Source organism: Theropithecus gelada, chromosome 1 (genome assembly GCF_003255815.1).
Source record: "Theropithecus gelada isolate Dixy chromosome 1, Tgel_1.0, whole genome shotgun sequence".
Taxonomy (NCBI): domain Eukaryota; kingdom Metazoa; phylum Chordata; class Mammalia; order Primates; family Cercopithecidae; genus Theropithecus; species Theropithecus gelada.
The window spans coordinates 98,000,435-98,144,613 of record NC_037668.1 but is presented as its reverse complement, the minus strand read 5'-3'; the positions used below and the strand labels follow the sequence as shown (position 1 = coordinate 98,144,613).

General features: G+C 36.3%; 3 protein-coding genes across 17 annotated transcripts in view; 2 read left to right on the top strand and 1 right to left on the bottom strand.

Moving 5' to 3' along the window:
- The window catches only part of ANKRD13C (ankyrin repeat domain 13C), an 88,627-nt gene extending 69,433 nt beyond the window's left edge, over positions 1–19,194 (top strand). For 2 of the 3 annotated variants that reach the window (XM_025360421.1, XM_025360412.1), the window contains 4 exons: positions 5,130–5,209; positions 7,144–7,242; positions 11,020–11,120; positions 16,946–19,194. In XM_025360421.1, coding sequence (XP_025216206.1) covers positions 5,130–5,209; positions 7,144–7,242; positions 11,020–11,120; positions 16,946–17,076 — 411 coding nt within the window. In that variant the 3' untranslated portion in view covers positions 17,077–19,194. The remainder of the gene's footprint in view (positions 1–5,129; positions 5,210–7,143; positions 7,243–11,019; positions 11,121–16,945) is intronic. The other variant, XM_025360429.1, reaches the window with a different exon arrangement.
- Positions 19,195–26,470: 7,276 nt separating this feature from the next.
- SRSF11 (serine and arginine rich splicing factor 11) lies at positions 26,471–72,724 on the bottom strand. 13 transcript variants are annotated; one of them, XM_025370835.1, is made up of 14 exons: positions 56,663–57,144; positions 49,902–50,035; positions 47,264–47,372; positions 46,494–46,610; positions 46,092–46,201; positions 43,671–43,763; positions 42,879–42,928; positions 40,874–41,001; positions 38,950–39,031; positions 33,703–33,834; positions 31,651–31,740; positions 28,457–28,552; positions 27,992–28,130; positions 26,471–27,887 (listed from the first exon to the last, which is right to left on the bottom strand). In XM_025370835.1, exons 7-14 carry the CDS (start codon positions 42,896–42,898, stop codon positions 27,690–27,692), a joined length of 885 nt encoding a protein of 294 aa, XP_025226620.1. In that variant the 5' UTR covers positions 42,899–42,928; positions 43,671–43,763; positions 46,092–46,201; positions 46,494–46,610; positions 47,264–47,372; positions 49,902–50,035; positions 56,663–57,144; the 3' UTR covers positions 26,471–27,689. The 13 variants fall into 13 exon arrangements, with proteins under 13 accessions (XP_025226620.1, XP_025226635.1, XP_025226551.1 ...); XM_025370850.1 differs by having other exon boundaries at positions 26,471–27,884; XM_025370766.1 differs by lacking the exons at positions 46,494–46,610; positions 47,264–47,372 and adding an exon at positions 72,614–72,724 and having other exon boundaries at positions 26,471–27,884; positions 28,457–28,573; positions 56,663–56,884.
- On the top strand, positions 72,722–136,051 carry LRRC40 (leucine rich repeat containing 40). The gene is made up of 15 exons (XM_025370746.1): positions 72,722–73,004; positions 90,895–91,076; positions 92,822–92,895; positions 95,250–95,379; positions 99,246–99,369; positions 101,451–101,593; positions 104,482–104,654; positions 106,637–106,724; positions 106,836–106,881; positions 121,182–121,290; positions 125,090–125,197; positions 128,331–128,441; positions 129,660–129,737; positions 132,207–132,392; positions 134,953–136,051. The coding sequence occupies exons 1-15, from the start codon at positions 72,854–72,856 to the stop codon at positions 135,056–135,058; spliced, it is 1,809 nt and encodes a 602-aa protein (XP_025226531.1). The 5' UTR covers positions 72,722–72,853; the 3' UTR covers positions 135,059–136,051.
- The last annotated feature ends 8,128 nt before the right edge of the window (positions 136,052–144,179 follow it).

The following is a 144,179-nucleotide window of genomic DNA, read 5'->3' as shown; positions in this document are numbered from 1 at the left end:
GGTTAGCCAGGATGGTCTCGATCTCCTGACCTTGTGATCCGCCCGTCTCGGCCTCCCAAAGTGCTGGGATTACAGGCTTGAGCCACCGCGCCCGGCTTAGCTCCTTCTTGTAACCAGTTATCATTGGAGTAGGGAACAATGCTCCGTTTATACCTTAGTCAGAGTCAGTGATAAAAGCACTTATACTGTGCCAACTGTATGTTCAGAATATTGAGTTAAGCCCTATTCATGATTATGGATTTTTTTTTTGTTTTTTGAGATGGAGTCTTGCTCTTGCTCTGTTTCCCAGGCTGGAGTGCAATGGCATGATCTCAGTTCACTGTAACCTCCATCTCCCAGCTCCAAGCAGTTCTCCTGCCTCAGCCTTCTGACTAGCTGGAATTACAGGTGTGCACCACCATACCTGGCTAATTTTTGTATTTTTAGTAGAGACGGGGTTTCATCATAGGGGTCAGGCTGGTCTCGAACTCCTGATCTCATGATCCACCTGCCTTGGCCCCCCGGAGTGCTGGGATTACAGGCGTGAGCCACTGTACTGGCATAGATTTTTTTCTTTATTTACAAATCTAAATAGGAATACATAATAAAATACATGAATATCTTAAACTTTCAGAAGGCTTTGCCATATAAAATATTAGAATGATAACAAACCTAGAAATAAAGTATTTCCTATATGCTTCAAGGAAAATAGTCGTCAGAAGTTTTACATTTAATTATGAGGGAAAGGCTTGAAGGTATTTCAGTTACAGAGCTGATTGATTTGGCAAAATAACATTAAAGAGTTATCTGGTATTGCACCAACCTCTGTGTCTTCCTGTTCCATTAGATAGCCATGGCATCAGTATAGAGGGGGCACTGAAGGATTCAGCTAGAAGTGTCAGTATATAATAAAGGACTCTGGATCTATTTGGGATTTGTTGAAAAAAAATAAAGGACTAATTAGGATAAACTTAAACTAGAAAGACATTTTTAGAATATGATAATTGATATTTATAACAGTGAGATAAAGTGCTCAATGAAAGGTTAAATTACATTGATTACAGTCTTTACTAAGATGGGGAATGTATAATGTACTGTTTAGAAAGAGTTTATTTAGAAATGGTAGAAACTTATTTGGAAAAGTTATTACCTGAAAAAAATATAATGATGTGACGTGCCACGTTATGTAATCATGTGACAAATGTGTCTTTACCATGAAAATGTTATATGTATAATATTAAAAATATTAATAGAGATTTCGGTGGATATGGGATTAGTCTTTGCTGTGGTTCTAGGTTGCAGAGCAATCTTAAATGTTTCCAACAGTTTCCCCTAAAATTAAAGGTTCTATTAACGCATGTCTCTCTGCTTTCTAGCATATCACTAGATACTATTTTACCTAATGTTTTGCCACAGCATTTGTGAGGTTCATTAACTAGCTTTTAAGCCTCTTCGTCATTCTACTGATAAGCCATTGCTACATGCCATAGTATTATGTATAATATCCCAGTGTAAATTTGGAATTTGGTATTGGTTATGATGTAAGTTTGGCTGCTTATAAGAAATCTCAAAAGAACAGTGACTTAAACAAGATAAAAGATTGTTTTTCTCTCATATAAAAATCTGAGTTTGTGTGGTTTTTCTCTGCTCTGTGAGTTAATCTCAGACAGCTTTTTTCCTTTTGTCTTCTCTGCCATTCCTAGGATGTGGCCTTCCATTCACGTGGTATAAGATGATTCATACTGCTGGGCGCGGTGGCTCACGCCTGTAATCCCAGCACTTGGGGGGCTGAGGTGGGCAGATCATGAGGTCAGGAGATCGAGACCAGCCTGGCTAACATGGTGAAACCCCGTCTCTACTAAAAAATACAAAACATTAGCTGGACCTGGTGGCCATGATCAGAGATTACCAGTGACTGCTAACCAACAAAATTTATGGCCTTTTTCAGGCTTCTTTCTCCTCAAAGTCTCTGTAGTTTGATATTGAAACAGTCTTTTCTTTTGGCCTCCATTATACTGTAAAGGAAACTAAACTTTACTTCTTCCAAACTTAGTTCTTAGTTGATATGGACTCTCGTACCAAAAGACAGGTTTACAAGAGAAAAGCACACAAGTTTATTAATGCGTGCCGCACACCACACGAGAAACCCCAGTGAAAAGTAACTCAAGGACTGGGCACAGTGGCTCACACCTGTAATCCCAGCACTTTGGGAGGCTGAGTTGGGCAGATCACTTGAGGCCAGGAGTTTGAGACCAGCCCGGCGAACATGGCGAAACCCCATCTCTATTAAAAATACAAAAATTAGCTGGGCTTGGTGATGCACACCTGTAATCTCAACTCAGGAGGCTGAGGCAGAAGTATTGCTTGAACCTGGGAGGCAGAGGTTGCAGTGAACCGAGATTGTGCCACTGTACTCCAGCCTGGGTAACAGAGTGAGACTATGTCTCAAAAAAAAAAAAAAAAAAAAAAGTAACTCAAAATAGTGGCTTAGAACTCAACTTATATAGCATCTTCAACAAAGAACAATAAATTTGTAGAGAAATGACAGGACAAACGAAAGTGATTTTAGGTTTCCAAGGACAGGAAAGGAGTAAGGTTTGTTTGCAGATTCCTCTGGTGCTGTTGCTGAGCCAGTAAGAGTATAGGTTATCTCCAGTGAAGCAAAATTTATGTTCTGTAGTTAGGCAGAAAACAGGGAGGACAGAGAAAAAACTTTTCCTCCATTTACTGCTTCTCTCTCTTTTTTTTTTTTTTTTTTTTTTTTTGAGACAGTCTTGTTCTGTCCTACAGGCTGGAGTGCAGTGGCATGATCTCGGCTCACTGCAGCCTCCATGTCCTGGGCTCAAGCCGTCCTCCCACTTCAGCCCTTCAAGTAGCTGGGACCACAGGTGTGTGCCAACACTCCTGGTTACTTTTTTTTTTCTGTATTTTTTGTAGAGATGGGGTTTTGCTCTGCTGCCCAGGCAGGTCTCGAACTCCTGAGCTCAAGGGATCGACTTGCCTTGGCCTCCCAAAGTGCCGGGATTATAGGCATGAGCCATCACACCTGGCCTGCACTAAGCTTTTAACATATGTTATCTCCATTAATTTTTAACTATGAGTTAGTGGCCCAGTTCCCATTTTGCAGGTGAGTTAAGTTGACATAATAAAAAGTAACTTGCCCAAATTCACACAACTACCAGGTATTGGAGCTGGGATTCTAACTCAATTTTGTGTCTTAACAGTCCTTGATTTTAACAACTCTAATATACGGCTCGTTAACATCTTACACTGATTATATGTAAAACCACATTTCTTGAATGAGACCCTCTCTTAATGTTGTTATCATCTTATTATTTATATTAGTCTTTCACTTACTATCTTTTTGCTCCATAGTCCTGTTAGATTTTCATTAGCAATTGAAAAAAAATTAAAAAAAAAATGTATGAGGTTTTTGTTTTGTTTTGTTTTGTTTTCTTGAGACAGACAGTCGCTCTGTTGTCCAGTCCGGAGTGCAGTGGCGTCATCTTGGGTCATGGAATGCAGTGACGTGATCTCAGGTCACTGCAATCTCTGCCTCCTGGGTTCAAGTGATTCTCCTACCTCAGCTTCCTGAGTAGCTAGGATTACGGGTGTGAGCCACTACGCCTGGCTAATTTTTGTATTTTTAGTAGAGATGGGGTTTCAACATATTGTCCAGTCTGGTCTTGAACCCCTGACATCAAGTGATCCACCAGCCTTGACCTCCCAAAGTGCTAGGATTATAGGCATGAGCCACCATGCCTGGCCAGTTCTTTTTTTTCTTCCTATGAGGCAGGGTGTTACTCTGTTACCCAGGCTGGAGTGCAGTGGTGTAATCTTGGCTCACTGCAGCATCAACCTCCTGGGCTCAAGTGATCCTCCTGCCTCAGCTTTTCAAGTAACTGGGACCACAGGCATGCACCACCACACTCAGCTAATGTTGTTGTTGTTGTTGTTGTTTTTTTTTTTTAAGAAACAGAGCCTCATTTTATTGCCTAGGCTGGTCTCAAACTCATGGGCTCAAGTGATTCTCCCATCTTTGTCTCCCAAAGTGTTGGGATTACAGGCATGAGCCATTCCACCTGGCCCAGGAATTTCCAATTTCCACTTGTGCTCCAGAGTTTAGTTCCTTATTGCCAGTCCATCTTACAGTGATTGAAATTCATATTTAGCAAAGATAAGGTGAAAGTTTTAAAATCTGACCTTTGCAATTTTTATCATCTAAGTTGATCTCCGTTTTAAACTTCCCATCTGAGTTTAAATCAGTCTCCTTGTGTTTTTTACCTTTAATTTTCTCTGTTTTAAAAACACTGTTTCATCTTCATTTAAATCTGAAGTCCAATTGCATAGTCTTGATTATTACCCACAGAAGATTCCTATCATTTCTGACATATTTTCCATTTTCTGTAATCTCATTTGGCCTTTAATATGCTCTTTTGTATTTCTGGTTAACTGTTCATGTCTGTATTATTTTTCTTTTCTTTCTAACTGAATTATAAATTCCTTGAAGTCAGAGTTTTTTGTTTTTTGTTTGAGGTGAAGTCTTGCTCTGTCGCCCAGGCTGGAGTGCAGTGACACGATCTCGGCGCACTGCAACCTCCGCTTCCTGGGTTCAAGCAATTCTCTGCCTCAGCCTCCTGAGTAGCTGGGATTACAGGCACTCACCACCAAGCCCAGCTAATTCTTTTGTATTTTTGGTAAAGACGGGGTTTCACCATCTTGGCCAAGCTGGTCTTGAACTCCTGACCTTGTGATCCACCCACGTTGGCCTCCTAAAGTGCTGGGATTACAAGCATGAGCCACCATGCTGGGCCCAGAGTTAGTTTTTACACTTCTTTGTAGTTCCTATGTTTAGCAGCTAGTATGATGCTAGGAACATTTTAGATGATTGACACATTCAATAAATGGGTGTTATTACTTTGATATTTGTCTTTTTGGGATTTAGAAAAAAATTGATAATAAATATTACCAATAGAACTTAAACCACCATGGAATGATCTTAGAAGTAACCTTTTCAAGTATTATATTGAAGAGATTAAGTAGATTGTTGGTTTTAATCGTTTACTATATATTTTCATCTTATATTTAAAAAATAACATTTTTCTTTTTCTCCCACCCCCGCTTTCTTTCTTTCTTTTTGTTTTTGGCAGCCGATTCGAAGACAGTCGCTTACACCTCCTCCTCAGAACACTATTACATGGGAAGAATATATATCTGCTGAAAATGGAAAGTAAGTTTTTTTGTTGTTTATGTATTATTTGACTTTTAGAAAGAATAATTTGTAAAAACTGAATATGTGAATATTTAGGTGTAAAATTATTTTGGAGAGAATTATTGATATATTTTTGACTGAAGCAGTTCTTCTACCTTTTAAAAATATGGATTAAGTATAATAAGGACAAAATGTCCCAAATTATGTAAACTCTTGCAAATGGTTGTAGATCTTTCTGTATCCCTCCTGTCAATTTATACACACCTAAAAAACTAAAGAACACTGTTCTAAGGAAATAGGATGTAGGAAATTGCACAGGACAGTTGCTTATTTGAGATTTCCCATTGTATGATGAGCTTTTCTATTTTGTGATTATCCTGATTTTTTAGCATAGTGTGCAAGGCCATTCATTATTTATCTTCTTTTTTGCCTTTCCAAGCTCCTCACCTGTCATTATCCTTTAGTTTCAACCTGTGCTAGACTACTCACCATCCTTCCATAGGACCTTTGCTGATGTAATATTACTAACAGTAGAGTGCCTACCACATAGCTCATACTCATTTTATATTTATTGACTGAAAGAATGATGAATGAATAAAGAAAGGGTTTATTTTTGATAAATGGATAAGTAAAAAGTGTATCCTGGTCAACCATTATTTCCTTTTGGTGGAGAATAAAATATAAAATATTACTCCTGTTTAGGAAGGAGTTGTCATCGTTTTTTTTTTCTTATTGAAAGTTTTGTTGTATTTTTCTAATTTCTCCAAGATGTTTCCATCTTAATATTTTTATAGGTTTTTTTTTTTTTTTTTTTTTGAGATGGAGTCTCACTTTGTTGCCTAGGCTCGAGTGCAGTGGGTGTGATCTCGGCTCACTGCAACCTCCGCATCCCAGGTTCAAGCCATTCTCTCACCTCAGCCTCCCGAGTGGCTGGGATTACAGGTGCGCTCCACCATGCCCAGCTAATTTTTGTATTTTAGTGGAGACAGGGTTTCACCATGTTGGTCAGGCTGGTCTCAAACTCATGGGCTCGAGTGATCCACCTGCCTCGGCCTCTCAAATGCTGGGATTACAGCTATGAGCCACTGTGCCTCACCTTAATATTTTATAGTGTTAAACAAAATTTGTGAGTGGATTGTTGTATTAGATTAGCCTCCCACATGCACTAGGCACCAGCAGACCATACCAAACCAGAATGCAGTTACTTCTGCTAAGTACTACATAGTTAAACTGAACTTTGAAATGGGCCAGTTTGAAAAGAAAAAAAGGACATTCCAGGCAACCTGAGTCGGCATAGTAATGAAGTCTTCTGTTTTTTTAACTGTATAAGGAAAGCAACTTTGAAATAACCAGATCACCTTTTTTCCCCACTGTTTCCACTTCAGCCCTTTTCAGTCTCTAAAGATAACCTCCTCTGTTCAGCTTATTGGAATGCTCATTCTACTTCACAGAATTAGGTACTGTCCTGTGCTAGAACTGCAAATAAAAGCCAATTCGATCTTTAGGCTAAATTGATAATTTTCTTTTGATAATAGTTAATATAGAATTCCTTATTCTTCACAATATTTCTTATTAATCAGTGAAGAGACTGCAATATGCAGTAAAGAAGTTGAATTGAATAAGTGGCTTTAAAGATATACAATGATACCTTAAAAAGTTTTTTACTAATGATTTTCTTTATTCCTAAAAATAGTGATTATTAAGATTATATTCAATGTGAAATTAGTTTAGATCTGATAATTTCTGAACTTTTACTCTTTGCTATTCTTTTTTATTGCCCTTGTCTTAATTTCTTATGCATATCTTATTCCCTTTTAGCATAATTTTATTTCTACAGACAGTAAGAAAAATTGAAATATTAATGAATGTCGTTGAAAGATGACAGATGCTTCTTAGGAAGGTCGTAGACTATGGAAAAAGTTTCCTAACTTTTTTTTTTCCTCCCATTTTAGAGCTCCTCATCTGGGTAGAGAATTGGTGTGCAAAGAGAGTAAGAAAACGTTTAAAGCTACGATAGCCATGAGCCAGGAATTTCCCTTAGGGATAGAGTTGTAAGTTTGTTACTAACTACAAATGTTTATGAAAGAAACTATTAAACCCTAAAGGCTGTAATAATATTTGTACCCCAGTGGTGCATTTGAGACCTTTGAAATGAAAAGCAGATAGCCATTGCCTTGATAGTGTGTGCACCACGCTGGAAATTTTCTGGTTTGCAACAGTATTGAGTTTTACTACTTTCACCAGATACATTTTTGAGTAGATTTTTTTTTCTTTTTTTTTTTTTTAAAAGATGGAGTCTTGCTCTGTCGCCCAGGCTGGAGTGCAGTGGCACAATCTCGGCTCACCGCAACCTCTGCCTTCTGGGTTCAAGCGATTCTCCTGCCTCAGCCTCTCGAGTAGCTGGGATTACAGGTGCCCACCACCACGCCCGGCTAAGTTTTGTATTTTTAGTAGAGATGAGGTTTCACCATGTTGGCCAGGCTGGCCTCGAACCTCTGACCTCAGGTGATCCACCCACCTCACCTTCCCAAAGTGCTGGGATTACAGGCACGAGCCACCATGCCCAGCCGAGTAGGTTATTTAAATTATAAAAGTAATACATGAATACATGCTTGTTTTTTAAAAAAATCAAAAAGTATGGAAATTTACAGAATAAAATGTGATGTTTTAACACATCAGTAGTTAATGACTATTTGGTGTATTTTTGACTAGAGTTATCCATATTTTTCGTTTTTTAAAATAAAAATGGGGGAATCATTCATGTTTTGTTCTGTGTGTTTCTTGTTTTCATTTAAAAGTAAGTGTATCTTGGCTGGGCGTGGTGGCTCATGCCTGTAATCCCAGTACTTTGGGAGGCTAAGGCGGGCAGATCACCTGAGGTCACGAGTTTGAGATCTGCCTGGCCAACGTGGTAAAACCCTATCTCTACTAAAAATATAAAAATTAGCTAGGCATATGGCGCATGCCTGTAAAACCAGCAACTAGGGAGGCTGAGGCAGGAGAATTGCTTGAACCAAGGAGGCAGAAGTTGCAGTGAGCCAGGATCGCACCACTGCACTCTAGCCTGGGCGACAAAGGAGACTCCATCTCAAAAAAAGAAAGGAAAAAATGAGTGTGTCTTGAAGTTTTACAGTGATTATATTTTCGTCTATTCTTTTTCCTTGATATTTTGTAGTGTTGATATACTGTTTATCATTCATTTACTGATAAACATTTTGGTTATTTGTAGTTTGTCACCATTTTCAATAATATTCTGGTAAACATATTGAATATATCCTCTCAAACATGCACTCATTGGATGCTCCTTTTTAAAAATACTCAATTTGGAAAAATGACTGGAATGAGAGATGGGTAGCAAGAACTGACTGATACAACGATAGTTTTAGGCTCCTCACTAAAGTGGGAGGGAGGAGATGAAGCACTGGGCTATTTTCTCTTACTAGTTCCTTCCCTTTCAAATCTGGCCTAATGCATTAATTTTTTAACGGCCTAATACATTTTTAAAAAATGATTGGAGAAGAGAGCAGGGTGCATATTCTTTTAAAAAAGTATGTACATACCTGAGCTTTCCCCACACCTAGGCTTTAGAAAAGTAGATAGAATGTTCTGTATAGCCCTCAAGTTATGTCAGAGAGACATAAGTATCAGAAAATGTGGAAAGTTAGCTACACATACAGATCTGCCATAATCTGTCATATCTAGGACCCAATTGACTCAATGATGCACCAATTTTATTTTATTATTTATTTATTTATTTTGAGACAGAGTCTCACTCTGTTGCTGTGGCTGGAGTGCAATGGTGCAATCTCGGCTCACTGCAACCTCTGTCTCCCAGGTTCAAGTGATCCTCCTGCCTCAGCCTCCCAATTAGCTGGGACTACAGGCATGTGTGCGCTACCACGCCTGGATAATTTTTGTAGTTTTAGTAGAGATGGGGTTCACCATGTTGGCCAGGCTGGTCTCAAACTCTTGACCTCCGGTGATCTGTCCACCTGGGCCTCTCAAAGTGCTGGGATTACAGGTGTGAGCCACCACACCTGGCCAAAGATTCACCAATTTTATATTCTACTTACTAATAAAGATGAAAATTACAGCAAATATTAAGATGTCATCAATTTTAGGAGTTATCCTAATTTCAGATATGTTATATGAAAAAAAAGAGTATCTTAGAATTTATAAAATGTGGCAGTTATAACCACTACTCCTGAAAAAGAAAATGAAATGAGGAGTCGGGCACAGTGGCGCACGCCTGTAATCCCGGCACTTTCAGAGGCTGAGGCGGGTGGATCACCTGAGGTCGGGAGTTTGAGACCAGCCTGACCAACATGGAGAAACCCCGTCTCTATTAAAAATACAAAATTAGCCAGGAGTGGTGGTACGTGCCTGTAATCCCAGCTACTCGGGAGGCTGAGACAATTGCTCGAACCCAGGAGGCAGAGTTCGCATTGAGCCGACGTCACGCCATTGCACTCCAGCCTGGGCAACAAGTGTGAAACTCCATCTCAAAAAAGAAAAAAAGGAAGAAAGAAAAGAAAAAGAAATATAGAACACAGAGTACAAATGCCAAAGAATTTGTTCTAAAAGGTCAAAAAAAAAAAAAAAAAAAAAAAGAAAATTACCTATATATGCCATAGAAAACAAGAAAGAACACGAAATCAGTATAAAGTAGATCTTTCTGAGATGAGAATGTAAGACAGTAAAATGAAATGAAAAGGAAATTGTAAAGCTAAGGAAATAAATTGAGCACTAAATGACACTGTTACAAAACAAATACAGTAGAAACAGTAATGAATAGAATAGATGTAACTGAAAATTAAATTTTGACAGCTCTTGGTGAATTCAGTAGAAGAAGAGATTAAAGAAATTACACAAGCAATTTGTATGGAGGACAAAAGTGGTTCAATATGAGTCATTCATGTTTTACTTAAAAGGCCTCCAAGTATAATCAAAATAATATTCAAAATATGATAGAAGAAATTTTCTCAGTAATGAAGAACTAAATCTATAGGATGACGTTAGGTTCCACGAAAAATTGATACAGAATGATTAGTAACAAAAATTATCCTGATCTAACTATTAGGCTTTAGTTATTGATAAAGAAATCCAAAGGCACCCTGGCAGAAAAGGGGTAAAATCATCCTGGCCTTACTTATTTTTATATATCTTTGCTTTTCTGAAGTAACAGAAGTGTGATCTGTCAGTATTTCTAACTTTCATTTATGTATGGAGGCAACTGAAGATATTCTCAAGCACGAAAGAATTCAAGAAACGTAGCAGTCATAGGACTTTTTTGAAAGAAAAATAATACTACTTAAAAAAGAAATGCATCCAACCAAAACATGAAAGAAATTATAGAATAATGATTAATATGATATAGAATGCTAAGATATATTATGAAATTGTAGTTCAGAGGGAAAGATAGTATAACCTGAAATTTTATATGAGTCAAATTTCCCTTTAAACATAATAAAGATAAACAATCATTTATCAAATATGCAGGAAATCAAGGAATATTAAGCACTTAAGAGCCTTTTACACACACAATAAATTGACAGTGGAAATCAGCCACCCAAACAGTGAATCTAGTTATTAGCTTTGAGTCCATCTAAATATGGACCTAAAATCAAACAACTGTGAAAATTATGGCTGAACAATCAAAAGTTACAAACCATTATAGAGTAAAAAGGAGGAATAAAGTGTGTAATTTACTCATCCTTAATATCTGGAAGTCAATACTACTGTCCAAGTTTGAAGCATGTAGTTAAAAAGCATAAGGACACATAGCAATTTGAACAATGAAAACATTTTTTTCTTCTTCCATTTTTCAGATTATTGAATGTTTTAGAAGTAATAGCTCCCTTCAAGCACTTTAACAAGCTTAGAGAATTTGTTCAGATGAAGCTTCCTCCAGGCTTTCCTGTAAAATTAGGTAAGAGAAAAATTTAGATGTAATTTTAGTGTCCATTAGGAATATGGAGCTGTTTATTAACATTTAATAAGCAATTTGTTTTAAAGCAGGGGTCCCCACACCTCTGCTGGTTCATGACCTTTTAGGAATGGAATGCACAGCAGGAGATGAGCTGAGCAGCAGGCTAGTGAGCATTGCCGCCTGAGCTCTGCCTCCTGTCAGATCAGTGGTGGCATTAGATTCTTGTAGGAACATGAACCCTACTGTGAACTGCACATGTGAGGGATCTAGGTTGCATGCTCCTTGTGAAATCTAATGCCTGATCTGAGATGGAACAGTTTCATTCCAAAGCCTCCCCTGACCCCCACCAGTCTGTGGAATAATTATCTTTCATGAAACAGATCCCTCGTGCCAAAAAGGTTGGGGGCTGCTGTTTTAAAGGAAAATAGATGTCCTAGTTGCTTACATTTTTGTAAAGGTTTTCAGTAATTATATGCATTTATTTATGTTTTGTCTAATATTTAAAGTGCCTGATGAGAATTCTTATTCTACTTGATTTAAATTAAATGTAAGGGATCTATTTCACACAAGAAAAGTGTGGGTGAACTAAATGATGTATTGTAATAATGTTTTTCATGTGAAATAGGGAGACTAGAGATTAGCCCAGATTTTCAGCTATGCTTTGAGTTTCTGTGTAGTTAGAATGTTTCTGGAGTCAGCAGTCACTGTTGACGGATAAAGTAATACTCATACATTTTATTTTTCAGCCCTAAATGTTTAATTTAGTCTTAAGCAATAATCTTTAGAAATAGCACAGTCATTTTTGCATATATTTTTCTTTCTAACATATCAGAAACTGAGGAAGAAGAAACTGTTAAAAGGTGTTTTGAGTGTTTAGATTTAGATTTAGCAATAATTCAAGCTTCAGGAGATCCTTTAACACTATCCATCAATTCAGCCACTCAATGTTTAATGAGTACTATAATTCTTCAGATATATCTTGTTTTATTCAATATTTTTAAAACCACATCTCAGAATACTTAGGCCAAAATTTTTTCATTACTAAAAATTAAACCTGATCTTCACCCTTTTGCACACTTGGAAATAAACGTTTTCTAGATTAAAAATGACTTTTAAATAAATGATTTTCAAAATGTCCCTCTAGTTGCCCTTTGCAATTCAAAAGCACTAGGAACCCAGTGTCTACTTGGATAAATCAGTGATAAAATCTTAGGCAGAAATGGTTAGAAAACTAATGCAATTCAGAGCTGTGTGCCGTAGCCATAAGGGATCTTCACGTTAGCATTTCTGCAGAAGTTTAAAACTCCACTGCCATTTTCTATGGTGAGGGAAATATTTCAAGTTTTAGACTCCCTTCTAGGTACTGTTAAGAGACCCAAGACAAACCAGAATAGAGAACAGGAGTTAAACAGATGAGAATTTCAAACTATCTCTGTATTCACATCTATTTTTAAGTTCTAAACCCAAATCAAACCCACAATACATTTATTTTTATGCAAAGGAAATATTTTCATTATATGAGAAGGAAAAAAATCTGTAATCCTTTTTTTGCAGGCATTTCTTTGATGTAGAACCACATTTTTAACAAGGAATAATCTTTTGCTTGTATACTTAAAGTTATGGGATATTTGTTTAACTATTTCTCTTTTGTTTCACTGTCCTTCTTTTAAACCAACCCTGTAAAACTTCCTCCTGTGTATGTTAAATCTTTCACCATTTCTTTTTCTACATTTAGGATAAAAAACACAATTGGGATAAATTATAAAAATTTGGAAATTATTGTTAACACAATTACATGTTTCAGAATCAGCCAGAACTTTAAGTGCTGATTATGAATGGTCTTTTCTCTGATTGGCTTCTTCTCTCATTTTGCTCAGACTAAATTTGATCTTCTTTCATCATCAAATCTTCGTCTTCCCCCACCACTTCCTCCTACAACCTTAAGCACAGATGATTTTTACTTCCTTTGATACAAAAAGATAATATCAGAAATGGGACCTCCCTCACTACTTCCAACACCCCATACAGAGTTTTCTGCCCCAAGCCCAACCTTTTCTTTCATCTTCCTGTCTCACTGGAAGTGCCCCTCTTCTTAGCTTGAGTAATCTCTTCATTTGTATTATGAATCTGTTTTCCCAGCTCTTTTGAAAAACTAGCTGTATCGCTGGGCATGGTGGCTCAGGCCTGTAATACCAGCACTTTGGGAGGCCAAGGCGGGTGGATCACTTGAGGTCAGGAGTTCGAGACCAGCCTGGCCAACATGGTGAAACTCCGTCTCTACTAAAAATACTAAAAATTAGCCAGGCGTCGTGGTGGGCGCCTGTAATCCCAGCTACTCAGGAGGCTGAGGCAGGAGAATCGCTTGAACCCGGGAGGCAGAGGTTACAGTGAGCCAAGATCATACCATTGTACTCCAGCCTGGGCAACAAGAGCAAGAGACTCTGTCTCAAGGAAAAAAAAAAAAAAAAAAAAGGAAAAAAGAAATAAGCTAACTGTATCAGTCACTTCATATTTCTCGTTTTCCTTCTACCTCTCTCTACTGCATTTTTCCTCTCAGTTGCTAGGCTTGCTCAGGTCTCTCCCCTTTTAAAATCAAACAAAAAACTAAAAACAAACAAACAAACAAAAAAACAACAAAAAAAAAACACAGTCCCCGTAACTTCACTAGCACTTGCTTTAATCTTTGCTTTTCACAGCCAAGCTATCTGAAAGCCTCCTTCCTTCCTTCCTTCCTCTTTCTCTTTTTCCTTTCCTTTCCTTTCTCCCTTTCCTTTCCTTTCCTGTCCTGTCCTGTCCTGTCCTGTCCTTTCCTGTCCTTGTTTCGAGAGAGGGTCCTTGTTTCCTTGTTTCGAGAGAGGGTCTGACGCTGTTGCCTAGGCTACAATGCAGTGGCATGATCTCGGCTCACTGCAACTTCTGCTTCCCAGTCTCAAGCCATCTTCCCACCTCAGCCTCCTGAGTAGCTGGGACCACAGACATGAGCCACCACACCCAGTTAGTTTTTGTATTTGTTGTACAGATGGGGTCTCACTTTGTTGCCCAGGGTGGTCTCAAACTCCTGAGCTCAAGTGATTTGCCCACTGTGGCCTCCCAAAGTGCTGGGATTACAGGTGTGAGCCACTGTTCCTGGCCTCTATTATTTCTTAAAATTGCTTATGAATCTATAATTATCTCAGAATAAAAAGCGTACTCCCTTAGTTCATTACAGATTCTCTCTTCCTCTTTATTTATTATTGATCCTTATTGTTAAATCTAGTAGAAACTTTTCTGTTTTTATCTTAATCTCTTTAAGATTTGACTTTTCTTATTTTGAAGTCCTTGGCTCATTGAATAACTGAGACAAGTCATTCCATTTTCCTCTGACTTCCTTTATAGACTCTCTCTTGGTTTTCTTCCTCCCTCTCTGGCTGCTCCTTCTGGAGTACATTTCCCTCTTCACTCTTGTCACCTTGTATTATATTCTCACTACATCTGCCAAAACTCAAGTTACATCACTACCCTGGTCACACCCTTCCATTGGCTTTCCACCTCATCCAGAGTGAAAACTGAAGTCTTTTTTCTCGGCCTAAACCCCACTGGATCTGGCAGCCTATTTGCCCTCTGACCTCATCGCCTGCTAATCTTCCCCTCATTCATTTGGCTGCAGCCACATTGGCCTCCTGGCTGTTCCGAGAATAAACCAGATATTTTCTTTTTAGGGCTTTCGTACTTCGTGTTCTTCTATTTGGAATTTTCTTCCTCCAGGCAACTGCATGGTTTGTTCTTATCTCAGGTCTTTACTGAAAAGTCCTTTCATTGAGGTTTTCCTTTGGCCACCCTGTTCAACAACTCTTACCCCCAACACTGAGACTCCCTATTCTGCTGTTAATGCTTTATTTTTTTCTAGATACTCATCATCATTTACTTGTTGTCTGCCCATCCTAACCAGTGTAATCTCTATAAGTGCATGAATTTTGTTTCTTATTTAGTGATGTATATCCAAAACCTAGAATGGGGTCAGCAAACTTTGTCTGAAAGATAATAAACATTTTAGGCTTTATGGGCTCTATGGTTTCTGTCATAACTACTCTTTTATTTGGAGAATGAGAGCAGCCATAGACAATAGGTAAGTGAGTGGGCATGTTGTGTTCCAAAAAAGCTATTTATAGACACTGAAGTTTGACTTTCATGTAATGTTTTTTTTTGTTTTGTTTTTTGAGATGGAGTCTTGCTCTGTTCCCCAGGCACTAGTGTAGTGTCACAATCTTGGCTCACTGCAACCTCTGCCTCCTGGGTTCAAGCGATTCTCCTGCCTCAGCCTTCTGAATAGCTGGGATTACAGGCACCCGCCACCACACCCAGCTAATTTTTGTATTTTTAGTAGAGATGGGGTTTTGCCACGTTGGCCAGGCTGGTCTTGAACTCCTGACCTCAAGTGATCCACCCACCTCAGCCTCCCAAAGTGCTGGGATTACAGGTGTGAGCTACCACACCCAGCCTAATTTTCACTTCGTGAAATACTATTCTTTTTTCTCCCCTAAACATTTAAAAATGTAAAATATTTTCTTAGCTTATGGGCCTTACCAAAATAGGCATGGCCATAGGACTTACTGTACAGACCCCTGGATAAGGATAGCATCTGCACATAGTAGGTACAAAGGAATGACTTTTTCCTCCAGAAATAATTGGAAACTCTATAACTGGTATGTTGATTATTGTGTTTAAATCTAAGTAAGGTATTTTGTTTTGCTTTTTACATAAGAACATAACTTTCTGCAATAAAATACTAGCTTATATCAGTTAGACTTAGTTTACTGTATGTCCTTACCCTAGACACTTGAATTAGCTTTCATACACTCATTTCAGAGTTTAAAAAAAATTATTTATTATTATTATTTTAAATAGAGATAGGGTCTCCCTATGTTGCCCAGGCTGGTTTTGAATTCCTGGGCTCAAGTGATCTTCCTGCCTTGGCCTCCCAAAGTATTGGGATTATAGGTATAGGTGTGAGCCACCACGCCCAACCTCATTTCAGAGTTTTAAGGGAATTTCGGAGTTTCTCTATTTTACATATGAAATCCCTGAGGCTCATGAGTAAAATGATTTATAGGAATCTGAACCCAGGCTTTATGATTTGTACTCATGTCAGTAACTCATATGAGGAATGAAACTAAACATTTAATTTAATATATTTGTTCATTTTATTTATTTTACTGTTTCTGGTTCCCGTATAATCATTAACTTGCTCATTTTAATTGCTTGATTTTACTTACAATTTCAGCCAGAAATATATTTCATTTGGAAGATTAGGCTGTGGTGGTGGCATGATATTTTTCCATTTCTGATGAGACTGTTTTTATCCCATATATTTAAGGGATAGGTTGTTTTTAATGTTTTAAAACAAAAAAGGATTAGAGTATTTTACTTGGGCTAGTAAGAGAGAAAAGAAATCAGCTGAAAGAGTTGGAGTAGTATATATACTATAATCTGAAGAAAAAAAAGTCAGAATGCAAAAAGTCCAAAAGTAGCTGTCCCTCTGCCCCAAGACAAAGAAAAAAGGACTGTAGAATCTGGCATTATATTCTTAAGACTAGGAAGGCATGGGATCTTGAGTTTTCAATATAACACTGGATGCCTGAATGTCTTTTTCTCCTCACTAATTAATACCCAGAACTCTCTCTGAAACACACACTCAGTACTACATATTCTTCTGATTCTTGAGGTGTTTTTTTTTTTTTTTTTTTTTTTTTAACATTTTAAAGAGTATGGACATCTCCTTAGTACTTTGTAGTCTATGAATATTAACATTTGATTTTACAATGTCATCATTGATGTTCTCTCTGTAGATATACCTGTGTTTCCCACAATCACAGCCACTGTGACTTTTCAGGAGTTTCGATACGATGAATTTGATGGCTCCATCTTTACTATACCTGATGACTACAAGGAAGACCCAAGCCGTTTTCCTGATCTTTAACTGACGTGGAAAAGGATGCTGTCTAACCAAGGAAAGAAAATGCAGAGACCCTAGAAGTGGATCCAAATAGAAGGGACAAATGCTTTCAGTGAAGAAAAGGGAATCACATGTTGAATTGACGCATCAGTAATACGATACAGTGAAATGGGCCTCTAATAACGATTTCAGCGAGTTTTCTGATGTGCCATTTTTGGTCTTTTTAAAAATATACATATTATAAATGTAATAGTTTGACACATTAATGACCCTAAGACCTTCGTATGTAAAGCAGCTATGAGTGCTGTGATTTGTTTTTAAAAATTTTTACACTTCTTGTTGAAATATATATGCATATAAATATATCTATATCTATATCTAAAACACTCCTGGACCATTAACGTAAATTAAATGTCTTAAGAGGTATGGAGCCCTTTTAAACTTGTCATCTTTATGCAAGGTGACATTTATAAATATTCCTTCGAGCTTTGTTTTCATAAAATGTAAACTATGTAACATTATGTATAGTTCAGTAATTTGAATGTTTGTTCAATATAATGAACTAGAAGGAATGCAATTTTCTGTAGATGAATGAACCAAATGGTAACCATTAAACAATTGCATTTATATGTTGCAATACATTTCAGAAGGAGCGTTCACTCTGCAGGGAATAAGGTACCTCCTTTAGCACCTTAGTGCAATTCATTGTGGTGCTATTTGTTTTTACCTGAATGTTTGTTACTAATCTTCCTTTCATAGAACCTCTATTTTTTTTTTTTCTAAACTTGAGTTTGAGTCCTTGTTATGTTCATCATAAGGCAATGGTTAGCATGTTTAAAATATTCCTCTTCCAAATCTCAGCACTTTAAAAAGAATTCCAAATTTTTAAACTTGCTTCCTAATAAGTGCACATCAGTCTGATTATTTTGTTTGTTTTTAGTAGAATATGGATGCATTGGTGTCAGTTTTAAAAAACAATACACATATTTTGGACAACCCTACATATTTAATCCTTTCAAAATAAGATAAAAACATTTTATATGCTAACAATATATTTGTTACAAGTCCAGAAGTATACGCAAGATTGATTACTCCTATTGCTTATTTTTTTTAAATCACAGGAAAATATTGATTTCATTGTCTCCAAAGTGATAAAATCATGTATTACTCATTTTTGCACTTAAAATTTTTCTTATTTATTCCAAGATGGTTTGAAGGTCCAAGTATGAAAATAAATTAGGGGGAATAATGTATAACAGTTATAAAGTATCATGTTGTATTAAAGAGCTTACTTACATCGATGTTTTTAAAATGTATCCTGATGAATATCTCAAGAATGCATCTGTCAAGTTTTTTAGCCTGACCAGTAGCTTAAACTTTTTCCAGGATTTTAGGTAATTTGAAAGGAGTTTAGAGACCCTTATTGAAAATATGATTTAAAAATCCAAAGTATAAACCATAAGAAAAATTTTAAATAAACATCTTTAAAGCTACATCTTCCATACTGATACATGCATTGCATATGTTGACATTAAGTACATTTTATAATGAAGAAAAATAATCATAGTTAAAAATTGAAAGACCTAATTACTACCTTACATGAGCCTATTGAATTTTGGGGAACGTGTTAGTAAACCCAGACTAGCTTTGTTGAATAGAAGTTGATCCCTGTTATTTAGGAAATGGGTAGATCAAATGACTTAGAGACTGAATTATCCTATCAGTGGTTATGTGGGGTTGGAGACGCTGAAAGGCAGTGATCACTGTTGCTTCTAGGCTCCCTTACTTTGTAGGAATATGGTATACTTTCAGGAATATTCTATATATGTTTTCATAAGTACAGACAACTTAGGGAGGAAAAAAACATGGGTAATTGAAGCTTGTGGTTTATTAATTCCCTAACAGCACAGCTATGAATATTTTGCTGGGGTACACTGGAGGTAGGAAGACTACTGGAAATTTTTGCACTTGAATTTTGTTTTTAAAGCTGTTTTCTTTAAAGAATGGTAGAAACAGATTATCCATTCCAAAGTGTCTTTTCTGTGATCACAAAGAGCAAACAAATGTCAATATCTCTTATGATGGTGAAAAAAAGGAATTAATCGATGCAAATAAACTTTTCACAGTATTACTTTTAATGAAGATTTTTTGAAATGTGCCTTTTAATCCAGTTAATGAAGCTATATGCAGTGTTTCAAATGAATAAGTCAAAACACCATATGTTTTCATAATACCACATGAAAAATCAAGATTTTGCAATATAGGTACGTAAAATTTTATATGTTCTTCTCCATTTGTGATTTTGAAACTGTTTAAATTGGGTAGGGGACCATCGTATAGTCATCTTCAATAGCCATTTAGAAATGCGTAATATTCTTCCCCACTGGTATGGTATCCAGAGAAGATGGTTTTCCATCTTTGAGAAAATAATTCTCTGATAAGACAATTTGCCCTCTGTAGACATTCACATACAGAGAATTGCCACACTTCATAAAAGGGGAGTATGAAGTAGATGCCCTGATTTTTGGGAGTATAAGTACATATGATGGTTTAGAAACTGTCACATCTGTCTGCTGATAACTGTTGGTAGATGAAAAACTAGTTTCCTTCTGCTCAGAACTGGAATTAAGCCCCACTCATGCTAATAAAAATGGGTTTTTATAGTATTATTTACATACAGTTTATTATTCACACCCTGGGGGAGGGTAATGAATAATGATTATTTAATGAGCCCTCTTCCTAGTTTTCCCTAAGTCTACAGAAGACAAAGATCCTGTTTCCAGGCCATGGAAAGGGCTGAAGTAAATATTGTAAATAAACAGAGTTGACCCTTGAACAACATGGAGGTTAGGGGTTCAGTTGAAAATCTGCATATAAGTAGACCTGTGCAGTCCAAACCTGTGTTGTTCAACTGCTGAATTAAAGGTGCTTCCTTCTCCTCATTGATATTACCCATATTTACAAACATGCTAGAGAAAAACTTGGAGTAGACAACTTTAGGTGAATTAGAAGTCCTTGTATTATGCTAGCTTTTAAAATGGAGTAAAAAATTATTAATCTCAGCTTAGTATGGGACATAATATGCCTCTGCTGTTAACTCCAGCAAAAGGTATTTTAATCTTGTTTTCTGAAATGAACAAAATGCATTCTTACCAAAGTTACTATATTTGCAAACTTTGGAAACTTTCAAAAACAGCTGGTGTAAAACTTGCCCCTATTAGAGAAGTGGACAGGAGGTATTAAATCACTTGTAAAGAGATAGCAGAACTAAGCTTAGTAAAAGCCCATGATTTGTTTGTATACTATAAATTAGCCAAAACTACTCTTGCAAAGCAGTTTATGTCAGAAATCTGGGGCAATAATAACTCTGGTTGCCACTTAAAAATTTCATAACATGTTAAGTATCACATTTTTTACATCATGCAAACTATCCTTACAGAGTGAGCTTACCTTGTGATGAGCTTTTTAATTGTTATAGTTCATTTTAGAAGAGTAGTACTTTTCTTTAGTCATAATGGTACCTATGGTACATGGAATCACAATTTTGCTTTTTCCACACACTGAAAAATATTGAAGCAAAATCTCCTAAGAACTTCTAAGAAAGGTACTTGTTAATCATTCTTGGTTTTCATCATGTTTTGTAGGTGAAAATGACTTTAACTAGCTTAGAGAAGAAACATTATCTGACATAAAACCAAAAAGATAAAACCCACCACTTACTTACCTGTACCTCCCATATATAGAGTTCTTGGTGACTAAAGAAGGATGACAGTGATTGGGATGTTCTAAATACAGTTGTGTGTCCCTTAATGATGGGCATATGTTCTGTGGAATGCAGCAGGTGATTTTGTCATTGTGAGAACCATATTGAGTGTACTTACACAAACCTAGGTGGTATAGCCGACGACTCACCTAGACTATACGATAAAGCCTATTGCTCTGAGGCCACAAGCCTGTTCAGCATATTATTGTACTGAGCACCGTGGGCAATTCTAACACAATTTGTGTATTACACAAATTATACTTACATAATAATATATTTGTGTATCTAGACATAGAAAAACTACAGTAAGAATATGATATAGAAAGATAAAAATGGTATACTTGCATAGGGCATTTAGCATAAATGGAACTTGCAGGACTGGAAATTGCTCTAGGTGAGCCAGTGAGAGAGTAGTGAGTGAATGTGAAGGCCTAGGACATAACTGTACACTCCTGTGGACTTCATAAACACAGTTAAGCTATGCTAAATATATTTTTAACATTTCTTTTAATAATAAATTAACCTTAGCTTACTATAACTTGTTACTTTATAAGTTTTTTAATTTATTTGTTTATTATATATATATATTTTTGAGATGGACTCTTTCTCTGTCACCCAGGCTGGAGTGCAGTGGTGCAATCTCTGCTCACTGCAACCTCCACCTTCTGGGTTCAAGCAATTCTCCTGTCTTAGCCTCCCGAGTAGCTGGGACTACAGGCGCCTGTCACCAAGCCCGGCTAATTTTTGTATTTTTAGTAGAGACGGATTTTCACCTTGTTGGTCAGGCTGGTCTGGAACTCCTGACCTCAGGTGATCCACCCGCCTTGGCCTCCCAAAGCGCTTTAAATTTTTTAACTGACTCTTGCAATAACACTTCGCTTAAAACACATGGTACAGCTATCTACAAATAGTCTTTCTTCATATCCTTATTCTGCGAGCTTTTTTCTATTTAATAAAATTTTTACTTTTTAACTTTTTTTTTTTTTTGAGATGGAATCTCTGTCACTGGAGTGCAGTGGCACGATCTCGGCTCACTGCAACCTCCGCCTCCCTGGTTCCAGTGATTCTCCTGCCTTAGCCTCCCGACTAGCTGGGACTACAGGCACATGCCACCATGCCCAGCTAATTTTTGTATTTTTAGTAGAGACGGGGTTTCACCATGTTGGCCAGGATGGTCTTGATCTCTTGATCTTGTGATCCACCCACCTCTGCCTCCCAGTGCTTGGATTACAGGCATGAGCCACCGCACCTGGCCTTACTTTTTAGCCTTTTTTTAAAAAACTAAAACACACATTATGCTAGGCTTACACAGGGTCAGGATCATCAATGTCACTGTCTTCCGCCTCCACATCTTGTCCCACCAGAAGGTCTTAAGGGGCAATAACATGCATAGAGCTGTCATCTGCGGTGATGACAGTACCTCCTGAAATACCTTCTGCAGGACCTGCCTGGGGTTGTTTTTCAGATAACTGTTTTTTTTTTTTTTTGTAATAAGTAGAACACACATACTGCAAAAATAAATAGTAAATACATAAACCAGTAATAATTTATTACCAAGTATTATGTATGGTACATAATTGTATGTACTATACTTTTATACAACTGGCAGCAGAGTATGTTTGTGTACACCAGCATCACCAGAAACACATAATTCACTGGGCTAGGATGTTACAATGGCTACGATGTCACTAGGTGATAGGAATTTTTCAGCTCCATTATAATCTTATGAGACCGCGATCCTATATGCAGTCCATTGTTGACCAAAACGAGGCAACATTATGCAGTGCATGACTAATGAATATGGATAATGTAGGAGTTTTGGAGGGCTGAAGTGAAACAAATTTTGTAGCTTACACACATTGCTTATCTGCTGCTCCTTTGGGATGAGGCGGCAGTTGGGCCTGCAGTTGTTCCACTGTCCCCAGATCCTCCTTCAGCTTCTCAGACTCCTTGGCCAGCTATATTTTGCTCCATGATGAAGTGTCCTGGCTTTGGAAGGACATCCATGCCACCAAGGTCAGAAGCAGTGAGATCTGACCAGAGTTTCAGTCCATGTTTGTGGGTTCCAGCTTGTGCTTGTGGCTGGTTCCAGCTTATTCCTAGTGCCACCATCCCTCCCACAATCATTCACCTTTGCTTTCCAACTGCCTAAAATGAACTTCAACCTCCAGCATCAGATGCAAAGATGAAGCCTTACAAACTACTTAACCAGGTCTCACCATTGTTGATGTCACCTCTCTGTTAAAAAGTGTATCTTCTAGTGGTTCTGCTTCTCTGAAGCCTGACTGATATATTAATTTTGTGGAAAGATAAATATGTTCTTAATCTACTTGATGCTTGTCTTCCAAAGTTTGGCATTTAAATGAACTTTTTTTTTTTGAGATGGAGTCTCGCTCTGTTGCCCAGGCTGGAGTGCCTGCCTCCTGAGTTCAAGCGATTCTCCTGCCTCAGCCTCCCAAGTAGCTGGGATTACAGGTATGCACCACCACATCCAGCTAATTTTGTATTTTTAGTAGAGATGGTTTCGTATTTTTATTAAGATGGTTTCACCACCATGTTGGCCAGGATGGTCTCGAACTCCTTACTTCAAGGGATCCACTCACCTCAGCCTCCCAAAGTGCTGGGATTGCAGGCGTGAGCCACTGCACCCTGCCCTAACTAGCTTTTTCTTAAAAAAGACATCATGGTACTAATTTTAGTGACAGTGCATTGCAAAAATAACCTTTAATAAATTGAGAAATCTGAGAATGATGTGAATGTGTCACTTCTATTATTGATGTAAGAACATTTTATTGGTCACCTAAAAATACTAGTCATATCAGACTCTAAATTGCCTTAAGACTGATAAACATTGGCCGGGCACGGTGGCTCATGCCTGTAAACCCAGCACTTTGGGAGGCCGAGGTGGGCAGATCACAAGGTCAGGAGACGGAGACCATCCCGGTCAACATGGTGAAACCCTGTCTAGTAAAATTACAAAAATTAGCTGAGCATGGTGGCGCATGCCTGTAATCCCAGCTACTCAGGAGGCTGAGGCAGGGGAGTTGCTTGAACCCGGGAGGCGGAGGTTTCAGTGAGCCAAGATTGCACCACTGCACTCCAGCCTGGCGACGACCATGACAGAATTAAACTCTTGTCACTCACACACACACACATGACTGCTAACCATCTTCTATGATAAACCTTAAGTATATTCTAAGGAATATTCCCACTGATAAAAGAATTGTCATGGTACTCACCTGTTTGCTAACAATGTCTAAATAAATTTCACATATACTTTGACATAAAACGAAAATGAGAATAGAAACAAAACTGAGTAAAACAGGTTGAAATTTGAAATATCTACCACTCCAAAATTGTCTCGTTGAGAAATTTAGAAAGGTATAATTACTACTTCCGCTAATAAAACTTTAATAGACATTCTGAATGCTTTTAAAAGTACGAGTAACAATTCCATTACACCCATATTTAATTAAAACACAACTACATGTACTTGATTAGAAAAAAATAGTTCAAGCAGCACAGGAATGAAATGCATTCGTTGGTTTTGAGGCAGACTGAGGGAAAAGAAATCTCAATTCCATTTGAAAAGATGTGTACCAATCTACAAACAGTATGCATGGATCCAACCCTTCATCTAGTGCCAAATTGAAAGTGATAAATTTTGCTAGAGATAAATTTGATGTATTGATAATACTGTAATCTTTATAAGCTGCACAATGCACACTCCAGAACCTGACTCAGTTTTAAGATGTAGCTCCAAGGTTAACAGTAATTTTTATCCTCTACCTCCTTTAATTCCTTTTCCCAAGTGCCTATTTACATTTTTCTATCTTCCATGTATAGAATTACCACTAGGAAACTTACCTAAGATTCATCTTCATGAAAACATTAAGGGCAACACAGCCTTTTCAATAAAAGGTATGCAATTTATTTTGTGCTTTTAACATTATCCCCTGCACAAATTAATTACACTTTTAAGGGCCCCATAATCAAACAGCAGCTATCATTTAATGTCCCAGGCACCAAAGGCTACATTTTAAAAACTACTGTTTTACAGATACAGATGGGGTCTTGCTGTTACCCAAGCAGGAGTGCAGTGGCATGATCATAGTTCACTGCAGCCCCAACTCCTTGGGTTCAAAGTGATCCTCCTGCCTCAACCTCCACAGTGGCTAGAACTACAGGTGTGCATCACCACACCTGGCTATTTTTTTTTTTTTTTTTTTGTAGACAGGGTCTTGCTATGTTGCCTAGGCTGGTCCTGGGCGCAAGCGCTCCTGCCTTGGCCTCCCAAAGTGTTGGGATTACAGGCATGAGTCATAGTGCCCAGCCAACAACTTTTATATGCACTGGGAAGCCAAAAAAATTCATGACCTGCTTTATTGCAGTAGTCTGGAACGAAACCCACAATACCTCGGAGGTATGTCTGTACTTTACAAGGTAGCAATCACTTCCATTTTACCCCTAGGAAACTGAAGGTAAGGAACAGTTACCCCAGCTCTATGAAATAAAGACCAAATGCATGACTGGACTCTATCTTTCCATTTAAAAAAGCTCATTGTATAGCTACCACCTCTCATTTACTCCTAAAGAATTAAAGCAAATAAATAAGGACAAAACATTTTTTCTAACAAAAACCACTTTTATTTTTAAATCAATTTACTATCAAATACAGAACAGAACTCGGTGTGGAGGCAGTGTTTGATTTCAACTGGTTATCTGTTAAAAGGCTTATGTCCCAGTGCAACACTACCTTTGTGCAGAAAATGTTCACTGAAAATAAATATCCTAAGAATGGATAATCTTCACTGCAGCATCTTGTCAGTGGCACTACTTTTAAAAAAATGATTCCCTTTAGAAAAGCTAGTGTATTTGTATTCAGAGATTACAAGTGAGGGAGCAGACTGTAAATGTTATTAGGTTTACCATACGTGAAATTTGTTTTTGTCTTACAAAAATGGCCATGTCACATGGTTCACCTTTTATCTACTGAAGTTTAAAACAAATGTCATTTGTGTTCAACTTTGTTTTTTAAAAATGCAGTGATTAGGACCATTATTAGAACTTCTTTTACTCACTATAGACAAAATTCCTTTTGATAAAATCTTTAAAAAGTTACTACAAACCATAAAAACAATGCTGCTTTTCTATATGGCATTTCAGTTTTTAGGTTAAAAAAAAAATTCTATTTATACTCAAAACTTGGATAAAAGCTACAATTCCAAGTCTCATTTTCCCTTAACCCCATCCACCCAAACACTACTCATTTCATAAATGAATACACTATTTAGTACTGTACAGTAAATACATATCATTGACAGCTTCTATACTACTCCAGAAAAGGCAAATATCTATATTCACCGAAAATATAAATTTGCTAAATATAGGTGGGATTTGTTTATACTAAAGTTCATTGCTTTATCCAACCCCATTCTCACACAAAAAATAAGCAGTAAAATGATACTAAGCTAAGAAAAGGACTGTTTTGGATAGAAATTAAATCATTTTTGACAATTTTGATGGCAATTATCACTACAGTGATAGACTTCCTCTTTTTACTATACTGAAACATGTGGACAGAAAGGGAAATAATTTGTAGAATGAATGAGGTAAATGTCATACATTCAATAGTGTAAATAAATACAAATACAGTTTTACAGGAACATGAACATAAGTTTAAGGGTTTTATTATCAAAGTCTTGTAAAACAATTTCAGAAACTGTACATCAACATGGCACAGACTGTAGCCTACTTTTGTTTCTACTGCACAAAAGTGAAGCCTGACACTTCTGTAACTAACAGTTGCCTAACTACTTTGCATATATAACATGAAATCACCGTGTGCATAAGATTACTACTGCAGTAACACAAATTTATTGGTTTTATACAACTTGAGATCAAATAAAGGTACATTATCAAGTAGATTTGTCTTATTTTAAAAGCATATGAAGGTCAACTTAAAATGCACTACCCCTTTTTTCCAACACAGAGCTTAAAACAAATTAATCAAAGAGTGGAAAATTAAAAATAAAGGCAAGAGATAAGTTTGTTTTTTTTTTTTCCCTTTAAGATGGACTCAGGATAGGTAGACAGCTTTCACTGATGTAGATGTGGAATAAATTATTACTTCAGGAAAAAAATTCCCAAACATTGTATGAAAAAGTATACAACTCTACTTCAAAATATGCTATTTACTCACTGCCAAAGACAGTTTTATTTGAAATCTTGTTTCTGTATTTAAACCCTAATTAGCCACCAAAAAAGGTTAGTGCATAATAACCTTTCAAAGTTAAATAAAAGCCACAAAATTTTGCCACAAGGCTTAAAGGATTATCTATTTCAAATGCTCATTTCCAGATGTAACTATAAGAATGTTAATTTCTCATGTCAACAAACAAGACCATAAGCAGATCCATCATGTTGGAGGATTTTAATGACATTTAGGATATTCTTGCCACAATAACATGCAATCAGTGCATTTCCTACATGGCCCTATTACGGTAATGAATCAAATTATAGAAATACTATAAGTGAACTTACTTAATAAAGGAGATCATACGACATAAACAATCCATGCCTGCTGTATGTAGATGCATGCAGCTTTTCATTTTTGTTATGAAGCAGCACCAGAATAGTAAAACTGCTTGGTTACTCAATCAGATTTCACCATGACAAGAATTGGTTACCTCGTACCATTTTCTAAAAGCTTTTTTGATGTAAATAACTAATATCAGTAACAGGAGCTTTATAACCATTTATAACTCAGAGCTGTATACATCTAGGTTTGAGATGAACAAATACAGCATTAAGAAATCACACAAAGGAATGACACTGATGCAGGTATACAGTTGGATTCCCACAGAGGCAATATTCAGTCACTCATATCCATGTCTTCTTCATGATGATCATCCCCATTCACTTTGGATTCTCTTAGTGAATCACCAGTTCCCTTTTCCACAGAACATTCCTTTGTTTTAGGGGAACCTGTTTCTATTGGTTTCTTCTCTTCCTTTTTCTCTTTCTCACTGTCATACCCCTGTTCTTCTTCATCATAATCCCGTGTAACCTGCTTTGCCAAGGAGAATAATACAAGTAAACTTCTCCAAAGAAAAATAACTTCTGAAAGTACCAACATCAACCCAAATATAAAAATAAATCAATTTGTAAACATACTTTTACATCTTTATCACTCTCTGATTTTCTTTCCCGGTCCTTTTCCTTATCTTTACTCTTCTTCTTCTTGCTTGTTGATCGTTCTCTTTCATCCCTACTTCTTTCTTTGTCTTTATCTTTCTTCTTCTCCTTTTTATGTCTAGAATGACAGTAAAACGTGCAGCAACAGGTTTAACTTGTTTAGATAAGCCTGACCCAACTTCACAGGATGTAAGTAGTACAGCAAAGATCCAACTTCAAAATCTTGGACCATCAAAGTACACAAGTAACATAGGCTACAAAACTAACTTGGTTACAGGACTAAAGTGTTCAATCCTTCATGGTGTTTAAGTCACAAGTCAGAAAGAGAATACATTAAAATATTCTTAGGAACTGTAACTGCTGAAAAGAAAAACTACAGGACAGTTTTAAAAGGAAAAACCTCTGAAAAATACAAAAATATTTTTAAATGATTAACATTCTTACCTCCTAGGGGATGGTGAGCGAGACAATTTTCTTTTAGGAGACCGAGGCTTTTTAGGAGATCTTGTTCCACTCCTGCTCCTTCGTCGTCGTCTCTCTCTAGAACCACAAATGTGTAAACTAGGTTTTAAAATACAGTGTGATCTTAAAAATGCAGACACATCATAGATGGTTCTAACAATGAAAGATGAGGCCGGGTGTAGTGGCTCACGCCTGTAATCCCAGCACTTTGGCAGGCTGAGGTGAGGGGACTGCTTGAGCCCAGGAGTTCCAGACTAGCCTGGGCAACATGGTGAAACTGTCTCTATAAAAAATACAAAAAAATTAGCCAGGTGTGGTGGTGCATGCCTGAAGTCCCAGCTACTCAGGAGGCAGAGGTAGCAAGATCACTTGAGCCTGGGGAGGTTGAAGCTGGAGTGACTTGTGATAGGGCCACTGCACTCCAGCCTGGGCAAGAGAGAGAGACCCTGTCTCAAAAAACAAAAAACAAAAAACAAACAAACAAAAAAAACCGATAAATGAAAGATTGTTTCACAATACTGGTATGAGCTAAACAATTAAATGAGTAATATAAACATCTGCAAACCATGTACCTTTCCCTTTACTACCCTCAAGAAAACTCCTAATTTCTAGCAATTCTTTTAACTGCTGACAAAATGTTAGAAATAGTAAGCTTAAGAAAAAACTGATTTAACAAAACTAATGTGAGAGGGGTGACGTGTGAAGTAAACTATTACTGAAGAAGTTAGTTTTTGGTTCAAACATTCAGTGTTCAAAGTAAGTACAGAATAATTCAATAATGTGATACAGAAGGTAGTTACTAATAAAATATCCCCATATTCACCTTTAAATCATTAGATGAAATTCAGAGAACTAGTTAGAGCAAAGGTAGAAACCCTATACTCTAGCAAAATTGCCCCCCCAGTACCCCAACAACCCTGCTTTCACCAATTACTTTGAAGATATACAGCCTTCCTCTCCTTTTTACTGTGACTTAAAAAAAAAATTCTGTTCTTGATTCTCAAAAGTTATCAGACTTAAAAAAACCCTGTACTTAGTTGTCTAGTTTCCAAATGAAGCTTTTTTTCTACTTATATAGCCCTCTGTGATCCCTGTCCTGGAAACAATACACATAACTGAGTATTCACTTATCAAACATTGTCACGACTGTGTACCTTGTACTTTTTGCTACTGTCTTGTGTAATTGAAACTCCAAATTCTCTAGATGGAAGAAATATTTTGTATTACATTTCCGTGTCCCTCAATAGACTGTAGCACGACTACAAACACAGTGGGTATTTAATAACTCACAGAATATGCCTTAATTTAGAGCGACCCAATAATACAGCATGAGAAGGTACTTACATTATATAAAGCAACAGGTTAAAAAAAAAAAAAAACAAAAAACGCCTCAACAGTTTTTAAAGTAAGAAAATACATGTAGTACTTCCCATCTTTTCTATCTGTCACCTACCCCTCAGGTCTGATGTAGCATTTCCTTCTGTATTTATATTTGGTTTCGTTTTCATCCTTAAAAATTTAGTTTTTAAGAAAATTTTCATCACCCCAAAAACTTCTTAACCTTTAGCTATCACTCCAATCCTCCCTATTTCCCCAGCAATCAGTAATCTACTTGGTATCTTTATGGATTTGCCTATTCTGGGCATTTCACATAAAAGGAATCATGCAATACATGGCCTTTTATGGATGTTTCCAAGTTTCATCCATACTGTAGCATGTATCAATCTTATTTATTGCTGAAAAATATTCAGCTATATAGATATACCATTTTGTTTATCCATTTGTTAATGATATTTGAGTTAACTTTTTGGCTATTACGAATAATGTCACAAACATTCACGTAAAAGTTTCTGTGTTTTCGTTTTTCCCCAAGAGTACAACTGAAGGATCAAAAACCTCTTATGTTTAACATTTTTAGGAAATGCCAGACTGCTTTCTAAAACACCTGTATCAGTCTATATTCATACTAGCAATGCACAGGGTTCCAATTTCCCCACATCCTAATCAACACTTACTGTCATCTGTCAGGCTCGGCTATCATCTGTCTTTCTGATTTAAAACCATCCTGGTGACTGTGACGTATCTCACTGTGGTCTGGTTTGCATTTCCTTGGTGACTAATAATGTTGAACAGATTTTATGTACTTACTAGATATTTGCATATCTCCCTTGGAGAAATGGCTACAGATTCTTTGCCATTTTTAAATTGGGTTGCCTTTCTATTGCTGAGTTGTAAGAGTTCTTTATATATTCTATATTAAGTTCCTTATCAGATATATAATTTGCAAGTATTTTCTATCTAGCATTTTAGGTTTTTACTTTCTTGATAGTATCCTTTGGAATACAAATGTTTTAAATTTTGGTGAATTCCAAAAATTTGTCTTTTCTTCTGTTTCTTATGCTTTTGAAGTCATATCTAGGAAACCACCAAGCTCATGGTCTCAAAGATTCACTTTTGTTTTCTTCTGAAGGTTTTACAGTTTTGGCTCTTACATTTAGGTCTTTTATACATTTCAGTTAAATTTTTTATATGGCATGAACCTCCTAGTGAATTTAAGTAATGTTGATGAATAAAACAGGCACTGCAGCAAAACATGTGAATGAGATCTGAAAAATGGAATGAAGTCTAGCCCTTACTAATATCATACAAATCCCAAATTAAGGATGAAAATGTGCTTTTCGTGCAGTTTGTGCAATTGAAAGTCTGCAACATTTCAATTTTCACTGACAGCTTAAAGATAGAATTAGTCTAAGAATGACACAAACCAGAATCTGCATTACTTTTCCATTAATTCAACAATCATTAAAAGGGATAGAAAAATTATCAAGTACTAACATGCAGATGATAAATATAGCTAACTATAATAAACTTTCTTAATGGAACAATTTAGTATGGTTTAGCCATTAAAACTTAAAACTATAAAGAGAAAAACTCACCTCTGTTGAATTCCACGTTACTTCAAATATACTCTAGACCACAAAATATTAAGTAAAAAGAAAAATAAACTACATTATTCTTCACAAATTGCCTTTTAAAAACTTCAATAACGGCAAAATGTAACTTTTTTCAACACTGAAATACTTATGTTCTGGAAAAGACTTCATATTCACAGCATACTGATACTGTTAGAAGCAAAGGTAAAAAATAATTGCCAAGAATTCACAATGCCACCTTACCTGCTTGCACTTCTAGAACGTCTGGCTGTGCTGTAACTTTTTGGTGGTGTTTTAGAACGTTTCTTTTCTTTGTCTTCTTTCTTTTTGTCTCTAACAAACGAACACAATTGATCAATGCATTAGAAGACTCAGCTGATGCCAATTTATATAGCACTACATACACAAGAATATAATCAGATCTAATCCCATTCTTAAAAGCATAAATGTTATTCTGACAGAAACTGTTTTAAAAATAATACTTCACATGGCATATCTGAAGTACAGTAACTTCTTTTAAAATCCTATCTTCCTAGGTTTTCTCCTGAGTAGACTAAAGTAGACGATGGGTGAGAAAATAACTAGGATGTTGGCTTGAAATGTCTGGTAAACACCAATAAGTTAACTGTCTCTAGTCTCCTCAAGACTCCTTTTTCTCTCAGCTTATTACCACTTCCCCAACCCACCTCTCCTATCAGGCCAAAACCCATAGAGCACTACCAAAATCATTCATCAACATCATGAATATTCTTCCAAGACACATATCCCCTGTCAACCTCTATCATGGATCAAACAAGCTTTTATCTTTTTCTGCTGCTATGTATTATGAACTACTCAGGGCTTATTAGAAAAATATCATTAACAGATTGTGACTATAGCCATAACTCAATTTTATTTTTTTACAGATTCCTATAAATTTTTACTCCTCACAATATTTTTTCCCCAAGATCATCATTCTCCCCAAGACGCTGAGCAAAGAGTAGATAAATGATATATATTTGTTGAATGAGAAGTCTCATAACCCCCCTCTTTATTCTCTAATTTTAGGAATCAAAGTATCCCTCTCTTACTATTCTAAGCTAATGTTTCCACTCTATATTCTCTATTTCATTTTTTTCCCCTTCTTTGGTCATCCTCGGTTCCCTCTTCATTCAGTCTTTATCATTGTTCCCTCTTCATTCAAATCTTTATCATCTAACTCCTGGATTACTCGAACAGTCCCCTAGTAGGTTCCAGTCATGCCTCCCATAAACTGATTCTGTACTCTGTCATGAATCTTTTAAAGTACAAACCTGAAAATATTAATTCCCTGTTCACCATTTTCAACCCATTCCAGTTGCCTCCTGGATCAACGGCATAGTGTGAACAACAAAGCCTTCCATGATCTGTCTCATTATATTTTCCTGACCTCATTTTCTAGTCCTACTACACCAAAATACTGTTATTTCAAGAAACACCCTTCTCGACCTGAAAGCATGCCCCACGTTGAAGTCTAGTCAAATCTTTCAGAATTTAATACTCGAGTCATTCTCAAACTTCTTCCAACATCAGCAAGTAGCAATCATCATTTAACAGTTCCTCCCTTGTAACTAAATCCATCACTCCTCTCCTAGCAATCAGAAAGTCCTTCAAGAAATGTTTAATTCCATTGTATAACTGTTCTATTGACCTTGTTTGATTCACTCTGTAGCACATAAGGGTTTAACAAAGATAGTAAAGCTACCCCCACTCCTGTTCTCATCAGTTGAGTTTTATGCTTCCCAAGAGTAAGTTATGTTGTGTCCCCAGCTATATACTTAATGACATGATTTAACTAAATATATAAATGAACAAAATAATGCCAAATACAGTAGCTTCTAGAAAATTAAGATATTTTAGCAAGAGATAAAAAGCAGTTGCTAAAAAAACTAAGTGCTGTGAAACTGTATGCCTCACAACTATAAATGATTGGGGGCATACTAATTTAAAAGTGCTTGGCTCTACACAAAAAGACTGGTATTTTTAGATGGAAATAAAACGTTAAGGTGTTTCTTATGAAAGAAGGTAGCAGGACAGCTAACAATTCCTACTACTAACAAATTTTACTTAGGCCCTCAGCTATAAGCTGAAGTTTCAGTTTATAATGAAGCACCAGAAAAACAAATGTCAGCCTCCTAAACTCAAATATTGACAGTTTCTTCCCCTGTCTAGCCCTATTTCCTTGCCCCCCACCCCAACCACCTCTTTTGTTACTAAGTAGCACAGTAGTGGCGATATTGGGAACCCTAAAATTTGCTTTCTCACCCAATGCTATACCTTGTTTTTGATGTGCTCCTTGACCTTCTACCTCTCTCTCTGGAATGAGATCTTCTCCGTCTTGGGCTTTTGGATCGTCGCCGACTCCTAGACTTAGAATGTGACCGCCGTCTCGATCTGCTTCTTGACCGCCTAACAATGTAAAAGGAAGCCAATACATGCGTATAAATGTAAAAAGACTATAAATTTTGTGCTTAGTATCAGACAAAAGATTCAGACATATGGACTAAACAATTAAATGGGGGATAATTCCCTTCCAGTTGCTATTATTTAGCCCATAGAACAAACACCTTCAACACCTTAGGAATTAGTAATACCTTTTAACACTTGGAATTCCTCACCTTTTAGTGATTTGCTCAACTTGTCAGATAGGTCCTTCTATGCCCACTGTACTTACAACTCCAAGGTTGAAACTACTACTAGATCATGAAGGAGAATAAAAATATGACTTATTTGCATCATCTTATACAATTATATAGCATTTTAGCATGTATTTCTTGTTTGATTCCTCACTACTGCAGCTTAAACCTTATCATAAATCAAATACTTATATCATACTATATATAAACTATAAATTGGTCTCATTAGTCCATAAATGCCACTATTATTCCTATTTTATAAAGAGAAACCACTTACTGTGTTGCCATCTCCTATTTCAAATTTTTCTCTTAAACAAATTCCACTCCTTTAATCCACAATTTAAGAAACTCCAGGCAATGCAGACATTTTATAAATATATACAATTTGTATAAACTGCCTCTTTTACTCTCTTTTTTCCCTGACATATCTGTTTCTCTACTCCCCACACCGAACCCCCATCCACTGTGTCCTGACCTGGCTCTTCCAGGACGTAAGCAGCACATTTAACCTTCAGATACTGTCATCCCCCCTACTGCATTAAAATACTCATTCTCCCACCTTTTTTTTTAAGCGATGGGATTTTGCCATGTTGCCCAGGATGGTCTCGAACTCCTGGGCTCAAGCCACTAGCCCACCTTGGCCTCCCAGAGTTGGGATTCTAGGCATTAACCGCCACACCCAGCCCATTCTCTTCTATTTTAAAAATTAAAAATAAGTTGCAGTCCTTTGCTTAGTCTTGATCACTTTTACTGACCATTCAACTTCTTTCTGTGCAACATTTCAAATGTAGTCTAAATTTTCTGCCTACTTTTCAAGGTATGAGAGTATGGACATCTTAAAGACTTGTGTTAAACTCTCATTTATAAGCCAGGTAACTTAAGAGTATTATCTAACCTCTCTGACCTGGTTACTTCAGCAGTCAACACCTCCATCACCAAATAGCAGTCAACGTCTCCATCACCAAATGGTAGCAAAGATAGAGTCTAGCTCGGTGCCTTAGTGTACGCACACACCAGTGACCCTTGAATAACATGAGCTTTAACGGCATGGGTCCACTTACACACTTTTTTTTTTTTTTTGCCACAACCAAATGTGGGTTAAAAACAGTATTCTAAGGATGAGGAACCCATGTATACTAAGGACTGACTTTTCCTATAAGTGGATTCCAGAGGACTTGAGTATGCATGCATTCTGGTATAGGTGGATTTGTAACCAATCCCCTGCATATACGGAGGGACTGTACATTAAATATTGATGTCCTTCTTTCCTCTTACTGATGTGCTAATATAGCTTCTGTTGCCATAATTCCGTAAAACAACTGCCTCAAAACCCATAGTAATGCCTCAATAAACTATTTGAGTTATTGAATTCAACTTTAATATTTTATTTTCAGCCACATTTGGAACTATTTACTAAATAATTCCTTGCAATAACATCTCCACATCCTAAGATGTTTTTATGTACTTAACTACCCTTCTATAGGCTCCACAAAGACATGGGAAGTAAGTCTTTTCATGACTGTATTCTTGAGCAACTATCACACTGCCTGATTTAAATAAAAGGCATCAATAATATACTTTGAATGAAACAGAGGCATATAAAATATCAGAATCATAACCTTAAGAGATTAAATAGTTGTTTTTCAAGGGGAATGTACTACAGAGTCACTTTTCTACACCTACTAGTTCATATGAGCTTTTAACAGCCAGCCAAAGAGATTAGTGTAAAATATATCTAATAAAGTCAAAAAGCTTGTGAAAGTCACGATCATTTAACACACTAAGATGTGATGGTTAAGATATTACAACTGAGCTGGACTCAGTGGCTTCTATCTGTCACCCCAGCACTTTGGGAGGCCGAGGTGGGCGAACAGCTCGAGCTCAGGAGTTTGAGACCAGCCTGGGCAACATGGCAAAACCCTGTCTCTTAACAACAACAACAAAGGCGTAAAAATTAGCCAGGTGTGGTGGTGCATGCTTGTAGTCCCAGCTACTCAGGAGACTGAGGTGGGAGGATGGTTTGAGCTGGGGGTTGGGGGGGGTGTGTGTGTGTGCGTGTGCGTGCATACGTGGTGGGGGTTCCCACAACTCACAACAATGATCTCTGTTACGATGTATCACGAGTATCTGGATTCAGGGATATATTTCACTTCTACTTTTCACTGGTCATAGTAAAGTAATTAATATTAAAATGAGAGTCCCAGTAAGACTGAATATAAAGAAAAAGACATAGGTTCTTTCTGTTTTCTTTTTTAAGACAGAGTCTTGCTGTCACCACACTGGAGTGCAGTGGCGCAATCTTGGCTCACTGCAATCCCCGCCTTCCGGGTTCAAACGATTCTCCTGCCTCAGCCTCCCAAGCAGCTGGGATTACAGGTGCGCACACCACCACTCCCAGTTAATTTTTGAATTTTTAGCAGAGATGGGGTTTCGCTATGTTGGCCAGGCTGGTCTCAATCTCCTGACCTCATGATCCACCCACCTCAGCCTCCCCAAGTGCTGAGATTACAGGCGTGAGCCACTGCACCCGGCCCAGGCTCTCCTTTTTAATAAGAGTTCGGTAAAGGGAAAGGAAACACATATCAACCATAGTAATCATATTATGAAGTACATCCTGTTGCAGAGGTTAAACTAAACTATGAGAGCACTGTCATGGAAGATTAAGACTGCAAAGATTGTAACTTGAAGAAAGAAAAAGGAGCTCCTCAAGGTGGAAATGGAAGATGTGGGAAAACATTAGGCAGAAAGGATCATGAGCAAAAACATGAAGACATAAAGAAAATGATATGTTGAGGCAATTAGTCCTGTAACTTTTGGAGTGGCAAATGACACGTGTAAAGAGTAAACCAGACAGAACACTAAAGAACCCTGAAAGCCATTCTAAGGTTTTATCTATCACCTTATCAAGGCAATAAGGAGCTTCTCAGTATCTGTGACATGATCTATATTTGGGTTTCTGAAAGATATCTCTGAGAATGAGACAGACTAGGATAAGGTGGGTGACAGGGAATAAACATAGCATACAGGATAGATAATTCCTGTAATACTCCAAGAAATGACTTAAAATAAGAAAATGATATTAGAAGATAATAAAAACAGAGTGAAAAGGCCATCTCTGAGACAGAACAAATATGACTTTTTAGCTATTTTATGATGTAAGTGCTTTTAATAGAGATGTGACAAAGTCTAGGATTCAAGTCACACTGCTCTTTAAAAAATCCTGACAATAACTAGGAGAAATGATTTTATCTAATCCTTGGTAAAAACTAAGGGGTAACAGACACTAAGAAAAGGCAGACAACTGACAGAACTAGGTTCCAGAACAGACGAACCCAGGAGTCAAATGGTGACTGGCTGGGCATGGTGGCTCATGCCTGTAATCCCAGCACTTTGGGAGGCCAAGGCGGGCGGATCACTTGAGGTCGGGGGTTTGAGATGAGCCTGACCAACATGGAAAAACCCCGTCTCTACTAAAAATACAAAATTAGCTGGGCGTGGTGGCACACACCTGTAATCCCAGCTACTTGGGAGGCTGAGGCAGGAGAATTGCTTGAACCCGTAGGCGGAGGTTGTGGTGAGCCAAGATTGTGCCACTGCACTCCAGGCTGGGCAACAAGAGTGAGACTCCATCTCCAAAAAAAAAAAAAGTCAAGTGGTGGAGGGGTATGTAAAGTGAAGCTGAAACTAGCTGAAGTAACTGACCACAATTGGAATGTTCTAGTTCTGAATGTCAACCCTAAAAGGTTCTGACTAGAACCAGAATGCAATTAGGCCAATTAGGATTGAGTTTGGAAACTAAGAAAATCGAAGAATGGCCGAAATAGTTGGTGAATAACCTAGAGCAATGGCTTTCATGTTGTCGTCTGCGCAAGTGTGGATGCTCTAAGACCCTTTTATGGGGTGCATAAAGTCAAAACTATTTTCAAAATAATAATAAATTACTGCCTTTTCCACTGTGTTGACGTTTGCAACAATGTCACAAAAGCCATAGTGGGTAGAAATACTGAACTCTTCAACACAAATCAAGGTAAGGGCTACTGAACTGCCCTAGGAGTCACTATCTTCTTCACTGGCACTTCTGTATGCACTTGTAGTAAAAGAAAAAATTAACGCCACTTTTATAAAGATGTCTTTGATGAAGCAGTAGAAGTTAATTTTATTAAATCTCCTTTGAGTACTATTAACATAGTAGCAAAATTAAATCTAGTCTCTTGAGTAAATATTCTGTGTGATGAAATGGAAAGTATGCATAAATCACTTCTGATGCTTACGAAGTATAATGGCTATATTAAAGAAGACACCTGTGTGTGAGTTATGAGCTAAACTAAGTGCTTTTTCATTATCACCTTTGAGAATCTACAAAATGATTACTCAGACTTGTGTATTTGGCAGACAATTTTTTGAAAAATAAATGAAGTCTATTATATAAGGAAAACAGATGAGTTTGTTACAAATAATAAAAATCTGAGAAAATTAAATTTTGGAAAATGACTCCATTGTTATGAGCATGCCAGATTTACTTGCATTTCACTGATGAAATCTAAGGTGATATTATCAGATGTCATTTTTTGATACTAGGTAACAAATACAAGTCAGAAATTTGGAAACTTGCATAATTCAATGAATCAATTATTTTTCATTTTGTTGCTCAAGTTCCAATGCTTTCCTACCACCTCTGAATTTTTTGGGGTTTTAAAGTATAAATCATCTATTTCGTCTGTACCTTTTCTTACTTTATACATGTGTGAACAGACATTCACACACTCTAACAGCAGAGGTTACTAAAACACTTTAACCAGAGGCTAACAGATTAATAGCAAATTGAAAAAGATGTGACATATGTAAGCTATCTTTGTCTAAGGTATAACTGACTAAAAAGCAACCTAACCTGTGTCTAGAAGATGAGGGAGTCCTCCTCCTCCTGGAACGTGATCTTGATCTTGAATGCCTTCTTTTTTCTTCTTTCTTATCTACATTTAAAAGAAAAGGAACTCGCATTTAGAAGTCATTAAATAGGGGCCAGACGCAGTGGCTCATCCCTGTAATCACAGCACTTTGAGAGGCTGAAGTGGGAGCAGCACTTCAGTCCAAGAGTTCAAGACCAACCTGGGCGATATAGTGAGGCCTCATCTCTACAAAAAATACAAAAATTAGCTGGGCATGGTGGTGTGTGCCTGTGATCCCAGCTACCTGGAGAGGCTGAGCTGGGAGGATTGCTCGAGCCTGGAGATGCAGGGTGCAGTGAGCTGTGATTGCACCACTGCACTCCAGCCTCGGCAACAGAGACTCTAAAAATCATATCAAATAGGAAGATTAATCCCTTTCAGAAGTTATTCTAATAATTTTTCACCTTAGTTTTCAGTTTTTACATACAACCCTTGAATGTTACAAACAACCATTTTACAACTATGATTTTGACGCTTACTGAAATACTATAAATTATAAATCATCCAAGCTTTTGGTAGATCCAAATTAGACTTCTAGTTCTCAGCTAGCTAAACGTTCCTTTGACTATTTTACTTGCCAGACTTAAAAGGCTGTGAAATGTTTTCTGTAAAGCAATCTAAAAAGAGGCTAAATTTCTCATTCTTTGGCTCTAATTTACTCTTGACAAGGTTCTAAATGAGGGGGTCCCTTTTCCATTCCTTGGTTCTTCACAGATTCAGTATTTGGCCCCCAAATGCAGAAAGTCATGATTCACTCACTGATTTTAGTCCACTTCTGTGACAGAATCAGATTTTAGTAAGCTAGCTCGCTTCCTATTATCTGTTCATCACTCCTCTTACCTACCAATCTTTAATTGTGTAAGTACAGAAAGGGGATCTACAACTACACATAAGGAATTTCTTAACTGGGGACATAACAAGAGAAATAAAGCCATTGTATTCTACACTCATTGACTATCATCAAAGTGAGATTGAGTTTCTTCCACATTTAAGTCATGTCATTAATAGGGTTCAATACATTATGAATGTCATTATCAATAATAAATTCATAAAAATATTGGTGAAAACATCAGTTCATAAACTACATTTAGTCATTTTAGTCATATGTTTTCAATAAAAACAGCAGTTAGAACACGGTGTGTAGTAAACTTTACATAGACCCGGCTGTGCTATCTAAAAGCTCCTATTGCTTGCCATGTGACTGTGGCTAATTATTTGACATTTTATTGGTTAAATAATATAACACATATAAAGCATTTGGTATCAGTTTATCCACTATTATACTTTAAAATTATTTTCCTAATACTAGGCATATTAAAAAAATTCCCATTTATTAAATGAATAAGATATTTATAAGAAAGAAAATCCAGGGCCATAGATCTAAATATATATGGGCAGATAATAATGGTATCTATTCATTTAATCTCAAAAAGACAATCTGCAAAGAAGACAACTAATTTTCTTTAAAGAAATAACACTTTAAAGAGAAGCATTTTCACTAGGTTCTCTTGATCAATGAAAAAATTTAAAATTAGGCTATCTCAACTTAGATAAACATAAATAATTATATCAAGTATTAGATAATCCTACTGATTTTTTGGACTGGATTAACCATTGCTGTGAAAGGCTGTCCTGTTTGTTGCAGCATATCTAGCAACATGTTGGCCCTTCGCCCTCTAGATACAGTTGGCACTCCTGTGACCACCATAACTGTCACCAAATACGTCTGAGTGGCACTCAACTATTCAATCTTTTTATCAGAATTTAGAACATTTTAAACGACTAGGGTGTCATTCCACACAATTCCACATGTGAAAGTCATTTTTGCCAAGAATCACACAACAAAACTGCATAAACATTGTTCACCTGGTTCTATAGCAGCAGAAATTAGGGACTGTGCTTCTCGTACTCTTTTCATTGCTTCCTCTATTTCTTTACTAGAGGTATCCGATTTTAGACTTGGTGAAACGAGACCAGCAGCTACATGATTCAACCTGAAACAGAATCAAGAAATGGTATCTGAAATATTTTAAAATGCACACCAGCATTTCAAATAAATAAGTATACAATACCATTTTAGCAAAATATTCCTTCAAAAAAACGGAGGGGAGGACTCCATGATAACTTTGGTAAACTACATATAGTATAGCATTGTTTTGAATATTTACAAGTATTTGTTTTAATGACTAAGAGTCATCTGGAATTAGAAAAATACCTTTGCTGAACATCCACTGACTTTCCATAAACAAACACATTTTTAGAAATGCCAGTACAAGAAAATATGCTGATGCTAAGAGCTTTTTTTCATATAAATTAAAAATTTCTGGCCAGGTGTGGTGGCTCACGGCTGTAATCCCAGCACTTTGGGAGGCCAAGGTGGGCGGATCATGAGGTCAGAAGATCGAGATCATCCTGGCTAACATGATGACACCCTATCTCTACTCAAAATACAAAAAACTAGCCAGGCGTGGTGGCGGGTGCCTGTAGTCCCAGCTACTCGGGAGGCTGAGACAGCAGAATTGTTTGAACCCGGGAGGCAGAGCTTGCAGTGAGCTGAGATTGCGCCACTGCACCCCAGCCTGGGGGACAGAGCAAGATTTCGTCTAAAAAAACAAAAATAAAATAAATAAACAAAAAAAATTTATGACATAGTAATTTTGCGGAGGAAGAACATTACCTTTTACTCTGTAGATGGGGAGGAACTAAGGCAGAGACCAACGGCCCACCAAAATTACACATGAGATCTTGAGTGGAAAGGCTGAAGATGCCCCTTACAGGTTAACACATGTAAAAAAATATTATAGGCCAGGCACGGTGGCTCACGCCTGTGAGCCCAGCACTTTGGGAGGCCGTGGCGGGTGGATCATGAGGTCAGGAGATCGAGACCATTCTGGCTAATATGGTGCAACCTCGTCTCTACTAAAAGTACAAAAAATTAGCCGGACGTGGTGGCATGCGCCTGTAGTCCCAGCTACTCGGGAGGCTGAGGCAGAAGAATTGCTTGAATCTGGGAGGCGGAGGTTGCAGTGAGCCGAGATTGCGCCACTGCACTCCAGCTTCGGTAACAGAGCGAGACTTATCTCAAAAAAAAAAAAAAAAAGAAAGAAAACAAAAGATTACAGACACCAAATTTAGTAGTTATTTGTGGGCAGAATGGGAAATGTACTAAATAATGGGTACATAGGAAGCTTCAACTGTATTGGTATTATTTTATTTTATAAGCTGGGTGATGGGTACATGCTTGGTTTTATTTTTAGGTAATTTCTAACAAAAAAGGCCACTGACTACTGAAGTCGAACGATTCTGTCCTTCTTTCCATGCTCCCTCACTTACTGATAGGGGCTTTCACCAAGTTAAGGGGAAAAGGTATAAAGTTCAAATTTATTATGCCAAGAAATAACCAGTGAAAAAAACTGATGAATTTGTCACATTATCAAGTCGGAAACAATTTCTGTGACAGCATGAAGAGCACTTATTAAAAGCACTAAAAGAAAATGTTGGCTCTTAATTATATAATATGTAATACTACTTTGCTCTGGGATAGTGATTCCCTCAGCTTTACCTCTAACTCCTACTATCTTCAGGACTCAGCCTCTGATGTTCAAACTAAGTTGTCCCCTTAATAGTTCCTTTGCTACCATCCAGGTGTAAGTCATTTACAATTACTATTCAAGACTCAAATGACACTAAAAGTATTTTAGAGGGGCTGGCTTACTTCTGTATTTATCTCTTTGTTTCTAGGTAACAATATATATTGCTTGTCTTGAGAAAGGAAACTTGATAACCTTCTTATAAGCTATCAAAAAAAAACTCTAGTTCTGTAGACATTCAGATATCACATCACCAATGAAAACAAAGAAAAAACCCTTACTTGGGATCAACAGTACTCATAAGCTTCAGCAACTGATCTGCAGCAAGAGACTGCAAAAAATAAAACATAAGAACAATGAGAATACATAAAACAATAACTAATATTTTCTGAGTTATGTTGAAATGCCCTGGGACAAACTGCCAAACCTACAAGTATGCTGTAGGCAGAAAACTGAACAACAGAAATCCATGCAAACTAAATGCCGTGAAACATACATTTTTTTTAGTAGCCACATTGAAAAAGAAAAAAGAAAAAAAAAAGAAACCGGTGACATCAGTCGCTACAGTATTGGATAGAGCAGCTTTAGCAAGTTATATAAAGATTATGAGGCTGAACAGTCTTGATATTATACAATTGTCTCCTTTAAGACTTTTTGACATAAAGAAATATGTAAAACTCAAAACAGGTTAGCCAATATAATACAAAAGATCTCTACAAAGTAAGAACTTCAGAAACAAAGGTTAGCTAAATTACAATAAAAGAAAAACTTCCATTATAGAAAAATTATAAACCACATTCCTATCTTTTCATGACTATTTACTCTGACTGTATGACACACTGATAATGTATTGGCTTCTTGTGAACCTATTTTCTATTTTGAACTATATATAAAAAAAAATCCATGAACGGATAAGGAGTTAGTCATTCAGTGACTGTTTAAAGCTCTAACAAGTTTAAATAAGAAAAAAATTACTACAACATAGCCATTAGCTCCTGCTCTTGAAATGCAAACCAACAGCAAACAGATTTTCTGTAAAAATGGGTGAAAAACTTGAAGTTGCTAAGTTATACCTGAGAGTTCAAGTTTGCTCCAGGAAGCCCAAGTGCAGCAAGGGCAGGATCAAGAGTAGGAGCCCCCAAAGCAGCCAGTGGAACAGCGCCAATCTGTGAAATGTCAAATTTTATTTATGTAAAGCTTCATTTCAGTTCCTTATACCAGGAGTTAATACTTTTTTAATGTAAAGGGTCAGATAACTTCAGTTTTCAGGCTACATGGTCTCTGGTCTCTGTACAACTACTCAGTTGTACACAAATCCATATGACTACTGCTATCGTAGCTTGAAAGCAGCCAGAGACAATAACTACACAAATGGCTGTGGTCCAATAACAATATTAATAGAAACAGGGGTCTTGCTCTCTATGACACCCATGTTCCATCCATTACAACACATTTCCCCCCTAAATCCTAGATTAAGACAAAAAGACAAAATATTTCAACATATTCTTGTGCTGATTTTAATTTTTTACTGCTTCTCAGGATCAAAATCTACTATTCTTTGCCCTGCTGTTTTGTGATACTGGAGGCAGGACCTTTATAAAGCATTTCTCCTTTGACAGCTGCCATGACATAACACTTCATTTGGAAAGAGTGCTGGAAGGACACTAAGGAAGGGGCTCTTCCTGGTTCCTGTGTCCCGTGATCATTCCTGTACCACCATGTCAAACCCTAGCAGCCTTCACCTCTCAGTGAGTTTCAGTTATGCAGCTCCCAGGGCACCCAAGAGAACTTCTTTATTAGTCATTCTTCCAAAAACAAATATAAATTTCAGCATAGATGGGGAAAGAGGAGTCCCCTAAACTAAATGGGTTTGTGTTCCTTCTGCTTCAGCCTCAGAGGTAGTGGTTGTTTCTTATACTTGTGATTCCTGTATTCATTAGAGTTCCCCGAGTAATCTCTTATCACTAGTTAGTAATTCCTTAAATGTTCCCTGTTCAAATTATTGCAGGGTTCTGCAACCTGCTTGACACAATTCTGATTAATGCATAATGTAACAGACACAAACCAGGAAAGTGAGGCTGCTTCAAAACCATCTGTAGCTTTTGAAACAGCCTCACTTTCTCCACACTGTGCTACAAGTTCTCCTTGTTTCAATTTATTTAGTAAATACAAACTATCAAACTTTCTATAATTTAACTGTTTATTCAGTACAGGCAAAATGCTGTGTTAATACTACTTTAACTTACTGTCCAACATAGCTATTGCATAGCTTTATACATTAAAGGAATTTAGAAAATTACTCAGATTTGGACTGGGCGCAGTGGCTCACGCCTGCAATCCCAGCACTTTGGGAGGCCAAGGCGGGCAGATCACTTGAGGTCAAGAATTCAAGACCAGCCTGGCCAACATGGTGAAACCCCACCCCTGCTAAAAATACAAAAATTAGCTGGGCATGGTGGCGCGCCTGTAGTCACAGCTATTTGGGAGGCTGGGGCAAAATCGCTTGAACCAGGGAGGTGGAGACTGCAGTGAGCCAACATTGTGCCATTGCACTCCGGCCTAGGTGATAGGGTGAGACTCTGTCCATCTCAAAAAAACAAAAACAAAAACAAACCAAAAACCCAACAAAAACACAAAAACCAAAAAAAAAAAAAAAAAAAAAGAAAAAAGAAAATTACCCAGATCCTCATTTTATAGGTTAAAAAAACCCCTCAGAGTTAAGTGATAAAAATCACACCCAAAAAGCTTAAGAACTCCTAATCTTTCATTTTATAGTTCACTTCAGTTAAGAGTCAATTAGTCTATTATTTACACAGGCAAAATGATATACTAAAAAGAATGCTTTTATAAATTTCCAGTTGAGGCTCATCATTCACTACAATCTTTGAAACTACTGACCAGTTACAATCTCATTAATTAGAATACACCGTATTAAAAATGTGTCTTTTAGTTCTAAAATGGTAAGCTTCCTACAGCATTGTCAGTCTTAGAAACACTATTGCAACCAGTTTTCTTTCATGTTCCCATATCAAACGTCACCATCAAGAATTGCCTTTGTTTTCAAGCCAAATACGTAAAAGTAACAGGAAAAGATAAAGGGGAAGGAAAAAAAAACCACGAAGGGCTCACTTGTGAAATTTGAACCTCAGTTTTCTTTCCTGGTCCAAATGAACACATTTTTAACAGTGTGTTCAGAGAAGTGTTCGTGCCTCATGAGACGGTTCCAAAACTACTTAGGGTTATTTTGAAAGCCAATGGTAAAAGTGATATAACAGATATTTTACGATTTTCAGGATGTTCTTAAAATACAAAAGTCTAAGAGATCCTCTATACTATTTGTGATTTCGATGTAGCCCTTTACAATACTGTACACATGATAATGCTATCTCAACTAGAATCTCATGAGTACCTACAAAGCTCAAATATGTTTAGCTTTATCCACAATTCTGTGTTTTCTTCCCCCCCATCTTTTAAGAATTCAATAGAACGAGTACCTGGGTAAGTGGGTTAGGAGTAGGCAGGAGTCCACCACCAGGCAGAAGACCTGCCACTGCATTAGCTGGTGCCAACAGAGACAAAGCCTTAGCTTCATCAGGAATAACTCCTGCAGAGAAACATCCTTGCATTAGAACACATTCTTTTCTAAGACAGAAAACACACAAAAACACCCAGAAAATGTCTCCCTGATACACCACCTGAGTTTGTTGAAAGTACTTATGTTCGCTAAAATACAAAGCTTGATTTCTATGATTATTTATCATTAATTTTATGTCAGAATGAACTTCAATGTGTGAAAATTTTTTCCTTTTTCTCTACAAATGGTTAAGTTTCTAGAGTAAAAAAAAAATAGCACAATACACACTACTTTTTTGTTAACACTGCCAAGATTTCATCACCTGTACTCGATTTTTAAGTCATGAACCAAACGTAAGCAAGCACAGTCGGTTCTCCAGGGGTGTGCTCTCAACTTTCAAAAGCTGTTTTATGAACAACGACTCGTGTCGGCTGCTTCACTATAAAGCACACAGAAAAATCAAGATACACAAGACAAAAAAAGTTTGATTTAGGGGTTAATAATATGGTACAGTTACTATGATTTTCTTTTACACCTACCATACAAATTTTGTAAAAACTAAGAGAAGAAAGTATGTAAAGGAAATATTCTGTTGGAATCAAGCGTAGGGCTTTTGCTGACTCATGAAAATGAATATGAATGTTTCTGAAGGTCTCTGAATACACACAGGATGTGTGCATGGGAGTGAGAGAGAGAGAGAGATAGGTAAAACAACATGGCACATTCCTTACCTGTACAGTAAAATGCTTTATGTTTCGCCATGTGCCATGCTAACCATACCAAAAAATGCTGCTATATAGTGCCAGTTGAAAAGCTAACTTAGCCAAACTCCTTAATCCAAAAATGACATATATATCTGTTTTTAAAGCCTAATCTGTGTACAGATAAAATCTAAGGGTCCTAAAACAAATATTTATGTAGACAATTTAAATTCTATCCAACAGCAAAAGCCCTATACAGATGGATTAATCTGTTAATGTGCCCAAGCCCCCAAAATGAGAGTTCAATAATACAATTAAACTACATATTTGCAAATACCAGTAGTATTTCTGTAATACATATTAAGAAACTGCATCTCATCATAAAACATACAATATGTACAGGGCACTTAAGAGAAACTGGATAAGCTGCAGAAGAAAACTGTTGGGTGGTATTTTCAGCAGGGCCTGGTATATAGTTCAGGCTGAACCAGGGAAAAGAACTGTAAAACACAACAACAAAAAAGAAAAACCACTGTTAAATAAAGGTAATGGTTCCTTCCACCTATACTGAGAAGTGCCGATAATATAAACAAATGTATACTACACAGCACTGTTATCTTGCTTGTGTCAGAGCTGTCATCAATTTAGATACCAAGAGTTATGGAGGGGAAGGGGGAGAAGATCATTTAGATATAGGGCAGTAATGCATCAATATTAACAAACCTACAAAGATTATGGGATAATTTTGCATGCAAAATTATGTCTCAAGAGGATATATTCAGTAACAACATCTTACTCAAATTAGTGCATTTGCAACATTTCTGGCAAACTAAAATCCTCTTGAATTTATTGTGAGACACCTGATAGAAGATCTGCATCCATTAAAAAAAAAAAAGTCATGCATCTGATCCTCTGATTAAAAAAAGACTATTTAAAAATAAAACTACAATTTAAAAATAGCAATGAGGCCCCTCACCAGTTAATTTTCATGCGTCAAGAGTATTTTTTTTACTGCTGCTTTGATAGAACCATGAAATACTGCATGAATGTGTAGAAATGAAAGAAAAAGAAACAGACAAAAGAAACAAACATTAACCAAGGAACCTAAAAAATCCCCAAATCCATTACTATTAAGAGTTCCTTCCAAATTAAGCTATCTTAGTTTTACCAATTAAGACTATTCCTTACCGTAGACTATGTCTACTGTTCTAAAACACTGACCAAGAGCTAACACCAAAGTGTAATAGCTAAATCTGGAGGGAATGGTATTTACTGGAGGTAACATTAATACAGCATATCATACCAGAATTAAATTCACCAACAATAGAATTCTGAATGAAGTATTTCCCTAATTCTATATACTGCATATTCCTAAATATTTCACTTCCAAAAATAGGTCCAGAAAAATTACTACAGCCTGAAAATATTTATGAAAGTCGTTTATATGATATACTGTATTATGTTCAGGGATTGGGAACTATAATACTTAGCCAATAAAAAATTTAAATTTACAGGCTAACCAAAATGTTTTACATATTACTCACATGATTTGACCCTTGTTCCAAGACCTATACTCTATTTTATTCATCCTGAATTTGAATTCTGTAAATTTTCTGTTGATGGTCTTATCCTACAACAGGCACACTGACATAAAAGAAATTGCTTAACCAAAACACACTAACTCAGAAATTTATCTATCTATATATTATAAAACCTTAAAACTTGGCTGATACACTTTAATATCATGGAGACAGAGGTAGTATTACATAACATGCCTTAACCCATTTACAAATATAATTTCTTTAAAAAACCAGAGGCAATTTCTCTAAGTGTTAAGGACTAGACATTTCACAACTTTTACAAAGTATGGTGTAAATGTTCACATTTGTATTCAAAGATTTCAGATAGCATTATCAAGATTCCACTTCCACTGACCAGTTTATTAAGGAAAGGGGAAAGCATTTAAATCCTGGTCAGCATATTAAATTATTAACTTAAAATCCAGCAGTTTCATCATATTTCAATGATTCGAGTAAAATTTATAGTTACCAAAAAGCAAATCAAGCAGCAGTACATTGGGAACAAACTAATTATGAAATACGCCTTAGAAAATTTTACAAAATGGTATTAAAATTTCTTGTCACAGTGGCTTTTTAGATCCAAAAAACCTGCTCATTTTTTTTCTGTCAAATTACTTTAACAGCCTAAAATGTAAAAAGAGAGAAAATGTAGTTAACAAATGGTTACACCAGGAAAACACTTGGGGCACTTGAGTGCTTGCTGGCCTTTAGTTAATGTCTAGAATCCCCTGTAGCTGCAGAGGACCCACTGTTTTTCAGGCATCTGGAAGGGTTTTGCATTTGCCTTCTCCACTACAAAAATCACACACACAAATAACAGAGAGAAGAATTTATTATTTAGAGATATTCTAGAAATATAGCAAGAATGAACAAGAAAACCTGTCATAAATAAAACACCCAGTGCCCATTTGGCACCTAAGCTACAGGAAATCTTGAACTTTCACGAAAACCAAAATCGTTGTAACCCTTGGTATACTGAAATTCAATGTGGTTTTTTTTTTTTTTTTTCTGATTATCAATGTGAGGAAACTTTAAGAAAATAAAATCAACCTACTCATTTATTTAAAACAGAAATAACATCATGCATTTATTTGAAGGCTCTGTAAGCATACATGGAGTGAATCATTTACTCTCAGGGCTTTTTCATAAAACTCAACATTAAATTAACTAAGTAGATGTATCTCAGGGAGTTACAATAAGGGACATGGTTTTAAACAACTTAAAAATGTTTTAAAAGAAAACAAAAGGTAAATACCTTATAATAACAGACTTAATTTCTCATTTTTAGAATTAAAAAAATCTGCAAGCAAAAATTACGGACTGCAGTATAACAAGGGTTTAAAAATGTTAATAGCTTAGATTTAACATGCTACTAATGCTCACTCTATATTTACTGAGGTAGATGGTCATCTTAGGATGCCCACATAGGTAGTTAAACAAAGCACAAACCTTCTGCATATGGTACGACTATCAAAGCTCTGTCAACGAATACAGTATTTGTCAGATGCTGTGCCACAACTGCTGAGTCTGGATCATGGAACTTAACAAAGCAGACACGAGATGAGACTGGCAAAGGTGAATCACTAAAAAATAAACAACATAAAAGAGAAACAGAGTATCAGTTAAAACAAATGCTAATTCACAAACCAACACATTTCAAAAGTAAAACAGATAAAAAAAAAAACCTAACTGTATACTAACGTAGTTAAATTCAAAAGAAAACACTCTCAATAATATACTCTTCATTGAAATAATGTAGTGAATTGCAGTTCAGATAAAAACTTATAATCACAACTTATATTTACAGGGTATCAGGTTAAAAACAGTTTGGTACTAAAGTCTCAGAGACTGAGGGGACCACAAAATTGTCAGCAGTTTCTTTCATAATACTAATACCAGCTATTTTTAGATACAGGTAACAGTAGTTTGGGTTTAGAAACTTCCTTATGGCTTTCTCAGAGTAAGAAAGATGAACAATTTTTACGTCAGGGACAAAAGAGTATCAGGAGAAAGAACATGTACTCAACAATCAATGAGTTTTCTTGAACTGCATAATAAACAGGTCCCATGCCCTGCGCTCTTTCACCCACAGCATATAAGAACTCTTATGCACTATAAATAATCAAGGATTTCTGGCTTGGAGCACTTTCAGATAAAAGAAAAAATTTAGGTACACATGGAAGTAGTACTATGCTCCACTAGTGCTACCTTGTAAAGTTTCAATAAGCAAAAGGGCCAGTTCCCTCAGCAAATTACTTCCTTAGGTAAAGAAAGACAAGTGCTAAACTGCAACCTATGGCAGTGTAGGTAAGATAGGTAACACAGGAAGCAGGGTTTTTTTCCAACTGTTAAGTTACAGGGTAGTTCAAATTCCTGCCTTGAAACTCTGTGCAAGAATGCAGGGATGACTCAAGCCCATACCAAAAGTTATTTGGAAAGCTAGTGCCCTAAGGCAGAAATAAACACACCATCCCTAGTTAATACACTCTAATGTGTATTAGAGTCATGGGGGGGGGAGTTGGGGGTAATTCACACTCTTCGATCCACATCAATTAAATCACGATCTCTGATGAAGTTTGAGCTCTTTCTCCTTTAATTCTCTCTGACAATTTTATGCACCTGAGGTGCAAAACTACTTCATTGTAACGTTAATATAACACATCAAAGGACTCATTAATGAAAAGGAAAATCCTATTTTAACACTATCTGAATGAGGCTTCAGTTTCTAAAAAATGAAACACACTCATGTGTACATAAAATTGTAATTGCATCAGATTTGGTTATACTAAGAATTTCAGATTCATTGTTGAAAAGAAAAATAATTTATTTTAGGCCTAACAAAAAATCCCACAATTTTTATCACAACTCAAACACTAACAACATGATGCTATACATGGCCTGAGAACTCAAACCCATTACAACTTCTGATACAAGTTTCCCTACAAGGATCTCCCAGGCTAAGCACAGACCCTAACCCAAGATCAAAGCAAAATTAACAGGGTATCCACAAGCAAGTTAAGCTACCTTGTTATATAGGCTCACTGTTGAATGTTTCTTAAAGAATACAGTGGTTTTTAGATGTGAAACACTGCTGGTATAAAATTTAACAATGTTGCACCTGCAGTAGTAAAAAGAATGTTTTAGCAATTTCTCCTTAAAGAAATAGGAGGGGTCTTACCATGTTGACCAGCCTCCCACTCCAGCTTCCAAAATAGATGGGGCTGCAGGTGTGCCTCACTGTCAAGTACTTTAGCAGGTTTAGTAAGCTATGGCACTTCACATTTCTTTGCCGACATCCATGTTTCCATCACTAAATTACAAAGCTCTTTTAATGCTATCATCTCTAATCTTAACACCCAACACGATAGTGTTGGGAAATAGCAGGCACTTAACACTTCTTAAAAACTAGCCTCTACCAATTCTTTAACACTTTTTGTTATCTTATGAAAAGAAATGACTCCAAATATGGTATTTTTAATGAACGGTTCCTTAGGAAAAAAAATACTGCCCCCGTGCTCAAATTGTATTCTTTATACTTGGCAACCTTAAAGGGACTCATTTTTTTTCCTACCCATTAATATCATAGGAATGCTCCAATTATTTTGGCTGTATCAAAACCTGTTAAGAGATGGTATGGTACAGACTAAATATGAATTTGAATACTATGAATAAGATAGTAATTCAGAAAGGAAAATATAATTTCATCTCTCTCCACTTCAAATGGCCTCCTTTAGATGGATTTAAAACAAGTTTTTGTTAGTATCTGGGCCCAGAATTACATTCTTAATTAAAATTTGTCTTTTTTTTTTTTTGAGATGGAGTTTCACTCTTGTAGCCCAGGCTGGAGTGCAATGGCACAATCTCGGCTCACCGCAACCTCCGCCTCCCAGGTTCAAGTAATTCTCCTGCCTCGGCCTCCCGAGTAGCTGGGATTACACGCACGCGCCACCACATCTGGCTAATTTTTGTATTTTTAGCAGAGACGTGGTTTCATCATTTAGTCAGGCTAGTCTTGAACTCCTGACCTCATGTGATCCACCTGCCTCAGCCTCCTAATAAAATTTATCTTAATAAGATAATATTAGATAGAGGAATGATGCCTGAAATTAATTTTTGTGCTCTAAAATTCTGTGGAAGTACTGCTTCCAAATATGACATGTATTTTACTCTGTATCTCTTAAAAATTAACATAAAGTAGGGAGAAATGAGGAACAAGATAGGTAAAGTGAGTCCTGCATGCCACTTCTGTCCTCCAAGACTGGCTGTACAGTTTTTACCAGTTCTTACGTGTCCTCTGAGGGCTATTTCAGAATCTTCTAGGCGATACACAGAAAACCGAGATTTCTGTTGTTCACCTAAGGTCTGTAGAGAATCTTTTTTATGTGAAGGCCCAGATTCTTAACATGGTATTCATGCCTACTAACGTACCAGAATTTCAGGTTTAGGCCACTGATATCAGCCTTTCAACTTCCACCTTAATAGTGTGCTAAGTGGAGAATTTTGAGCTCATAAATGAAAGTATCTCCAAAACCCACAAAAGGAGGTGTGTGACAAAGAGGACATTAACCTGAAAACTTGACTGTTGACCTCATGTGCCCCCTCCTCACTACATAAAGAAATATACAGTAAAATGGTGCATTTATTAAAACCATTTTTTCTTTAAAGATGCACTAAACTCTTTCCCTTACCTAATATACTAATTTATACTTATATGACCATTAAAGTATCCATTTTGGGTCACTGAAAAGTTACTAATGAACTTCAATTTATCTCGGTATTACAGCAGCCTTAAGTTACTGCATAGCTGTGACATATTTCACTGGGATCATTACCTGATACCTGATAAGCACTTTGCTGGGCAATCCCACTAAAAGAAAGCATGTGAAGATCTTACAAGTTACTTGGCTAAATCAACAAACTCCTGATCAAGTGGTAAAGGAGAGTCACAACTTGGGTTTGAGGTCTAGTTCTGACACTGGCAGTATGGCCTGGGCATACAAAAAATACCTATGTAAATTTCAGTTCACGAACTTGTAAAACAGGGTCAAAAACATTTTTTCCTCTGGGTTTGTAAGGATTAAGATAAATTTAGAAAGCAACTAACTCACAATAGACATTCAAACAATGCTGCATTTCCAATACACATTTCAGAAACAACCAGAATCAAAACAGTTTAACAAGAGTATATGTGGGGTACACTGACAGATGCTTTCAAATAGCTGCAGAGCCATCATGCTGTAGAGAGGGTTAGAATATCCCCTATTGTAAAGATAGTATCTTTATTTCTCAGTGAAATTATAGGCCAGAAATTCTGGTTTAAAAGGAGGAATAGATGGATTTAACAATGACAATGCAGGAAATCACCTTGAGCAGGTTGTCACTGAAATGTCTGTCATAATCCTGGAAATGTTTCCCCAAAATAGGCATTCAGAACCAAAATGAAGAGTTTCAGTAGGTGTGGGTGAGGTTCAGTCATATATGTATTTTAAAGCACCTCATATTCTACAGGAGAGAAGTTGTTAAACTTAACCTGTCAACTGGTGACAGGTGTTACAGAAAAAAACCTGTCTAGTGTTAAGTAGAATAAAGCAGCAGCAGAGGTGCTTTATTTTACACAGGGTGGTCTGGGAAGGTTTCTCTGATTAAAGTGACGTTGGAAAAACAAAAGTAGTTAAGCATGTCACAGATATGTCTAGGGGAAAAAGAGTTACAGGTGCATGTCACCGCCTTCTTGGGGGAAATCACAGTTTTCCCTCAGTATCCATGGTTTCAGGACTCCCTGCAGATAACAAATTCCAGATGCTCAAGTCTCTTATATAAAATGATGTAGGGAGGGGGAAGATGTGGAGGAAAAATAAAATCATGGCGTATTACCTGTGCACATCCTCTTGTATACTTCAAATCTCTTGATTACTTATAATACCTAATACAATGTAAATACTTGTACTGTTTAGGGAGTGACGACAAGAAAAAAGTCTGTACATGTTCAGTACAGACGCTCTCTCCTATTTTCAATTCACAGTGGGCTGAATCCATGGATGTGGAATCCAGAGATGAAGAAGGCCAACTGTGTATCGATACTAGTTACAATCAGGTGACCTGTTCACAACAGACAGAATTTTATGTAATCTGAGCCATTCAATGTTACGAGTAAAAATTTTTGGAATGATGAACCCTGTGGACCACTGGGAATCCACAGCACATTATCCCTGGCAAGTTTACTGCTGAAAGCTCTACTAAGTTGATAGAAACTACCAACAAAGTATATGCAACTTGTGCAAGTCAGTTTAGTTTATTGAAACTTATAGTTAAAAAAACCAAAATGCAACATCAAGTAAATAAAAGTAGCCATCTACATTACTGATCAAATGTAGAATGCCACTAGTAACATTTAACTTATTGTAACCTCGTACATTTTAAAAGACAAAATGATCTTGTATGTGGAAAGATAAATGAAGGAGTCAGAGTAAAAATGTGTCAATTTATCTCTCTTTTTCTCAATACGGGGAAAGGAGTCCTTTTAATGCAGAGTATCCAGATCATATAGTTTAGGGAGAAATTCTCAAGCACACACTAGCTGTCCTGGTTATGAAGGAACTACTCGTTTGATTACAAAACAGAAAGACACTGGTCCATCACAACTTCCTCTAAGATACTGGTCATGCATTAGGTAAAAGATGAACCAGTATAATGCCTACATCTCTCTCATCTTTTTTCTAAATGCATCATAAAACTGCCTTCAGAGAATAAACAGCATTTAAAAGTCAGCAACTATAATAAAATTCTTGTAGGATTGGAAAGAATTGTCATAAATCGAATACTTCAAATATCCCACTAATAAAACGATTAAAATCATCCAATGTATCAGTATTTTCTGCTATTTTACTGTTAATTTTACAAGCTTAAAACAGTAAGTCTTGAGAAAACTGAACAACAGCATCTATTTTTGTATGTTCGTATTATGAAAGCTATTTGTCCTTCATTACCAAATCAAGTATCTATCAAAATAACAGGAATAAAAACATATGTGTTTGTTCCCAGAACTCCATGGCATGCTATACTAAGTAAATCCTCTCTCCACATGTACATTTCCCTAAAAATTAGCAACATACCAATTTGAAAACACCAACAATCTTCGAAAGTATTTTAAGTGGAAAGTGATGAAATATGTTAATACTTAACAAATATCTCATTATGATAAACTTTTGTCAATTATTTTATTGAGCAGAAAGTTAATGATTACCTGTACCGTAACAGTAGATTCTTAGAGAATTCCAATTTCCTGTTTAGTATTTAAGTGACATCATAAAATTCTCAATATATGGTGTTTACTGACAATGACACTTGAATTGTCACTTCTCCGCCAATAAGTCTTCCAAAAAGCACAAGACTATTATTTTTATTCCAATTGTCTGTTTTAAAAGTACACCTTATCTTACTTCATAGCTTAACTATTTTTTCTTTACAATTAATCCATTTATTTAATATTCTTGCGATAGAAATGATTTTCAAAATAAAAGTGAAACGAAAGGATAAAAAGTCATACACTCTAATTCACATTTCAACATTTATAAAAATTCTTCTCAAGAACAACTGTGAAATATCACAAATCTGTGTATTATTCAAACAAAGGAAAATCTCTGGTTTCAGATATAACCCGTTTTTTGACATTATAAAAATTAAGTAATCAGGCTCACTAAAGTAAGCGTCTGTCAAAAAGAATAAGATCTTTGAATTATATTGTTGGGCCAGAACCACACAACAGGAAGAGCAGTAAGGGACCAACAACCTACAAAGTTCAACACTAAATTAACACAGGCATGAATAATTTTGTTTTCTTTCTTCCAAGAACGCAAAGAAAAAATACTCAGTTTTTTTAAAAGGGGATTTAACCTATATACGCGTACAGAGTGCAGTTAGTCTTGTGTTAAGCCCGCAAAGCCAAACGACCACGTTGGCACAATTTAAGGCAGAAAAAAAAAATTCCCGAGAATAAGAGTCAGAGTTTCCTAATCCCAAAATGCCCTGGCCCTGCCTCTCTACATTTTTTTGCAGGCCTGGAACACAACTCTTAAGTAAATGCAACAGCCACCAGCCACTCAAGCAGCCTGGCCCGGGGAAGCAGCGACAGAGGCCTAAGGAAATTGAGTGTGTGTTAGGCCTAGGCTGAGGCGGCGTTAGCAGGAACAGTGATGGTGGACGATACTCACTCCGGCGGGAAGAGGCGCAGTTCGTCGATCTTGCCTAGGAAACCGAAGAGAGTCCGCATCTGCTCAGAGCTAGCGCTCGGGGAGACATTAGTCACCTGGATTACCTCGGTGCCGCCGCCTCCGCCGCCACCACCTCCGCCACCGGGCCCGCCGCTGGGGCCCGGACCTGCAGTGCTGGGGACGACGGTAGTGTTGCTCATGGCGCTGCTCGGGTTCTCGCTCCTGCTTTAACACATCAAACACACAACAAACAGTGAGAAGGAGGGGGAAGAGGAACCGGTTCGCGGGAGAGAGGAGGGTGTCCGATGCTACAGCCTCTGCTTCTGCTGCCGTTGCCGCCGCCGCCGCCGTTTCTCCGCCCCGCTGCACGCCGCGGGGGAGGGGAAGAGAGCGCGCGAGCTCGAGACCACGAGAAAACAAACGGCCACCCCCCTTGCCTCCAACTACAGCACTAGCGGGCCCGAGCTCCCACAATGCCTTGCGGCGCAGGGCGCGTCAGCGTCGCCTCTACCCCGCGCAGGCCCAGCAACCCTCGCCCGCAGCCCGAGAAATGTGAGGCACCGCGGTCTAGAGAAAGGCGTTATCCACCTTCGTCTCTCGTTTTTTTCTTTTTCTTTGGAAGGGAGAAGAGGCACGTATAAACTTTTGTTTTTTAAAAAACATTCATCCCCCTGCAAAAAGTCACTTCAGCAATTCTTACTAAATGCTGCGCACGATATGTCTTCATATACTGATAATCATCTACAGATCTATCCAATTACTAATGATATTTAAATCCAAGCTAAGATGCCACCCCACCACCACCACTATAAAATGTCCCGGAATCTTAAATGTATCATGAATTTCGGTAACATTAAATCTGTAACCAATTTGTTTTGTCACAAACTTTTAGAAAGGATACATTTTAATATTACACTTACTAATAAGCGTTTTGTACATTTATTCACAATGAATGACTTTTTTTGAGTGACTTTTCTTTTTCTGGTCGCCCTGTCGCCGAGGCTGCAGTGCAGTGGCACCATCTTGGCTCACTGCGACCTCCGCTTCCTGTGTTGAAGCCATTCTCCTACCTCGGCCTCGTGAGTAGCTGGGATTACAGGCGCCTGCCATGACGCCCGGCTAAGTTTTGCATTTTTAGTAGACATGGGGTTTCACCATGTTGGCCAGGCTGGTCTCCAACTCCTGACCTCTGCAGATCCACCCGCCTTGGCCTCCCAAAGTGCTGGGATTACAGGCGCGTGAGCCACTGTGCCCAGTCAATTTCACAATAGCGGACTTTTTGGAAACACAGTTTACAGTACTTAAATATATTCAACTATATATTTCTAAAGAATATACTGCAATTTCTCAAGAAAAACTTGTTTCACATACATATTCTTGCTTAAAATAATTTTGAAGCTTTTGACTATTAAAAAAATCCTTGCCTTAGTTTTCAACCTCATCTGAACTATTCTCTCAACTGCATCCAGCGTGTAGTCCAGTGACTTGTAGTGCCCCAAACATGACAAAAACCATAATATCTCTGTGCCTATATACCAGGTATTAATAACATCATTCATCTGTCATCTTCTGTAGAGCATTCCTTCCCTCACTGCTATGACTTCTGCAAGCTGTTAAGGCTTCCTCTTTTCTGCTAAGTAACAGAAGATACATATATTTATTACTGACATGTATCACTCAAAGTTGTGAGCTTCCTGGGTCAGTCCAGAACCTGGCACAATGTTGTCACACAGTCAGTCCCAATACATGTGCTGGACACATGCACAAACATACCTTAATGACAATGTCATTTAAGACAGTTCACTAAATAATTTACTTGACCTTGAATGTTTTTAGAGGTAAAACTTTTAGAGGTTTTAGAGGTAAAAACAACTTGAAGCCTTACATTAGTGAATACTTCTTGGCACAGTGCAGTCAAGATGCAATATGTGAGAGATTAGAGCACAAGGTTATTGAGATTAGGATGTAGAGCCAACTGGCTAAGTGACTTTCACTAGTGCTTATATAGAAAATGGATGGATGGATTGAATGTGAGCCTCAGCAAAATTACAAATTATGGCCTTCATAGAAACCAACTAGCATTAGCTAGAGCCAAGACTTTTCAGAATTTTAAAGAAAAGCATATAGTTGTCCCTCAGTATCTGTGGAGGATTGGTTCCAGGACCCTCCCACAAATACCAGAACCAGAGGGTGCTCAAATCCCCTATATAAAATGGTATTGTGTAACAGTGCATTTGATCTGTATCCATGGGCTCCATGTATGTGGATTCAACCAACCTGGGACTGAAAATATTTGGGGAAAAATTGATGGTCTAAACATGTACAGACTTTTTATTTCTTGTCTAACAACTATTTACACAGCTCTTACATTGTATAATTATTAGTATAGAGATGATTTAAAATATTTGGGAGGATGTGCACAGATTATATACACACACTATACTATTTTACATAAAGAATTTGAGCATCTGTGTATTTTGGTATCCTCTGGGTCCTGTTATCAATTCCCCATGAATACTCACCTCAGGACTGGTACGACTGTATTTGCACATAATGTAAGCACATACTCTCATACTCTTGAGTAACCCTTATCTAAAATGCTTGGGACCATAAGTGTTTTGGATTTTTAAAAAACATTTTGGAATATCTGCATTATATTTACTGATTTAGCATCCCTAATCCTAACATTTAAAATCTGAAATGCTCCAATAAGCATTTACTTTGTGTCACGTCAGTGCTCATAAAGTTTCAGATTTTTGAGCATTTTGGATTTTGGTTTTTTGGATTAGGGATACTCAACCTTTAATACTGAATACAATGTAAATGTTATGTAAATAGCTGTTATACTGCATTTCTAAAAACTTTTATTTTTAATGTCATTATTTTTTATTTTTTGAATATTTTTGATAGGGGTTGGCTAAACCCAAGTATGTGGAACACATGGTATGGAGGCTGATTGTACAACTAACTGCATGTCACTCATAAATATCTGTGAATACAAAGAATGGTAATTCATTTTCTCATTCTGAATCAGACATATGTAACTGCCAGTTACAGATTCTTAAATAGTTTAACATTTATTGTGAGTGCCTACTATATGCCACGCATGCTAAAATATTTGATGATAAAAGGACAAATAACAGAAGGTCAGGGTTCATGCCTTTTTCTTTTTTTCCTTAAATGTTAACACTTATTTATTCTCTGTGATGGGTACACATAAATCTTTTATATGACTCTACATTTTTCTGTATGTTGGACACATTTCATAATTAAAATTACAAATTCAAACCAAAGAAAAAGGTAGTTGTAATAAAATCCTTTAAACCACCAGAAGCCAATTTATGTACAATAACTTACTGAACAAATAGATGACACTTTGCTACAGAGAAACTAGGTGGCAAAAAGTTCATTCAAATGAGGAGGATTTTAAAATATTTTATTTTCAAATCATTTAGCAGCTACCAAAAAAAAAAAATTACTGAATTTAAAGTTAGAAGGCTGGCTTAAAATACCAGCCCTGCTGGCCAGGCGCAGTGGCTCATGCCCAGCACTTTGGGAGGCTGAGGTGGGCAGATCACGAGGTCAGGAGATTGAGACCATCCTGGCTAACATGGTGAAACCCCATCTCTACTAAAAATACAAAACCAAAATTAGTTGGGTGTGGTGGCAGGTGCCTGTAGTCCCAGCTACCTGGGAGGCTGAGGCAGGAGAATGGCGTGAACCCAGGAGGCAGAGCTTGCAGAGAGCCGAGATTGCGCCACTGCACTCCAGCCTGGGCGACAGAGCGAGACTGTCTCAAAAAAAAAAAAAAAACACCCCACACACAAAACAACAAGCAAGCAAACAAAAAACAACCAGCCCTGTCTTTAAGCATGTGATTTGAGGAAATTTCACTTAATTTCTAAAAATCTATGTCAGTTTGTCAGTCAAATGAAGAGCTGAATCATAATTTTGAAGATTCTTGTAGGTCTAATAGATTAAATAATTACATTAATGTCTGTTTTATATAGGAATAAGACATATACCTAAAGACAAATGACAAATACATTAAAGCAAATAAATATAACCAATTTATGAGTTTTAAATCACTTCAGATTTATTTAGGCTCACAATTAAACAGGACTATAGAAAATATAGAATCTGGAGACAGGATTCATGCCTGTTTTATTCACTGTATCTACAACATCATTAAGAGGCAGTCAAAAAACTCACAAATTTCTTCAAATATTATGTACCTAACTGTATTCCAAGGATTTTCCTAGCTGCTGGAAATAGAGTAGGGAAAAGGAAGTGAATGTCCCTGATATCATAAAACTTCAGGTCTAGCATGGCAAACTTTCAATATAAAAACACAGCCAGGTGCGGTGGCTCACGCCTGTAATCCAAGCACTTTGGCAGGCCGAGGCAGGAGGATCACCTGAGGTCGGGAGTTCGAGACCAACTTGATCAACATGGAGAAACCCTGTCTCTACTAAAAATACAAAATTAGTGGGCCATGGTGGTGCATGCCTGTAATCCCAGCTACTTGGGAGGCTGAGGCAGGAGAATTGCTTGAACCTGGGAGGCAGAGGTTGCAGTGAGCTGAGATTGCGCCAGTGCACTCCAGCCTCGGCAACAAGAGCAAAACTCCATCTCCAAAAAAAAAAAAAAACAAAAAACCAGAAACAAACAAACAAAAAACACACAAAAAAACCCCACAAAGATGAAAGGAGTGATGTGTTGTGATGACATGAAATAGGACAGGGGATGGCGGAAAAAATGTTATCTGCTGAGACCTTACTAAAAGGAAGAAACAAGCCATTTGAATTTCTGGAGGAAGAGTATTCCAGACAGAGGAAATAACAAATTAGAAAGACCCTAACGATACAAACAAGTTTGGAGCTTTCAAGAAAAGAAGACCACTCTTTGTGAAGTGAATGCTTTCCAGTTTATATTTCAGAGACAGACTTAGAAATCTTGTCATGTGGAAAGCAAAGTGAAGGAAGTATGCACAGAGAAGGTTCAATTAGCTCATCTTTGAATGTAAGTAAGGGAAAGCTTCTAGTTACCTATAAACGATCATTATCATCAATTTTATTATGAGTTAATGCAGCTAGGTATGGTGGCTCATGCCTGTAATCCCAGCACTTTGGGAGGCAGAGGTGGGTGGATTGCTTGAGCCCAGTTGTTTGAGACCAGCCTGGGAACGCAGAGAAACCCCACCTCTACAAAAAGTACAAAAAAGTTAGCTGGGTGTAGTGGTGTGCACCTGTGGTCCCAATTACTTGGGAGGCTGAAGTGGAGGATCATCTGAGCCTGGGAGGTCAAAGATGCAGTAAGCTGAGATCGTGACACTGTACTCCAGTCTGGGTGACAGAGTGAGACCCTATCTCAAAGAAAAAAAAAAGTTAAATAACCTATCATTTGGCCTATAAAGTTACATTATGGAAAAGTGCATGATTTCTGATAGGCTTTTGAAACACAGGAAATAACTTACAGGTTCCCCCAAATACTTTGAAGATTCACAGGTAGGACAGGTAGGGAACCACTACTGCCACACTGAAAAAAAAAAAATTAACTGGTGCTTGATATTGGCAGGAAAGCATGTCAAACAATATTAGACAATGAGTCTTTGTACACATTCTTAAAACAATACTAATCCTCTTAGTCCTAATGAACAAGCTTTAGTTCTTTCCCATCTCAAGCTTCTAAAAAGATCTTTGTATTCAGACGGAAGGTCTTTTAGATAAAAGAGAGCACACAGGCCACGCGTGGTGGCTCACGCCTGTAATCTCATCACTTTGGGAGGCCGAGGTTGAGTTTGAGACGAGACTGACCAACATGGAGAAACCCCGTCTCTACTAAAAATACAAAATCAGCCAGACGTGGTGGCGCATGCCTGTAATCCCAGCTACTTGGGAGGCTGAGGAGGGAGAACTGCTTGAACCTGGGAGGTGGAGGTTGTGGTGACCCAAGATTGTGCCACTGCACTCCAGCCTGGGGCAACAAGAGCGAAATTCCGTCTCAAAAGAAAAAAAAAAAGAGCAGACACAGGTATGCATAATCCCCCTACCCACTGGACACCCTGTTTCCAGTTGGATAAATCAAATCACTTTTTGTTACCACTTTTGTTCACACTAATGGAAAAGATGGTGGAGTCCTTCCAATTAACACAATTTTGCAAATCGACACAAGCAACAGGACTTTTATGAAATTAGTTGTTAAACAGCTCTTCCCTCCACCTCAAGCAAATACATTTTTTGAGGCTAGAAAAGTCAATTTATCAGTCTTTGGGTTTCTGATACCTAACAATATTATACTGGAACAAGTCCAGCATTAAACAAAAATCTACCATCACCTATGTGCTAGAAACTTTACAAATGCCTCATACAATCTGCTCAACTCTTGTAAGGCAGATGGCTTATCACTAAAGTATATTAAGGGAATGCATGCAGTAAAGGCTTTGTGAATGAAGATGGTAATGTATTTGTTTCATTTAGAGGGAAATTTGATTGAGCAAACTCTCAAAGTATTTGGCTATAATTTTTTTTTCCCTTTGGCTATAGAGAGCAATAAGAAAAACCTAGGAAATAAATTGCTGATTACAAATCCATAAGTTTTAAAAAACTTATCTGCAGGCCAGGAACGGTGGCTCATGCCTATAATCCCAGCACTTTGGGAGCCCAAGGTGAGTGGATCACTTCAGGCCAGGAGTGACTAGCGTGGCCAAAATGACAAAACCCCGCCTCTACTAAAAATACAAAAATTAGCTGGGCATGGTGGTGTGCAACTGTAGTCTCAGCTATTCGGAGGCTGAGGCAGGAGAATCGCTTGAACCCAGGAGGCGGAGGCTGCAGTAAGCTGAGATTGTGCCATTGCATTCCAGCCTAGGCAACAGGGCAAGACTCTGCCTCAAAAAAAAAAAAAAAAAAAATTTATCTGCAGATGTATTTAAAAATCAAATTGTAAATCCCATGCTCCCATTTCTTCTTCATCTAAATGAAGGGGAGAGGATAAGGATGAGTTAGCACTAGGGGACTGACTGACAGACAAAAGAACACATTGACACACATACCAGGACAGAAAAAAAGTCTACCTATGTTTATTTTCAAATACTTCTTTCATATCGTTTAATATATATTGTCTTCCAATAGCAAGGATTTTGTATGTATGTTTTTAAATTGACAGAGCAGGGTCTGTGAACACCCTAAAATTATAGGTAAAAATCTATCTGTGACCATTTTTCATAGCTTTGTTTTATGATTAACATAGAGGGAAAAAGTAGTAGTCAGAGAATTAAGATACTGTTGCTTGCATCGTATGCATAGTATTCTCAGCTATAGTGCACGTGTATTGCTTGGAAAATCAGAATCAGTTTATTTGTACAGATTTGCTTGGCTTTTTTATTTAATTGGCTCAAAAGAAACATTTGGCTGGGAAGCTCCAGACACTGATTACTCAATACTATCTTCTATGTTATAAAAGATTCTTTTGGAGTCTTAACTGACAAAAAGCCATTGGAAGGAATGCTTCACAATCTTAAAAAATAAAAAAAATTTCAATGCAAGAAAATATCCAGTAGAGTTATATGTATCTTTACCTCTAATAGTTTCATGCATTTTAATATTAGTTTTTCGTAATCAAGGAATTAAACACATGCACCATTTGACCTTTTATGTTTTTTTCCCCCATGCAGTAAAATTAACTTTCTCTTCATGAAGGAAAATTATTTTTAAAGACTTACTTAAAACTGGAAAAAAAATGAAAGTGTACTCAAATCAGTACATTTCATTAATAAGGCTGAATTACATTAACTGAATGCTTTTAAAACGACCTTCAATCCTCATAACACTTAAAAGGTGCTGGAGTGATTAATAATGCAGGCCCTAGAGTCAACCTGAAGGGGCTCTACCAATTAAGATAATTGTGTGAACTTCAGCTCATTACTTGGTGCTTCAATTTCCTTATTTAAACTAAGAGGGTAATAATAATGCCCACCTCATTGGGGTTGTTATGAGGATAGTGAGAATACTAATACAAATGCTTAGAATAAATTACTATTATAATGACTATTCTATAAATAAACTAAGGCTTAGAAAAGTTAAGCAACTTGTCTAACATATAAAGCAGGTAATAGTAGAGCAGGGATTAAAAAAACCAAACCAGGTACTACATCTCACGCCAAAGCCTGTATTTCCACTATGTTGTACTGTCTCCTACTATGTCTTCTCATAATAAATCCAGAAAAATTTAAACTCACATGAAAGATATAACTCACGAGAGTTAGTTTACATAGTGAGAACAGTTTCTTGTTTAGATTTCATATTTTAACATAGGGTTTTTTGTGGCATGTTAAAAATTATAATGCAATAAGTTTAATGCTAAATACTCAAACTATTTGACTGTAAAAAACATAAGCAGCTTCTATTCTGCTCCCTAATTCTACTCCCCTATGTGTATTCTCATCTACTGTAATAAATACTTCCTCTAATTAACCACATGAGCTAATGTGTCCTTTATGTGAAAAATGGGGATAATGATGCCATTTGAAGTTCTAAGATTAAAAATATGAATACAAAGCACTCAGCAGAGTGCCCAACACATAGGCACCGAACAAATGTTACATGTCATTATAGGAAAGTCAGTTTCCAACTCTCCAATTTCCTCATCTTTTCTTTTTAATTTTTTTTTTTTTGAGACAGGGTCTTGTTCTATCACCTAGGCTGAAGTGCAGAGCTCACAGCAGCCTCAAACTCATGGGTTCAAGTGATTCTCCTGCCTCAGCCCCTTACCCCCACCCCTCCAGTAGCTGGGACTATATGCTCACACTACCACACCCAGCTAATATTTTAAACTTTTGTTCAAACAGGGTCTCCCTATGTTGCCCAGGATGGTCTTGAACTCCCACCGGGGCATCCCAAAGTGCTGGGGGATTACAGGCATGAGCCACCACACTTGGCTTTTCTCATCTTTTCAATTGATGACTAACAACAGTAATAGTTGTCTTACTTTACAGTATTGTCAAAATTAAATTGATAAGAACATACCCTATAAACAGTTAAGTTATAGTAAAGATAAGAATTATACCATTATTAGATGTCCCTTCTCTTTAAATAGGCTACTGCAATGCAAACATGACACCAATATAAAAAGACACAAAACAATTGCACCTATCTTTGATTAATATTAAATTAAAATCAGGCATAATGGCTCACACCTGTAATCCCAATGCTTTGGGAGGCCAAGGTGGGTGGATTACCTGAGGTCAGGAATTCGAGACCAGCCTGGCCAACATGGCAAAACCCCAAAAATACAAAATTACTCTACTAAAAATACAAAAATTAGCTGGGTGTTGTGGTGTGTGCCTATAATCCCAGCTACTTGGGAGGCTGAGGGAAGAGAATCGCTTGAACCCAGGAGGTGGAGGTTGCAGTGAGTCAAGATCTCATCACTGCACTCCAGCCTTGGTGACAGAGTGAGACCGCATCTCAAAAATAAATAAATAAATATTAATTAAAAGTACCGTGACATGGGTCAGAACAAAAAAACTATCAAATAACCAAAGCATAAATTTTTAAAAAGTAAAATACTACTCACAATTTTACTAAAATTAAACAATTTTAGTTCCTAAAAATAAAGTACAGTAAGTAGTTTTTAAGGGCCATGTTTCTTTCCCCCAATTGCCACCCCAGGCACTTGAAACAATAAACTGTTGTTAGTTTCAAGCCACAATTAGCTCAGGCTGAAGTCTAAAGCACTTGGAGATATTGATTAAGTAATTATTTTAGGGGAGGGATGAGATGGTAGAGATGTAATATTTCTAGGAAATGAGTTAAAAAGAAAAGCAAAAATGTCAGCACCTCTGAGATGGCCATAAAGTTGTATTGATGGCTGATAAATTTAGTGTTGAGTGAAAAACATGTACCTCTAGAATGATGATGGCTGGGTTCACAGATTTTCATCATAGGTACCAAGTCTTTAAATGTCCACTAGTATTTCAACACTCCAATGATGCATACCTTTAAAATATTTAAGCATATGTAACTGTGATATTGCAAACGATGGGAAAAAACCAACCTCAAGTAGAAAAAAAAAATTGTGAGCAGTCTTGAAGGTATTCTGAAAGCTAAACTAGCACTTACCAAATTGTGAGTATAAATATGTGGTCTAGAAATCTAAGTATCAAATTTTAAATTAACAATCTATTGATTGTGATTGTTAACAAACTACCAAATTATTCAGATTTCTCTCCTTAAGTTGATGTTTAAGGATAAAGTCTCAGGGACCATATTGTGTCTTATTAAAACTGTAGGCAAGCTTTGCTATATAAACAGTATTTGCCAATTATAAACATTTACTGTATCTCCCTTTTTAAAGTAAATTAAATTGCAAGCAGAATCCATGGGTGGGGAGGGGGTGGATAAAAAGTCAAATTTTAAAATAGTGGATTTTCATTGAAATTGTTTTTAAAACAGACTTACTCAGTAGTGGATGTGTTAACATAAAGATAGTGTTTGGTGCCCTAACTTTACTTCTGTATTACTTTACTAGTTTAAAGCCAAAAAAAAAAAAAAAAAACAAAACATAAAATCCATACAATTAATACAAAATCTGAGACTTTAAGTCAGAGAACACATTAATCTTGGAAAACAGAGCAAGAATACTGCACTAGCTTTTAAAGGTTAGGAGTAATAATCACTGTGAATAATAGGAAACACTTCCAGCTGATTTTAGAACAACCAATAAACAAATCTCAGTATTATAGTGCTTTTTTGAAAACGACATAAGCAGGATTGGTTTACCACCACCCTTGTTTCAGTTTATTTTTATAATATAATGAAATAAACTGGAAAACCCCCAAATTAAAAGCATTTTTGATAATTTTTTTTTTACTAGTTCTTCCACGTTCAAGTAAATAAAACTAACATTTAAAAAAAGCCCTCATATAAGAGGAAAAGAAATTTTTCCTAAATCTGGGGATTAAAATTTTTTTGTGTTGAAAATAGAGAGAGCTGGGTGTGGTGGCTCATACCTGTAATTTCAGCCCCACAGGGTCTCGCTCTGTGGCTCAGGCTGGAGTACAGTGGAGCAATTTTAGCTCACTGTAACCTCTACCTTTTGGGGTCAAGCCATCCTCCTACCTCAGCCTCCCGAGTAGCTGGGATCACAGGTCATGCCACACCACGCCCAATTAATTTTTGTATTTTTTGTAGAGACAGAGTTTCAAGATGTTGCCCAGGCTGGTCTTGAACTCCTGAACTCATGGGATCTGCCTGCTTTTGCCTCCCAAAGTGCTGGAATTACAGGCATGAGTCACCATACCTGGCCAATCCCAGCACTTTGGAAGGTTGAGGTGGGAGGATTGCTTGAGCCTGGGAGTTGAGACCAGTCTGGGCAATATGGGGAGATCCTGTCTCTATAAAACATTAAAAAATTAGCTGGATGTGGTGGCATGAGCCTACAGCTGCAGCTACTGGGGGGCATGGGGTGGAGGTTGAGGCAGGAGGATCACCTGAACCCATGAGTTTGAAGCTGCAGTAAGCTCTGCACTCCAGCCTGGGTGACAAAGTGAAACTCTGTCTTGGGAAATAAAAAAAGGGACGGGGGAGACAAAATACTAGAATCAAATATTAAATCTCCTAGAGCAAGCTGTTTCATGATTCAAAAGTATATAAGAGAAGCAGAGAAAACAAAGAATATACAAATGCATTATTCCAAAGACAATGCACTTTCTCCATTAGAAAAAATGACCATATACGACTCCAATAACAACATAATACAAATTTCAAAGCCACATCTGAAACTATCAATAAAATGCAAAATATATACTGCCTTCACTGAAAAGAAAAGAATGTCTTCTTGGCCAGGCATCGTGGCTCATGCCTGTAATTCCAACACTTTGGGAGGCCAAGGCAGGTGGGCTGCTTGAACCCAGGAGTTTGAGAACAGCCTGGGCAATATGGCAAAACTTCATCTCTACCAAAAAAAAAAAAAAAAAAAAAAAAAAAAGTGAGGTGCCTGTAGTCCCAGCTAGTTGTGAGGCTGAGGTGCGAGGATCCCTTGAGTCAGGGAGGTCAAAGCTGCAGTAAGCCTGGGCAACAGAGTGAGACTCCGTCTCAGAACAAAAGGAAAAACAAAAAAAGAATGTCCTCTCCTAGCTACTTTTAAAGTTGGCAATGATAGGCCTGAAGGGAAAACAAATGTGAAATTGCAAGTCTAAATTTTTAAAGAAAGCTAAAATATTCTCTCAAAAAATAACTTTTACCATAAGATAGCAGCCCCCATAGATAAGGCAATATTCTGAAAGATAACATAATACAATTCGAAATAGGCTAAATTTGTTACTTTACACAAAAAGAAACTTCCTGGAATGTCTGCAAAACAAATATACTTTGCTCTTGACTCCATTTTGTAAACAAATGTGCTTGCAAATCTGCACAAATTAACTCAATTTACTCTTACTATAATTTCAGACTTCAATAATCCATCCCATCAATTGTACCTTTTATCTATGTCTTTATAAATTTTAATGGTAGAGACAAGCTGCGCTATACTTTGATAACAGTCTTACTTTCTGTTATGAAACAAAACAGTACCCTTTGGCCAATGTGATTTTTAGGCTTAACATAAATTTGGTTTCTTCACTTTCTTTTTGCATTTAGCAAAGAAGCTTGAAGAGGGAAGGCTTTCATCACATAAATAAAATGAATATAATAAATACTAGCTAGACAATTCCATTACAAAAGGTAGCTGTGCAGTAGTCTGCAGTCTTGACACAGGAGACATTCATTTCGTATTATTTTAGTAATGTATATAAAGTCAATTTTTCTAAAAAAACAAATACTTTGACTTAAACGCCAGTGTTGGAAAAGTGTTAGAATTTTTGTTTTCAATGTATTCTCCTTAAAACAATTGAAATGGAGCTAATTCTCACATAAGTATTTATAACTACTTTTTCATAAAGAAGCTCAATTGATTAGCTTTCAGTTTCCAGTTTCCATCAATTTGAGACAAAACATGTTATTTTCTCTATTGCATGAGGTAATAATTTTCACTGTAACTTGCTCAATCTGCACTTACTACATAAATACAATACAGCAGGCTGGGTGCGGTGGCTCACACCTGTAATCCCAGCAATTTGGGAGGCCGAGGCAGGTGGATCACATGAGGCCAGGAGTTTGAGACCAGTCTGGCCAACATGGTGAAACCCTGCCTCTACTAAAAAAATACAAAAATATTAGCCGGGTGTGGTGGCGCATACTTGTAATACCAGCTTCTTGGGAGGGTAAGACAGGAGAAATCACTTGAAGCTGGGAGGTGGAGGTTGCAGTGACCAAGACTGAGCCATTGCACTCCAGTCTGGGTGACAGAGCGAGACTCCATCTCTCTGTCTCTCTCTCTCTCTCTCACACGCACACACTACACATTGTATTACAGTAACTAGTACATTCTTACATATGTCAGTTTATATCTATTGGAGTTTACCACAAGCATATGGCCACCGGGATTTTTTTTTCAGAATTACTCTTTGCCATTTAACAGAATATACTTTCCTTATACAAGATGAAACAATGTTTTAATACAGTATCATTAAATGTCAATAATGAAATATTTAACTTCAAGAACAACAAATTAAAAAATTATACCTTGCTGTTATTTTTTAATAAATTGAACTAGGCACGGTGTGGTGGCTCATGCCTATAATCCCAGTGCTTTGGAAGGCCCTAGATGGAAGGATTGCTTGAGGCAGCTCATGCCTGTAATCCCAGTGCTCTGGAAGGCCCTAGATGGAAGGATAGCTTGAAGCCAGGAGTTCAAGACCAACCTTGGCAACACACACTCGTTTCTACAAAAAATAAAAACAATTAGCTGGGCATGGTGGTGTGATGGCTACTCAGGAAGCTGACGTGGGAGGACCGCTTGAGCCCAGGATTTCCAGGTTGCAGTGAGCTGTGATCACACCATGGTACTTCATCATGGGTGACAGAGTGAGACTTAGTCTCTTAAAAAAAAAAAAAGAACCAAAGAAGAATCTATTGTAGGGGGAGGCGTGGTGACTGTAAAATTTTGTACTCGAGCAATTCAATTCTCCAAAGGTGGGTTGTTACTTCCCCAAAGGTAGGTTGTTACTTCCTACAAAAGAGAAAAAGGTGGTTCTTTAATAAATAAATCTTCTTAAAAACAACTGAAGTGTCTCTTACAATGATTGCAGGATTAAAAAAAAAAGCAAGTTGGGAATTATGAAAAGCCACTAGGCAAGTCATGGTGATTAAAAAGAAAGGTTTTGGAAACAGATCTAGGTTAAAATTCCTGGTTGTGCTATTCAGAGAAACTTGTGAGGTTGGGTAAGTTTCTTTACCCCTTTTAGCCTCAATTTCCTCATCTGCAAAATTAGTCACTGTGTTAAATAAGAAATAGCAAAGAGAGGTATTATTAGCACTGAGCTTGGTATGGGCCCAATAAGGCAGCTATTACCATTACTGTGAAGGCAAGTTGACCAGGGACCTCATTAATAACCTTGCAAAAGCTGCTATGGTCGTTTTCCTTTAAAACTCAGTCTGGGTACGGTGACTGACACCTGTAATCCCAGCACTTTGGGAGGCCGAAGTCGGCGGATCGCTTGAGGCCGGGAGTTCGAGACCAGCCTGACCAACATGGCAAAACTCCGCCTCTACTAAAAAATTCAAAAATTAGCCATGCGTGGTGGTGCGCGGTTATAATCCCTGCTGCTGGAGAGAATGCGGCAGGAGAATCACTTGAACCCGGGAGGCGGAGGTTGCGGTGAGCCGGGATCACGCCACTGCAATTCAGCTTAGGCGACAGAACGAGACTGTCTCCAAAAAAAAAAAGAAAAAAAAATTCAAGACAAAAATCCACTCTTTGCTTTTTTTGCAGGGTAACAACTATTGGCAACTTTCTCTTGTTCGATATTACTGTAAAGGACTCTACAGAACTAAGAACAAAAAGGGTAGAGTTAAAAACCGAATTTTACACGTAGCAATAACCTGGACTCAGGTAAAAGTGCGTGATGAAGAATTTGTCAAAGGGACTTCATCCTACCTTTCAACTATTCTACCAATTCTCAGTAGACTTGTTGGGGGTTAGAATGGTATTCCCTGGCATATGCTTTTAAAACAAAATCATTTCAGGCAGAAGAAAAGTCTAGCACCCAGGATAGTACATACTAGGCAGGATGAATCTTAATAATTACTTGTTGAATGAATCAATAAGTTGTACATTTCAGATGAAAACTTTAATTTCCTAGGAAACACCGACTTATTGAACAAAATTTTCATTTGCTATTATTCCGGACTTACCATGAGCTGAAGATTCAAATTTTTATCTTCACTTATTTCAAAAACCTTATGCGGTAGGAATTATCCCCAAAGTAATGAAAAAGAGGAATGAGCTTTAAAAGCGGTTGAGTAAACTGCCTAAAGTTAACACAGTTTCTAAAGTGAAGCAGCTGAGATTTGAACTTGTTTTTTGGGGCTCAAAAATCCAAGTTGTCTGAGCTTCACTAAAGCTTGTATCACTACCTGTTTCCCTAAACTGTCTGATACAGAGAACATTTATTAGATTTTAAGGATTTTTGTTTTTGTCTTCTATGTTGCCAGTTCTTCCACTTCACATTACCTCCTTTGCTGGGTGGGCTATGTACCCTCAATACAACAAGAATGGTGTCAGAGTACAGGCCCTAAGAACAGAAAATTTGTTTTTCTCCGTACGCCGGAGGTCTGGCGCCACCACCACAAGCGACAAACACAGGCTGGGGTCCAGAAAGGCTGCCGACCGCGCCCAGATCTCAAGTTTTAGTTCAGGCCCACGTTCAGACTAGGAGAGGGGAGAAGAGAGGGTTATCTTTCCCGACACCCTCGCCACGGTGGAAGCACGGAGGAGAAGGGTGGAGTCGCAGTAACAGTTTAAACAATAAACCCAAAAACCCTTCTTAAGCCCGTCAAACGCACTTACTTGAGCGAAGTAATTCCAGGACGCTAGGCCGGCACCGGCAACGGAAAAGGCTTCTCTGTCCTCCGGGCCAGGCGCTGGTGCTGACGACATCTGGACTGCGCCGCAGAGAGTGAAGGCCCAGCGCGAGTCCGCGAGCCAGGCTCACAGAGCGCGCGCTCACGAAAGGGGCGTGGCATCCCAGCAGCGCCACCTTTAAGCGTCACGGGCGGGGCTGCAGCTTCTGGACTTAGGACTTTGAACATGTCGCGCCTGAAGGGGATAGCGGGGCAGGATCCCCGCGCTGGTTTCAAAGCCGCTGGAAGAGACTGCGGTACCTCGGTACCCCAAGGGCTATTGAAGGCAGCGAGGAAGAGCGGCCAGTTAAACCTGTCGGGTAGAAACCTCAGTGAAGGTAAGACCCAGAGGTATCATCCTATTGTGTCTCCTGTCAGAAAGCCTTTGGCCCAGGAAACCTCCCTTTTCTCTGGGCTGGCTTTGGCCGCTTTCTCAGATTGCTAGCCAGAATTTCTGTGCTCTAATCTAATCCCTGTGCTCATTTCGACCGGTTTGGTCAGCCCAGTTCAGTTCCTTCCCAGGTTCCCAGAATCTCTGTTAAAGGGACCCTGCTAAAAATATGATCTAAATTTAAACGGGGCGCTTTCTGGGATTCCCACAGTCTGTGGGATGAGCAACATAATATGTGACGAAACTAGCTATCACATCACGGGCAAATCTTTTGTTTCTTTGGCTCTTATTTTCCTCCTCTTATTTTAATCTTCAAGGGCAATTACCAAAGCCAAAATTATGTATTTTATCGGCCCCTTTGTGAAACTGCACTGTTCCCTGCCGAGACGCTCTTCTGTATGCAACTGTGCAGAGTCCTAATGACAAGGAATAATGAGTATATTTTCTGAGTTGAAGATCAAGATAGATGCCACACAGAGTGTTTCAATGTGGGGACATCTTGAGAAACCAGTTAAAGACCAACAAGCACAAATCTGGATATCATGAATGAATGGTCAGATGCTCTTCTGATTGTCGTGTGTATGTAAGAGGGAGAGGGAGGGGAGTGGAGAGATGGAGAAATACAGCATTCTTCCTGTAATGTTTTTCTTCGTTTATATTTAGGTTTTAAGACTGATTAAAACCTTCCATTTTCCTTCTAATGATTGCATTCTTATTGTGACATGTATAAAGTAGATTAGGCAAGCAAATGCTTGCTGAATGAATGAAAGGACATATGACATAGAATCCCTACTCCACCTAAAAGAGTTTTTGATCAATGGGAACATATGCATTTTCAAACTACAGTTGTGCACATATATATATATATATATATATATATATATATATTTGGTTTCCCCGAAGCCTGAAACATTTTTCTCTAAACTTGCATACCTATCATGCTAACACTCTGTTCTCTTACCTGTTTAATTTTTTAACAGTATTTATCACTATCAGAATTTATATCATTTATGTTTTTTGTCTTCTCTGCCCTCCAACCAAAAGGTTAATACCATGAAGTTAGTGAGCTTTGTTTTGTGCTTTGTTGTATTTCTATCACTGAAAATAGTGCTTGGTACGTAGTAGAGTCTTATTAAATATTGTGGAAGCAATAAGTAAGTGAATGAGTATTCTCAAATCATAAGTGGTGTGCTGGAGTGTACTTATTGACTAGACTCAGGTGGTTTAGTCTGTTAAACTTTAAGAGAGCACATGGATTCTGACTCTTAGGTCTGTGATGATATGGATTAGAACTGCTTAGGCTATTGTTGTGTAACCAGAACCTAACACTTACCTGGTACATAAAATGATTTTAAATGAGTGAATAAACAGTATTTCATAGGAGGGAAAAATATAAATGGGAGAAACTCATGGTATTTGTAGCTTATATATAAAAAAGGAATCCCTGTTACTATAATATAGAAGGTCTTTCCCTGTGTGCCTGTATGTAGCCTTCAGTTTCATCACTTGTCACTGAAACTTTGATAGGCAAACCACTGTAATTCTGAACTATTGGCAGTTCGTTACAGGGTCATGCTTCTTATCTTCCTATCTTTGCTCACATAACATTGAGATGGTTAATCACTCTGTGCCCTAATTTCTCATTTATTATGCAGGAGTAATAACAGGACCTATTAAGGTTTAAATGAGATAAAATGAAATAAAGTGCCTGGTACATAAAAAGTACACAGTAAAAATTCACCATTGCTGTTATCATGGCAGTAACCTTCTAATTGGTTTCCCGGAGTTTTTACTTTACATCTCACTCTTGCTACTCCAGAGGCTGAGGCAGGAGGATCACTTGAGTCCAGGAGTTTAAGGCTGTAGTACCCTATGATGGCACTTGTGAATAGCCACTGCACTCTAGCCTGGACAATATTGTGAGACCCTGTCCATAAACAACAACAATTACCCTCACACTCTAAATCCTAGTGTCATTACCAAGAGTCATTTTTTCCCAAACAGATCTTACATCACTCAAAACGTTTAATGACTTCCCATAGCCCAGAAGATACAGTATAGGTAAAGTTTTTAGCACAGCATACAAAAGGCTTTCTAAACCTTTCCCTTAACTATTTACTCTGTGGCCTCTTTTCAGCATCTTATGCTTTAATAATGATAGTAGCTCATGCCTGTAATCCCAGCACTCTGGGAAATTGAGAGGCAGGAGGGTCAAGGAATTCAAGATCAGCCTGGGGCAACATAGTGAGACCTCATCTCTACAAAAAATAAAAGAATTAGATGAGCATGGTGGCATGCGCCTGTAGTCCTAGCTACTTGGAAGGCTGAGGTGGGAGGATTGTTTGAGCCTGAGTTGGAGGCTGCAGTGAGTGCTATGATTGTTCCATTGCACTCCAGCTTGGGGAAGAGAGTGAGATCCTGTCTCTAAAATATAATAATGACACTAACAAAAATTACCTCCCCCCCAAAAAACCATACTTAAAAAATTTTTAAAGGACTATTTTAATGAAAGTTGAGCAGATGGTACATTATATTCTCATATACCCTCTGTCTCCAGCTTACAGTTTCCTCTGTTATTAACATCTTGCATTAATATAGTACGTTTATTATAATTGATGAACCAATATTGATACATTATTATTAACTGAAGTTCATAGGTTTGTTAGGGTTCATTCTTACTGTTGTACAGGTCCGTGAAATTGACAAATGCATGTCATGTATCCACCATTAGAGTATCATACAGAATAATTTCACTGCCCTAGAAATCCCCTGTGCTCTACTCATTCATTCCTTACCCATCTTCCCCTGAACTGTGGGCAACCAGTGATCTTTTTCCTGTTTCTGTGGTTTTACCTTTTCCAGAATGTCTCTTAATTCGAATCATACCAGTACATAACCTTTTCAAACTGATTTTTTAACTAATCAGTGTGCATTTAAGGTTCATCCATGTATTTTTGATGACTTAATCATTTATTTCTTTTTATTGCTGAGTAATATTCCATTGTATGAATGTACCATTTTGTTCATTCACCTTTTGAAGGATATCTTGGATATGTCCAGTTTTTGGCAGTTATGAATAAAGCAGCTATAAACATTTATGTTCAGGTTTTTGTCTGGATATATGTTCAACTCATTTGGATAAGAGCCTAGGAGCATGATCCCTGGATCATATAAGACTATGATGAGCCCTGTAAGAAACTGTCAGATTACTAATATGTACCATTTCACATTTCCACAAGCAATAAATGAAACTTCTGTCCTCCACATTCTCACCAGCATTTGGTATGATCAGGTTTTTGGATTTTAACCATTTTAGTGGGTGTATTGTGTCATCTTATTGTTTAAATTTAATATTTCCTAGTGACATATGATGTTGAGTATTTTTTAATATGCTCATTTGCCATCTGTATATCTCTTTGGTGAGGTGTCTATTAATTTTTGCCCGTTTTTTAATTGGGCTCACTTCCTTATTGTTGATCATAGTTGTCTTTTTATGCTACTTGTTTCTGCTCAGCAACTGATTGTTCAATGAATAAGTGACATATATAAATAGACTGGTGGCTTGTTGGTTATGATTCTTAAATTTTGTATCATATAAAGCCTAGATAAATACGGCAGAGGTGTTTTTTGACCCAGTCAAAAGTAATTGCAGAAAGTGATTATTCTTTTCTTTTCTGATAAACTTACTAACTTGTCCCTTGTACTGATTCCTTGCATGTTGTATTTTTAATATATGTTAATCTAAAAAAAGTCTTATTATCTTTGTTTTTACCCCAAAATATTAGTACCTCAAATTATGAATTATGTTCAAGATATATTTAGGTTTTTTTTTGTTGTTGTTGTTTGTTTTTTTTTTTAGAGACAGGGTCTTGCTGTGTCACCCAAGCTGGAGTGCAGTGATTCAGTTGTGGCTCAATGCAGCCTCAAACTCCTGGGCTCAGGCCATCTTCTCTCCTTAGCCTCTCAAGTAGCTAGAACTACAGGTGTGTGCCACCAAACCCAGCTACTTCTTTTATTTTTTGTAGAGACTGGATCTTGCTATGTTGTCCAGGCTGGTCTCGAACCCCTGGCCTCAAGCGATCCTCCCACCTCAGCCTCCCAAAGTGCTTGGATTATAGGCATGAACCACCATGCCCAGCCCAAAAGATATTTTAAAACATGGCTTCTTTCAGATTTCGCTCTCTCCCTTGCTCTCTCTCTTGCATGCTCTCTCTCTCTCTTTTTCTCTCCCTGTATACATATGTATATATAAGATATTTTATGTGAAATGTATGAGATAAATATGAAACTATTTTGTATGCTATAGGGAATTACACAGATACTTACTCAAATGGCATTTATTATCTACTATCTATGTTTCTTCCAGATATAGTTGTAGAGGAAATAAAGATTAATGACACCTTCAAATAATTTATAGTCTCATAAGTGTTTTAACATAAGCTTTATTTATTATTAAGAATTGTACTTGTTAAATAATAATTTAAATTTTCATGTTATACTTTAATTCTTTGTCTCTCTCTTCACATTTACATAGTCATATTTGTAAAGTAGAGTCATTTCTGTTCCTTCCTTTTTTTAGGGGTAGGGTCTCATTCTGTTGACTGGTCTAGAGTACAGTGGCATAATAGCTTATTAGACCATGAACCCCTGGGCTCAAGTGATCTCCTGCCTCAGCCTCCTAAATAGCTAGGACCGTAGGCATGCACCGCTATGCCCCACTAATGTTTAAATTTTTCACAGAGATGGGGTCTTGCTGTATTGCCCAGCTTGGTCTCAAACTCCTGCTGTCAGCAATCCTCCTGCCTTGGCCTCCTGAAGTACTGGGATTGTGGGTGTGAGCCACTGTATCTGACCCCATTCCTGATGTTTCTACATTGGGAAAACAAAACGTAGTCTTTAATTTTTGCATATATAATGGAAAACAGTTAAAATTCTGTTGATTCTTGCTCTTAGATGGTAGCCTCCTTAAATAGAAATTTTCTTAATGGAAGCCATACAAGGGCAGTGAGAGATTTTATTACCCTGATGGTATTGTTTACTAGACTGCTAACCCAGTCCAGTACAGTGATAAAGAGGTTTACTCTTCCTAAACCTGTTTAGGTAGAGTAAGTCTTGAGGGTATTAACTTTTACCCATAAGTGAAACCTGGTTACTCTTTGGGGTGTTTAGGTATACAATTGATACTTAAATAGTTCAGAGGGTATGGGGCTGACTCCCTTGTGCAGTCAGAAATCCATGTATAACTTTTGACTCGCTCGAAACTTAACTACTAATAGCTTACTGTTGACTAGAAGCCTTACTGATAACATAGTCAATTAACATATATTGGTATATTATAGGTTTTATATACTATATTCTTAGAATAGTAAGCTAGAGAAAAGAAAATGTTATTAAGCAAATCATAAGGAAGAGAAAATATATTTACTATTCATCAAGTGGAGTGGATCATCATAAAAGTCTTCATTCTCATCATCTTCACATTGAGCAGGCTGAGGAGGAGGAGGAAAAGCAGGGGATGGTCTTGCTTTCTCACGGGTGGCAGAGGCAGCAGAAAATCCATATGTAAGTGAACCTATGCAATTCAATCACATATTGTGCAAGGATAAATTGTACTTTCTTTTTGTAGGCTCTCGTTCTTTTTTGAAAAATATCATTTACCATAAATAAATAATATTTATTATTTTCTTGTTTATAAAAGCAAGTCTGCTGTGGAAAGATTAGAATCTATAGAGAAAAGCATGAAAAGTGAAGAAGCCAGCCAGGGTTAATCACTGTTAAATGTTGTAGAGATTTTTCTTCTAATACTGTGTGTGTGTGTGTGTGTGTGTGTGAGACTATGTATAATTTGACTATTTTTTATTTTTTATTTAATTTAGTTTATTGATTGAGACAGGATCTCACTCTGTTGCCCAGGGTGGAATGCAGTGGTGAGATCATGGCTCACTGCAGCCTTGACCTCCTGAGCTCAAAAGTGATTTTCCACCTCGGCCTCCCGAGTATCTGAGACTACAAGGATGTGTCACCATGCCGGGCCAATTTTTATATTCTTTGTAGAGATGAGATCTTGCTATGTTGCCCAGGCTGGTCTTGAACTCCTGAGCTCAAGTGACCTGTCCACCTCAGCCTGACAAAATGCTGGGATTATAGGCATGAACTGTTGTGCCTGGCCCTATTTTTTATTTTTAACAAATTTAGAATTGTACTGACTCCTGTTTTTCTGACTTCTATTTGTACATTTTCATTGTCACTTGAAAAATCTTATTTTTAGTGGCTGTATAATCCATCTTATGACTACTGTAATTAATATGTATTAATATTTAAGCAATCAAATTTTGTTGGCAATTTTAAGTAATAATTCTGTTAGTTCTATAACTTACTTAGAAAGATATTCTCAAATAGAAATAATTGTTAATGACCATCTTCAAAGGAAAATATTGTACATGTAAGTGACAGCTCTTTTTATGAGCAGCAACATGAGAATATATTGTCAGTTTGGTTCAGTGTTGCAGCTCTTTTTCATTGGACTAGATAAAATGAAGATGGAGTTGTAAAGGAGGTGTTGATTGTTGCTTTCCAGCTGCAGGACCATGGCAGAACAGTAGTGCAAGAATGTTATTGGATGATTATCTAAAACTGAGGAAAAGTAAAAGGTGCCAGAGTTTGAAACAAAAGAATACTGTAAATTCTAATGGAAACTGCACTGTTGATCTGAAAGGCAAATTGGTAAGAGGATAATTCATTAAACAAGCCAGTTAAATTAGCCTGGAAACTAATTATTTGAAAGGAAAATATGGGTGTAAGGCTATCCTGCCTTATCTTGAAGAGAGCAGTTTGGTTACCTTTTATTTGTGTAATTAAGTAATTAGGTCTAGGGCACCTAATCATCAAGATAACCTACTGTTCTAGGGTAATGAGAATTTGCCTTATTCAATACATATAGTTTGTTGGAACAGAATAAAAAGTGTGACACAGGGTTAGGTGTACTGTGGCTCACACCTTTAATACCAACACTTTGGGAGGCCAGAGCAGGTGGATCACTTGAACCTGGGAGTTCAAGACCAGTCTGGGCAATAAGGCAAAACCTCGTCTCTACTAAAAATAAAAAAATTAGCTGGGCATGGTGGCACACCCCTGTAGTCCCAACTACTTGGAAAGGTGAGGCAAGAGGATCACCTGCGTCGGGGAGGTCGAGGCTGCAGTGAGCTGTGATCTGGCCACTGCATTCCAGTCTGGGTAACAGAGTGAGATCCTGTCTCCAAAAACAAAAAACTAACAAAAAAAAAGTTTAACATGAACTATATATTTTCAAGGTTTTAAATAGCCATTTTAAATCTGTATAATCCATGTTCTGCTTTACTGTTTAGCTTGATTCTGTATTTTGACTAGTAGTGGTTTAATGGAACTTATTGTGATATTTCTAAATAGCTAATGAAAATTAACCAAAGTATCCAGAATATTTTAATAACAAATAATTCCAGAAAAAACTGTGCTTCCAGGTGAGGCGATTGTTAAAACAAGCTAATTCTTAAATAATTGTTAGAAATTAAAGCAAGAGGAAAGCCCATATATATGTATATATGTATATGTACACATACACACAAGTATACATACACACATACCCATGTGTTTATATATATGCCAGAATCTTAAGGTGAACATTTAATCTTTAGTCTATTAAAATCTAAGGAAGGCTTTGTGTTTGGATTACAAGACAAGGAACTAGATAGTTAATTGAAAGTCGTATTCCTGTTTCTTGATTCATTAAAATAATTGTTCTGAACTTAACGTCTCAACTTCTTGAGATATATATGTCAAGTTATTATTACCAATGTCAGCTTTTTTTATAAATTAGTGCAAATTTAAATTATTCCTGTATTAATGTCAACTCACTCATCTGCATTTTTTAATATGTTTTCTTGAGTAGGAGAGGAAGAGGAGGAGTTAGATAACAAGTGAATGTCCTCTGTCATAGATACTGTCATAGGAAAAAAAAGACTGGGAAAAATGGAATTACAGTTTTATTAAGGCTTATCTTCATCATAAAGGTGAAGGTACTCTCAAAGTAATAAATTTGGGTATGTTTTTCTCTTACAGAGATTGGTAAAAATACTTTCCTTTTCATATGTTAAACATTGTTTCATTTTTTCTTACAGTGTCCTTGATGGACTTCAGGATAGAACAGTTCCCATTATGCTTTCTAACTTAATAATGGCTCAGATGGTCTAAATCACAAAGATATTTAGTCAAACTCAAGCTGCAACTAAGTTGATGCTTTTCATATAACTCTTTATCTTTGGGGTGTGTATTTGTGTTTATTTTTTCTCATTAAAATTTAAAGATTATCTGAAAGTGATAATGCAGTATTGTGCTTTGCCAATATAGGGTTCTTTAACGTATGAGTCCATTGGTGGCCATGAATAAACTACTGTGGAGAAAACTGGAATATTTATCGATAAGCTTTCCCTGATTTTTTACATAGTGATTTGATTTCTTGGTTTATTCTTTTAAAGTGCTCATAATTGGGTAGACAGTTCAGTTAATAACATTTGTAGGATAAGCTGTTATCTTCAGAATACTCTCCTAAACCTAGCATAACCCTTTTTATACTACTGTTGTTAGGTCCTAGCATTTAAGTGTCAATGGGGACCTCTCATTTAATCAACAAGGCAACTGGGGACGAGAGAATGCCATATTAGGTTGCTGATCAGTATAATTAGTTGCAGGGTTTAAACCACAGCCTTAGGTCCCTGACTCTTAGATCAGTGGTCTGTCTGAGATACCATACGGTGTTTCATAGTTTAACATGTTTACTGTTTTTTGGAAGATAGGAATTGACATAGGCTAGGATATGGACCTTAATGGGAATTGGACATGATTTTCTGCCTTAAGGAAGTAATTACTGTCATTACTGTGGTTGATCATGATATCTATGAAGTTGTCCAAAAAAGTCAAAAAAGATTTTTAAATCTCATGGTTTGTTGCTCCTATAGTTTACTGGCTACATTTTTTTTTTTTTGAGATGAGTCTCACTCTGTTGCCCAGGCTAGAGTGCAATGGTGTGATCTTGGTTCACTGCAACCCCTACCTCCCGAGTTCAAGAGATTCTCCTGCCTCAGCCTCCCAAGTAGCTGGGATTACAGGCGCCTGCCACTACACCCAGCTAATTTTCTTTTTTTTTTTTTTGTATTTTTAGTAGAGATGGGGTTTCACCATGTTGGTCAGGTTGGTCTCGAACTCCTGACCTCAGGTGATCCACCTGCCTTGGCTTCCCAAAGTGCTGGGATTATAGGCATGAGCCACTGTGCCCAGTTACATTCTTTCATCCTTCTGTGCAAACGCCATTTTAAACATGTTTTTTATTTCTTCTCTGTCTCTTTATCCACCCGTATCATAAATATTCTCCCCAAACTAGGTAGTTCTCTGTGATCAACCCATTTGTGAGTCCTCATTTGTATAGTTAGCTGTTACCAGTGGAAAAAAAGAGTAAGACAGTTTGCTAAAAAAAAAAAAAAAAGCCGGGGGTTGGGGGGCTAGGTGTGATTGGCTCATGATTATAATCCTAGCACTTTGGGAGGCGAAGGTGGGAGGATCACTTGAGACCAGGAGTTCGAGACCAATCCGGGCAACATAATGAGACCCCGTCTCTACAAAAAATTTAAAAATAAGCTGGATGTGGTGGCACATGCCTGTAGTCCTCATAGTTCCAGCTACTTGGAAGATGAAGGCAGGAGGATATCCTGAAGCCATGAGTTCGAGGCTGCAGTGAGCTATGATCACACCACTGCACTCCAGCCTGGGTGACAGGCTCTCAAAAAAAAAAAAAAAAAAAAAAAAAATCTTTTTTTCCCCGCACTATTTTTAAGGTCCATGTTGTCCATTGTGGAAGCCTGTACTCATGTTGGCTTTTTAAATTTTAAATAATCAAAATTAAATAAGATTAAAAATCAAGTTCATCAGTTACTTTAACTACATTGCAATGGCTATGTGGCTAGTAGTAGCTATCCTATTGAATAGTGCCAATGTAGGGCATTTACGTCATTGTAGAAAGTTCTGTTGAGCCGTGCTGCTTAAGGATATTGTATCTACCCTGTGATATATATTATATATGTATATTTTTCCCATAGAGTTGCCTTGATGTGTTATATCACCTATATTTTAAAATTATTCTTTTTTGAGGTTAACGTTATTGAAGTATCATTTACAAAGAGTATGTTGCATCCATTTTAAGTGTACAGTTCAATTAGTTTTGACAAATATATACCATCATGTAACCAGTACTACAATCAAGATATAGAACATTTTCAACCTCTTGAAAAGTTTACTTGTGCCCCTTTGCTGTCAGTCCTACTGTTGGCTCCACATAACTACGGATCTGCTTTTTGTCAATGTAGATTAATTTTACTTCTTTTAAAATTGCATGTAAATGAAATATTACATTTGCTATTTTTTCTTTTTCACTTAAGGCTTCTTTTGTTTAGAATCATATTTTTGAGGTTCATCCGTGTTGTTTATATCAGTTGTTCTTTTTTTATTCTTTCTTGAGACAGGGTCTCCTTCTGTTGCCCAGGCTAGAGTGCAAGTGGCACAGTCGTAGCTCACTGCAGCTTCAAAATTCTGGTCTCAAGTGATCCTTCTGCTTCAGTCTCCCAAGTATCTGGGACTCATGGTGTATGCCACCATGCCTGGCTAATTTTTTTGTTTTTAATAGAGACAAAGTCTTGCTCTTTTTCCCAGGTTGGTCTCAAACTTCTGGGCTCAAATGATCCTCCTGCTATGGTCTCCCAAAGTGCTGCAATTATGGGCATGAGCCACCACGCCCAGCAGTTTTTTAAATTGCTGCATAAATGTGAATGACGAGTTGATGGGTGCTGACGAGTTGATGGGTGCAGCACACCAACATGGCACAAGTATACATATGTAACAAACCTGCACGTTGTGCACATGTACCCTAGAACTTAAAGTATAATAATAATAAAAAAAAATTGCTGCATAATAGTCCATTTGTGTATACAATTCAATTTATCCATTAACCTGTTGATGGACATTTGAGTGGTTTCCAGTTTTTGGCTATTATGAATAAAATTGCTATAAGCTTTCTTGTGTAGTCTTTTTTTTTTTTTCCTTAGAAACATTTCATAGGTCTTATAAACAGAAGGCATGACTGTGTCTTGGGCAGTGGTGAGATAAGGTGGTGGATCTCTGTGCCTCATGTATAAGTCTTTGTGTAGACATACCATTTCTGTTGAATCCATACCTGACAATGGAATTGCTGTATTGCGTAGTAGTTAATAGTAAGTATAGGTCCTGGCATGGTGGCTCACACCTGTAATCCCAGCAATTTGGGAGGTCAAAGCGGGTGGATCACCTGAGACCAGTGTGGCCAACATGGCGAAACCCTGCCTCTGCTAAAAATACAAAAATTAGCTGGGTGTGGTGGCACATGCCTGAAAGTCCAGCTGCTGCTCGGGAGGCTGAGGCAGAGAATTGCTTGAACCCGGGAGGCGGAGGTTGCAGTGAGCCAGGATCATGCCACTGCACTCCAACTTGGGTGAGAAAGTGAGACCCTGTCTCAAAAAATCCCAGAAAGTGTTTATTTAACATAAGAATTCATCAAACTCTTTCCCACTAGCAACATATGGGAGATTCAGTTGCTCCACATCATTACCAGCACTTTGTGTTGTCATCTTTTAAATATTAACCATTCTTGTGGCTGTGTTGGCATATTTTTTTGTGGTTTTAATTTGTATGTCCTTTAAAACTAATGATGTTTAGCATCTTTTCTACCACCTCTTAGCCATTTGTGTATCTTCTGTTAAGTGTTTGTTCCAATTTTTTTCTTTTTTTTTTTTAAATAGGGTTTTATTCTTGGGTAACAAGACTTTGTATATATTTGAGATACAACTCCCTCTCAGATATCTATATGAGTATCTGTCTAATATTTTCTCCCAGTGTAGCTTATTTTCTTAATGGTAGCTTTAGAAACATGTAAGTTATAAATTTTTATGGAATCTAATTTATCAATTGTTTTTCTTTTATGATGAGCTTTTTCTGTCCCAAGACATTTTTTGCCTATCTGAAGGCTGTGAAAATTTTTTCCTCTGTTTCTTTTAGAATTTTTGTAGTTTCATCATTTACATATAAGTCTGTGGTCCATTTGGAGTTAATTTTTGAGTGTGTCACAAGGTAAAGGTTGAGGTTCATTTTTATAGTTTATTGTATAGTTATTCCAGTGCCATTTGTTGAAAACATGATTCATTTTTGGTAAATTCTATTGGCACCTTTGTTGAAAATCAATTTTCAGTATTTTATTGTGTGGAATGTTTTCTGAACTCTTTTTCCATTGACCTATATGCTAATACTACACTATCCTTATGCTTATGCTAATCCTTATGCTAATACTACACTATCTTGACAAATGTAGCTTTATGGTCAGACTTGGAATCAAATACTGTAAAGCCTCCTGTTTTGTTCTTTTATTTCAAAATTGTTTGACCTAATTTAGTTCTTTTGCATTTCAATACACATTTTAAAATTGGCTTGTTAATTTCTACAGAAAAGCTTTCTGGGATTTTTATTAGGATCGTGCTGAATCTGTAAGTCACTTTGGGGAAAAGCGACATCTTTATAATATGGAGTCTTCCAAGCTGTCTTATGTTACATTTCTTTACTTATCTAGACCTTCTTTAAGTTTTCATAGCAATGTTTTGTATTTTCACGTACAGATCTTGTACATATTTTGTAAATTTAATACTCTTTCATGGTTTTGTCTTGTATTGTAAATCTTTTAACATTTAAAAAACTTTTTATTTGATTGCTAATACATAGAAACGTGGTTGATTTTTCCATATTGAGCTTGAATTTTGTGACCGTTCTAAACTCATTGATTGCATATAATTTTTTTGTAGATTCTTTAGCACTTTGTATATAGATGATCATGTTGTCTGTTAATCAGGGCAGTTTTACTTCTTGTCCAATCTGAATGCCTTTTGTTTCTTTTATTTATTTCTTTTTTTTTCTTTTCATCTTACTACATTGGTCAAGACCTCTAGTAAAATATTAAAGTAGTGAGAATGAGCATCCTTGCCTTGTATACTCTTTTAGAGAGAAAGCACTGTGTCTTCCACCATTAAGTATGATGTTAGTTTTAGGTTTTTCACAGATGCCTTTTATAAGACTGAAGGAGTTCCCTTTGATTCCCAGTTTTCTGAGTTTTTATTGTTGAATTTTGTCAGATGCTTTTTTTGTATCTCAACAATCACATAGTATTTTAAATTTTTCTGTTAATATGGTAGATTGTATTGATTAATTTTCAAATGGTAAACCAGCCTTGCAGTCCTAAAATAACTCACACTTGATCATGATATATTGCCCTTTTTATATAGAGTTGCAAAATTTGTTTAGGAATTTGGGTCTATAATCATTAGATACGTTGGCCTGTAGTTTTTGTTTTATTTTCTCTTTTAACGTATTTATCTGCTTTTGGCATCAGAGTAAGACTGGCCTTATAAGATGAATTAGGGACTGTTCTTTTCTCTATGTTTTGAAAGAGCTTGTGTAGAATTAGTATTATTTTTGCTCTAAATGTCTGGTAGAATTCACCAGTGAAAATGCCTGCCTGGAATTTTCTTTGTGGGGAGTTTTAAGTAGCTAATTCAATTTCTTTAATAGATGCAAGGCTACTTTCTATTGTGGTTGTGCTTTTTTTTTTTTTTTTTTCTATTCTAGGGCTTTATCTATTTCGTCCAAGTTATTGGATTTGTTGGCATAAAGTTGTTCATAATATACCCTTATCTTTTTAACATCTGTAGGATCTATGACATTCTCACTTTGATTCCTGATTTTGATAATTTGTTTCTTCTTTTTTTTCCTTCATCTGTCTAGCTAAGAGTTTATCAATTTATTAGTCTTTTTATATAAGTATTTTTTATTGCTTTTTCTCTGTTCGTTTCTATCTCATTGATTGCCACTTTTTATTTCCTTGCTTCTGCTTTCTTTGGATTTAATTAATTCTTTTTTCTAGATTCCTAAGATTGTAGCTTAGATCATTGTGGGATGGAGTTATAGATGAAGCAACAGGAGACATGTGCTGATAATTGTTAGAACTGGACAATGGATACATGGAGTTTTATTCCGTTATACTGTTTTTTTTTTAAACGTTTATTTTAGGTTCAAGGGTACGTGTGCAGGTTTGTTACATAGATAAACTTGTGTCACAGGGGTTTGTTATACAGATTACTTTATCACCCAGATACTAAGCCTCATACCCATTAGTTATTTTTTTCTGATCCTCTCCCTCTTCCCACCTTCCACCCTCAAGAGGACCCCAGTGTCTGTTGTTCCTTTCTTTGTGTTCATGAGTTCTCATCATTTAGCTCCCACTTATAAGTGAGAACGTAGAGTATTTGATTTTCTTCTCCTGTGTTAGTTTGCTAAGGATAATGGCCTCCAGCTCCATCCATGTTCCTGAAAAAGGCATGATCTTGTTCTTTTTCATGGCTGGATAGTATTCCATGATGTATATGTACCACATTTTCTTTATCCAGTCTGTCAGTGATGGGCATTTAGGTTGATTCCATGTTTTTACGATTGTGAATAGTGCTACAATGAATATTTGCATGCATGTATCCTTTTGGCAGAATAACTTATATTCTTCTGGGTATGTACCCAGTAATAAGATTGCTGGGTCAAATGGTAGTTCTGTTTTTACCTCTTTGAGGAATCACCATCCTGCTTTCTAAAATGGTTGAACTGATTTACACTCCTGCAGACAGTGTGTAAGGGTTCCCTTTTCAGCAAAGTTTCAGGATACAAAATCAAAGTACAAAAGTCACTAGCATTCCTATACACCAACAACAGCTAAGCAGAGAGCCAAATCAGGAAGGCAATCTCGTTCACAGATGCTGCAAAAAGAATAAAACACCTAGAATACAGCTAACCAGGGAGGTGAAAGATCTGTACAATGCGAATTACAAAACACTGCTCAAAGAAATCAGAGATGACACAAACAAATGGAAAAACATCCCATGCTCATGGATAGGAGGAATCAATATCGTTAAAATGGTCATACTGCCCAAAGCAACTTACAGATTCAGTGCTATTCCTACCAAACTACCAATGACGTTCTTCACAGGACTAGAAAAAAAACTATTTTAAAATTCATGTGGAACCGAAAAAGAGTCCAAAGAGCCCAGGCAATTCTAAGCAAAAAGAACAAAGCTGGAGGCATTACACTACCTGATTTCATTATGCTGCTCTTTAAATGTATGTATATGTTTGAAATTTTTTATAATATCCAACTCCATAGTAATTATTTTCATATTTATATGCTATTGACATTCGTTTTTACATGGGTAGTTTCTATTTTAGATATTGGTAAACTACTTGTAGGATAGCTCCACAGAATTTCTTAACAATTAAGACTGTATATGCTTTTTAGTGGTTCTTATGGGACAGTTGCAACAGTGACATGAATCTTGATGCTGTAAGCTCTGGAAGAAATTGGGATACCTCAAAAACGATTAATGGGGAAAAGAATGAGTAGTAAGTAATTGTTTATGGAAAAGCTGATGGATATATGTTCAATAATAGTACAATATCAACATGTATCTGCCCCTTGATAGTTCCCTCAAAGACCAAGTTTGTTAATAAAAATATCTGAATAATAATAATAAAACATTATTACTTAGTATAGTTGATGGGTAACAGGTATTTTTGTTATGTTATGTATAAATTTCTTATTATCCCCACCTTTCTCCATCCAGAAAAAGACATTTGTTATTACATTGCTTTTTAGGTATAACGGCATTAATATACCTATGTATAGATGTTAGAAAAAAATGCATGCACAAATATTCTATGTTTCATCTTTAGGAGTAGAATTGTGCATCTCACATAGCTTTTTCTATATACTTCTCTAGTGTTTTGTATTGTTTTATCTTGTCTTTTTTAATCTGGAGCTTTCTGTTTGTTACTCATACTATATGGCACATTAGTAGTTTTTTTTTTTTTTTTCAAGAGTCCCATTTATTTTTAGAAAAATATATGTGTGACCACATTTCTGTTGGCTGCTTTTTTGTCAGTAAATTCACATGCCAATTGCTTGGGTGATCTCCTTTTCTCTTTCATACTTAACTAATTATCCATACCTGCATACCAAAATAACAATGATGATGATAAGTTGTGCGGTGCTTTCACTCTCAAATCAGTCAAGAATGGTAAAGTTATTTTATTTTGCTTTGCTTTAAAAGTAAACTTCCATCCACAAACAGAAACACAGGTGGATTCATGTTTTATTTTGCTAATACTTAAAGGAGATTCAGTGGTTGAAGAGTAGAGAAGCAGAGAATACCTAATCAGACATAAGGAGTAAGAGAGGGACCTTATAATTTATTTTAATATGAATGTAGATAGCTCAGTTTTTTTCTTTTTCTTTTTTTAAGTTTTTTTTAAGAGACAGGGTCTCACTCTGTTTCCCAGGCTGGAGTGCCATGGTGTGATGACAGTTACTTACTGAACTTCAAAGTCCTGGGCTCAGGACTCACACCAGCTGATTTTTTTTTTTTTTTTTTTTTTTTTTAAGAGATAGGGTTTTGCTTTGATGCCTAGGCTGGTCTCAAACTCATGGACTCAAGTGATCCTCCCACCTTAGCCTCCCAAAGTGCAGGGATTATAGCTCTGAGCCGCCACACCTGGCTAGCTCATTTTTTGAGTGAGTATAAGTTTCATGCCTTTCAGGGGCTTGGCTTTGCTTCTGTAACACCATATTATCTGATTAATCATCCAAAACTGCACTTAAGTGTCCTGAATCTGAAACTTTGACTATATCTTTTCACGTAATCTCTGATGGTTTTGAAATTATAGCCTGTGGCAGCAAGGTATAACCAATTTTTGCCTTGATTAATACCAGCTTGAAGTTCTACATCATCCCTAAATGGAGTCCTACTTTTAACAAGGAGTGAAGGACTGTATTTAAAATAGTTTTGCTACAGCACTACAGCATTCTACCTTCTGGAGCTTCAAGTTATCCCTGCTTAATTTGGACGGTCTTGTTTTCTATACAGGTGTTGTCACTTGCTGCAGTAGCATAACACAGTGTTGTATGGTGCCGTAAGAAATAAAATTATATGTCAGATAAAATAGAGAGTAGCTACCAAAGTCAGATATTTCTCCCAAATGTTAATAGAAAGCAAGACAATATAGCACTGCTAGGCATTGAATCACATCTGTGGTACTTGTCTAGCTTTGTAACCGTGGCCAAATTATACATTCTCTTTGTGCTCTATTTTTCTCATCCATCCGATGGGAATAATAATACCTACTTTGCAGAATTGTTCCAAGGTTTAGATGAATTATTATGTTAGAAATATTTGTAAGTGTTAGCTATTATTACTAGTTCTTTCTGAGCCTTAGTATATGCTTTTGTTATAAAAGTTATTACATATACATGTTGATTTCCATGCCTTCTTTGTTAATCTGTTAGCCTGATGGTAAAATGCATTCTTTGTCTTACATATTTACCACAATGTGCTGTGCAGTGTATGTGCTTTTCAGTGTATGTAAACCTAGTAAATATAGTTGAATGAAGGTTAGAGTGAGAGCTAATATGTAGAAGACGTATTATTGGTATATAGCCTTTTAAAATAAAATCAACTTTCACTCTAGTTACAATTATTGCTATTTGACTTATTTTTTTGTTTCAGAAAAATGTTTTTCAATAGATAAATGGAATGGCTATTATAAAAGTATGTCACTTAGTATCTAGTTCTTGTTTTCATCTGTTTTTTTTTGTTTTGTTTTGTTTTGTTTTGTTTTTTCTGGTGTGGTGCTGATGGAACTAGTGCCGCAGTGTGTCTGGAGAATAAATGTGGATATCCCTGAGGAAGCTAATCAGAATCTTTCATTTGGTGCTACTGAAAGATGGTGGGAGCAGACAGATTTGACCAAACTCATAATATCAAACAATAAACTTCAGTCACTTACAGATGACCTACGACTCCTGCCTGCACTGACTGTTCTTGATGTAAGTTGAGTGACTATAAATATGGATTATTAATTGAAGAGACTCTAAAGCTAAATTTAGGCTTTGATAGCAGAAAACCTTTCATGTTGAGTTGGTAATGCAAGGACAGATAGTAAATTATTATGCTAGGCATAGCATAATGGTTAAAAGTGCAGGATTGGAGCACTAAGTTTCTAATTCTGACTTCTGCTACTCAATGGCTGTGTGACCTGGGAAGAGTTACCTCTCTGTGCCTTAGTCGCCACATCTATAAACCAAGACTGATACTACTACCTATTTAAAAATTTTGTTTGTAGAATTAAATAAGTTAATGAATACAAACAGAATCAATATTCAACAAGTGGTTATTTCTGCTCATCTTTTTTTCTTATTATTACTATTTTGCACAGGCAAAATAATGGCATGGTCATGGCTCACTGCAGCCTTGAACTTATGGGCTCTAGCAGTTCTCCTGCCTCAGTCTCCCAAGTAGCTGGGACTATAGGTGCATGCCACCACACCCGGCTATTTTTTTGTGTGTGTAGAGACGAGGGTCTCACTATGTTTCCCAGACTGGTCTTGAACTCCTGTCCTCAAACTCTCCTCCTGCCTCAGCCTCCCAAGTGCTGGGATTACAGGCATGAGCTACTGCACCTGGCATATTGTTACTATTTTTATCATCATTATTCTAGATATTAAAGCAGGTCTATATGTATATATACTACTTGCCTTCAACCTCATTGGGTTCAATTATTGAACTTAAATTTTTTGTGTTTTTATTCAGGGATTCTTTTTAGTCCTTTGTTGCCATGTCCTGTCGTAAAGGGAACCATGAGTAGTATATTTCAGAACCTGCAGGCTTCACAATCTGGTATACTTTACTTATCAACATAAAAAATCCTCCAGTTCATGTGTAGAAAAGTAGAATCTAAACAGACCAATTTTTAGGGACCTTTTTATTTTCTTAATTTGTAAAATAAATGGATTGGCTTACTCTAAGGTTCTTTCTACCTTAAAAACTATGATTCTGTGAGAACATGAGAAAAGCCCCTTTCTCTTTTCTCATACAATTTTTGTATATATTGACATAAATCATGTCATCAGAGAGCTGTTTTTAGTTTCTAACCCCCTCATCTCTTCTTTGAAATTGAAACTCTACTCAATGAGTTGAAATTTTTCTTAATATAATATTTAAAGTGGATGACTTAACACTTCATGATTTCTCTCCCCTCCCCTTCCCTTGTCTCCTCTCCTCTCTTCCATTTTTTGAGACAGGGTCTCACTCTGTAGCCCAGACTGGAGTGCAGTGGCATAATCTGGGGTCACTGCAGCCTTGACCTCCTAGGGTCAAGCGATCTTCCCACCTCAGCCTCCTGAGTAGATGGGGCTACATGTGTGCACCTCCATGCCTGACTAATGAGAATTTTTTTTTTTCGTAGAGACAAGATCTCACTAATTTGCACAGGCTAGTCTTAAACTCCTGGGTACAAGCAATTTGCCTTCTTTGGCCTCCCAAAGTGCTAGGATTACAGGTATGAGCCACTGCACCTGGCCTTACTTCGTGATTTCTGAACAGCCATTTGGTCATCTTCAAACTGTTCTACATACAGAACAAGTATGTTGAACAGTAGTTCAGTAGTTCAACTTGTTGCCTTTTAATTGGAGGAACAGGAGATTATTGACTAATTGTTTTGTACACAGGCAAAGCTTATATATTGTTAGTGATAAGACTAAAAATATTGTCTTTGTCTTTTAAAAACTTTTAGATACATGATAATCAGCTGACATCCCTTCCTTCTGCTATAAGAGAGCTAGAAAATCTTCAGAAACTTAATGTCAGGTAAAAATTAGCTTATTTACTTCTATTATTGCCGTTATAATGGTTTAAATTTAATATTGTTTAAATTTTGTCAACATTAAAAATATCTTTGAATTATCTCAGAAAGTACTTAAAGCAGAATAAGAATTTTAAGTTTTTTAAAGCTTTAATTCTTAGTTTGTATGTTTTTTTCTTTGTTTTAGCATTACTCCCATAATTTCTGATTTTGCTAATGCAAGGCTAGTTGATTTTTTTTAAATGCTTAAATTTTTTTTTTTTAATAAAACAATTCTTAGTGGTTTGTTATTGTAGTAAACCTCTTTGTTGACATCTCAACTTTTAAGTTACCTTGATATTCTAAAAAAATCTAAACAATAATGAAATGTAAAACAATTCTTTCATAAATGAAATATCTCGTAGTTTTTATTAGTAGTAGTTTTTAAACTTCTCCAAGGACTCCTGGGGTTCTACAGATATATTTTTGTAACTGTCATGGACATACTGGTACATGGGATGTTCAGTGGCAAAGGGTCTAGCTAACTCTGTTTGCTTTCTGATACATACCCAGACTTTTAAGAAATAATAACTTTGCCTTATGTTTGTTATATAGACAGGCTATGGGAAAGGAGATTTAAAGAGGTCTTATTTTGGAGTAGAAATAAATGGATTAAGAACTGAAAGCATAGTTTGAAAAACTGTGGCTTATAAAATAGGTATGGTTACAGAAGAGCTATGTAACATAATATAGTCAAGTTTGTTTTTTGGAGATAAGCTAACTGGTTTGAGGGAAAATAGTCCCTCCCAGTAACACTCCTCATTTGATGGAAAACACAAAATTACCATTGGCCAGTGAAAATATATATACATAAAAAGGTACTAATTATTTAGAACTCTATCAGAGTATCTTCCACTTACAAGTCAAAGGCATAGATGTGGCCTGTAAAGACAAGAGTGGGGATTGTTGAGAGGAAGAGAAGAAGCAGTAAGTGTTGAGTGACATGGCTTAAGTTTTAGATTGTATACTTAAGAGTGTGCAGGTATGTTCTCAGTGGAGAAGTTTAAAAAAAAAGTATGACTCTTAGGATGGAATAATTAGCTAAGAAAAGGAGATGGAGGAAATATATAGCTAAAATTACATCTCTTCCCAGTTAGATCCCTATCAAGTATGCAAAGATTTCAGCTAAGTAACCAATAACAGTAACTGACTTAACAATATTATTGGTTCTTGTTTTAGAAGACATCTTTTGACTTTTTTTGTCCCAACAAGTTTTATTTTACTGTAATTTAGGGTTATTGTAAGCACCTTATATTTCCCATTTTCCACCTGTTATTTGTAAAGTATCTGTATATGGCATGAAAATAGCATGGAATTCATAAGTGAATATTTAAGTTGTGATAAACCTGGGAACTAGTTCAGTCATCTCTTAATTATCACGGAGTGTATCATCCTCCATGATTTGGGACTTCTAAACCATTACGCTGAATATCTCTACAGAAGGGCTTAACTGAAAAGACCAAGTATGAAGAAGAGTGGAATTGCGTATTACGTTCAACTTGACATCCTAGGTCCTCAAACAGAAATAGCTATTTTTGCCTTAAAGCCGAATCTCCATATAAGATGTAACTCCATTGTGGTATATGTGTGCATATAGTTTTGTCAAAATTCTGAAAGTCAGTTATAGTATGTATTAGTCCGTTTTCATGCTGCTGATAAAGACATACCCGAGACTGGGAAGAAAAGAGATTTAATTGGACTTACAGTTCCACATGGCTGGGAATGCCTCAGAATCATGGTGGGAGGCAAAAGGCACTTCTTACATGGCAGCGGCAGGAGAAAAATGAGGAAGATGCAAAATTGGAAACCCCTGATAAAACCATCAGATCTTGTGAGACTTATTCACTACCACGAGAACAGTATGGGGGAAACCGCCCCCATGATTCATATTGTCTCCCACCGGCTCCCTCTCACAACACGTGGGAATTATGGGAGTACAATTCAAGATGAAATTTGCGTGGGAACACAATCAAAGCATATCACAGTGTAACAAATTAAGAGTCTAGTATGTCCTATCATATTGCATGTCACATCAAGAGTTGATTATAGGCATGCAATCAAAACATCACAAATTATTTACGTTTGGTTAAAAGCCTTTATTTCTTATGTTATTTTTCTTTGAAACCCCAATGTGGTTACTTTAGATTACTATTATTGTAATGAGTACATATTTTTGGATATGAATTTTGATAAGTACTTAAAATTAGTAACTATATTTGATTTTTGTGAGTCCAGTGTCATTGGTTAGCAAGAAATGTCTTTGATAAATATTTATTGTATTACCACTAAATTATTCATCATTTATTTTATCAACCAATAGCCATAACAAACTGAAAATACTCCCTGAAGAAATTACAAACCTAAGAAATCTGAAGTGCCTGTATCTCCAGCATAATGAATTAACCTGCATATCAGAGGGATTTGAACAACTTTCCAATTTAGAAGATTTAGTAAGTTGTGATTTTCCAATTTTTATATAATTCTGGGCTGGTGGGATTTTTCATCAGGCTGAGAAATTAGATATATGATTGAAACTGTGGGAACATGGAAAACTGATTTTGTGATTAGATTATCAGAAATGTGCATTTCAATTAGATAGCTAAATTTGTCATTGTAAATTTGGTTTTCCTGTATTATGAAATCAACTTTAAGTTTAAATTTAGGAAGATTTTGGGAAGGGTGCAATGAAGATTACTTTGTTATCCAGAGGCTTTACAGCGTAGCAGAATAGAGGAAAGTTGTCTTTGGCATATACCAATTCTCTTTTCTATGCCCATTTCCATTTCCTTCTTTATATAACCTGTGGCCCTTCTGCATTCCAGATGCCCAGGTAATTCACTGAAGGTCCGTCTTCTCTACTTTTCAAAATGGCCACACTTCCTGGCAAAATTTTAATTCTATTGTTTCGCTTATCTTAAACAGAGATAACCATAAAGCAATACAAATATTATTTTAGTCATATATTGTTATTATTTTATTTTGGGGGGACAGGGTCTCACTTTATCACCCAGACTGGAGTGCAGTGGCGGGATCTCGCTCACTGCAACCTCCACCTCCCAGGTTCAAGTGATTCTCCTGCCTCAGCCTCCCGAGTAGCTGAGATTACAGGCATGTACCACTACTGCCTGGCTAATTTTTGTATTTTTAGTAGAGATGGGGTTTCACCATGTTGGCCAGGCTGATCTCAAACTCCTGACCTCGAATGATCCACCCACCTCAGCCTCCCAAAGTTCCAGCATTAATCAGGCTTGAGCCACCACTGCTGGCCTAGTGGTATTATTAAGAATAATAAAAGCAATAGACATTTATCTTTGAGCATTACATATGGCAAGGTAAGCAGTTTTATCCCCTAATACAATAAGAAAGTGAAGCTGATAAAAAGGAAATTTGGAGCTGGGCGTGGTAGTTCGTGCCTGTAATTCCATCACTTTGGGAAGCCAAAGTGGATTTTTTGAGTCCAGGAGTTCGAGACCAGCCTGGAAAACATGGCAAAACCCTGTCTCTACAAAAAATACAAAAATTATCCAGGTGTGGTGGCACATGCCTATAAGTCTCAGCTACTCAGGAGGCTGAGGCAGGGAGGTTGAGGCTTTAGTGAGCCATGATTGAGCCACTGCACTCCAGCATGGGTGACAGGAGGCCCTGTCTCAAAAAAAGAGAGAGAGGAAAGAAAAAGAGAGAGAAAGGAAGAAAGAAAGAGACAGAGAAAAGGAAATTTGTCAAAAGTAACGCAACTGATAAGTAACAAAATTAGAATTTGCGTATAAGTCAATTTGACTCCAAAGTGTATCCATCTCTTTTTTTTTCCATTTTACCACCAAAGGAATAAGATTCCACTGTAGGCTATACCATCTGAAAGACTTTAGCTGTATTAAATCAAATATACTAATATATAATATCTACGGCCGGGCGCGGTGGCTCAAGCCTGTAATCCCAGCACTTTGGGAGGCCGAGGCGGGTGGATCACGAGGTCAGGAGATCAAGACTATCCTGGCTAACATGGTGAAACCCCGGATCTACTAAAAACACACACAAAAAACTAGCCGGGCGTGGTGGCGGGCGCCTGTAGTCCCAGCTACTCAGGAGGCTGAGGCAGGAGAATGGCGTGAACCCGGGAGGCGGAACTTGCAGTGAGCCGAGATTGGGCCACTGCACTCCAGCCTGGGCGACAGAGTGAGACTCCGTCTCAAAAAAAAAAAAAAAAAAAAAAAAAAAAAAAAAATAATATCTACTCCACATAGTTAATTCATATTGCATTGTTATTCTTTTCCCTTTTACATGTTTTGGAAAACTCCTGTCATTTTAGCTTGCTTTTCATTAAAGGAAGAAATTACTCCTTTTCTATTTTTGTTGTGTGTGCATCCTCCTTGATATTTCCCATCATTTTCTCTAGTGTTTAAAAGTCAAAACATATACTCTTCTCAACCATTCCTTCAATGTCTTCTTGTCTTTCCATATGATCAGATCGGAAATAAGGTTTGGAAAGTAAAAGGCGTAGGTAGATAAAATGAATGGCAAAGGAAGAAGCCATCAGATTTTCTTATAAAAATTGGTGGTAAAAGGTAGCAGTTGTTTTAAAAGAGTCCATTTGGAGTTGAGAACTGAAAGGAAAATTTAAAATAAATAAAATTTCTTCTATCCACCTTACATGTTCCCAGAGGCTCATTTGCATAATGAAAAGATGTTTCATTTCAGAATTGTGTTCTACGGACTCAGTGTCAAACCATAAATGTGAGCAACGATATATTAAAACAGATTAAACACCTATAATTTAAACTAGTAATATTACTAATATATACTAGTAATATAAGTAATAACTTATATAAAAACTGCTTAGCACAATGCAACTAATTAAATATTTGCTAAAGGAATGACTTGGCATAAATATGGATTAATTTATATACAGTGTATTTATGTTTTATATCAAGCAATTACTAACTGCAGTAATTATTTAACTTTATTAGTAATTTTATTTAGAATTTACAAGGGAGTTTATTAGAATTATTTGGGTTTTTAAAAATGCTTTGAAAATTTCTGAATTAAGTTTTTTGTTAATAATTGTCTTAGGCTTTTTATTTTGGAATAATTTTAGGTTTATAGAAAAGCAAATATAGTAAAAGAGTTCTCATATACCCTACCTCCAACTTTCTGTAATGTTAATATTTGATATAACCACAGGAACACTCAAATGTTCACATTGGTACAATACTAATTAAACTGCAGACTTTATTTAGATTTTCCCAGTTTTTCCACTAATGTCCTTGTTTTTGTTTCAGAGTCCAATGCAGGATACCACATTGCATTTAGTGTTACTAACTTTTCATATTATAAAATATTTATTTATTAGCAATCTTTTGATTCTTAGAGTTTTTAGTATTAGAATTGTAGAATATGTTGTCTGTTGTAGATGATGGTAATATATTGTTATTATAAAATAATTATAGCAGTATGTTTTTAAAAAAAGATTTGATCCAGTATTTTTACCTTTTTCTATCTTCTTGGTTTCTTCAGAGTTACAAAATGTTACTGTTAGATTAAATGAATTGTTTAGTGTTAGATTATTTAATGTTATATTAACATGAAAATCTTCAGAGAATGGTTTTCCGTTCTTTAAAGGAAAACCATTTTTTCTTATTCATTGTTGCCATTGATACTACTTAACACTTTGTTAAAGAACACTTTGTTTAAAGAACACTTTGTTTAAAGAAACATTGAGGTATAGCGATTATTTAAGCAATCTTGAGTGAATGAAGAGTAGAGGGTAGACTTCTAGTACCAGTCAGAGCTGACTTGCTGAGGTCAGCAGAAGAACCAACAGAAAATATTTTTTTTCCCTCAAAAATTTGAATGACCATTTTTTCAGCCTTATTTTTCCTTTTCTCAGGAATTTTTCTTTCTTGCAAAGATGTTTTTCATTTCACATGACAGTCTATTAATAATATGTCTAATTCTTCTTGGGCACTCCATAAATATTGGATGAATACATGAATTTTTGCATTGAAAATATGATGCATAATATGACATGACCTAGTTTTAACAGAATCTGTTATGTAAAATAGTTTTGAAGTTAGAATTCATTTATATCCTGTCTAGTACCATTGATGAACATATAGTGGGCCTGCAGATATTGAAAAAGAATCTTGAAATGAATGATGATCTGTGAAATTTTCAGTGAATGAGGGTTACAAAACTTATCACATCTTAAGTAGTCTTTTTTATGTTGTAATTCCTTCAAAAATTTGAAATCCTTTTTAGAGCATTATTTATTTATTTTTTTACTTGTTTATTCATTTATTTTGTCTTTCTCTTTTTAAAGGATCTTTCAAACAATCGTCTTACAACTGTTCCTGCTAGTTTTTCTTCTCTGTCCAGTCTGGTGAGACTCAATCTTTCTAGTAATCAACTGAAGAGTTTACCAGCAGAAATAAATAGAATGAAAAGTAAGTATTTTCTGTTTTATATAATACATAAATTTGAAGTTGATGCAACTGACATTTAGAAAGTAATTTTTAATATAGTTACAGAGAACTAAAGTAGTAGATTTTTATAGTGGTAAATGTGAACAATAGCAATGGGTCAGATTTTCTCCAGACCGTTATTATGTATCAACTGCCTAAAGAAATACTGTCATAAAGATACTTAGGCATATGAAAAAGAAGAAAATATGATTATTAGTTGTAGTAGGATTATATACCTAAGCTATACTGTCTTTCATTCATTCATTCTACATTCATAGAGAGGTTAGTCCCCTCTTACTGGTGAATCTACCTATGATATGTAGTTGTATTAAAGCTGTAGCCTCCTCATGGTCCATAAGTAATAATGTTGAGAAATAAGTCTTATTTTGTCTGAGGTCCCAGGTTGTCAATCTTTAAAAAAAAAAAAAAAAAGTCAAAATTTATTCGTTCTATTAAAGTTTGCCATCAAACCACAGTACTTGAAGTATTGTAGAACTAATATTAAGGGATTAAAAAAGTCAAGGTACATTTTAGTACCTTTTAAATTAGTATACTTCATTATAAAATTCTTAAGAGTCTAAAATCATTAGTGATTTTTTTGTTTGTTTAAAGAAACTGTTATTACCAGGCACCATGGCATGTGCCTGTAGTCCCAGTTACCCAGGTGGCTGAGGCAGGAGGATCGCTTGAGCCCAGGAAGTTCTGGGCCATAGTGCGGTTATGCCGATTGGGTGTCCACACTTAAGTTCAGCATCATTATGGTGACCTCCCGTAGTGGGGGACCACCAGGTTGCCTAAGGAGGGGTGAACCAACCCAGGTCAGAAACAGCAGGTCAAAACTCCCATCTGATCAATAGTGGGATTGCCCCTTTGAATATCCACTACACTCAAGCCTGGGCAACATGGTGAGACCTCTTCTCTCTCTCTAAAAAAGTGAAATAAAATAGATTAATTAAAAAAACTGTTATTTTGTTGTTATTTCTTGGTTGATGGTTAGTCTTTTTTTTTTTCCTGATATTTGTAAGCCTTCTTCAATTTTAAAAACCTCCCTTTTGTGGAGCAAGTCATAGAAATGATTGCCTGCATTCAGTTGCAGATAAGTTTGAGGTAAATTTCTAAAATTGTGTTGTTTTGCTTTAGATTAATAGTTATTTGTTGTTTAAAATTGGAGTTTTAAAATGAGTTAAATCTGCCCTAAATCAAATTGACATTTTAGGGGAGTCTTTACTTGGGATACCAATAGTTAAGATTTTCCTGTATTTGTCATTTTTTTCAATAAGGATATTATAAAGAGCAGTTAAATGTAAAATATATCTAGAATGAAGATATAAGCAGCATGGACTTTGCATAAATTGAGTGGAAATATCTTGAGAGGTAGGAACATACAGATAAATCAACTGAAAAATACATTTGAGTTTATAGTAATTTTTCTAATATCCAATGTTATGACCAGATGCTTTCTGTTTCTCAGCCATGACAATGATACTTTTAAGCTATTACACAGAGTACATTTAGTTGTACTTTAACAGAGTACCAGAACTTTATTTTTAAATGTATTATGAAAATGACCTGGATTATTGTTAAATTGCCCAGGCTGGGGTGCAATGACGTGATCATAGCTCAGTGCAAACCTCTATCACCCAGGCTCAAGCATTCTTCCTGCCTCAGCCTCCCAAGTAGCTGGGACTACAGGCATGTACCACCATGCCCAGCTAATTTTTCTTTTTATTTTTAGTAGGGACGAAGTTTCACTCTATGTTGCCCAGGCTGGTCTTGAACTCCAGAACTCAAGTGATCTGCCCACCTTGGCCCTCCCAAAGTGCTGGCATTACAGCACAACTGGCCTAAATAATAATTTTAATATTACTATTTCTCTTTAATTATAATTAAATGTAGAAAAATTTACATTTATTTAATTCAATGGTGTTTGAATATTCTTGATTATATGGCACAGGTTCATAAGTCCTCATAGCAATTTCTTACACATTCTTTAAAGTTGTATACGATCAGAAACTAATTTTTTTTCTCTAGTATTTTTGTTTTTCACTGAATATATATTACAGGGTTGAAGCATTTGGATTGTAATTCAAATCTCTTGGAAACTATACCTCCTGAATTGGCTGGCATGGAATCACTAGAATTGCTGTATTTGCGGAGGAATAAATTACGTTTTCTACCAGAATTTCCTTCTTGTAGTCTGTTGAAGGTACTATTTAGTTGATTATTAAATAACTATTTTTTCCAAAAGTTAATTATTAAAATGCATTTTTTAAAGGAGCTAATGTTGTTTTACATTGGGACTATGTATTAGTTATAAGTACTGTGTTTTTCCCATGTTAATACTTTTCAGAATTTGAATATGATTACTTACATCAGTAGTATTTTTAGTAATACATTTTTAAAAAGAATTTCAAAAATAGAGATTTGTCCATTTCATCTGACCAGTAGTTCATAACTGGAGAAGTAGTAGATAAAGAGGCTAAAATTGTAAGTAGGAGACCTGGAATACCAACCAGGATTATGCACCTAATTATAGTATAAAGTGCCACCTCTTACCTTTACCTAATCATAATCAAGTATGTTTGAAATGAATTACAGTCTTTTGGCTTTAAGTATGTAGAATTAATACTGTCTTCTAAATTTGCCATGGTTTGCCTTTTTTTATATATACCTTTAAGCTCTAGTGTTAAAAGAGTTTATTTTAAACAGAACGATGACATATAAAATGAACTGAAAAAGTTTTCCTTTAATTAAGAATAATTTTTCATCATCTGATAATTGTAGTTTCTGTTAATGGCAAATCAGTATATAAAATAATCACTAATGAAAATGTTAAGTAACCAACTGATTACAGTTGATCCTTGAACAATGCAAATGTTATGGGCATTGACCCCCATGGATTGAAAATCTGTGTGTAGCTTTTGACTCCCCAAAAACTAGTGGTAGTCTCCTGTTGACCAGAAGCCTTACCAATAACATAAACAATTGATTAACATATAGTTTGTATGCCATATGTATTATGTACTATGTTCTTACAATAAAGTAAGCTAGAGAAAAGAATCTTATTAAGAAAATCATAAGGAAGAGAAAATGTGTTTACTATTAATTAAATGGAAGTCAGTCATCATAAAGGTCTTCATTTTCATTGTCCTCATGTTGAGTAGGCTGAGGAGGAGGAAGAGAAGGGGTTAGTCTTGCTGTCTCAGAGATGGCAGAGGTGGAGGGAAATCCATATATAAGTGGACCTGTACAGTTCAAACCTATTGTTGTTCAAGGATCAACTGTGTTTATAGTACCATGCTGTATTGATACCACAATTTACATCATCTGCTTACAAGATGAATCCTGTGTCTAAAATGGTGAGCAACTTCAATCTATGGTATATGTCAAGCAATTCGACTTTTCTTGTAATGTCATGACTTTTCACTCCTTCTTGGGAGAACTTTCAGCATCACTAGTAGCACTTCATATTAATCCCATGATGTTATTTGAAGTGCTACTAGTGCAGTAAACACTATGAGAAACACAAGAGAAACACAAGAGAACTGCAAGAGATCATTTTTTACTGTGACACGCAATTTACTGGAGAGGTGAGCTGCTCACCTGGAAATGATTAGCTTCCTACAGGTTTTAAGTAGATGCTCACAACATAGGCTCACCACCGTACCAACAAGAAATGGCAACAAAATTATTATAATAGTACAGTATGTACTACAGTTAATTTTATCTAGTTATGGTTTTTCTTTTTTTGAGGCAGAGTCTCTGATTTATTATTGTTATTTATTTTTTTTTTTTTTGAGGCAGAGTCTTGCTCTGTCATCCAGGCTGGAGTACAGTGGTGCAATCTCAGCTCACAGCAACCTCCGCCTGACAGGTTCAAGTGATTCTCCTGCCTCAGCCTCCCAAGTAGCTGGGATTACAGGTGCCCACCACCACGCCTGGCTAATTTCTGTATTTTTAGTAGAGACAGGGTTTCACCATGTTGGCCAGGCTGGTCTCAAACTCCTGACCTCAGGTTATTAGCCTGCCTCGGCCTCCCGGAGTGCTGGGATTACAGGCGTGAGCCCACCGTGCCTGGCCTAGTTTTATGTAGTTATGACTGCATCTTCACATTTGTTTACATTTCTCTGTAAGTTGTATGTAAGTTTTGATACATTTTAACTTTTTATAATAGATTTGTATATATTTTATGGTAATCAATGATAAACTAGTATCTACATATATTAAATACATTGATGACATAGTAACTTTTTTTTTATTTTTAAAAGTGTTTTTAGGCTACACAGTTGGTTTGCAAGTTTTTTCAAATTGTCACAAATCTCCAAAATAAAATTTCAATATATTTTCTGAAAAAAATTTATATAAAAGTGGACCTTCACAGTTTAAACCCTTGTTCAAGGACCAGCTGTATAATATAAATAACTTTTTTAAAAGCTGATATAACTTTGTTTTGCAAGTAGTTTTTGGATTTATATTTTTATTATTTAAATGTAACTACTAAATTATTTCTCTACTTTGGTTTTTTTTTTTTTTTTTTTTTTTTTGAGATGGGTTCTTGCTCTGTCATCCAGGCTAGAGTGCAATGGTGTGATCTCTGCTCACTGCAACCTCTGCCACCTGGGTTCAAGCGATTCTCCTGCGTTAGCCTCCTGAGTAGCTGAAACTACAGGCATGTGCCACCACACCTGGCTAATTTTTTGTATTTTTAGTAAAGACGGGGTTTCACCACGTTGGCCAGGCTGGTCTCAAACCCCTGAACTTGTGATCCGCCTGCCTCAGCCTCCCAAAGTGCTGGGATTACAGGCATGAGCTACTGCACCCAGCCTACTTTGGTTTTATAAACTTGATGCTTCTGCCAGATTCAACCTTTGATTATTTTTAAATTGCCAAAAAAAATTTCTCATTTGACATTCTTCTTTAGCTGAAAGATAGCCTAAATGTAATTGAAAATGTAAACATCTTGATATTTATAAAGCTGCATTTTTTCTATGTGTTTTTCAATTGCTTGAAATTAAGAGTACCTACAATTTTATTTTCATTATCTACTATAAAATTGAATACAGAGATACACATAACTCATCTTTGATTTTGTAGGAATTGCACGTAGGTGAAAACCAGATTGAAATGTTAGAGGCAGAACATCTTAAACATCTGAATTCAATTCTTGTGCTAGACCTGAGGGATAACAAGTTAAAGTCTGTTCCAGATGAAATTACACTACTACAGTCCTTGGAAAGGCTTGACCTAAGCAACAATGATATTAGTAGGTAAGTTTAAATATGAAATGAATAGAAATTGTGTTTGTATTTGGTTATAATTCATAATTTGAAACATTTGTTTGAAAACCATGAGGTTCCTTTTTTCTAAATTGAATTCACTAAATATTGATTGAGCAGTAATTATGAACAGATAAAGATTAATTAGGTTTTGTCTTTAACAGCAAGCTAGATATGATAATAGAAGCAGACATATTTATGACTTACTCTAACTAGATTATCATTAGTGTTAGTATTATTACTCTTACTAGAGTATAATTTAGTTCTAGTTACCCCCAGAACTAAATTCTAAGAACGCTGGAATATATTTACTTTAAAAGCATTGCCATAGCACTGTTTCCCAAATATGGGTATGTATTAGAATCATTTGAGAAACATTGAGAAAAAAAAAATACAGTTTCTGGGACACTAATGAATCAGAATCTCTGATGATGGGACCCTAGAATTTTTGTTCTTTGTTTTCTTTAAAACAGTTCCTAGAATTTGATGCTTCTGGTCCTCCAACCAGCAATGAACTGGGAACCATGTATAAAAACCCTTTCTTTGTTTTATTCCTTTACCCTAGAATGCTTTTTTTTTTTTTTTTTTTTTTGCCTAATAGTATTTCGTTTTTCATTTTAAGTCCAAATCTGGTTTCTGCTACTCCCTTCTCCCCCTTAAAGCCTCACCTGTGTCTATATCTCTACTCTCATGGCAACTTGACTTGTTTAGCATTTATCTTTTTATATCATACTCATTTGTTAATATGTAACTTACATACAATAAAATTTACCAATCAAGCATACAACTTGATGATTTTTGGCAAAGGTATGTATTTGTGTAACCATAATCACAGCCATGTAGAACATTTCTATCTCCCTAAAAAGTTTCCTCATACCTTTTGCAGTCAATTCCTTTTCCATACCGCAACCCCTGGCAACCACTGATGTGCTATGTTACTACAGTTTTGTCCTTTTTAGAATGTCACATAAATGGAATTACATAGAATGTAGTTTTTGTGTCTGACTTCTTTCATGTAACAAAGTTTTTTGTGATTCATTCATGTGGTTGTATGTATCAGTAGTTTTATTTTTATTGGTGAATGTTACTCTATTGTACAGAGATAGATATACCACAGTTCATGTGTCTTTTCAATAGTTAGTTGATGGACATTTGAGTTATTTTTGATTTTTTGCTATTGTAAACCTCTGTGTGCAAGTTTCTGGTGGACATTATTTTCATTTCTCTTGAGTAAACGCATAGCAGTGTGTTTGCTTAGTTGTATGGTGACCATATGTTTAAAGACTCCACTTTTGAAAGTGACTGTACTATTTTATATTCCCACTAGCATTGTAAGATAATACTTATTATATTTTAGTTACCTGTATGTGTTCTTTTCCTGTGTTCAACTGAGGACTTGAGAACAAGAATCTTGCTATCAATATACCTGTGCCCTATATTTTGTAGATGCTTAATAGATTTTATTGATAGTGAATTTTTGTGTATAAATGGTTTTTTAAATGTGCCAGAGATGAAGATGACTTTCCTTATTGAATGGAAACATGAATTGGGCATTCAAAAAATATCTTTTTCTTTCTATTTGTCATCTTTTTTCAATTAGAATTTTGTTTCCTTGCTCTAAGTGCAAAATCAGAACATTTAGTATCAGTCAGGATGTCTATCTTGAATCACTGATTCATTCAAATTTATGTTTAACATTTACTTTTTTAGCAAATGTTATAATTTAACAAATGTTTTATAGCTCACATTCTTTTTAAATTAATCCCAATATGACAATTTTGAAAACAAATCTGATTTTTCTTTTATATGTTTAGCATTTATCTTGAAGGGAAATGTTTTAGGTTTGCATTACTTGGCCTTTCTTTGAGGCTATTCTGTGATACGTTGTTTGCCGTATGTTGTTTTATAGTTAACTATGGTTGGAGTATACGTATATTTGATGCTTTCCCTGAAATCAATTTAATCTTTTATAGTCTTCCCTATTCATTGGGAAATCTTCATTTGAAATTTTTGGCATTAGAAGGAAATCCTTTGAGAACAATTCGAAGAGAAATTATAAATGTAAGTGTATTTGGAATTCAACTCTTTGTTAAATTGAAATTCAGACATATATGTTGATCTATAAAACTGCAAGGCATGTCTTGGTGAATGTCTTTGTCTCCACCCTTTTAGAAAGGAACACAAGAAGTCCTAAAATATCTACGAAGCAAGATCAAAGGTACTTTAAAATGTTCTCTTATATTTTGAAGGGTTCATAAAAAGTGAAGAATTAATAGTACATAAATTTAAATGTCTTTTGGGTATACATATTTGGAAGTAGTAGATCCTGGCAGGTGTGGCTAATTCTAAATCCATATAGTCTGTAAGTATGCTGAGGTTATAAAAATATCTTTAAACTTACAATAATAATGTTCTGTCTGTAATCTCTTTGAATTGTGTTAAGTCTGCCAATTAGAAAATTTAACAAGAAAGATTCAGTAAGCACTTAGTACTTCAGCTTTGAAAAAGGAGTAAAACTTGACTTTCAGGATATATGGGTTCTATTGACTAGAAAGTATATTGACAAGTATTTCATTATCTATTTTTCTTGCCCAGCTTTGCTAAACTCTGACAAAAATTAAGACAAAACACACTTTTCAGGATGTTAATTTAGCAAGAATATGTACTAAAAGTGAAAATAATACAATAAATTAATTTTTAGTAATTTACTAAACATGTCATATACCCCAAAAAAAATAGTTGTACGAGTGCTTTGCTAAGTAACAAACCACCAAACCACAATGGCTAAATGTGGTAGCTGTTAATTTAGTTCACAACTTTGTTGGTTATGCATAGCTTAGCTTAGCACTATGTTGCCAGTCAACATATATTAAATGAGTAAGTTAAATGCATAGTTTAGCTATTTTTTCTGCTTTATCCTTCAAGTAAATTATTAAAATAATTTTCTAAGACTCTTATTTTCTATCAAGGAAAGTGTTTCCTTCTCCAAATATGCTTTCTCGTCCAGAACAAATTGATTATTCTGTCATGAATCAGTTAGAGGTCATGTCATGTCAGACTGATCAAAATTACATGAACAGAAAGCCAAGATGAACTTAGTGTAAGTTACAGTTATGTACAAACATTTCTGTTAGACAGTTTCTATCCAAAGATGGGAGAGTGAATCCATTCATATAATTTTATTCTTTCCAGAAACCCTACAAAAAGAAAATTGGTAACGGAAATGTTTTAAAGGTATACTTCCATAAAGATAGGGAGAATGGGGGAAAAATAAAATAATAAACATGTGGACATTGGAAAGTGAGTTGTTTAGTTGGTTTAGGCTACTATAACAAAATATCTTATACTGTAATTTATAAATAACAAATTTATTGCCCATGGTTCTAGAGAACTGTGATCAAAGCACCAGCAGATTTGGTGTCTGGTAAGGACCTGTTTCTCATAGATGGCATCTTCTTCATGCTTTCACATTGCAAAAGGAGGCTAAAAAGCCCCCTAAGACTTCTTTTATAAGGGCACTATTCCCATTCATGAGGGCTCTGCCCTCAATATCTAGTTACTTTACAAAGGCCCTACCTCTTAATACTGTTACCTTGGTGGTTAGATTTCAACATAGGAATTTTGGGGTAACACATACATTTAAGCCATAGCATAACAGAACAGATGGTGACTGAGTTAGTAGATGAGAAAGACCTTTTGGCTATTACAGATAATGCTGTAATAAACATTCATGTACAGGTTTCAGTGTGAATGTATGTTTTCATTCCTCTTGGGTATATATAACTAGGAGTAACATATTTCTCGGTCATATGATAACTCTATGTTTAATCATTTGAGGAACTGCCAAACTGTTTTCCAAAGCAACTGCACCAATTGACATTCTTACCAGTAGTATATGAGGGTTCTGATTCCACCACATCCTCATCAACATTTCTTATCTAATTCTGATTCTAGCCATCTTGTTGGGTCTGAAATGGCATCTCATTGTGGCTTTGATTTGCATTTTTTCTGATGAGTAATAATGTAGAGCATCTTTTCCTGTGCTTTATTAGCCATTTGTGCATCTTTAGAGAAATGGCTATTCAGATTCTTTGTCTGTTTTTTAATTTTTTTTTTTTAATCATTGAGCTGTAAGAGTTCTTTACATATTTTAGATACAAATCCCTTGTTAAATAAATGATTTGCAAATATTTTATAGTTCTCTGTGGGTTATCTTTTCATTTTCTTGATGTTGTTCTTTGAAGTATAAAAGTTTTAATTTTGAGCAAGTCCAATTTTTCGTTTTTTCCTTTTTTTGTTCTTTTTTTTTTTTATATCTAAGAAAGCTTTACAAAATCCTAGGTTATAAAGATTTGGCCTATACTTCTAAACATTTTATACTGCCATTGTTTTACAATTTAGGTCTTTGATCAATTTTGAATTACTTTTATATGCAGTGTGAGGTAAGAGTCCAATTTCATTGTTTTGTATGTGGCTATTCAGTTTCTCAGCACCATTTGTTGAAAAGAGTATTCTGGCTGGGCGCAGTGGCTCACACCTGTAATCCCAGCACTTTGGGAGGCCAAGACGGGCGGATCACGATATCAGGAGATCAAGACCATCCTGGCTAACACGGTGAAACCCTGTCTCTACTAAAAATACAAAAAAAAAAATTAGCCGGGCGTGGTGGTGGCTGCCTGTATTCCCAGCTGCTTGGGAGGCTGAGGCAGGAGAATGGCATGAACCCAGGAGGCGGAGCTTGCAGTGAGCTGAGATTGCGCCACTGAACTCCAGCCTGGGCGACAGAGTGAGACTCTGTCTCAAAAAAAAAAAAAAAAAAGAAAAAAGGAAAGAGTATTCTTTCTACTTTGAATGGTCTTGGCATTCTTGTAAAAAATCAGCTGACTATAAATGTATTGGTTTATTTCTCCACCATCAGTTTTATTCTATTGATCTATATGTCTGACCTGTGCCAGTTCCAAACTGTCTTGATTACCATTGCTTTGTAGTAAGTTTTGAAATCAAATTAGGAAGATTGAGGGCTCCTACTTTAGGAGGGCTCCTCTTCTTTCTCAGGATTGCTTTGGCTATTATGGATTTCTTGCAATTCCGTATGAATTTTAGAATTAACTTGTTAATTTCTACAAAGATATAGATTATGCATTTCTGTAGATCAGTTTGGGGAATATTATTATAACAATATTAAGTCTTCCATTCATGAGCATGGAATATTTTTCCATTTTAGATCTTTAATTTCTTTACACAATGTTTTATAGTTTGCAGAATATAAGTTTTATACTTCTCTTAAGTTTATTTCTCAGCATTTTATTCCTTTTGATGCTATTAGGCATATAATTGTTTTCTTAATTCCATTTTTGTGCTGTTATTTGCAACTGTATAGGAATACAATGATTTTTGAATGCTGATCTTGTACCCTGCAACCTTGATGAAACTATTAGTTCCAATAATTTTTTGGTGTATTCCTTTGGATGTTCTATAAACAAGACTATGTTATTTGCAAATAGAGATAGTTTTACTCTTCCTTTCCATTCCAGATGCCTTTTATTCCTTTTCTTGCCTAATTCCCTTGGCTAGACCTACCTCCAGGACAGTACTGAATAGAAGGACTGAGACTGGACATCTTTGGGGGAAAGCTTCTAGTTTTTCATCATTAAGTAACTTAGGTTAGCTGTGGGTTTTTTGTAGATTCCCTTTATTGTGTTAAGGAAGTTCCCTTCTGTTTCTGGTTTTTCAGTGTGTTTATCCTAAATGAGTTGTTGAGTTTTTGTCAATTTTTTTTTCTGCATCTGTTGAGATGGTTGTGTGATTTAAAAAATTCTGTTAATATGCTGTGTTACATTAATTGATTTTCAGATGGTAAATCAACTCGCATCCATGGTTAAATCCCACTTTGTAATGGTGTATAATACTTTGTAAATGTTGCTAGATTTGTTTTTTAGTGTTTCGTTGAGAATTTGAGAGTTTTTGATCTGTTTGTTTTCTTGTGATTTTTTTTTTTTTTTTTTCCTGGTTTGGGTGATAGCCTAATAATGGCATCATAAAATGAGTTGGGAAATGTTCCCTCCTCTTTTGTTTTTTGGGTGAATTTATGAAGAGTTGATATTAATTTTTTGCATGTTTGGTAGAATTCAGCAGTGAAGCTATTTAGGTATGGGCTTTTCTTTGTGGTTAGGTTTTTTTATTACTCTTCACATGTTATAGATATACTCAGATTGTCTGTTTCTTCTTGAGTCAGTTTCGGTAGTTTGCATCTTTCTAGGAATGTGTCCATTTTATCTGAGTTATTTAATTTGTTGGCATATAGTTGCCATAGTTTATCCTTTCCATTTTTGTAAGGTTAGTAATAATGTCCTCTCTTTCATTTCTGATTCTAGTAATGTGAGTCTTCTCTCTTTTTTTCTAGGCCACACTAGCTGAAGATTAGCCAATTTTGTTGACCTTCCAAAGAATGAGCTTTTAGTTTCATTGATCTTCTCTATTGTTTTTCTGTTCTCTATTTCATTAATTAACACTGTAATTATTTGTTTCCTTCTAATTGGTTTAGATTTCTATTGCAGGTGCGACTGACTGGCGCCAGCGTTGTGAGTGGTTAAAGAATTTACCAAGACAGTTGTGGTAAAGAAAGGCAGATTTATTAGAGAAAGTACGAAGATACGTTGCAAGGGTGCAACAAGTAGCCCATTAGCAAAGGGGCTATCTGCCAAGAGGCAGGTGCTGGAGGGGAGTTTTATAGGTTCATGCTTGGAGAGGGCTATGCAGAACGAGGTCATGCTGCTGGGGCTGTGTACAGAGGGAGGTATTTGGGAACAGGATGTTGTGCCAGCAAGTTGTGATGAGAGTTGTCTATGATTAGCTGTCTCTTGGAAAAATTGTTCTCCCCCCACCCCACCCCTTTTAATTGTTGCTTACTTATCTTATCAGGACTCCAGAGTTTAGTTTGTTCTTTTTTTCTAGTATCTTAAGCTGGAAAGTTAGGTTATTGATTTTGGGATCTTGTTTCTTGACATAGGCATTTACAGCTATAAATTTCCCTCTAAGCATGGCTTTATCTACAGCTCATATGTTTTGGTATGTCGTGTCATTTTCATTTACCTCGAAGTATTTTATGATTTCTCTTTTGATATCTTCTTTGACCCCATTGGTTGTTTAAGGATATGTTGTTGAATTTCCATTATAATGTGTCCCTGACATAAAAAAATGTTTTAAGTCTGTTTTGTCTGATATTATCATAGACACTCAGCTTTTCTGTAGTTGTCTTATTCCTTGGTTTCCTCCTGTGAGCTAGTTTGTGTACAGCCTGCTTGTGTACAATCTAGGCTGTATCTTCAGTAGATCCAGAAATTTCATCCCAACTGCCTTTTACCACAACCTTCATTGTTTTTGAGAGCTTTCATGCTTTGTTGTGAGTGAAATCAGTTCCCTTGGGAAGAGATTAGGAGCTGTTTTTATGACCTGTTTCTTCCCCAGGCAAAATCTTTGAGCCCAGGCTATGAAGCTGGGAATATGGAAGATGGCAAGTTTCTCTAAGAATAACTCTCTCCTCTAGGAGCTGAACACTCAGTAGAAGGAGTCAGCAATAGACAGGTTCTCCTGGTTTGCCTCTCCTTTCTTTGAACCACCAACTTATGAGCCAGGGGAAGAGCAGTCAGAGCCCCAGTATTCTCATCATGCCAAGCTCAAGGTAGAGCCTCCTTTCTGTGCATGGAACTGGAATAGAAGAAGGGAGTCCTCACCTTACTCATCAGGGATTTAGCATTAGCAACAGGCAGCTGGTGGCAGGATGAGAAATGCTGACATTGCTCTCAGGAAGAAAGCCCTCTGGCTGGGAGATAGGGTTTGGGGCTGGAGGGTTGGGGGAGAGGGAACCCTATGTTCTTAGTTATAGCCTTCTGGAGTGGAGTTTCTGCCTCTCTGACCTAGAGAAGGGGAGAGAGGAAGCAGTCTAGGTTCAAATACCACAGACTCACCTCTTAACAAATTTTCGCAGATTTTCTTGAACAGCTATTTCTTCATTTGCTGTTTGCTAATCGAATCATTTCCAAGGCTAGACATGGTGGCTCACGCCTGTAGTCCCAGCACTTTGGGAGGCCAAGGCAGGCAGATCACTTGAGGTCAGGAGTTCGAGACCAGCCTGGCCTACATAGTGAATCCCCATCTCTACTAAAAATACAAAAATTAGCCAGGAGTGGTGGCACACACCTGTAGTCCCAGCTACTCAGGAGGCTGAGACAGGAGAATCACTTGAACCTGTGAGGTGGAGGCTATAGTAAGCTGAGATTGTACCACTGCACTCCAGCCTGTGCAACTCAGAGCAATACTCTGTCTCAAAATAAATAAATAAAAATAGATTCATTTCCAGAGGCTTTAAATTATGCTTATTTTTTGTTTTTGTTTTTGTTTTCAGACAGAGTCTCATTCTGTCGCCCAGGCTGGAGTGCAGTGGTGCAATCTCGCCTCACTGCATCCTCCACCTCCTGGGTTCAAAGAATTCTTCTGCCTCAGCCTCCTGAGTAGCTGGGACTACAGGCACTTGCCACCACGCCCGGCTAATTTTTTTGTATTTTTAGTAGAGATGGGTTTTTGCCATGTTGGCCAGGCTGGTCTTGAACTCCTGACCTCAGATGATTTGCCTGCCTCAGCTTCCCAGAGTGCTGGGATCATAGGTGTGAGCCACCGTGCTCAGCATCCCCTTCCGCCAAATTTTTTTAAAAAAATTATTTTTTTACAGTTTTTAACCAGCTTTTCTGCAGAGCAGATTAACAGAGCTCCTCTTGCTGTCGTGATGGAAGTTGATCTTTGGGAAGTATATTTTCTATGTGAAGTCTATGCAAAAGGAGAACAAAAACTGGGTAAAACTAGCAGTCTGCCATAATAAGCAATAATTGAAAGCCCATTGGCCATATATCGGTAGAATCTTTTACTGGGAACCTCTCCATATATATATCTTTGCCTTCTTCTCAGTTTTTCATAGCTCTTTTGTCTTTCAACCCTTTATGTTGTCTCTTTCCCTGTTTCTTTCTCTTTTTTTTCCCCCTTTTTTCTCCTTTCTTTTGGGGATGGGGAAAATTTTTTTAGAACAGGATTGTAAACCAAGGGAAAATCAAGCCAAAACCAAATACATGTAAGCAATGGCCTTATTGTTTAAGAAGTTCAGAAGTAGAAAATATCCAGCTCAGCTACTTAAAAAAATAATAAAAAGGAATATCCCAATATAAATAGTCAAAGCCTGAGAGAGTAATTTACTTAAAAAGCATTTTTTTAATTTTTAATTTTTTTTTTAAATTTAAAAGTGAGATCTTGCTCTGTTTCTTGGGCTAAAGTACAGTTGCACTATACTAGTTCTCTGCAGCCTCGAACTTCTGGGCTCAAGCAATCCTTGTGCCTCAGCCTTCCAAGTAGCTAGTACTACAGGTATGCACCACTACAGCGGGCTATTTTTACTTTTTTGTAGAGACAGAGTCTTGCTATTTGCTCATTCTGGTATTGAACTCCGAGACTCAAGTGATCCTCCTGTCTAACCTCCCAAAGTGTTGGGATTTACAGGCGTGAGCCACCATGCCCAGGCCATATTTATTTGTTATTTATTTGTTGCTCTGCTTCTTGCCAATAATTGGTCATGTTATTAACATCTTACCATTCTTCCTTCTCTCCCTGGTTGTTCAATCACATTTAAATAATCCCTTGGTATTTCTAGACATTTGTAGTTTCTGGGGTTTAATTATCTCTTCCGTTTTTCTTGGTATTTGTACAGGTATACATACTTAGAAAATACATACTTAGAAAATTCCTTTGGACTTCAAAATAGGTTGAATTATTCAAAGCATATATTGGCAAGACTCTTAAAATTGTGATAATCGTATGGAGAACAATTATGTGTGTGCATAATCTAAGGGGAATTTCAAATAGAACTGAAACATTTATTTTGAATTAATACTTAACTTTCCACATACATACAAGGGCCCAAGACTTTTTCCTTATCAAAGCATAACTTTATTATTTATAAGTAATAAGTATTTTCTCAGTGAAAAGATGCTCGGTGAAAGAGCAATCTACATACGTATCTAGAGGCATGTAAGAATCACCTGTGGAGCTTTTAAAAAAATATATATGCTCAGGCCCAGACTTTAGCCCATCTGAATCTGAATTTTGGGGTAATGGGGTCTAAGTATTTAAACAATAGTTAGAGCGGAATTGCATTTAATTATCTCTAAATTTTCTGGAGCTCTTTGAGGAAAAAGTTGGGACACTTCATTGCTTCATATATATTTTTTTTCCTTCAGCTTTTCTTCTCTGCTTTTAAACTACTCTCATCTCAGTTTTAGAGGTAGAAATTGATTGGTAAAAATTGAGAACAGTGCTGATCATTTGATTCAAAGGATGCTGGTAAAATGAGATAAAAACTTTGTGCTGAAGTGAGTAGAAACTACTAACTTTAAAGAAACTGAACAATCCAGAAGCATGAAGTTATGTACCAGTTTAAAATAAACTTAAAATTTCATTAAAAAGCACTTATCTGTGATGCTTCAAATGTAGAAACGTAGTCCACAGATTCCTCAGACTCCACTGTGTCAAAGAAAAATCTTCTCTTTTACAGCTTATTAAGTTTTGGTTGTGATTAATTTATATTCTTCCCAGTGTCTAACAGAAGTGCAGTAATTCATGCAGGATTTAGAAAAACTTTCTGCAATGTACTCTTATTTATCTTTTGCTAGGAAGAGTAAAGATACAAATCCCAGATAGCCTACAAATATAACTCTGACATTCTTATTTTTGAAAAATTAATATTTTTCTAGAGTACTTAAACCATTCTCCAGATGATCATTATTCTAATTTTTACATTTTAATTGGTGTGTTGTTATGTTGAGCCTACACATCTCTATCTGTAAAATGCAGATAATACCTTTTTGAAAGGTATGTTTTGAGGATCACAATTTCATGAGGTAGCATTGTGTGAAATTACCCTACAATGTCCTTGATTCATCTAAATAGTATTAAACCTTCTTATTTGGTTATCACAGACTTTCAAATAATCCTGATAGCTATTTACTTGTTCTCCATTCTACATCAGTAGGCTAAGTAAATATCAATGGACTATAATTTAAATTTTGTTTTTATGGTTTATAAAATATATTTTTAAGGTCTAGGTTTGGGGTTTGCAAAGTAGCAATCTGACAAGCAAATCTTACACTCATTACAGTTTGTGATAAGCCTAAAGGATCAATTTTAGATTTTAAAAAACCCTTGTAAGCAGAGCATCTCAAGTTGGAGGTGTTAAGTGAGTGCAGATTCTAAAGCCTCCCCAGTTTATTGGTGAGAGATATGTTCCAGTGGTGATGATACTATGCCTGCCAAGGGTGAGGTCCTGCCAGATTGGTAAAGTTCCCCAGTGGGTGCTGCTGTGGTTTCAGTGATGGTTTCCCCTCTACAGTTTTGTTGAGACTTAATCTCCAGTGCAACAGTACTGAGAATTGTGGTCTTTGGGAGGAGATTGAGTCTTAAGGGCTCTACTCTCATGATTAGGATTGGCACTCTTTTTTTTTTTTTCCTTTTGATATGGAGTTTCACTCTTGTTGCCCAGGCTAGAGTGCAATGGTGCGATCTTGGCTCACTTGCAACCTCTGCCTCCTGGGTTCAAGTGATTCTCTTACCTCAGCCTCCTGAGTAGCTGGGATTATAGGCATGTGCCACCGTGCCCGACTAATTTTGTATATTTAGTAGAGATGGGGTTTCTCCATGTTGGTCAGGCTGGTCTCAAACTCCCGACCTCAGGTGATCTGCCTGCCTCATCCTTCCAAAGTGCTGGGATTACATGCGTGAGCCACCGCGCCCGACCAGATTGGCACTCTTATAAAAAAAAAAAGGGTTTGAGGTTGAAGGCAGCATTCTCTTGCACTTCTGCCTTATGTCATATGAAGACACAGCAAGAAAGCCCCCACCAGACACCAAATGCTGGGCCTTGATCTTAGACTTCTCAGCCTTCACAATTGTGAGAAATAAATGTCTATTATTTATAAATTACCCAGTTTGTGGTATTTTGTTATAGTAGCACAAAGAGACTAAGACAGGTGCCAACCCCAATTATACCATCATGGCATTAAGCTTAATTACTTTATTTGATTGCAAACATTGCCTTTATTCAAGCTCTATCACCTGATTCTGATATCTGTGTTCTGAGTTTAATTTCTTGCTGTGTCACCAGAATCATCTTGCTATGCTACCTTTGATAGACATAATAATGACCCTTCAATGATGGCCACACCCTAATCCCTGATACCTGTGAATGGGTTACCTTACATGGCAAAGGGCAATTAAGATTGCTAATTGATTGACTTTAAAATAAGCATATTATTATGAATTGTGTTGGCCCAATATAATCACAAGGATTCTTAAAAGTAGAAGAGAGAAGCAGAAGAGGAGGTCAGCGTAATAGGATATGAGAAGAACCACTGTTGCTAGCTTAAGATGGAGGAAGAAGGCCTTGAAGCAAGGAATATGAGGTGGCTACTAGAAGTTGGAAAGGGCAAGGAAACAGATTCTTTTTTAGAAAAAGGAATACAGGCTAGGGGCGGTGGCTCACGACTGTAATCCCAGCACTTTGGGAGGCTGAGGTGGGTGGATCAGAAGGTCAGGAGATCGAGACTATACTGGCCAAGATGGTGAAACCCCGTATCTACTAAAAATACAACAATTAGCTGGTCATGGTAAAGTTCCATGGTGGTGTGTGCCTGTAATCCCAGCTACTCAGGGGACTGAGGCAGGAGAATCAGTTGAACCAGGGAGTCGGAGGTTGCAGTGAGCCAATATGGTGCCACTGCACTCCAGCCTGACAACTAGAGCTAGACTCCGTCTGAAAAAAAAAAAAAAGAAAAAGAAAAGGAAAAAGGAATGCGGACCTGCCAAACCCCTGATTTTAGCCCAATGAGACCCATTGCAGACTTCTGAACTACAAAACTGTAATATAAGTTTATGTGTTTTAAGCTACTAAGTTTGTGGTAATTTGTTAAAGCAACCATAGAAAACTGGAAACTGCTCATAAATTGGGCATAAAATAATTTATTCTGGTAAATTATATATTAATGAATTGGAATCATATTTTTAGTTTCTTTGCACTCTTGTACTAAGGAACAGTCTTTGGGCAATTATTGTGTCTGTTATCAGGCTTAGGATGGACTCTGCACAAAAGGCCTGGCCATAGTTTATTACACACAGTGTCTTACTCATTTTTATATCCCCATCACTTAGTACAATGACTGCCGCAGAGTAGAAGCACAGTAACATTTTGGGGGATAAATGAATACAATTGTAGTGATTAGATCTAGACCCAGGGATTGCTACTGGTTATGTATTACCAATTTATGTTCATCATCTTTCATGTGATAAAAGTGGAGTGCTTGACTAAAGAAATAGGTTTGGATATTTAATGTCCATTGGCCTCACCTGGAGGGCTTGATGAACCAGATTGCTGGGCTTCACTCTCAGAATTTATGATTCATAGGTTTGGGTTGAGCCTGGAAATTTGCATTTCTAACAAGTTCCTGGGTTAGGGTGATGTTGCTATTCTGGGGACCACACTTTGGGGCATTTTACGCCTCTGTCCCTCTCAGATGTCTTCTCAGGGGACAAACTAGCTCTGCATGTTCTCCAAGAACTATCTGCTTTTCTTTTTGTAGCCAACCACTGCATCCTTAGGGGTTATACTCTACAGGCCTGGCTAACATATTTAGTAGTTTTCCTAAGCTTTGTTCTTCCAATCCCCAGCCTTGTTGCCTCAGAAAATGATGGTTCACTTAGTTCCTCTCATTGTAAGAGTAATACAGGACAATAAAATCAAACATTAAAAAAATCTAAAAAATGAAATGGAGATGTTTAAAATATGACAAATTCTTTTCAATTCTTCTATTATTGACAGGAACTTGTAATTTCTCACTCCATTCTGAGGTGGTTACTCTTGGGAATTACCCTCAACACATACTGCTCCCATAAAAATACTTTCAACATACATATATTACTGTACTTACCATACTATTTTGTAATTTTTGTTTATCTTGTCCACTAGATTGAGTTCATCTTCTGTCTTTGTCTCTTACTTACAGTAGTACCTACCAGTTTATGTGTGATGGATAATGTAGAATGAAGGAACAAATGAATAACCAAATGAACTCTAGTTTTTTACTTTTATTTCTAAGAGACAGGCTCATCAACTTTTCCAACCCCTTCTAAATCTGGAGAGGCAGAGTGATCAGTGCCTATTTGCTTCAAAGGGATAAATTGAAGTTCTGAAGACTTCGTTCTAGGTGACACTTGTTCAACTAAATCACCTATCATGCCCTCCAAACTCACCAAATGAATACATTTGAAAATTTCTTTTTTTTTTTTTTTTTTTGAGAGGGAGTCTTGCTCTGTCGCCCAGGCTGGAGTGCAGTGGTGCGATCTCGGCTCACTGCAAGCTCCGCCTCCTGGGTTCACGCCATTCTCCTGCCTCAGCCTCCTGAGTAGCTGGGACTACAGGCGCCCGCCACCACGCCCGGCTAAGTTTTTGTATTTTTAGTAGAGACGGGGTTTCACTGTGTTTAGCTGGGATGGTCTCGATCTCCTGACCTCGTGATCCTCCCGCCTCGGCCTCCCAAAGTGCTGGGATTACAGGCAGGAGCCACCACGCCCGGCCAAAAATTTCTTAAAACGATATCTCCGTGGTGGGGCACAGTGGCTCACGCCTGTGGCGGGCCTGGTAGTACCAGCTACTCAGGAGGCTGAGGCAGGAGAATGGCATGAACCTGGGAGGCGGAGCTTGCAGTGAGCTGAGATCGCGCCACTGCACTCCAGCCTGGGCAACAGAGTGAGACTCCGTCTCAAAAAAAAAAAAAAAAAAAGAAAAAAGAAATCTCCGTTTTTGCTTATGTGATTGACCTCTTATTTGGCTATGTTCTTGTCAGTCACTTGTACAACTTTTTTTTTTCTCTCTCTCTGGAAACTTACAGGATCTTCTGTTCATTGCCATTGTTTGAAATTTTCTGGTAATTAACTTTGGTGTGGTTCTTATGTATTGTGTTTGGCACTTATGTGGCCCTTTCAATTTGAAATGTTGATGTTTTTAAAAATTATGTAGTTTTTTTTTTTTTTTTTTTTTTTTAATGAAAAAGACAGTAAATGCACATGGTAAAAAAAAACAGTCAACCAATATGCAAAGATATATAATGAAAGGAAATCTCTCTTACAACAGTCTTCTCCCCAGAGACAGTAGACTCTCTCCTTATATTCTCCTTGATGCTAATTATTAAAAGGAGCTCTTTGGAAGTTGTTGAGAATACCCTATCTCATTATATGATCATGGTAGTATACGTAGATATTTTTAAAACAATGCTGGATTTTGTTGCTGGTTTAATACTGTCTCTCTGCTTATTTAATTTTGGCACTGTATTGCATATTATTTAAAGTAACTTAACCAAACTGCTAGGGGAGTAGTACTGCCACTAGAGCATTAACTTGATGTTAATACTTTCCTTGATGTCCTTTCATTTCTGTTTGATATTCTGTCATTTATTCTGTGCTACTTCTGTGAGTAAAGTATTCATATGATACTTGCATGAGAAACAATAATAGCTTTATCATTATTGGCTAATGAATAACTGATGAGCTCAATGCAAGAGGAATATACTTAGTAATATTCAACAGATGTTTATTGAATGCCTACTGGGCTGAAGCAAGATCAGTTATACCACTAATTTTTTGTTTTCTTTTGGCATGCCTTCTGCTCCTATGTGTTAATGCTGGGACTGTTTCATTGTTTTCACATTGTTGAAAAGTGATAGTCTTATTTTACTTGTCTATTGTTCAAGTCTTTTTTGCAAAAATAACACAAAGCCATTTCTTTTAAAATGTGTATTTTAAAAAATATAATACCATAAACAGTCTCTGGAGATTAGTAAGGTGGTTGATGGTGTGTGAATGTGTGAGTATGCAGCATGTTAGGAAAATATCTATAAAAAATAAAGTATGCATTTGCGAAGAAAAAAGTCTTAACATATAAAATGTACCGGAGACTTACCCAATTATGCAGATCGTCAAATTTTAAGTGATTGAGGATAATCAATTTTGTTGTCTCCTAAACTGAAAAGCCTATGCTTATTTGGTAGACATTTGGGGGAAATAATGGTTTTCCTTCATTAATAAATTTCTTCTAGTGGACCATATTATTTTCCTTAAGAGGAAGGATTGCTTGTTATTTGTTTCTTCTATAGAACCATAGTTATTCTATGAAGGTTCTTTCTTACTGCTAAATTTCCTTTCGGTAGGATTCATTAAACAGTTTTGAAGCCATGCTACGGTAACTTTATTTTCTATTAATTAAATATTAAATTCCAGATTGAGATTTGAGCCATTGGAAATAAAGCATATGACTAATGGCATTCTCACCAATAATATCTAGAAATCACATACACTGTTTTAATATATTATCAAGAATTTTAACAATGACTCTATAGTATTAACATTGGCTTCATATAACTTTTCTTTTGCTAGATGATGGACCTAGCCAAAGTGAATCTGCTGCTGAGACTGCCATGACACTACCAAGTGAATCCAGAGTCAATATACATGCCATCATTACATTAAAAATATTGGACTATAGGTATGTAATTTATTATTATTATTTTTATTGTAGAGATAGGGTCTCACTGTGTTGCCCAGGCTGGACTTGAGCTTCTTGGGCTCAAGCCATTCTCCTGTTTTAGCCTCCCAAAGTGCTAGGATTATAGGCTTGAGCTACCATGCTTGGCCTAATTTATTATTTTTTTTAAACACTGCCAAACACATAGGAAAGTTTTCAGAAAGAAATCCTTCAGAAAAAAGGACAATTGATGAGGAAAAATTCATCAGAGTACTTGACTTAGAATAATAGTAATTGCAAAAAACCATGATGAAATAGAAGGATATTAAAAGTATAGTAAAAATAGAAGGATATTAAAAGTATAAATGACCTTCAGTGTCCTTTCCTTCTGCAGTTTGTGTTTTACTATGCTTGAGAGAGAGATGGTTTTGTTAATAGTGATATTTTTATAATGGGAACATTATTATAAAAAAAAAGAATGACCATATTGATAATAAAGTTCTCTGACTCAGTAACCAGCATCCAGAGAGAATTTCATATTGGTGGGTGTCTATGTTAGTAAGTAAGAAACTAGAATCATTTGGTTAATGAAAACCTTGACCAGCAGGCAAAGCTTGAGCGGTTGTTCCCTGCTAATTTATCTGAACATAAGTCAAATAATGTATCATAGTAATAATGTGCTATGGTAGCAAATATTCCAAAACTGAAAAAATTACAAGTTAGTATATAAATTGAGACAAAGCCAAAAAATTTTAAATATTTTTTATGGAAGTATATTAAATTGGGAAAAGAAGATACCTATGCAGAAATTGAAGGTAGTTGTCAGGTATCCTTTCAGTACTGTCTAAGGCAACAACAACAAAAACATAAGCAATACTGTCAAAATTTTTGTAGCAATTGGTTCATTTATGGGTATTGTAGTGAAAATACAAAAGAATATATACTAAAGTCAGATAAGTGACTAGATTTATTCAAGAATCTACACAGCCAACATCAGTGTATGGTCTTTTATCCTTAATGTATCAGTAGGAACTATCTTCTTAGCAGTCAGGATACAGTCTCCATTTCACATTTGTTGTGTTTCATTTATATTGTTCTCACCTCTTGCCTGCCACTCTTAGAAATCACTACTCTAAGCTAAATTTCTTTTGCCACACTAACACAGGTAGCACTCTTCTGTACTTACATTTGACTCCTTCTTACAGAGCATGGCAACTTAGCCTTTTTTTTTTTTTTTTTTTTTTTTTGAGGCAGGGTCTTGCTCTGTTGCCCAGGCTGGAGTACAGTGGCGTTATCTCGGCTCACTGTAACCTCCACCTCCTGGCTCAAGCGATCCCCCCACCTCAGCCTCCCAAGTAGCTGCAACTGCTGCATGCTATCATGCCAGGCTAATTTTTTAATTTTTTGTAGAGATGGGGCCTCTCTATGTTACCCAGGCTGTTCTTGAACTCCTGAGCTCAAGTGATCCTCCTGCCTTAGCTTCTCAAAGTGCTGGGATTACAGGCATGAGCCACCATGCCTGGCCAATTTAGCATATCTTATCTTCCAAATAATACACCCATTTATTCAGTATTTTTGGAGTCTACTAAGTATCAAATTCTGTGCTAGGTATCATAAATGAACTGATTGATGAGACAGACTTCAGTCCTGCCTTAGGCTTTTTTAGCTTAGAATTTCTTTTATGCCTGGCTTCTGCCTTCCATTCCCTCCTATAGAGATATCATTTATTGAGTCTCTATTCTAAGGGGACCTAGGGCGTTGTACTAGGTACATATGCTGTTGCTTTTAATCATGCAGACAATCTATAAAGCAGTATTGGTCCAATTTTATTTGGGATAACCATTTCTACTTCTTAAAGGCACAGATATCACAAAAGCATAATCTTAGGTTGCTTTGATTCTAAATGTATTGGAATTTGTTTTTCTTAAAGACTTTAACAGGAAAGGAGTATCCTATTTAAAATATAAATTCTCAATCTCAAGGCATAAATGCTTTCAACTAAAATTTTTAAATAGCATGAATCTTTTAAGTCTGACTAGCATGAATCAGTTCCCCATGAACTTGAGCATTTGTGATTGAAGAGATGAAAATGCTGCATCTACACAGAAGAAATTCTAAAGCAGAAGTAGAAGGCATAATAACTGTGAAATGTAGGCTGTCTTTTCACATATTTGTATTACAACGCGTTTCTTATACAATTCTTCCATATTATATATTATATGTGATGTTTTTTCTGTTCATACAGTCATTCATTTGGCATTCCGTTGAAGTTTCTTGTAGGTGGATGACATTGTGTTAAGCACTAATAATTTTTTTTTTTTTTTTTTTTTTTTTTTTTTTTTTGAGATGGAGTCTCGTCCTATCGCCCAGGCTGGAGTGTAGTGGCGCAATCTTGGCTCACTGCAAGTTCCGCCTCCCGGGTTCACGCCATTCTCCTGCCTCAGCCTCCTGAGTAGCTGGGACTACAGGCACCCGCCACAGCGCCCGGCTAATTTTTTGTATTTTTAGTAGAGATGGGGTTTTGATCTCCTGACCTTGTGATCCGCCCGCCTCGGCCTCCCAAAGTGCTGGGATTACAGGCGTGAGCCACCATGCCCGGCCAAGCACTAATAATTTTAAAAGAAGAATGTAAGGATAATGGCTAATTATAACATTAAAAAAAAAAAAAACAGTTAAATCTGCAAATGTTAGAGTTCTAAATAGTAGTCCTGCTTATCCACAGTTTCACTTTCTGCAATTTGGGTTACTTGTGATCAGCTGCAGTCCGAAAATATTAAATGGAAAATTCCAGATGTAAACAATTTATAAGTTTTAAATTGCGCACATTCTGAGTAGCATCATGGAATTTTATGCCATCCCTCTCCGAGTTGCCCAGGACATGAATCATCCCTTTGTCAGCATATCCATGCTGTATATGCTACCCATCCTTAGTCACTTAGTAGTCATCTTGTTATCAGATTGAAAAAAATATGGTATATACTATATAGGATTTGGTCCTCTCAGAAGATTCTGGCATCCCCGAGGGGTCTGGATAAAGGGGAACTACTGTATTTTCATTTAAGATTAAATTTGTATTTTATTGAAAACGTTACTGAAAATTTTAATAAAATGGAAATTTATTTATATTTACATTTGAAAACATGTGGCATAAATAACAATAAATAGTCCTTCAGATTCTAATGTCACAGAACTGAGATACAGGGGAGGTAAGTTACAAAGCTCATTAATGGTAGAAATAGGAATAGTTTGATCTCAGTCCTCTGCTCTGTCTACCTTGTCACATACTAAAGGAGAGAGAAATTGGTTTAGGTTACTAAACTAAAACTAATTTTAAACTTATTAGACTAATTTTATTTTAGTATAATGTTGAACTTTTAAAAATAATTATTATCTTGCAGAAATTATATACCCAAACAAATTTGACAGAAAACTCCTTTTATAGATTTTTAAGATGGGGCAACAACTAGGTTTTAAAATTATAGACTTAATTCTACTTAGAGGTAAAGGAATGGGCTCCATTTACTATATGACTTGTAGATATCTTAGACTCCGAAGATAAATATCTATTTTTGTTCACATTGAGTATATGAATGCCCAGAAAATGTGGCACAATATGTTCTAACACAATATGTTGTCTGAATTCTTAACAGTGAACCTTTTATGGCTTGGTAGATTATGTGGCATTTATTACAAAATTTTATAATCAATGGCTTTGAAAAATTTCATAAAATCTTTAAATACCTTTAAAAATGAAGAGTAATAATCCTATCTTTTTTGACTGCTAAGAATGGTTCGTTTTTTAAAACCATTTTTCATTTAGTGATAAACAAGCAACTTTGATTCCTGATGAGGTGTTTAATGCAGTAAAAAGCAACATCATCACTTCTATTAACTTCAGTAAGAATCAACTATGTGAAATTCCAAAAAGGTAAGAACTATTTATGATGTCATGTCTATAGGTTGTGACTCATTCTGTTGTTTTTCCATCTTGATTGCAATCAAAATTATTTTTATTGGTTTTTAAATTTAAAACTGTATGTAAAAATTTTTACATTATTAATATTAGAGGGATTTAGCAAAATGTCATTAAATATTTACTCACACAATTTTATCATTTGTTCTGAGAGGTATAGAGGTTTTACAAAGTTTTGTTTCTTTTTCTTTTATATTTAAACTTGGAAAATGGGTATAAGAATTATTAAAAACATTGTTATTTTTCCCATATAATGAAATATAGGGAATATATATATATATAGCGCCATACAATGAAATGAAGTATTAGAGAAAAGTATTAAAAGACTGTCTAACATCAGGTCCATATGGATTAATAGGAATTTCCATTTGGGGCTTTATGTTAATAAAGCCTAGAATTTTTCCACTGATAAGAAAAGCAAAATTAACTGAAGCCTGTTAATATTTTTCTCCTAGAAAAGGATTCTTCACATGCAGTCATTTGCTTTATACTTTGTACTGTTTAATACATTTTTGTTGTTAATTATAGCAAAATCTTTAGATTATGAGAAACAATTAATTTAGTATATTGTTGAACTTTAAAAAACATTTGTTATCTAGCAGTAAACTATATACCCAAAGAAAGCTGACAGATAATCTAGCAGTTAAAACAACCCAGTGTGAGACAGGATAGGATACTGATAAGGAACTTGAGCAATAGAGTCAATTGCTTATACCATATGCCAGACCTGCTGTGTAGTTTTTGGACAGGTTAACTAGCTGTTCTTAGTTTTCTCACCTGTGAAATAGGGATAATAATGGTGCCTATTTATAAGAATTAAACTAAATGACATAATCCACACAAAGCATTCAGCTAGAGCCTAATGCTTTTATGCACGTAAATACTTAAAAGGAAAAAAAAAGGTGATGTCGTGGAGGAGAGTGATGTGATGAATTGAGGAAGTTGAATGACTTTCATCTGACTATCATAATTTTTTTAGATGTTTAAAACTTTTAAAAAATGAGACAAACTATAATTTGCTTTCTATTTCACAGAGCATAGTTTAGGGAATGTAGATCTTAAAAGATGACAAATTTAAGATAGTCCATGGCAGAAGGGATCTCTAGTCTGTCTTCTCGTTCTCTCTTGTTTTAAAGGACTGAGAGGATATTTGATAGAATCGAGCATTTAGATTTGCTCTCAGATAGGACAGGTTTGCTTTTGGGGGGGTCCTGGAATAAATAAGTTAATTGGGAATAAAGATAGACTTAAGAGACATTAGTTATTATTTACTGCCTCATTTTATCTATCTGACTCTTCTTTTGCAAAACAATGTCATTCTGTTGACACAGCTATTGTATCACATTTTGAGCAACTTAGAATGTCAAGAAAATAATCAAGACATGCCTTATTACGGGGACATGTTGCTTTAAAAAAGCCATGCTTTTCTCTAGAAAGTTCCCAAACCACTTACCCTTTGTAAAAAAATTTTAATTAACAATTCATACTTTTCACCAAAGATTATAAAAATAATACATATTCATAAAATTTTGGGATAAAGGAATATATCAGTTGTAGTTTCATCACTGATTTACTCTGTTAACTTTGTGGCATACTGCGTATTTTATTTCAAGCTATTCTCCATTTGGAGTCATACATGCAATTTATATCTTTTTTTTTTTTTTTTTTTTTTTTTTTGAGACAGGATCTCACTGCCCTGACTGGAGTTCACTGGCACAATCACGGCTCAGTGCAGCCTTAACCTCTCAGGCTAAAGTGATCCTCCCACCTCAGCCTCCCTAGTGGCTGGGACTACAGGCATATGCCACCTCAGCCTGCTAATTTTTGTAGAGACCAGGTTTTGCCATGTTGCCCAGGCTAGTCTCAAACTCTTGAGCTCAACTGATCCACTTGCCTGGGCCTCCCAAAGTGCTAGGATTACAGGTGTGAGCCACCGTGCTTGGCCATAATTTGTATCTTGACTGATTTATTTGTCATAAGTATTTTTCTGTTTATAAACAATACTTTAAAAATGTAATTTAACTATATACTATAAGGTTGATTATGACAATAAAGGAAACATATTGTTTTTCTAGGCCAGATTTCCAGAAAAATTATTAAGTCAGAGTTTGACTCTTGATATATCAAAAAAAGTTTTATCAGTTACACATTGAAACTCACTTTCTTTCACTACATCTTTTTCAGCACAGCATTTTATATCCTTTCTTTTTTTTTTCTTTGCTAATGTGATATAGACTAAGTTATACAACTTTCATTTGGTTTTCTTTTCTTTTGTTTTTGAGACAGAGTTTTTCTCTTGTTGCCCAGGCTGGAGTATAGTAGCGTGATCTCAGCTCACTATAACCTCCGCCTCCCAGGCTCAAGCAATTCTCTTGCCTCAACCTCCCGAGTAGCTGGGATTACAGGTGCCCGCCACCATGCCTGGCTAATTTTTTGTGTTTTTAGTAGAGGTGGAGTTTCACCATGTTGGCCAGGGTGGTCTTGAACTCCTGACCTCAAGTAATCCACCTGCCTCAGCCTCCTAAAGTGATGAGATTACAGGTGTGAGCCACTGCACCCAGCCAACTTTCATTTGTTAGTAAATCATATTAATAACAGGATTAAAACTATAAACCTTGATTAGGCTTACTTACAAATGTTTAATTCTTCCTCTTTAAGTTTTAAACTAAAGCTCCTTAGTGGTGATACACCACTTTTGTAGTAGAAAACTACTGTGTTACAGATGTCTAACAGTTTGTCTTATTGATTCAAGTTATTAACAGAATAAAGTATAAAAATTTTCTAGATTTTTCTCCTTCGTGCCATAGTTGGTTTAAATGCAAAATAAATAGTTTTTTAAGTGAAACTTTAATGTACATCTAAAGCCAAATAGAAACTTTTGGACAGATAAGAGTGAGCCTTTTTTAAAAAATTATTTTTATTAGTTACATATCCAAACTCATTAATGTTCCTGTGAAAAAGTAAAAGGTACAAAAAGTCATAATTAGCAGAAGTTAAATATAAGAATTTCCTCCTTTGATCTGCTTACAGTTTTGAAGTTCTGACAGTGAATTCAAGTGCTAACATTTAAAAATTATTTTTGTTTCAGGATGGTAGAACTGAAGGAAATGGTTTCTGATGTCAATCTCAGTTTTAATAAACTTTCCTTTATATCCTTGGAGTTATGTATGCTTCAAAAATTGACTTTTTTAGATCTCAGGTATTTATTGATACTATTGCTTGACTTTTTAAAAAGTTGTAACTTGTCTTTGAGTTTTGCCTAACATTCCTTTTGCCTCATATTTTCCTAGGTATGTATGGAAACTGGCCTTTATTTATTAACAATAGTTTAGGAGAATCCTAAAATAGTGTTTAGGAAACCCAAGAAAGAATTTAGGAAGAATACTGTAATCAGACATTTATCATTTGTAAGCAATTTACAAGTTATGTGATAAGACAAAATTACTGAAAATATTAACCCAGTCTAAGCAAAATTACAAATAACACATGGAAAGTATTTTCTTCACATTGTTTCTTTTCTGAAAGTAAATAGCATAAAACCAGCTGAGTGGGTTATTTAACACAACTTAATGCAGACAATAACTGGAGAAAAGTACAGAGAATATAGATATAGAAAAAGAATATAGATTGTACTGTAGAAAGTATGACTTTTACATATTAGGCTTGACTTCTGAACACAAAGAAATAGGTTAGAGAAAAGTATTTATTTGTAATAGGTAGTCATCTAGTTGGGAATAATTTTCTCACAGGTATTTTCATTATTGGTAGTTATATTGGCTTTAAAATCCTTTTATCTTTTTGTTAACTTTTCTTCTAGCATTGCTCCCAGATCATTCCAACAGTAAATAAGATTTTCTTTATTGCCATGTTTCATTGTAAGAGCTAAAAAAAAAAATAGTCATTGTGTAGATTTAAATTCTAAACTTAGGAATAGATTTGCCTTATACCTATGGAGAAGAAAACTCCAAATCTCTTAATAGAACTCTTTAACTTCCTGGTTCATTTTTAAAATAATTTTAAAATTCTTCTTAGAGTAGAATTTCATGTCTGTATCATATGTAGTAACACCAATAAAATATTTATTTTATGTGGTATTATAGACGTGGGGGAAATATTAAAGACCCCACTTTGAAGGAATTAGTTTACAATGTTTACCATGTAATCACTATTAAACCTATAAAGAATTCATTGCATTATCAATTGGTTGCATATTGATATTATTAAGATTTGGCATACTAATCGAATAACTGCAGTAGGTGACTGATTCAGAATTCTCAGAACTCAGCCTTAATAAAGTCAGATCAAGGACTGACAAACTGATCTACATATTTTTTTTCCTGCTCAACATTTTAATTATAAATTAAATTTGTAAAATTTTTCAAACTTTGTGAATCATCTGTTTTGATTTCCAATTTAGGAACAATTTTTTAAATTCTTTGCCCGAAGAAATGGAATCACTGGTAAGACTACAAACAATCAATCTTTCCTTTAATAGGTAAGAGACAGAACAGACAATTCTAATTGTTATTCTGTGGAAATATGTAGATCTTTCTCATTGGAGAAAACAACTAAAAGCCAAATAAACAAAAAGGCCCCTTCTACTTTAATATCCAGATTTTATTTTCAGTTAGTTCCTCTTAGAGTTAAAAATATTATTTTCTTAGAATTCTCATAGTTGATGTCTAACATATTTTTTGTTTCTTTTTACCATTTTCAGAAACCTGTAGCCTAGAAAGACAAATATTCAAATAAATAATTACAGTTGCTCTAATGGAAGCATAGTGCAGGGGAAAATGTCTTCTGAGATTACTTCAAGGTAGAGGAGATAGCATTGAAACCGAGGTTTGAAAAATAGACATTTGCCAGCCATTCAGGTAGAGAGCATTCTAGTTAGAGCAAATAGCGTATGCCAAGGCACAAAGATGTGAGAACATATGGGATGTTTGGGAAACTTCAAGAAGTTCAGTGTGCTTTGGACAATCAAACAAGCAGGTAGAGGAATAGAAGGAACAGATAAAGGTTGGCAAGTAAGCAGTAGCCAGACCTTGAGCTTTTTATGCTCAACGAAACTTAGATTTTATTCTGCAAACACTATCAAGATACTGCAGATAATTAAGAGTAACATATTTATTGAGAAGAGCTTATTCTGCTGGTGCTGTACTAAGTACTTCACATGTAATAGCTCATGCTTACAAGAACCCTACATGGTGGGTTCTGTTACTGTGTTCATTTAAAAATCAAGGATTAGAAGCTAAGTAACTCATCTAAGGTATGCATAAATAGTTAATTATACAGCTGAGATTTGAGTCCAGGTGGTTTGGCTCCAGAAGTTGGGCTCTTAACAACTATGTCACATTGTTTCTTATGATGAAAATGGATTCTAAAGACAATTTAATTAAAATATGAATAACTGGCCAGGTGCAGTGACTGACACCTGTAATCCCAGCACTTTGGAAGGCCAAGGTGGGCGGATCACCTGAGGTCAGGAGTTTGAGACTGGCCTGGCCGACATGGTGAAACTCCATCTCTACTAAAAATACAAAAAGTAGCCAGGCGTGGTGGTGGCCTGTAAACCCAGCTACTCGGGAGGCTGAGGCAGGAGAATCGCTTGAACCCCAGGAGGTGGAGGTTGCAGTGATCTGAGATTGTGTCACTGCACTCCAGCCTGGGCGACAGAGCAAGACTGTCTCAAAAAATAAATAAATAAAATTTAAAAAATAAAATATTAACAGCTAATATTTAATGTAACCCAGATAATGTCCTAAGGTCTTCAAATATATTCATTTAATCCTTATAACAAGTGTATATGTTTAGTACTATTATTATTCCTCATTTATAGATGAAGAAGCTAATGCATAGTGATGTTAAAATATTGCTTATTTAAAATTTTCTTCTGTCTGCTCCATTACTTGTGCTTCCTAGTATATATAGATTGCACCATTATTGTCATTGTTTTAAAATATGTGCACTTCTCAGATCTCTCCTAAGTTTTACTTGTGAATTGAGCTATCAGTTTTATATTGTGTTGTCAATTGAGCTAACAGTTGCCTTGCAAGTGATATCTTTGGGGAAGTGCCAAAAGCTAGCCTAAATTTCTGTGTTATCAGATAATTATCTTGTTCATGGGTTGCAGGGAGGGAAGAGAAGAGCCTACTAAGGGGTCATTTGGTCCATCTGTACTCTTGGCTATTGCTTCTCTAGTCTCACTGGAACTTCAGCACTGCTTTGAGTTTACACTTCACTGTTGCTTTTTTCATCAAGGCAGCAAAGGAAGGGGACGGTATGCGGAAGTGAAAAGGCCAAAGCTCTCTTTTCCGACCCATTCTTGTATTTTCTAGTCAAGGCTGCAGTTTACCTTATGCTAAAACTGTGCTAGCCTTTCTCCCCTGCGGGGTCCTGAGCCATTTTTGTGTTAATTGCAAGTATAGATTTGAGAGCTGTTAGCCTTCCCATATCTTGTGGCATCTTCAGGGTTGCTTGGACAAGAAAGCCAGCAGTCTATGCTAATTTGCTGTCTTTTTAAGAACCCAAAGTGTACTCATTTTGGAAGCTTCAGTCAAAGCAAAATATAAATCTCAAATTTTACTTAATATTGGGAGTGATTATGTTTCATAAGAAGTAAAAGTGAAAGGAAGAATACCTACATGGATACATTTAGAGAAGATTTCCTCTTCTCTTGAATGTGAACAGAGAAATATGGGAAAATTTACTCTGAACTTTTGCTGATTTTATACAATAAATAGTAAGTTTTACAAGTTTTTCTGCTTAACATGTATTTCAAGGTTTTCAAAATTAGCCCTTTCTCTTTATTTTTTGTAAAATTCAAATAAAGGACTTAATGCCAATTACAGAATAACATAAACTAAAGAAAAAACTGTCATGTCAAATTTAAGATAATCTGTTTTAAGGAATGTTTTGATGTCTGATTCCAGTATATTTAGGTGTTCTGTTCATGTATTAATAGGTTTAAAATGCTACCTGAAGTTCTGTATCGTATCTTCACACTTGAAACAATTCTGATTAGTAATAATCAGGTTGGATCTGTGGACCCTCAGAAAATGAAGATGATGGAAAATCTGACCACGTTGGACCTTCAAAATAATGACCTTTTACAAATTTCACCAGAGCTCGGTAATTGTGTGAACCTAAGGTAACTACACCATTCTACTGCTTATTTCATTTATTTTATTGATTTATTGAAGTGATTTTTCTTTTTGAGATAAATTTGCAAGAAGTTAAAGTAACAGATTTAATATCCTGTTAAAAATAACAAGTAACAAAACCCAGAGTACCAGTTCTGTTTTTCAAATTTTACCAAATGTATATTTTTAGTTTTGCTTATATGGTATATATGTAAATATAATAACTAATTGTTTCTAATGGCACTTTGCTTATCACTGTGTATGTTTATAACCTGAATCTCTACTGCATGAAAATGTCAGGGAAATATTAACTCTTTAGCTTTGAATACAGGGTTTTTTTGAAATTGATTGCAGATTACCACCATTCTATTTCAAGCCCAGCATAGTCTTTCTCACTCTTTACATCTGCTGTTCCCTCAGCATCAGGTACTTTTACCCTGTTTTCATCAATAATTGGCCTATTGAATGTCACCTTTGAAAGCCTTCCCTGTCCTCCAAGCAGAATTAGTCCCTAACCTGATTTCCCGTCATGCTTCATGTGGACTTATTTATACGATTTTTGGGTCTTTCTTTGGAAAAGAGTTGTCCCAGTGCCTAAAACATAGTAAACATGCAGTAAGTGCTTATTAAGTGAATATAAAGGAGGTTTGAGATATCAACAGAAAACCAAGTGGTTAAGCAGAATAGTCAGGAGTAATTTAATTGCTGAAAACTGCATATTAATGATTCGGTATATTTTCCTTCACTGGGGCAACACTGGTATCTGCTGTAGTACCTCATATTAGTAAGTTATAGGAGACAAATACAGTTGATTCTTATTCTTTGTGGCAGTTATGTTCTATAGACACTCTGAACACCCTGTTAGTGAATACTGACCTATTGCTGGGAAATACAGGGATTAGGTTCTTGCAAGAGTCTAGTCACAACATTTTCAGCAACCAATCAATACATAACTTTGTTATATATGTGTTTCTGTAGCAAGATACTTCATTTAATATTATTGTCATGTCATTAACATTGAAATCATGGCCAACAGCACTATAATTCATGCCTGAACAAAGCTTACCTGACACATGTATTTTTTTCATAATCCCATTTGTCCTTAGGAAGACTAGACAGTACTTTAGCATTACACTTGGTGACCATTTAACACAGTGAAAACACCAACAAAGGTATGAAAATATGAAGTGTGGCACTAAATGAACCACCAAAAAGGACCCGTTTACAGTATAAGAGCTGAAACAAGAAGACAAAGCATCACCTTGTTCAACCTCACCTGGGAACATGCCCGTGGGGTGACTCAAATTTTTTGTTCCTCCCTGCATGTTTATGAATGATCTCGGAAGTGCCACACATATTGATTTGGGGGTTACAAACTTTAGTGAGTAGGCAAGTTTGCAAATACAGCACCCACAAATAATGAGGATCAACTGTAATCAACTTTTTTCTAGAAATTAAGAAAATAAGTCTTTAAAAGAATTCCAAAGAAACAGAAATATTTGAAGATATAATTTAGATCAACAATATGCTGTGAGTCCTTTGATTTTTATTTATATAAACACTTAACTTAAAAAGTAATATAAAAGCCTCTCTTAACTGAAGATATTTTATTATATAATGAAACAAAACAAGCTTTTAAATCTTAAGTTGAACTCTCAGATCATGTAAATAGATTTATGTATGTATATCTGCTCAAAGGAGGGAGAGAGCAGAATGTGTTAATGTTTTGGGGAGGCAAGGGGTGGAGCAAGTGGTGGTGATACATTGGTTACATTACAGTCCTTGGCTTGGATGACTCTTGCTGATATTTGTTTAAATCTTACTTGATCATTTAGTATATAGTCATTTAATAAGATTGAGAGGGCTGGATAAAAGGGTGGTTCAAATCACAACTCCACCATTTAGTAGCTGTTTGATCTTAGACAATATATCTTCCCTAAATTTGTATTTCCTCATCTATTAAAATAGAACTATTAATGGCACTTACATCATAGGATTGTTGAGAGAGTAGGATTGTTAAGAGTTAGTGAATATAAATTACTTGGCTCAGTACCTTTCACAAAGTAAGTATTCAATTAATATGTTTTGGGTTATTAATTAGTTATAATTCTAATGTTTAAATGCTCAGATTTGAAAAGGGGCAAATAGCCCAAGCATGGTGGTTCATGCCTGTAATCTCAGCACTTTGGGAGGCTGAGGCGAGCGGATTACTTGAGGCCAGGAGTTTGAGACCAGCCTGGCCAACATGGTGAAACCCCCTCACTACTAAAATTACAAAAATCAGCTGGGTGTGGTGGCACACACCTGTAATCCCAGCTACCCGGGAGGCTGAGGCATGAGAATTGCTTGAACCTGGGAAGTGGAGGTTGCGGTGAGCTGAGATTGCACCTCTGCACTTCAGGCTGGGCAACAGAGCGAGACTCTGTCTCAAAAAAAAGAAATAAAAATAAAAAGGGGCAAATAGAAAAAAAAATACACAAATTTTATTTATAAAATTGCAAATGAAATTAGATGAAAAACCTTGTTAATGGAAAATGTTTACATTCTCAGTTTCTCTCTTTTGTTTAGAACATTACTTCTGGATGGAAATCCATTCCGAGTTCCTCGAGCAGCCATATTAATCAAAGGAACAGCTGCTATACTTGAATATTTGAGAGACCGAATTCCTACTTAACATGGAGTTGCTTTATAACCCTTGTCATGTATTATTAACCCTGGTTAATTCTAAGGAGGATATAACATTTGTTTTAGTATCATCTTAAAAAATGATTGCTATAATTGATCTTGTAGTTTCCCAGTATCACCTACCCATTGGTATAATTAGCCTGGGCCATATTCACTGCCAGTAAATATTTTTACATTTTTATTTAAGATTTTTGTAAGGTGTTGTATACATTTGTAATGGTGATAACCACAAAGTGTTCATACATTTGTTCTAAATGTTTTGCATAGGATTTATCCTACTAACTTTCATTTTCTTATAGCAAGCAATTTCTTCAAAAGTGAATTTTTGTTTAATGTGGTTTAGTATTATAATAACAAAGCATTTTTGTAGAACTGGTTTTTTTTCTCATTTCTTTTTGTATTCCATACAATGTGACCAATTGACTTGAATATGACTAGCCAGTTTCTATGTTTTTGTTAGATATAAAATTAAATCGAATTTTGTTGAATGCTGTTCTTCGGCATTTAAAAAATAAGACCTCATCTTGGGCCACATGTCAAAAGAAAAAGGAAACAAAAATATATTAAAAGTAAGACTTTTCATTACCCATGATAGGACTTTTGTGATGTGACTAATCTCAGTACACATTTCAACTTAAAACCTTTTTATTTACAGCACCATAATTTTAAAATTTACTTGCAATCTTGGTAAGACTAAACTTGCACTATTTTTCTAAAAGGGAATTTGATATAGATAAACTTGATTTAATAAAAATTAAATATCATTTTTGTTTACACCAAAATTATCAGAAATAGGTTGATTAGTTATTATAACACCATATGATTCTATTAAGAAGTCAATTCAGTAGCATGTATATCAATTTATATAGATAGATAGATAGCTTTTGGATGATTGAGGCATGCTTATATTATGAAAAAAATTGCCAATAAAGATAAATACTACATGTTCAGAATAAAAGTTACATTTTTCAAATATTGATTACAATGTTTATGTTTTTGTTTTAAAAAACATGCCTTTTCAGCTGGCCTTGGTGGCTCACGCCTGTAATCCCAACACTTCGGGAGGCTGAGGCGGACAGATCACTTGAGGTCAGGAGTTCAAGACCAGCCTGGCTAACATAGTGAAACCCCATCTCTACTAAAAATACAAAAAACAAAACAGAACAAAACTACCCGGGCATGGTGCATGTGCCTGTAATCCCATCATCTTGGGAGGCTGAGGCAGGAGAATCACTTGAACCCAGGAGGTGGAGGGTGACAGAGTGCCGAGATCGCACCACTGTACTCCAGCCTTGGGTGACAGTGAAACTCCATCTCAAAAAAATATAAAAACAAAAACATGTATTTTTCTTATTACAACTCTGTTGCTGACTACGAGGTCTGCTTTGATAGTAAACAAAAGACACTTTACAATAAGGTGACATTTTATTATTTATACAATAAGGAGACTTTTATGTTATTCAAAACACTTTTTTAAATACTGAAAAAGTTGAGTACACCAAAGCCGAAAAATGGCTCTGCTATACACTGCACAGCATTATTTTAGTCCCTGTATTTTGTATCTGTACAGAAAGCATCTTCAAAATGCATTCTAATCACATTGTACACCTTTACCAATTAGTGTCAATACATAAAATAAAACTTGAGAATACAGCTTGCATTTGCAAATTAACTGACAAAGTAATTAATTTCACTGGTTCAGTAAATTTAAAATATAGTTTCATAGGACTTCTTTGCACATAAAATGAAGCAGCTTTCAAGGTTGTTATGGTCTCATACTGCAAAAAAACCAGTAAGTACATTCACGATCTATGTTAATAAAGTAGTAAATATGTCTTCATTCAGTTTTATTTACATCAATATGTAGTTCAACTAAAAAGTACTTTTAATTGTGATATAGTAGTCTTTTTAACACATACAAAAATGACAATTTTTTATATATAATTTAAGCTCAAAATCACAATTATCTCAAAATATTAATTACAATACAGCCATTTCAGTTAAACATGTTGTGATTTAATTTTTTTTATAAAATGGTAAAATTGTATTATTAAAGTAAGCAATTTGTTTTGAATTGGCTAGAGTACACCCAAGTAGAAAACCTTAAATGTTAAGAGGTGTTTCCTGCCCCCTCCCACCCGAATTTGTATACAGCCACCTAGGCTAGCAAAGAGACAGAAAAGGCCCCAATTTATAAAGATTAAGCCTCTTTTGCTATACTGCTGTGGCTTGTTGGTTCTTCCATAAAAGCTTTACAAGGGGAGTGTCAATAAACTATGCAGTGAAATGCATGCATTAATATACAATATGTCTATGTAAAATGTCAATGTTTACTATTGCACATAAAAGATTCACAAAGACTGCAAAAGAAGTCATAAAGAAGCACTTTCTCTACCAATCGAATATTGTAAATTTGAAAACGACTTGATAATATAATGGGATTTCTTTGAAATCAGATCCCAATTCAAGTTCTTTCTCTGGGTAAAGGAGCTCTGGTTACTTGGCCTTAAGATGTCACTGTTGTGCTGCACATATGGTAGTGAAGTCAGGTATCATTAAAAAAAAAAAAAAGTCTAGAGACTATCTTCATTTTACTAAAATAGTGACCCAAAGTTGGATCACTGCTTAGGAATTTTTCTTAAACTTACAGAAGAGTGAAATATTTCACTAACTGAATTATATGACCTGAAATGAGAAAAGGAAAATTCGTGTGTGTGTGTTTCGCATATGGGAAAATACCAATTCATATAGGTAGAATTAGAACTTCTTTATAGAGCAGTAAAAGGATTATGCCCCAAAATAACTGAGGTCAAAAGTAATCAATTATCAAATAGTTTAGGAAAAAATAATTTTCATAGATACTTAAAAAACATCCAAAACATAATATCTAGTATCCTTTTACATATAATTTTTAAGAAACCATCTGAAAACCTACCACTGTCTTCCTTCAGAATTGCTTATGTTAGTTTAATATTTATTTTGTGAATAGAAAAGAGCCTAGTTCATGTTATGGTTTTCTTATATATACCTGGTTGGGGAAGCCCTTGGGCAGTTACAAAGTGGAAAAAATAAAACTGTAGTACTTTCAATAACCGACAGTAATCTTGCAGTCATCTCACTTTTTTCAAGGTCTTTTGTGGTGGTCTTTAAAATTTACAAACAGAATTTGGTAGATTTACTTCTAATTTTCCACTAGTAAAAAATTTCTTCTTCATATGAAGACAATGTCATTATCTTTAAGCTTCCTTTAGTCCCTACTGAGTACAAAGAGAAACTTGATTGGCTCTTCAGACAAAAACTGCCTGGTTTATCTGACTATCAATTACCTTTCTCTTCATTTCAAACAGAAAATAGGCTTGCATTTTCAAGGATGAAAGTGTACTTGAGGATGTTCAAGAGAAATGCCCAAACATTATAAAGCCGAAGTATTAAGCATTCATTGCATTCCACTGACGCTAGGTGTCATCAAAGCTAAAACCAAATTTTCTAGAGTAAAACTTAACATACAACAGTCCTTACTGACCTGAACCAGATGCCTTTTCCACATTCAAGACAAATAGAGTCCTCTGAGTGGAAAGACTATAAGTATTGAAAATAAAAATTATTTCAACAATATATTCTGAAAATCAGTGACCTTTCTAGCAGATATGGGAGCTGCTTTATGTTGTCTGCCTGAGAGTTTCATCTTGCTTTTCCTATGGACTTTCCAAAAAAATTACATAAGATTTCCTGACTAAATAAGACACATTCTTTAGTAGAGGGTTGGGGAAGGGTAAGAGGAATGGAGAGATATAAAGAAATACAATGTGATTTCTTTTGTTCATTTGTCAAATGCTTTCCTTAAGCTATTAAAAAGGTCAATTGACCTGCATACCTGGGCATTATTTAACCTCATTATTTTAGCTGTGCAAAACAAATGTGCAAAGAAAAACACCTCCTATGTATGTGTGCCTGTACAGACACAAAACCTGAGTCACAATAAAAGTTTTTAATATAAGAAAGCTTTTCTTAATATAGGAAAATAACCTTTAAAGAGCCAAAAATATCTTTGTATAATATAAGCAGCTAACTTTAAAACTTCCATATACTTAAGTATCACATATTTTATAAGATCTAGCAAAAAAGGATCACTTACATTTGATAATTTTCTTAAGTATAGCTGAGATAACCACATTTTTATTTCTAACATGTATTTTCATTCCCCTGAATTCATTGATTTTTTTTTTTTAAAGCACATTCACACAAGTCCTGTTTAATTTCTGACAAACAGTTCCTGCTTGTTTCTAGATATTGAGGACATAGGAGATTTAGGATTGCTAGGCCTATAATTTAGTGCCAAGTCGCAATGGAATTCCAAAGTTCAAAACAAAATATGTCATTTTATTAAGAGAAACATTATTTGCAAAAATATTTGTAGACAGAGTTGGGCCAAAGTCTGCATGAAGCTATTCTCTCATTTGCAGGCTCCCTTTCTACTGACTGTTAACTCTTAACCCTTTCTTTCTCCATGCTCCATTTCTTTATTTTTCGGTAGCCTTCATACCTTTTTCATACTTCAACCCTGAATGGTCCCAACTGAATGAAGCTCCCTTGCTCATATGCAGCTACCAGTTACAATGTCCTCTTTTCTTACCTACATCTTTGTTATCTCTTCCTCTTTATGAGCTTAGAACTCTGGGATGACTCCTTGGCCTCTCCTCCTCTGCCACTTAACTACTCATTAGGGGAAAATCTGCTTGAATGTTCCATTGCCTTATTAGACACTGATTTAAGGCTCAATTCAGGACATACTTGTTCCCTGGGCTACACCTTAGATGCTAACTGAGGAAAGTTTATAGAAAAATGACTGAAAGTTGCTTCTCGATGCTGCTCCCAGTGGTCCGTGTCATTAATTATGCATTTATGTCAGTTAAGTCGCTGATACTTAGGGAGAAGGGAAAGCCGTCTGAACCAAAATATTCAGTCTTTGCAGCTGTGATTGGACAGGAGGGCCTTTGAATACTTGGATCAGTAGTTAAAGAGATACTGGGCAAGGCCCTTGAATGCTTTTTTTCTCAAGCCGTTTGGGAATAAGGTGGAAAATGCATGCGAGAGAGTAAAGGATTAGAGGCATTAGCCAAGGGAAGTGTAGTCAATTCCTGACTTTTTATATGATACTTGCCTGAGGATCACCAGAAGGATTTTGTCCTGTGCAGAAGACTAAAAGCAGAGTCATACTTTCTCTGCCAACAGACTTGTTGCCATGGGAACCAGTGCAGAAAAATGAAAATATGACAAGAAGCCAAGGATTAAATGTAGAAAATTGATAGGGAGTTGATTTCTACATGGCAATTTAAGCATTGATTTAAAGAAACAGGATATTCCTTATGTGGCCAGATCAATGAAAATGGACAAAATGACTTGCCAGTAGCTGGCCCTAGGAGGCTGAGGTGTGAAAAATGCAGGGAGAAAGTAGTAAGCATACTGTAGTTTGGATAAGGGGAACTCTGTAAAATCTAACTCCACTCCTGATGAGGTTAAGCTTCCAGTCCAAATGTTAAAATTAACCGTAGGATCAAATATACCCTTTGGAAAGGCATGCCCATACTTAGCTTGATAAAAGCGGCCTGATGTAACAATTCTCTTTTCACCTTTCCAAAACCAGCACATACTACTCGACAAGATTATTGCATATCTAGTTTATTATTGCTTGATGCATCTTTTCAAATACTCAAAAACAAAAAAACCCACCATTTGCAAATCTATGCCTCCCTTCCCCCAGTAAGGCAGCTATTGTAAGTAACCTAGAATTAAGTTTCTCATTAAGGAAATAATGATTTTACTTCACGTGATACAAGTCCTCCTTGTGTACCTTTTTCTGTCATTCAGTCAGTACTTAATAATAAACTGATCTGGTAGGATTCCAGGAAAACCTTTAACAAGGATTTGGAGTTTCAGCCTAATCTGAGAAGGACTTACATGTTGTATTTTCAAAGGCTCTAGGAGAATGTACCTGCTGTGTCCCCGAAGCTTTCCTGAAAACCTACAATTAATGTCTCATTCTATGACTTCAGCTTTGGCCTATTTTGAAATGCAGTTGCTCTAAGGAGATATAGGAAGGTCACCCTGTAAAGGATTTGATTTAACCCTTCCTGCAGAGCTAGTTTTCAAATAGTAATGGCACACTTCACCTGATGTCCTCTTCTTCCCTCTCCCACAAAGGAAAAACTAAAAACATAACGTCCACCTAGGCAATGGGGAGGGCTAGAGGCCAGGAAGTAGGAGACAAGCCATTATAGCATAGTAGTCTTTGGGGTACATCTGAATGCAAATGGTCTGAATAAAATATGCTTTGTGTGCAGTGTTATGTACACTGGACGGATTTCACTAGACATGCTTGTTTTCTTTCTCACTTAGGACTTTCTGACCTATTTGTCAGAGTTCCTTATTGAAGCCTTTGACAATCTCAAGGGGTTATTGAAATGTCAAAAGCTCATTAATTTCCTTTATCCCAAGAGTACTTAATTCTGAATTTGAATTCTGAAATCCAATAAAACACCTGAATTTTCTATCACTTGCTGTTTGGAGGCCAATTTGATAATACATGCAGGACCCTAAACAGAGGTTTGAATACTGTGATATTGCTGACGCAGAATTCCTTATATTGATATTCTAGTGACTTTCAGGATTGGAGACTTACGTGCTTGGTTTTTGCAGCAGGAACCATTAGAATAACCTGATGTAGGACTAATTGAAGCTACATAAAGCATTGCTTTTTCCTAAAGACAGGTAGGTAGATCTCTTTCTTAGATAGGCAAATAAAGCATAATAGGGTCTTCACAAGCAGCTAGGCCTTTGAATTTAACATGATAGAGACTGCTGCTTTTCATTTCTAACATGATCTCTTTAAAATCAGGTAGCTGATGTCTGGAGGAAGACTAGCTGGTCAGGATTAAACTAAGAATGATTACCTTTTGTTGTGCCTTGGCACTGATCCTCTCACTGGTAGATCATACCTTGGACAAACGAGCTCCTCCACACAGAAAGGCCACCAGATACTACTGTATTTAATGGTTTTACTACATCTATGCATTCTTCAGATAAAAATCTAGAATAGTTACAAAAAATCTCATAGGGTATTGAGAATTTAAATTTGGCTCCTTGAAAATTTTTAAGCAATTTGATTAATCCTCTCAACTTTCTATGAGGTTGTATAAGTGATTATTTGCTATATCATGTACCTTAAAGAGTTATAGACATAACTTACGTAGTTTCCCTTAGTTTATCATATAACTCAGTCACAAAAGGACCAATATCCCTCATTTTAGAATATTTATTGCTTTCTACTACCACAAGTATTTGGAATTAAAAAAAAAAGACTTTTAAGTAGAATAATGATGTCTGTGTAGTAGGCATTGTGCTTTACAGAACTGATATTTTTTAAAAGGTGGCTTCTCCATGTTGACAACTGAATATACAAAGATACAGAGCTTTTTTTTCAATACCTTTCAACCTGGATCTCCAGTAATATGCCCAAACTGGTACTTGAAGGTCAGGAATCCTTTGATTAAGTATTTAAAGGCACAATCTCCATTTTCAAATGTAAGCATGCTGCACAATCCATCACATATTTTTAATAAATTCACATTTTCTAAGTTGATGCGCCATGACACTAAGTTTCTACAAGGGAAAACCAAACACTTCATCACAAAATGGCAGCTAATTTTCCAGACCATAACTGAACTCATACACTTTTTGAACTCAACTTTATTATACAGTCGCAGTTCTACATCTAGGCTAATCCTGAGTGAAAAATCTTTGATTTTAACCTCTAAGAGCAAGCAAAAACTCTGGGATTTTGTTGGAAATAAAGCCATATGGGCTATTAATATTCTCTTGCTGGTGTAATGTAATCTCTAAAGAGATTCTTCCCTTAGAATAAGTTGTAAGGATTTAGAGGCTACACTACTTAGTGCTTAGAGAGGCTGCTAGGGCAGCTGTAATTGTCAACATTGGAGAACTCTTAGGCGAAGGCTCTGGCTGCATAGGCCATGTCAGCATTTCGGCTGCCTGTCTAAATGACATGCATGAGACTTGATCTGTGTCTGCATAATTCCAGGCCTTCTTTAGTTTTTTTACTTCTAGAAAACTTTATCTTATGGGTTGTTCCAGTTGCATTTCTTACTGAACTCTAGTGGGTCCTATCAGGTACTTAAACACAAAGCAACCCCCAGTAGTGGAGTGTTCGCTAACAGTAAAGAGTATAATGTTTTCCTTGTGTGTAAGTGGTAAGTGTTAAAGATATGCAAGTCCACCAGATGTATGACATTTTTCTTAGGTGTTTAAAACACAAACGCATTATTTTAAAGCTTTCAAGGGACACTAATGGTTAACTTCTCTTCTTTCCTCAGATTGATCACTTTAGGTGGAACAGTAAGCCTTTGTTACCAAGTCTTAAGATGAAGTTCCTTCCTCCAGAAAGGAGGAGGTGCCCTTGATTCCTGCAAGCCCCCTCTGACTTTGACCCAAAAAGGCTACTCCTCGGAACGACAGAGTCAAGGAAAGTGGAAAGCTTGAGCTTAGCTAGTCTGTTACTATCTCTCCATGATATGATTTATTCAGGATGATATTGCAGTTATTTATGTCCCCACTGTCACCTGAGCCTTGTCCTTTTTGACAAGAGAGATATATATATATACACACACACACATACACACAAGGGACAAAAACTTTCCTTCCTGAGATAACAGAAAAACGTTCCTTAGGTCATATTATAAAAGCAATAGAGCCATGGATGGTGGCTCATGCCTATCATCCCAGCACTTTGGGAGGCTGAGGTGGGAGGATCACTTGAGCTCAGGAGTCCGAGACCACTTGAGCTCAGGAGTCCGAGACCAGCCTGGGCAACATAGCAAGACTCTGTCTCTGCAAAAAATAAAAAACTAGCCAGGAGTGGTGGTGCATGCCTGTAGTCCCAGCTACTCAGGAGGCTGAGGCTGGAGGATCACTTGAGCCCAGGTGGTCAATGCTGTAGTGGGCCATGATCATGCCACTGCACTCCAACCTGGGTGACAGAGCAAGACCCTGTCTCAGAAAAAAAAAAAAAAGGCATTAAAAAGCAATAAAGCAGA

What these genes read in the sequence shown, in the direction of transcription:
- SRSF11 (XM_025370760.1), bottom strand. Translation starts at nt 56,862, where the DNA reads ATGAGCAACACTACCGTCGTCCCCAGCACTGCAGGTCCGGGCCCCAGC. An exon ending in ATGAGTACTGTTGATCCCAA is followed by an intron (nt 41,002 to 42,878) that starts GTAAGGGTTTTT and finishes ATTCTGTTTCAG; the next exon opens with GTTGAATCATGTAGCTGCTG. An exon ending in CGCTCACCATCCCCTAGGAG is followed by an intron (nt 28,131 to 28,456) that starts GTAAGAATGTTA and finishes CTGTCATTCTAG; the next exon opens with ACATAAAAAGGAGAAGAAGA.
- LRRC40 (XM_025370746.1), top strand. Translation starts at nt 72,854, where the DNA reads ATGTCGCGCCTGAAGGGGATAGCGGGGCAGGATCCCCGCGCTGGTTTC. An exon ending in GGGTAGAAACCTCAGTGAAG is followed by an intron (nt 73,005 to 90,894) that starts GTAAGACCCAGA and finishes TGATGGAACTAG; the next exon opens with TGCCGCAGTGTGTCTGGAGA. An exon ending in TCTACGAAGCAAGATCAAAG is followed by an intron (nt 106,882 to 121,181) that starts GTACTTTAAAAT and finishes TTCTTTTGCTAG; the next exon opens with ATGATGGACCTAGCCAAAGT.